Raw genomic sequence first — 144,179 nt, 5'->3', positions numbered from 1 at the left:
GGGGGGGGGTTGCCATGGCAACCCACTGTCCTGCCCTGCCATTGGTCAGAATCAGTTCTGACCAATGGCAGGGGATAGGAGGAGATCGCAGCACTGCGACCTCGCTTCTATCCCTCAGGATGATCCGGGCTGTCACTGACAGCTCCGATCATCCCTATTTTCTGGGTGATCGGGTCACCAGAGACCCGATCAGCACGGAATAGCAGAAAATCGCATGTCTGAATTGACATGCGATTTTCTGCGATCGCCGACATGGGGGGGGGGTCCCCCTCGGCGATGTGTTGGGATGTGTCAGGACCCCCCTCGGCGATGTGTTGGGATGTCTGCTGAATAATTTCAGCAGGCATCCTGGTCCGGTCCCCAACCGGCTAGTGTCGGGGACCGGAATTCCCACGGGCGTATGCATACACCCCACGTCCTTAAGGACTCGGGATGCAGGGCGTATGCATACACCCAGCGTCCTTAAAAGGTTAAAGGGGTGTACCAGTATTTCAAAACATATCACCCAGCTGCAGGAAAGGGGATAAGTGTCTGACATCAGGGTTCCAACCTCTGGAAAACCTAGCGATCTCCAGAATGGGCCATGGGCTCCATGTATGTATAAAAAAAGCATTAAAAATGCATCTACGTGTGAATGGGAAGAAAGAATAATAAAAAAATAAAAACAAGACATTAAAAACTTTTTTTTTCTCCAGACTAAAGGTGGCCACATGGGATTTAATATCCAGGAAGAAGCAAGAGGGGGGCACTTGTGGATGCTGCACATAGAATTTATTCACGTTCGGTCACAGGATACGTTCGGTATCCTGTGATCAAACCTGAATAAATTCTATGTGTAGCACCCACAAGTGCCTTCCGCTTGTTTCTTCCTGGGTATTGGATTGTCTCTTCTTCTTGGGATTGAGCACCGTGTGAACACAGATACAGCTGGAAGACCGGACCTTGGTTGCAGTTCACACCACCTCCCGCTTATTGATAGGCAGCAGTGCCAACTTTCTACTTTCCTTTTTGAACATTGTCACATGGGATTTAAGCTCTCCATGAATTCCGCCAAATGATCTGTGGCGAGATGGAAAGAGGACAGTAATCATCCAGACTATACAATCCTGGCTATACTTGTTGGAGAATACACTAGCTCTAGAATAGCATGAGATTTCATTTATATGAAAAAAAGGTAACTGGCATTAGGAACAGTTTACCTAAGAGAGGCTGTAAAAAGTGGCACTTGGACGGAGTAGAACAAATAGTAAGCTAGAAAACAAAGTCTGCATTGTAACACGAATCTAGGACTAACAAACATGCCTGTCCTTTTGTCTTTAAGGCGTACTCCAGTGATTTTTTTTTCAACTGGTGCCAGGAAGTTTAACAGATTTGTAAAATACTTCTATTAAAAAATCTTCATCAGTACTTATTAGCTGCTGAATACTACCGTGGATATTCTTTTCTTTTTGGAACACAGAGCTCTCTTCTGACATCAAGACCACAGTTCTCTCTGCTGACATCTCTGTCCATTTTAAGAACTGTCCAGAGTAGGAGAAAATCCGCAAAGAAAACATATGCTGCTCTGGACAGTTCCTAAAATGTACAGAGATGTCAGCAGAGAGCACTGTGGTCATGATGTCAGCAGAGAGCACTGTGTTCCAAAAATAAAAGAATTTCCTCTGTAGTATTCAGCTGCTATGAAGTACTGGAAGGATTCAGATTTACAATTTACAAATCTATTTAACTTTCTGGCACCAGTTGATTTTAAAAAAGAAAAAAAAAAGTTTTCCACAGGAGTACCCCTTTAACCCTTTAAGGACCAAGGACGTACCGGTACGTCCTGAGTCCTTTCCCTTTCTATAACGTGGGCCGGGACCCATGGCTAATAGTGCGCAGCACTGATCGCGGTGCTATTAACCTTTTAGAAGCGGCGTTCAAAGTTGAACGCCGCGTTTAAAGTGAAAGTGAAACCATGCCAGTTAGCTCAGGGGGCTGTTCGGGATCGCCGCAGCGAAATCGCGGTGTCCCGAACAGCTGTAGGACACGAGGAGGGTCTCCTACCTTACCTCCTGGTGTCCAATTGCCGAATGACTGCTCAGTGCCTGAGATCCAGGCATGAGCAGTCAAGCGACGGAATCATTGATCACTGGTTTCCTATGAGAAAAAAAAAAGTGAAAAAAAAGTGAATAAAGATCATTTAACACCTCCCCTAATAAAAGTTTGAATCACCCCCCTTTTCCCATAAAAAAAACTGTATAAATAAAAATAAACATATGTGCGGAAATGTCCAAAATATAAAAATATATAATTAATTAAAACGCACGATCAATGGCATACGTGCAAAAAAAATCCAAAGTCCAAAATAGTGTATTTTTGGTCACTTTTTATATCATGAAAAAATGAATAAGAAGCGATCAACAAATCCGATCAATACAAAAATGGTAATGCTAAAAACATCAGATCACAGCGCAAAAAATGAGCCCTCATACCGCCCCATATGCGGAAAAATAAAAAAGTTATAGGTGTCAGAAGATGACAATTTTAAACGTATACATTTTCCTGCATGTAGTTATGATTTTTTTCAGAAGTAAGACAAAATCATACCTATATAAGTAGGGTATCATTTTAACTGTATGGACCTAGAAAATAAAGGGAATGTGTAATTTATACCGAAAAATGTACTGCGTAGAAACAGAAGCCCCAAAATTTACAAAATGGCATTTTGCTTTCCATTTTGTCTCACAATGATTTTTTTTCCCATTTTGCCATATATTTTTGGGTAAAATGACTGATGTCATTACAAAGTAGAATTGGTGGCACAAAAAATAAGCCATAATATGGATTTTTAGGTGCCAAATTGAAAGAGTTATGATTTTTTAATGGTAAGCAGGAAAAAATTTAAGTGGAAAAACCCCTGGTCCTTAATGGGTTAACCCCTTAGCGCATATGGACGTTTATGAACGTCCATACGTGCTTCTAAAATACATAAAGTGCGCTCACGAGGTAAGCACGCATCATACCCGGTGGGTTCCGATTGCTATAAGCAAGAAGGATCCACGCTAATCCCGGACATCGCCGATCGGGCTGATGTCTGGAATTAACTCTTTAGACACAGCAATCAAAGTTGATCGCCGCATCCAAAAGTGAAAGTAAAAGCATCCCAACTGCTCAGTCGGGCTGATCGGGACTATTGCAATAAAATCGCAATGTCCCGATCAGCTAGGATGCAGCAGGAGGTCCCCTCACCTGTCTCCTGCTTGTCCGTTTGTCGATTGATTGCTCCAAGCCTGAAATTCCAGCTTGAGCAATCAACCACCGATAACACTGATCCCTGCCATTGAATGCAATGGCAGGGATCAGTGTATTGAATCAATGTACTGCATGTTATAGTCCGCTATGGGAGCTATAACATTGCAAAAAAAGTAAAAAAAAAAAAAAAAAAAGTTAATAAAGATCATTTAACCCCTTCCCTTTTCCCATAAAAAAACTGTGTAAATAAAAATAAACATATGTGCTATTGCCACGTGCATAAATGTCCGAACTCTAAAAATATATAATTAATTAAACCGCATGGTCAATGGCGTACGCGCAAAAAAATTCTAAAGTCCAAAATAGCATATTTTTGGTCACTTTATACCATAAAAAAGGAATAAAAAGTGATCAAAAAGTCTGATCAAAACAGAAATAGTACCGCTAAAAACTTCAGATGACGGCGCAAAAAATGAGCCCTCATACCGCCCCCTATGTGGAAAAATTTTAAAGTTATAGGGGTCAGAAGAGGACAATTTTAAACGTATACATTTTCCTGCATGTAGTTATGATTTTTATCAGAAGTACGACAAAATAAAACCTATATAAGTAGGAATCATTTCAATTGCATGGACCTACAGAATAAAGATAATGTGTCAGTTTTAATGATAAATGCACTACGTAGACACGGAATCCCCCAATAGTTACAAAATTGAATTTTTTCTTCCATTTTGTCGCACAATGATTTTCTTTTTTTTGGTTTCGCTGTAGATTTTTGGGTAAAATTACTGATGTCATTACAAAGTAGAATTGGTGGTGCAAAAAATAAGCCATCATATGGATTTTTAGGTGCAAAATTGAAAGGGTTATGATTTTCAAAATGTAATGAAGAAAAAAGGAAAGTTCACAAACAGAAAAACTCTCCATCCTTAAGGGGTTAAAGGAGAACTCCCATTTATAAAAACTTACCCTCTATACTAAGGATATCCTGGTTATCTTGTACTGGATTTTTTTGTTGTTGTGGTGTGTCCGGATTTAATTGCTGTCAATATGGATTTAAAGGGGTACTCTGCCGCTAGGCATCTTATCCCCTATCCAAAGGATAGGGGATAAGATGTCTGATCCCGGGTTCCCACCGCTGGGACCCCTGCAATCTCTACGCAGCACCCAGCGTTCTGAACAAGCGCTGGGTGATGGCCATCACACCCTACCCATAGACATGAATGAGGGGCATTGCATGACATCATGAGGGGGTGTGGTGTGACGTCATGACCAATGCCATGCAGTATGCCGGGTGCTGTGCCGAGATCTCGGGGGTTCCAGTGGTGGGACCCCCACGATCAGGCATCTTATCCCCAATCCTTTGGATAGGGATAAGAGGCTTCACGGTAGAGTATCCCTTTAAAACGAACTCGATTGCTAGGGTCAATGTGGGGTTTACTATATTTTTGCATAGCATGCTATATGAGTAATGTGAGGTGTTCCATCAGAAAACTAAAAAGTAGAGTTTCGGATTACAAAGTGGTCATTACCAGGGGTCACTCTCAAACCACATATGCAGCAAAACATATTGTTGAACAACACAACTTTTCTGCTGTCCCTGGGGCTAATATTTCAGTTTATGACCTTATAATGGGTGCATTTTAACATCAGTGACCCCAATCACTGTATATTCAGACTTTATTCCAGGACATCAAACATTGAAAAACATATGGTAAATACAGCAACTAAAAGAAAAAAGAAACATTTAACACACATTGTCTTATGATTTGTAAATTGATCCAAGTCATAATCTTCCTGTATTTTCCAGTTTGTTTGTGATGTTTCTGTGACTTTCTAAAGAAATAGGGTAGGAGACCTGGCAGACAAGGTTAGCTTTTCTCAGTTTGCTCTCTCATTTTGCTCTTGTGGCTTGCCCTACCTAGCTACAAAATTGCTGCCCTGACAAAAGCAGCCCGTCACTTGACACTCCTCAAGATCCTAACATGCCCTAGTATGAGAGATTTTAAAGTCTTTGTACTGGATAATTCCATAATAGAAAAAGGGACAGTAATGAGCTGAGAGGACCCCAGGGAGAGGGTAATTCAGTATTATGACTAGGAATACAATATCATCTTTGTCTTTTGATTAGATTGTGGAATAGTTTGTTGTTCAGAACTGTCTGATACTGTTTGTATATGTACCCTTAGAGTTGTTAAAATACTGTAGAACAGGGGTCCCAAACTCATGACCTTCAGGTGAATATTTTGAGCCCCCCTACTTGACAGCAAAGTTTAGTGTTAATGCGGCATGCACTAGGCACTGACTAACAGGTCAGGCACTCAGGTAATCCGGCCCATAGACCCCCTTCCCCCTGCCCATAAATTACTCAGGGCCCTTTAACAGTGCAGTATGGCAGAAATCATAGCTAAAACAAGTGCAGTGCTAAACACCTTCACAGGCCTTGGACAGTGAATCCAAGGCCTGGGCACAGTCTGGGCATATTCTAACATAATAAAGCTACAGTTACTAATGGCCACTTATGTTTTGTAAGCTCATGCTGCCAGGGTGAGAACAGCATTGCTGTGAGGTTTTGCCCTGACTTTGCATAGACAAAAAATGGAGGCTGCCTTTATGTACAAGGGGAAGGAAACTGTAAAAATTTAGGTTACGTTAATGATGTTTTATGGTTTTAAGTCTGCTGTCTTACTTAGACTGCCAGCAGTTAGACTAACAGCATAGGTGCCACAAATATGCTTGGCCTGGGTGAGAAAAGCCAAACAGCAGACAAGTTGCTGCATTGCCTGAAAAAGGAAATATCTTTCTGGCATTCTCCTAATTTTTTATTTATGTAACATCAACATATTCTTTAGCACTTTAACCCTTCAAGGGTATATAAAGAGGCATTCAGACATCACAGAATTACACATGTATTATTCAAACAAGAGAAGTGAGGGTCCCATATGATAAAGGTTACAAACTATGAGGAATAGGGTTGAGACAAAAGCCAGAAAATACTTAAATAATGTATGTAGAAATGAGTGAAGTTTTGAAATATTCGATTTGGCAGATTCACAGAATTTTCTGTAAAAATTTGGTTTGGTCCAAATTTATTTGCGGTGAATCTTTATTAAAAATGGCTATTTCTGGCCTAAAGAGATCCTCAATAGGGGTGTAGAACACTTTGCCTTGCTGTAACTTGTATAGGGTGTGTGCTGGGTAAGTGAAATAATACTGCTATTCAGTATGACATGCGGATTAGAGACGTCACTATTAGAATCACTGTCGCAGAGTGACACAATGACATAGCCTGGAGGTTGGATCAGTATGAGGAGACCACATAATGGCTAAATGATTAAGCGTGGAGGTCATGCAGCATGAAGAGACCCTATAGTGGCTGAATGACCCAGCTTGGAGGTAGCAACAGCCTGACGAAACCATAGGGCCTCACAATTGAAAAGACTGAAGGTATTTTTTTACATTTAAATTGAAGATTTCAAATAGATTAATCTATAAAGTGTTATTTAATGTGCCAGCAGCATGAGGAGACCACATGGCGGAACAGTGACACAGCCTGAAGATGGTGGAAACAAGAGGAGACCATTTAGTGGCTGAATGGCACAGCCTGGAGTTGTAGGCAGCACGAGGAGACCATATAGTGGCTGAATGACACAGCCTGGAGGTGACAGAAGCATGAGTAGACCATATAGCGGCTGAATGGCACAGCCTGGAGTTGGTGGCAGCAAGAGGAGACCATATAGTGGCTGAATGGCACAGCCTGGAGTTGTAGGCAGCACGAGGAGACCATATGGTGGTGCAATGGCACAGCCTGGAGTTGACAGCAGCCAGAGGAGACCATGTAGTGGCCGGATGGCACAGTCTGGAGTTGTAGGAGACCAGCCTGGAGTTGGTGGCAGCAATAGGAAACCATTAAGTGGCTGAATGACACAGCCTGGAGGTGACGGAAGCATGAGTAGACCAAATAGTGGCTGAATGTCACAGCCTGGAGTTGGCGGCAGCAAGACGAAAACATATAGTGGCTTAATGACACAGCCTGGAGGTGGCGGAATCATGAAGGGACCATATAGCGGCTGAATGGCACAGCCTGGAGTTGGCGGCAGCAAGAGGAGACCATATAGTGGCTGAATGGCACAGCCTGGAGTTGTAGGCAGCGTGAGGAGACCATATAGTGGCTGAATGGCACAGCCTGGAGTTGGCAGCAGCAAGAGGAGACCATATAGTGGCTGAATGAAACAGCATGGAGTGGGCGGCAGCATGAGGAGACCATATAGTGGTAGAATGACACAGCCTGGAGGTGACGGAAGCATGAGTAGACCATATAGTGGCTGAATGTCACAGCCTGAAGTTGGCGGCAGCAAGAGGAGAACATATAGTGGCTTAATGGCACAGCGTGGAGGTGGCAGAATCATGAGGGGACCATATTGTGGCTGAATGGCACAGCCTGGCGTTGGCAGGAGCAAGAGGAGACCATACAGTGGCTGAATGGCACAGCCTGGAGTTGGTGGCAGCAAAAGTAGACCATTTAGTGGCTGAATGACACAGCATGGAGTGAGCGGCAGCATGAAAAGACCATATAGTGGCTGAATGACACAGCCTGGAGGTGACAGAAGCATGAGTAGACCATATAGCGGCTGAATGGCACAGCCTGGAGTTGGTGGCAGCAAGAGGAGACCATATAGTGGCTGAATGGCACAGCCTGGAGTTGTAGGCAGCACGAGGAGACCATATGGTGGTGCAATGGCACAGCCTGGAGTTGACAGCAGCCAGAGGAGACCATATAGTGGCCGGATGGCACAGCCTGGAGTTGTAGGCAGCGTGAGGAGACCATATAGCGGCTGAATGGCACAGCCTGGAGTTGGCGGCAGCAAGAGGAGACCATATAGAGCCTGAGTGACACAGCATGGAGTGAGCGGCAGCATGAGGAGACCATATAGTGGCTGAATGACACAGCCTGGAGGTGACGGAAGCATGAGTATACCATATAGTGGCTGAATGACACAGCCTGGAGTTGGTGGCAGCAATAGGAGACCATTAAGTGGCTGAATGACACAGCCTGGAGGTGACGGAAGCATGAGTAGACCAAATAGTGGCTGAATGTCACAGCCTGGAGTTGGCGGCAGCAAGACGAGAACATATAGTGGCTTAATGACACAGCCTGGAGGTGGCGGAATCATGAGGGGACCATATAGCGGCTGAATGGCACAGCCTGGAGTTGGCGGCAGCAAGAGGAGACCATATAGTGGCTGAATGGTACAGCCTGGAGTTGTAGGCAGCGTGAGGAGACCATATAGTGGCTGAATGGCACAGCCTGGAGTTGGCAGCAGCATGAGGAGACCATATAGTGGTAGAATGACACAGCCTGGAGGTGACGGAAGCATGAGTAGACCATATAGTGGCTGAATGTCACAGCCTGGAGTTGGCGGCAGCACGAGGAGAACATATAGTGGCTTAATGGCACAGCGTGAAGGTGGCAAAATCATTAGGGGACCATATAGTGGTTGAATGGCACAGCCTGGCGTTGGCAGCAGCAAGAAGAGACTATATAGTGTCTGAATGGCACATCCTGGAGTTGTAGGCAGCGTGAGGAGACCATATAGTGGCTGAATGGCACAGTCTGGAGTTGTAGGCAGCGTGAGGAGACCATATAGTGGCTGAATGGCACAGCCTGGAGTTGACAGCAGCAAGAGGAGACCATACAGTGGCTGAATGGCACAGCCTGGAGTTGGTGGCAGCAAGAGTGGACCATATAGTGGCTGAATGACACAGCATGAAGTGAGCAGCAGCATGAGAAGACCATATAGTGGTAGAATGACACAGCCTGGAGGTGGCGGAAGCATGAGGAGACCATATACAGTCATGGCCATAAATGTTGGCACCCCTGAAATTTTTCCAGAAAATGAAGTATTTCTCACAGAAAACGATTGCAGTAACACATGTTTTGAAATACACATGTTTATCCCCTTTGTATGTATTGGAACTAAACCAAAAAAGGGAGGAAAAAAAAGCTAATTGGACAGAATGTCACATCAAACTCCAAAAATGGGCTGGACATAATTAACTTAGTATTTAATTGCACACCCTTTGGAAAAAAATAACTGAAATCAGTGACTTCCTATAACCATCAACAAGCTTCTTACACCTCTTAGCCAGAATGTTGGACCACTATTCCTTTGCAAACTGCTCCAGGTCTCTCTTATTGGAAGGGTGCCTTTTCTCAACAGCAATTGTAAGATCTCTCCACAGGTGTTCAATGGAATTTAGATCTGGACTCATTGCTGGCCACTTCAGACACTTCATTGTCCTGCTGGAAGACCCAAGATCTCGGACGCAAACCCAGCTTTCTGACACTTGCTTTTTTATATCTCTGTGTCAGCAGTGAGGTCCTCCAGGTTCTCCTGCCACTGCGTTTCATTTCATTTAGATGTTGATGGATAGTTCGCGCTGATACTGATACTCCCTGAGTCTGCAGGAAAGCTTGAATATCTTTGGAACTTGTTTGGGGCTGCTTATCCCCCATCCGGACTATCCTGCGTTGACACTTTTCATAAATGTATCTCTTCCATCCACACTTGGGGAGATTAGCTACAGTGCCATGGGTTAAAAATGTCTTGATAATGTTGCGCACTGTGGACAAAGGCAAATCTAGATCTCTGGAGATGGACTTGAAACCTTGAGATTGGTCATATTTTCCCACAATTTTGGTTCTCATGTCCTCAGACAGTTCTCTTCTCCTCTTTCTGTTGTCCATGCTTAGTGTGGCACACACAGACACACAATGCAAAGACTAAGTGAACTTCTTTCCTTTTTATCTGCTTTCAGGTGTGATTTTTATATTGCCCACACCGTTAATTGCCCCAGGTGAGTTTTAAGGAGCATCACATGCTTGAAAAAATCATATTTTTCCACAATTTTGGAAGGGGGACAATAATTTTGTCCAGCCCATTTTTGGAGTTTGGTGTGACATTATGTCTAATTTACTTTTTTTCTCCCTTTTTTGGTTTAGTTCCAATACACATAAAGGGAATAAACATGTGTATAAAAAAACATATGTTGCTGCAATCCTTTTCAGTGATAAGTACTTCATAATCTAGAAAAATTTAAAGGGCCCCAACATTTACTGCCATGACTGTAGTGGCAGAATAAGATAGCCTGTAGGTGGCAGCAGCATGGAGAAAACATATGGTGGCAGAATGAGACAGCCTGGAGGTGGCAGCAGCATGAGGAGAACATATGGTGGCAGTATGAGACAGCCTGGAGCTGGCATCAGCACGAGGAGAACATATCCTGGCAGAATGAGACAGCCTGGTGGTGGCATCAGCATGAGGAGGACATATGGTGGCCGTATGAGACAGCTTGGAGCTGGCATCAGCATTAGGAGAACATATGGTGGCAGAATGAGAGATCCTGGAGCTGGCAGCAGCATGAGCAGAACATATGGTGGCATAATGAGACAGCCTGGAGCTGGCATCAGCATGAGAACATGGTGAATGAGACAACCTGGAGTCGCATCAGCAGCATCAGGAGTATTGAAAGTGACCCGGTGACATAGTGGGGCAGTGGGTGGCTATAACATTACCCAGTGAAGAAGTGTGCCATCAGGTGGATGGCAGGATCAGAATAGAAGCTGAGGCAGGTAGGCAGAAGAAAATGATCTATTTTGTAAAAGTATTAGTGTGCACAAGTAAATATTGAGGATAAGCATTATGTAAAACATAACGTTTAATAATATTCTTGGGATAAAATATATGTTTACCCAAAAAAATGTTTAAATAAAAAAAAAAAGGATATGTGTGCAAAAAACACCAAGTGCCACCTACACCACCAAGTATTAATGTGATGCAAAGACCTCTACAGGAAACAGGTAACCCTCCCTATTTCCACTTAAAAACCCTGGGAAATGGCAGTGTTTGTAGGTGGAAATAGGGAGAGGTTCCTGTATGGGGACACCCTTTTTAGCGTGAGAAACACTTGCCAAGAATGGAATTAATAATGAGAGAGTAGGGCCTTACAGAGGAAGTTTTTACCCCCACCGGTTACAATGTACCATACGTTGTTCCCTTCCACCTTAAAGAGGTGTTTGCATCACATCAATACTTGGTGGTGTAGGTTGCACATGGTGTTTTTTTGCACACCTTTCCTTTTCTTAGATATAAAAAAAAGTTGGGGTCCATATATTTTATCCTAAGAAAAATTGAAAAATTACGTTTTAGCTAATGCATATCCTCAATATTTACTTTTTGTCTGATGCGGATTAATGTCTGCTACTGGGGAGCAGCACCTTAAATATGTTTTGCACTATCCATATTTGTGAAGTGTTGGTGTGGCACCGCGGTCAATCTACTCTGATGCATCAAGCATTGGTGGTTGGAAATCCTGGCTGATCCATGCCTGATTACTCTTCACAAAGGTCAGTCTCTCCATATTTTTTGTGGACAGACGAGTTCTCCTTGGGGTGACTATGGCCCCCGCCGCACTAAACACCCTCTCTGATGGCACACTGCTGGCCGGGCAGGACAGCTTTTCCAGGGAAAACTCTGCTAGTTACAGCCACAAATCAAGTTTGGCTGTCCAGAAGTCCAGCGGATCTTCAAGGTGTGTTGTCAGGGTTATGTCAAGGTATGCCACCACCTGCTGGTTCAGGTCCTGCTCCAGGTCTTCCTGCTGCTGATGAGTTGCTTCACTATGTGGGGGAAGAAAGCTACTCATCAGCAACTGTAGGCTCAGGCTGCTGCTGATGGAGCTGGTACTGCTTCTGGCACCACACCCCTCCCCAGCAGCCATGGAAGTGGAAGGTGAGCGCATAGGGTCCCCCGAGTCAGACATGAGAGAGGATTGACGATGGAGCAGGTAAGCATCGGCCAACTGACTACATTGGATGTCTCTGTAGTAGGTCAGTTTGTCCTCCCTCTCAGTGGGTGTAAAAAAGGCCCTCATTTTGTGCCGGTAGCAAGGGTCCAATAAGGTGGAGATCCAGAAGTCACCCCACTGCCGAATAGTTAAAATTTGGCGGTCACTACGCAAGCAATTGAGCATGCATTGGGCCATTTGTGCAAGTGACTCGGAGGGACTTCCTGCCTCCATCTCCACTGCATTCTGCCATGGTGTGCCTGGGTCCTCTGTCTTGCCTTCCTCATAACCCTCTACCTCCTCTGACTGCTCCTTCTCTCCTTTCAGATGACTAGAAAAACTGCCCATTTCGCAAAACCTATACTGTGCTCCACTGTGCCCCTCCCCCTCCTCCTACACTTCATCCCCCACAGGGCTCATGTGGCCATGAGAAGTAGGTGCCACGTTTCCAGTGGCTTGACCAGCCATTGTTTCCAACATGTGTTGTAGGAAATAAATCAGTGGAAGAACGTCATTCATCCCGAAATCCTGGAGACTGACTAATAATGTGGCTTCCTAAAAGGGCCTGAGCAAACGGCAGGTGTCACGTATAAGCTGCCACTGCTAGACAATAAAGTTACACAGGAGAGTACCCCTATCCGATTGGATCATCAAGAAAGTGGTGGTGGTGGCTTTTCTTTGTTCGTATAGTTGGTTCAACATATGGAGGGTGGAATTCCTACCTGTGGAAACGTTACAAATCTATGTGACTATGTTGGGGGGTGCCGTTCTGATGCTGCAGCTAAAGGAGGGTGTTCTTTGTGGTGTACGAGTGGCTGAAGTGCATTTAGTTTCTTTAATATTTTTAGGATGTCTTGCAGATGGGGGAACACTTCCGAAACCGCTTGGCAACCAGATTGAACATGTGTGCCATGTAGGGCACATACTCAGGTTTCCTTGTCACAGCGCAGACAAGATGTTCTTCCCATTGTCAGTCACCATGGTTCCCATTTCCAGTTTTAGTGGAATAAGCCATGATTCGATTTCTTGATGAATGACTTTTAGCAGTTCCTCCCCTGTGTGACTCCTTTTGCCAAGTCAAAACATGTGAAGAACAGCATGACACTGCCGTGCCCTGCACACATGGTATGCTGGAGGGGCACTGAGACTTGTTTGTGCAGTGGAGGCTGAGGACACGGTGGAGGATGAGGAGGCGGAGTCGCACACTGTCACAGCACCAACTGCCTGAGAGCGTGGAGGTGGAAGAGGCATGACCTGTCCAAGTTGCTGTTGTGGCTGTTCAGGAACCACATTTACCCAGTGGGCCGTAAAGCACATGTTTTGTCCCGGCCCATAGTTACAGCTCCACACGTCTGTGCTGCCTTGCACTTTGCTACACACCGACAGGCTCAAGGACTGGCCCACCTTCTGCTCCACAAAATTGTGCAGAGCTGGTACTGCCTTTTTCGCAAAGAAATGATGGCTTGAGACTCTCCACCTCGGCTCGGCACAAGCCATCAGTTCTGTGAAAGGTGCAGAGTTCACCACTTGAAAAGGGAAGGACTGCAACACCAGATTCGTCAGATTCAATTTGTTTATCGCTAAATTTATGATCCACTTTTTGTTAATTCTATAATTTGTACACCTCTTCCAATGCTCTAGAATTCAATGTTATATATGTATGGCCACCAGTGTCATCAGTCAAAAGTGGGTAGTAAATTTCTTCCTGCAGCAGATGGTCAGCTTTTTGAGCCAGTGTAATATTCAGCTCAAGCATTGGCAGATAATGGGAGACGTGTCCCATTTTGAATAGGCAATACAATTTGTCACTGGGGACAACAGCGGACTGACTAATATTATGATGCTGGTATTACTTCTGAAGCAAACGCTTACAGCGAAAGGACACACAAGTAGTTTTTTATTTTGCTTTTTTCCCACCTATTTATGTACCTCTACAAAAATTTGCATGATTGAACCAGTGATTACACAATGTATTTTCTAAACTTAAAAAAATATTTTTTTTTTTGCAAATTATTTTCACCACCTATATGTGGGCCAATACAAAAAAAACTTGCATGCTTGAATCTGCAATTACACTATGGGGGAGATTTATCAAAACCTGTGTAAAGGAAAAGTGGTTCAGTTGCCCATGGCTACTTCACAGGCTTCTTTAAAAATGAAAGAAGCAACCTGATTGGTTGCTATGGGCAACTGCACCACTCTTCCTCTGCACAGGTTTTATAAATGCCCCTATGTGTTTTTATAACTGACAATTTATTTATTTTTATTTTATTTTATTTTATTTTTTATTTATTTATTTATTTTTTTTTTGGGGGGGGGGTATTCACCACCTTTCTGTGTGTGCATTCTTTCACAACATCTGGTTTCTGTGTTTTGCTTTGATATTGTGGAAGTGTAGTGCTTCTAAGCTATCTGGGCTGAAAAACATGCTGTTCCTCAAACATATTTGCTCCTTACATCTCCTTTCCCTAAAATAGCCACTGCAGCTTTGTCGCATTGGGGTGGGGATTAGTGCAAATCTGTGCTTGCCCCAAACTGCTGTCCTCACCTACTTGGATCATCCACTATAAATGGGGGAGGTCCCTACACCAGACTGAGTGCAAAGAGAAGTCAGACATGCCAGGTCAGCAAAACACTGTCAGAAAAAGTACAAAAACAATAAGCAAAGGGTTAAACACTAAACAGCCAGGGTCCAGAGTCAAAATGTAGAGGGCAGCACAATGCAAAATAAGAACCAGAATTAGAGTCAAGTAAGCAAGGGTCAGACCAGGAGGCTAGCATATTCCAAATTCAACAGACGTTAGCATAGTAAACATACAGGTAAAGAGTCAGTTTGAGTCAAATTTCAGGGAATAGGCACAGGGATACAAACACTAGTGAAGGGATAAACATCAATCATAGGTGTGTCTGGCTGCATATTTAAATATTTAAATATCCCACCCTCAGGTTTTAAGGGGGCACTCCGGTGCTTAGACATCTTATCCTTTGGATAGGGGATAAGATGCCTGATCGCAGGAGTCCCGCCGCTGGAGACCCCCCTGATCTTGCACGCGGCACGCCGTTTGTAATCAGTCCCCGGAGCGTGTTCCCTCCGGGTCTGATTACCGGCGACCACAGGGCCGATGGCGTGTTATGTCACGCCTCTGCCCCATGTGACATCACGCTCCGCCCCTCCATGCAAGCCTACGAGAGGGGGCGTGATAGCTGTCACGCCCCCTCCCGTAGGCTTGCATTGAAGGGCAGAGTGTGACGTCACACGGGGGCGGAGGCGTGACGTCACACACCGCCGGCCCTGTGGTCGCCGGTAATCAGACCCGGAGCGAACAAGCTCCGGGGACTGATCACAAATAGGGTGTCGCGTGCAAGATCACTGGGGTCCCCAGCGGCAGGACTCCCGCGATCAGGCATCTTATCCCCTATCCTTTGGATAGAGGATCAGATGTCTAAGCACCAGAGTACCCCTTTAATGCTATTCCTGCAGTTGATTGGCCAGGCGCCTACACCACCTAATTGGTTGGCAGGACTGTCAGCAGTATAGCTCACAGCTCTGCACAGAGCAGAGCTGGTCATCATAGAGATCATAGACACCTCCGGTGGTGACCTGCAGGGACGGGATGCGATGCAGGAACAAGAATAAATATCTTAATAATACTGGGAGACAGATGTAAGGCATTAGTGGCTATCAATAATACAAAAAATGGAAGAAAAAAAGGCATCCTGCACTCACCGCATAGGCACTGGTTAATCGGCTCCCATCTTGGGCTGGTCCTCCGGATCGGTTGACAAGTTAGCATGGGGCGCTCAGAGGTGACTGCCGGTGGTTTCACGCATAGGAATGTGCTTCTACTTGCCTCATTCCCCTCATCGCGCTGTGCAATGAAATAGTGCAGCTGAGTGGTCATGTGATCAAAAGGTGCAATTATACCGGAGAGGAAACGAGAAAAAAGAAGAAATAGAAACCTTAAAATACTTCAAACTACGGTTTCTTGATTCCTAGAGGTAAGTGAACATCTTATACTCTGAGGAGGAATAACATTATTATAAGTTATAGGAATGAAGATGGATCGAGCTTGTCATTCAAGCCAAGCGGGCCTTGTGCATCTAAGAATTCAACGGGCCTCAGGTTGCAGTAAAAGCCAACACTGATCGACTCCGATCGAACTTCTCTTCACTAATTTGAGGCCCCCAAATCTGAGTACTGTACAATCGCCATTATGAATTTCCTGCATATGGTGCACAAATCTGGATGAACCTCCTCCTTTTCTTACAGAGTACATATGCTCTCAAATTCTTACCCTGAGTTGTCTCTCAGTCTTTCTGATATAGAAAAAGTTGCAATTGCAAATCATAAAATAAGCAACAAAGGTACTGCAGCAGGTAATTAATTCTTTCATGGCATACTCATGGCCTACTAAGGAGCCACTTGCAGAATTAATATTTAAAGGGCATTGAGGACAAAATCCACATTTTTTGTTCCCTTTCGGGGTAGAAGAGGAGAGCCAAGTATTCTTCATGCTGTTATGCTTAGGAGCTTTGTGTTTTTTGATATAATCTGCAATTGGGACATTCCTCCTAAAAGTCACAATAGGTCTGTTTTTTACAGTTTCGGCAATGTCCGGGTCTGAAGAAAGTAGATGCCAATTGCTATCTCTAATGGTATTATTTAGTGGACTGTTCTTAAATGCAAAAGTTAATCTCCTATTGTTGTTGTCGTCCCTAGCAACAGACTTATTTTTAAATACAAGACTATTTATGTCTCTCATTATGGCTCTGCGATAGGCTTTATGTAAAACTTGATCTGGATATTGGTGTTGTTTAAATCTATTTAATATATCTTCTGCTTGTACCATAAAATCTGCTTTGTTAATGTTTTTTCTTTATAAAGTTTTCTGTATTTGAGAGTCTGAGGGGCCGCTATTTGGTTTTCTTGTGATCCGCTATAGTCACATTTTGTTATTATTATCTTCTGTAGTGTAATAAAGCATTTCTAGATACTTCCTTATGGAATCCTTAAGATTTTAAGCGGTTATCTTCAACAAAAAGACGTAAGTCCAAGAACTCAAGACTTTTATCTCCAAACACACTTGTAAAGGCCATATTCATAGTATTGACTGGATTCAGGTATAACACAAAGCTCTCAAAACTTTTGCGTGAACCCTTCCCGACTACCAGTATATTGTCCATATTCCTCCAAAATGCCCGGATCTGTCTTGTAAATGGATTAGACAAACTGAAAACATATTCTTGTTCGGACATGGCCAAATATAGACTTGCACACGAACAGGAGGTGGGACTCCCCATGGCCGTAACTTTGCATTGTCGATACCACTGATTATTAAATTGGAAGGTATTATTAATTGCTATTGTTATTGTCCCAGCACCGCCGCACCTGGATAGATCTGGTTACCTGCCTTGCTGTTCCTGATCCATCTCGGTGGGCTGCATATATAAGGTATCAGTGCCACTTTCTTCTCTTGTCGATAGCATTAGTGGCTATCCTGAGGTCATGTGATTCCTTCCTTCTGCAATTCTCACATGGCACAGACACTGATTGAACTTGAGTTCTATGGGTTCAATTCCTTCAACATTACTTCTGTGTAATAACTAATACAAATAAAAAGGGTCTTGTGCTTTATTTGTAATTTATTATTGGCAGTTCACATATTATATTTTCTCCAAATTCATACAATTTTATATATTTAAAAAAAGAAAGCTTAATAAGAAGATACTGTGTCAAACTTCTTCTAATATACATGTAGGTAAATATTGGGTGACTTTGGGTATTTTGCTACTTATATAGTTAAGCACCACTGATTGTTTTTATGTCCTTTGAAATTTATGACCAATCATAAATTATTGTGTCCTCTGAATTTTAATGTATAATCATGTATAATCTGTAATATACTAACACATTTTCAAATATTTCACAGGTAAAGAGAAGAGTATAAAACAAAGTGAATAAGCAGTGCAGATGTATCTTCTTTCATGTGAATATAACACATATCTTGTGTTATAAATTTATCCTTGAATACATTTTATCTTAATCCAATATAAATAGGTCCGACATCCAATTGGAAATATTGGCTTTACACAGAAAGACCGACACAGTTTATCAAGGATGAATTTCACTAAATTTGTCAATTTTCACTTCAATTCATTCATCCATTTCAAGAAAGCTAGTGGTAACTGGCAAGTGAATTGGTTGGATTACTTAGTGACAGCAATGAAGATTAAAAGGAGAGCACAGGGGCAGGCATGCAACATGAACTCTCTGTTTCTAAGTCTATTACCATAGGAAGACTGACAAATAAAAAGAATTGAGCCCTAACAATCCAATGAAAAATTAGTGACAATACACAGGGTAATTGTTTTTAAGGCTGCCTGACAACTCTTTAGAAACCTAAGGGCTAGCCTGTAATTCAAGATGTCTGAGATCTCTGTATATTCTGTTTCAACATGAGAACCAATTACATTTCTCATTCCACAATTTATCCCAATAACTTCAGATTTGGCCAATTTCTTATTGTCTAATGCCCTATCCTTTAGAATCAATATAAATGTAATTGGTCAATTGCTGGTACATAGCCCAAAACACAGCAAATATGCATACGTTACTTCAAAGTTGTAATGGATCAAATCACTTTTAGAGACTATTCTACTATGTTGTTTTTACCACTACAAAAACTGTCACTCATGTGTGTCAGTGTGAAGAAAAATAGCCAATTATTTAATGAAAAATGTTAAAGAATAATACAGTGTTATCAATACCATTGTACATACTGTACACATACAACTTGCATTAAATACGCTGTCATAAGATACAAAAGGACTGAGATGGACTTTTTAATGTTTTTGTTCCTTATCCATAATTATTTATTGAATACTAATTTTGCCACGTTTTTGCTGGGAAGTAGTGCAGTACTGATCTCACCCACTCCCTCTATCCCTGCCTACTTGCCTATTCGCCCTAAATAGCGGATCGACAACCGTGGTGACAGTCCCTCCCTAATTGTGTGATGGAAGTCACTGTCAACAAAAGAAACTACAATACAAATACAGGTCAGGAAACAGTAAGGAGGCACACAGACTAACATACATAATATCTAACACACACACAATAAGCCAATGTCCACCAGCCGAGTCAATACCAAAGCCTGGATGTAAACTGCAGGTTCAAATAGGGAGTACATAGGTGAGAGCTAACGAGGTAAGCTGATCATCCCAGAGAGATAGGTGTAGCCCTGCAACAAAAAGAAACAGAACAACAGAAACTGTCAGAACCGATTAACCCTATAGGTTCTGATAGTACCCCGTCCCTACCCTCCTCCTTTTAGGAGGGGCAACCGGACCCTTAAATTTGGTTTTGGGTTTGTCCGGATGAGAGTTATGGAATTTTTTGACCAAGGTGAAAGCATGAATGGAAGAAGCTGGAACCCACAATCTCTCCTCTAGACCATAACCTTTCCAGTGGACCAAATATTGGGCCAAGTTTTGTACTCGGCGACTGTCCAATATTTTGGAGACCTCATACTTCAGTTGTCCATCGATTTTAACTGAAGGAGGCACAGAAATAGGAGATTGTGTGGGAACATACAATTTCAGTAAAGAACAATGGAAAACATTATGGACCTTAAATGAAGTAGGCAATGTCAATTTGTAACAAACTGGATTAATGACCTCTATTATCTCATAGGGCCCAATAAATCGAGAAGCCAACTTTTTAGACAAAACCCTGAGACATGAATTTTTTGTAGATGACCAAACGTTATCACCTACTTGCCACAAGTGTTAAGGTTGGCTGCTGGTTAGGCCTTAAAATGTGAGTGACTGCCGCTGTCCGAATTAATATACTGCTGAGTGTCGACACAAGAAATAAACACCAAACAAAAAGTTGGTATATTGTATGTTCCCACACAACTTCAGAATGGCTGGGAGATATTTCAATACCTGGTACACATATTACGGGTTGGGAAATGAGGTCAGGATAGGAGGTCGAGATAGGAGGACGGGATAGGATGACGGGATAGGAGGATGGGATAGGAGGTCGGGATAGGAGGTCAGGAAAGGAGGTCAGGATAGGAGGTCATGATAGGAGGACGGGATAGGAGGTCAAGATAGGAGGTTGAGATAGGAGGACGGGATAGGAGGACAAAATAGCAGGTTGGGATAGGAGTTCGGGATATGGGGTTGGGATATGATTATTTGAAAACTGGATATGAAGTCAAAAGGTTCCTCCTTTGTTGATTTTCCTCCCCAACAAGAATTAGGAAGGAAAAATCGGGCAACGCCAGAATATATATATATATATATATATATATATATACACACAGGGTGGGCCATTTATATGGATACACCTTCATAAAATGGGAATGGTTGGTGATATTAACTTCCTGTTTGTGGCCCATTAGTATATGTGAGAAGGAAACTTTTCAAGATTGGTGGTGACCATGGTGGTCATTTTGAAGTCAGACATTTTTAATCCAACATTTGTTTTTTCAATAGGAAGAGGGTCATGTGACACATCAAACTTATTGGGAATTTCACAAGAAAAATAATGATGTGCTTGGTTTTAACATAGCTTTATTCTTTTATGAGTTATTTACAAGTTTCTGACCACTTATAAAATGTGTTCAATGTGCTGCCCATTGTGTTGGATTGTCAATGCAACCCTCTTCACCCACTCTTCACACACTGATAGCAACACCACGGGAGAAATGCTAGTACAGTATTCCAGTATCCGTAGTTTCAGATGCTGCAGAATGGGCAAAACAAAAATTGGAACAGGATCCTAAGTTTACACAGAAGATTTTGTTGAGTGATGAGGCAAACTTTTGTGAATGGTGAAGTTATCAAACAAAACCACCGCTATTGGTATGACACTAACCCACCTTGGATAGATCCCTCCAAGACTGTTGGAACCCAGAAATTGATGGTATGGTGTGGTATATGGGGTACAAAGATAGTGGGGCCATTCTTCATCAATGGAAACCTCAAGGCCACTGGATATGCAAAATTGCTACATGATGATGTGTTTCCCTCTTTATGCACTGAAGCTAGCACATTCCCTGAGTTTTTCCAGCAGGATGGTGCACCACCACATTATGGGTGTCAGGTCCGAGCATTCCTAGATGAACAGTTTCCGGGAAAGTGGATTGGTAATCGTGGGCCAGTTGAATGGCCCCCAAGGTCTCCTGATCTGACCCCCTTGGACCTTTATTTTTGGGGTCATCTGAAGGCAATTGTCTATGCTGTGAAGATACAAGATGTGCAGCACCTGAAACTACGGATACTGGAAGCCTGTGCTGTCATTTCTCCTGCGGTTTTGCTATCAGTGTGTGAAGAGTGGGAGAAGAGGGTTGCATTGACAATCCAACACAATGGGCAGCACATTGAACACATTTTATAAGTTGTCAGAAACTTGTAAATAACTCATGAAAGCATAAAGTTACGTTAAAACCAAGCACATCATTGTTTTTCTTGTGAAATTCCGAATAAGTGTGATGTGTCAAATGACCCTCTTCCTTTTGAAAAAACAAATGTTGGATTCAAGATGGTCACAACCCATCTTGAAAAGTTTCCCCCCTCACATATACTAATGAGCCACAAACAAGAAGTTAATATCACCAACCATTCCCATTTTAATTAAGGTGTATCCATATAAATGGCCCAGCCTGTATGTATATGTACATATATACATATATATATATATATATATATATATATATATATATATATATCTCAATGGGGACATGTATCATTATTTTTGTATGGTAGAAGCAGTTTACCCCTTTTGCCGAATTCTAAATTATGCACAGATGCGCTAAATTTATCAATCAAACGCAAAAAGTTCCATGAATTGCGGGTAAATATAGTAATCTTCACATACCTCCACTCTTTGAAAAATGAAATCGATGATTTAGAGCATCTTGCTACGTGCAGTCCAAGATGGCTTATATTTGCGTTAAAAATATGGTTATTGTGCAAGATTTGTGCGGGTAAATGAAATGTGCGCAGTAAATAAATTTGTGCGTACTAAATATGTCACTCCAAGGTACACCGAAACATACACATCTGGAGAAAATGCTCCGCCAGAAAGTACGGCAAAAAAAAGATGCAGAAAAACAACTTGCGCAAAATTTTGTGCAAAAATTTAAACACAAAACAGGGGTAGAATCTTTGATACATGTCCCCCAATGTGTGTATATCTGTGTGTATATATGTGTGTATGTTCCAGCATCACATCCAAACGGCTAAAGAAATTAACATGAAACTTGGCACACATGTTAATACATGTTACTTATATGTCAACAACAAACATAGGATAGGTAATTTAACCCTTACTCACACCCATTTGTCAGGGTCAGGGTTTTGTTTATAGTCCCATACAAGTCTATGAGAAAAATATGTTCCAGCATAACTTTCAAACGGCTGGAGATATTTCGATAATGCTTTGTCACATGTTACTTATATGTCCACTTAAAGTAAAGGATAGTTAATTTAACCCTTAACTTCCCCCATTTGTGAGGGTCTGGGTTTTTGTTTAAAGTCCCATGCAAATCAATGGGAAATGTATGTTCCCATATAACTTCTGTACAGCTGGAGATATTTCAATAATACCTGGTACACATATTACTTATATGTCAAATAAAAATATATGATAGTTAAATTAACCATTACATTCATCCTTAAATAAAAAATGGGTTTTTGCAAGTATATGGGACTTTCAGTACCTTACTCCACAAGTTCCACTCTGCATCTCCTGGTGAATGTGTCAGTTCGGCTTGCAAGCCACACCCCATCTCACAAAGACAGGAAGGGATGTGGGGTTGGGATATGGGGTCGGGCTATGAGGACGGGATATGAGGTCGGGATACGAGGTTGGGATATGAGGTTGGCATATGAGGTCGAGATAGGAGCACAGGATAGGTGGTCGGGATGTGAGGATGGCATATGAGGTCGAGATATGAGGACGTAATGTGAGGACGGATAGGAAGTCGGGGTAGAATGTTGGGATAGGAGGTCGAGATAAGAAGATGGGATATGAGGTTGAGATAGGAGGATGGGATAGGAGGTTGAGATATGAGGACAGGATAAGAGGATGGGATATAAGGGCCGGATATGCGGAGAGGATATGAGGACAGGATATGAGGTTGAGATAGGAGGTCGAGATAGGAGGACGGGATTGGAGGTCGAGATATGAGGAGGGGATATGAGGTCGGGATAGGAGGACAGGATATGAGGTTGAGATAGGAGGATGGGATAGGCGGTCAGGATATGAGGTCAAGATATGATGACAGGATATGAGGATGGGATATGAGGACGAGATATTGGGACAGGATATGACAATAACATATGAGGATGGGATATGAAGTCAAAAGCTTCCTCCTTTGTTGATTCTCCTCTCTCTCTCTCTCTCTCTCTCTCTCTCTCTCTCTCTCTCTCTCTCTCTCTCTCTCTCTCTATATATATATATATTTACATATATGTATATATATATATATATATATATATATATATATATATTTGTCATCCATATATCTTTGACCTACATTCCTTTGATGTTCTATTATCTATTTGACCTTAATTGGCTGTGGTCTTATTATTCAATTAACCTTGTGACACCCGGATTTGCATTTTCGTTTTTTCCTCCTCCCCTTCTTAAAATCATAACTTTTATATTTCCATCCATTTTTTGCGTCACCAATTGTACTTTGTTATTACATCACCTATTTTACCATAAAATGTACGTGCCGTGCTAACCAAACAAATATTTATGTGAGAAAATTGAAAATGGAACAGCAATTTAGCAAATTTTGGAAGGTTTTGTTTTCACGCTGTACACTTTCCAATAAAAATTAACATGTTTTCTTTATTCTGTGGGTCAATACATTTAAACTGATACCCATGTTATTTGCTTTTCTATAATTGTACCGCTTTAAAAAAAAAAAATCTCAAACCATTTTAACAAAATTAGTATGTTTGAAATTGCCCTATTTTGACCACCTACAACTTTCTCATTTTTCCATATATGGGGCGGTATGAGGGCTAATTTTTTGCGCCATGATCTGTAGTTGTTATACCACATTTGCTTAGGTTTACCCTTTTATATATTTTTTTTCACAATTTTTTTATTGGAATAAAATGTGACATAAAAGCTGCAATTTTGGACAATTTTTTTACATTTATGCCGTTCACCATACGGGATAATTAACAAAATATTTTAATAGGCCAATTCAGTGGAGATACCAAATATGTGTATTCATTATTTTTTTTACACTTTTTGGGGGGTAAAATGGGGGAAACAGCCTTTTTACTTATTTTATTGGGGGAGGCGATTTTTCAAATATTTTACTTTTTTATTTTACATTTTTTCTTTACTTATTTTTACACTTTAATAGTCCCCATAGGGGACTATTTATAGCAATCATTTGATTGCTAATACTGTTCAGTGCTATGCATAGAGCATAGCACTGATCAGTTTTATTGGTGATCTTCTGTTCTGGTCTGCTCGATCTCAGACCAGAGCAGAAGACCCCGGTAGACGGCCGAAGCCAGGTGAGGGGACTTCCGGCTGCCATGCTGGATGATCGGATCCCTTTGGTAGAGCTGCAGGTGATCCGATCATCCATTCAAAGTACTGCACTGCCGCAGATGCCGTGATCTGCATTGATCAAGGCATCTGAGGGGTTAATGGTGGACATCCGTGCGATCGCGGATGTCCGCCATTACCGGCGGGTCCCTGGCTGTTGATAGCAGCCGGGACCTGCCGCGCATGACACGAGCACTGGTTCGGTGCTCGCAGTCATGGCGGCATGTAAATGTATGTCATGGTGCGTTAAGTACAACGGCACCATGACGTACATTTACGTCCATTGTCGTTAAGGGGTTAAAATACAAAAAATTGTAAGAAAAAAATAACTAAAAAAAGGAATACATAAGCAAACATTGATAAATGCCCCCCCTGGAGAGTACAAGGTAAAGAGAACTTCAAAAGCAAAAAAACTCTTATTGAGTAAAATTTATTTAATTTCCAATACAAAATGGACACAGAGTCCATGTGCAGTGTCCTGTTACCTGAGCCCCTGCTACAAAAACAGGAAGTTGTCATGTGAGGAATCTCTTCCCAAATGCCTACATTTTTAGTTTGAGGTGTTGAGAGTTAGAATGTATAACTGTCCTTTTGTATTTTATACTGTTCATACAAAATATCCCGAGATATCACAAAAGTGTTAATTTAACATTTGCATTATACATGTATTGAGTGAGTGGCTATAGCTATTGTTATGTTTCTTTGTTCAAACTCTTTATAAACATTATAGGATACACTGCTAGAGGTACCTCAGCATGGAGATGAATTATTTAATTATTAAATAAATAGTAAATAGACCAATAAATGTCAACTGACAGTGAATGTCAGTGGACAGGGAAATGTATAATGTGATGAGTCAGAGAATAAAGAGTGCAGGGTTCACGTCCAATGCAACAACTTTAATTAACCACAAAAATTGGAATTTAGGATTTTGTAGTATGCTATTTATTTCTACATAAAAAAAATAGGTGATCACGATGATCAAAGTTTAAGTTATTGCAAATGTAAATTGAAATATATTTGTACAGTATATACCTACTTCATATGTTTATTTATTTAATTTTTTTTTTTTTTCGTGTTCAGAAGATATTTTGTCGGTTCTATCCCATGTGAAGTGGAAAGATAGGAATAGCACTTAAATAATCCTTTTTTAAATATCAAGTGATTTGTCTGTTCTCCGCAGTAATGGCAACATAAAATTAAAGCCTGTAATTGTTCGAACATACAAGTCACGTCTAACTATTTCCATGGTCTTGAAGAGGTGCCTTTTTTAATGTCAAAGCTTCAGCACTTGCCAAAGGTGTTCTTTTTATGGGAATTCTTTAAGACATGAATATTTTGAGTTACTTTAGGACTAGAGTTGAGAAACTCTGTTCTAAAGCAGAAATAATTTAACAGAAAATCTTGCATTAGTTTACATTACTTTTTCTATGAATGTGTTCCAAAGAAATAATTTATATCCCTCACCATGAAGTCAACTAATGCCAGTAGAGCTGGTAGCTTTATCATGACCTTTTTGGTACTAGGTAGTTCTAGCATAACATATTGTTATGCTGAGTGCTCCGGGCCCCCTGCTGGCCTCAGAGCGCTCACAGCATGTGTCCCCAGGCAGCGCTCCAGCGTCACAGCGTGTGCATCTCCGCTCTCTAGGGCACGCGTGCACTGGGACTCTTAGATCTAAAGGACCAGTGCACAGGTGATTGGTGCCTGGTCCAAAGTGGTTCATTAAGGGTTAAGCTTTGTGAGAGGGAGTGCTGTTTGGACTTAATTAGGCCTCACCTGTGCACTGCCTATAAGTACCGTCTTCTCCCACAGCCTCCTTTGTTGCCTTGTGCCTGAGAGAAAGCATTCCTTGTTCCTGTGTTACCCTGCCTGTTGCTGTTCCCGTTGCTACTGACTTCCATCTGTGAACCTGAGCCGCCTGCCCTGACCATTTGCTACGTCTGACTACACCTTTGCCTGATCCTCTTGTACCTTGCCTTATCTCAACAGCCAGAGAGGTTGAGTCGCTACTGGGTGGAACGACCTGAGGGTTACTTGCCGCAGCAAGTTACTTGCGGCAGGCTCTGGTGAAAACCAGTAACTCCTTAGACTCCTTTCCCCTGGTACGGCCCACGTCATCACCTCTCTGGCACAGCGGATCAACCACCAGCCTCCGCTACCAGCTACCAGCCCGGATCCTGACAGCAAGATCCGGCCATGGATCCTGCTGAGGTGCCTTTGCCAAGTATCGCTGACCTTACCACCACTGTGGCCCAGCAATCTCAGCAGATCGCTCAGCAAGGTGAACTGCTGAACCAGTTGTCCACCATGATACAGCAACTTCTGACAGCACAGCAGCCACCATCTCCACAGCCTGCTCCTATGCCACCCACTCAGCCTGCTGCCGTTTCCAGCTCCAGATACCGCCTGTCCATGCCGGACAAATTTGATGGAGACTCCAAGCAGTGGCGTGGGTTCCTGTCACAGTTTTCTCTTCACTTGGAGATGATGGCCCCGGAGCGCTCACAGCGTGTGTCCCCAGGCAGCGCTTCGGCGTCACAGCGTGTGCATCCCCGCTCTCTAGGCACCGGGACTCTTAGATCTAAAGGACCAGTGCACAGGTGATTGGTGCCTGGTCCAATGTGGTTCATTAAGGGTTAAGCTTTGTGAGAGGGAGTGCTGTTTGGACTTAATTAGGCCTCACCTGTGCACTGCCTATAAGTACCGTCTCCTCCCACAGCCTCCTGCCGGATCTTTGTTGCCTTGTGCCTGAGAGAAAGCATTCCTTGTTCCTGTGTTACCCTGCCTGTTGCCGTTCCCGTTGCTACTGACTTCCGCCTGTGAACCTGAGCCGCCTGCCCTGACCATTTGCTGCGTCTGACTACGCCTTTGCCTGGTCCTCTTGTACCATGCCTTATCTCAGCAGCCAGAGAGGTTGAGTCGCTACTGGGTGGAACGACCTGGGGGTTACTTGCCGCAGCAAGTCCATCCCGCTTTGCGGCGGGCTCTGGTGAAAACCAGTAACTCCTTAGACTCCGTTCCCCTGGTACGGCCCACGTCATCACCTCTCTGGCACAGCGGATCCACCACCAGCCTCCGCTACCAGCTACCAGCCCGGATCCTGACACATATATTGCATTTTTAATGAAAGGCTGCTCATTTATTACTTGCATGCTATAAAAAAAGAAAAAAAAAACTGATATTTTTTTATCAAAACTGTATGTTTTTAATAGATGCCTCCTCCCTCTATTTCCAAGAGGAAATATAAAGTATTAGTAAATATTCAATATAACTTGTACTGTTTAAGCCTTAAAGATCAGAGATTCCTTCAACTCATGTCAAATTGTTCCCCACAAAGATGTATATCAGTCTGCTCAGCGCCTCCTGCTCTATAATAGGATGCTGATATATTAGATAATATTTTCACAGTATAATATACACACACAAACAAAATGTAAGGAATGTCCTAGGCTAGCCTACATAAATGTAAATGGGCCCAATAATCATTAAATTATATATATTTAAAATGTAAAAGTGTTTAAAAAATATTTATTTGAAAAATATGATATGAATACTTTAAAAGGGAAGTATATTATGTTCATAGGAGAAGATTTATCATAACCTATGTAGTGGAATAGCGGTGAAGTTGCCCATGCCAATCAATCAGCTTGCTTCTTTATTTTTTAAAAAGGCCTCTAAAAATGAAAGAAGCAATCTGAATGGTTGCTATGGGCAACTGCTCCACTTTTCCTCTACACAGGTATTGATAAATCTCCCCAACAGTTTTTTTTACTGTGAAAGACTCAATAGCCTTTATATTATTATATATTCTTTCAGATAAAAAAGTAAATAATAAATTAATTAATATTACAATTAAAAAATACCCACCCTGGTCGATTTGGCAAGACTGGTCCCCTGGTTGGAGGTTTACTCAGATAAGGTTAAAGCTAAGTGGATTTATTGTGGTTTTATCTACAATTTTGAGGTCACTGCATTTACAGGTCTTTATTGTGAATGGGTTGAGAATGCACAATCCATGAAAAATATACAGAATTTGTTGGTTTGAAATTACAAAGGGAATTGTCCCTTAGACATATTGCATGTCTGTTTAGGGCATCACCATTTGAGAATTTTTGGTTATCCTAACTTGCTTTCTATCGTAAAAAGGAACCTAATTCTTTTATGCTTATTTGTAATTTTCATATCCTGAAAAGTAAACGCTCAATGATGTGATTATTTAATGTGAAACAATTGATTCAGCTCTCCAGGTATTGAGACATATTGGTTTCAGAGCATTGACGGAGAAGGCAGACCTAGTCTGCCTTTTGTTTATTACCCGAGCATCCCAATGGCATCTTCATTTTAAGAGGCTTGCTCACCCTATCTTGTTTTTATTTGGAATACTATTCCTCTTTTTTTACATTGAATCCTGAGCAAAAAGGTGACTGAAGGAGGAATTATTTATTATTAACCCCTTAATGACCAAGGACGTATATTTACGTCCTTGGCCAGCTCCCGAGATATAACGCGGGGTCACGCGGTGACCCTGGGTCATATCGGTTCGGTCCCAGCATGTATCTGAAGCCGGGACCCAGGGCTAATAGCGTGCGGCAGCGATCGCAGTGCCGCACGCTATTAACCCTTTAGACGCGGCGTTCAAAGTTGAACGCCGCGTCTAAAACGAAAGTGAAAGCTGCCCGGATGCTCAGTGGGGCTGATCGTGACCACCTCAGTGAAAATGCGGTGTCCCGATTAGCTGGGACACAAGCGGAGGATCTCTTACCTGCCTCCGGCGTGTCCCTTCGGTGATTGATTGCTCCAAGCCTGAGGATGCAGGCTTGAGCAATCGACCACCGATAACACTGATCACTGCAAAACTATGGCTTTGCAGTGAACAGTGCTGGCAATCAGTGTGTCCAGTGCTATAGGTCCCTATGGGAGCAATAACACTGCAAAAAAAAGTGTAAAAAAAAAGTTAATAAATGTGATTTAATCCTTTCCTTAATAAGAGTTGAAATCACCCCCCTTTTCCCATAATAAAACACCATGTAAATAAAAATAAATATAAACATATGTGGTATCACCGCGTGCGTAAATGTCCGAACTATAAAAATATATCATTAGTTAAACCACATGGTCAATGGCGTACGCGCAAAAAAAATTCCAAAGTCCAAAATAACGTATTTTTGGTCGCTTTTTATATCATGAAAAAATGAATAAAAAGCTATCTAAAAGTCTGATCAATACAAAAATGATATCGCTAAAAACGTTAGATCACAATGCAAAAAATGAGCCCTTACACGGCCCCATATGCAGAAAAATAAAAAAGTTATAGGAGTCAGAAGATGACAATTTTAAACATATAAATTTCCGTGCATGTAGTTATGATTTTTTTCCAGAAGTACGATAAAATCAAACCGATATAAGTAGGGTATAACTTTAATTGTATGGACCTACAGAATAAATACCAGGTGTCATTTTTACTGAAAAATTTATTGCATAGAAACAGAAGCCCCCAAAATTTACAAAATGGCGTTTTTTCTTCAATTTCATCGCACAATGATTTTATTTTCCATTTCTTTGTAGATTGTTGGGTAAAATGACTGATGTCACTGCAAAGTTGAATTGGTGGGGCAAAAAATAAGCCAGCAGATGGATTTTTAGGTGCAAAATTGAAAGAGTTATGATTTTTTAAAACGAAAGTGCAAAAACCGAAAAACCCTCAGTCCTTAAGGGGTTAAGATGACTTTTTATTTGTCAGTTCAGCAAATTCTTACACATATATGCCAGCTCTTTGGTCTTTCATTTCATTTGTTTGAATACTTTGATATTTCTCTTGCTAGTGAGAAAATTGTGTTGCCATGTTGTTCTTTAACCTCTTAAAGGGGTACTTTGCCAATAAACATCTTATTCCCTGTCCTTTGGAAAAGATGTTTAGGGGTGGAGTACCCCTTTAAGGATGCAGGAATTTTTCATTTTTACACTTTCGGGTTTTTCCTCCTCACCTTCTAATGATCATAATGCTTTCAATTTTCCACCTACAGAACCATATAAGGGCTTGTTTTTTGTGCCACCAATTGTAATTTGTAATGATGTCATATCACATCATTTCACTCCAAACTCTAGAGCAAAAGAAAAAATATATATTTGTGGGACAAAAAAAAAACTGTTTCTGTTTCTACGCAGTGCACTTTTTAGTAAAAATAAAATACTATCTTCATTCTGTAGGCCCATATGATTGCAATGATACCAAATTTTTCTATGAAAATTAGTACCGTATATGCCGGCGTATAAGATGACTGGGCGTATACGACGACCCCCAACTTTTACAGTTAAAATATAGCATTTGGGATATACTTGCCGTATTAGACTACCCCTCCTACCGCGATGTACAGTACCTTGTAGTTCCCCCCATATTAAGTAGGCAGTATAGTTCCCCCACATTAGGTAGGCAGCATGTTCGGCCACAATAGTAGGCAGCTCTCCCATATTAGGTCAGCAGTTCCCACACATTAGGTCAGCAGTTCCCCCACATTAGGTCAGCAGCTCCCACACATTAGGTCAGCAGTTCCCCCACAATAGTAGGCAGCTCCCCCACATTAGGTCGGCAGCTCCCCCCCCCACAATAGTCGGCAGCTCCCCCCACAATAGTAGGCAGCTCCCCACCACAATAGTAGGCAGCTCCCCCCACAATAGTAGGCAGCTCACCCCCACAATAGTAGGCAGCCCCCCACAATAGTAGGCAGCTCCCCCCCACAATAGTCGGCAGCTCCCCCCCACAATAGTAGGCAGCTCCCCCCACACAATAGTAGGCAGCCCCCCCCCCACAATAGTAGGCAGCTCCCCCCCACAGACATATAACTTCCAGCCGTATAAAGTGTATGGCTGGAGGCTGTATGTCTGTGTACTGCCCCCCACAGTGTTCCGGTCACCGCTCCTCCGGCCCGGGGTCACAATCTACTGCTATGGCCTATGGACCATAGCAGCAGTCCCGGCACTGGAGGAGCGGTGATCAGAACACTGTAGATGACGCGCCTCTGGTCACTCACCAGGCCCCGGCCAGCTCTCGTCCTCCTGCGCCTCTATGGTTGTACGCACGGGATGTCACTGACGTCACGTGCGTACAACCATAGAGAGGTGGAGAAGCGCAGAAGGAACGGAGGAAGACCGCAGGAGGACCAGAGGAGGACGCATGGCGGTCTGGGAATGGTTAGTGACCACCGGACATCATTATGTTCTGAAAATATTTTTCGGGACACAGGGATGTCCGGCATAGGAATACTTGTGATTATCTTCCCTGCTCCTGTGTGCGGCTGCAGGCGGGGGCCGGCCAGAGCATGTAAAAATGAATTCATGTATACTAAAAACCAGTGTGCCTCCAGCTGTTGTGAAACTACAACTACCAGCATGCCCGGACAGCCTTTGCCGGTCCGGAATTGCTGGGAGTTGTAGTTTCACAACAGCTGGAGGCACCCTGGTTTTTAAGTATACTGTACAGTTATCAGTTTGTACATGCTCTGGCCGGCCCCCGCCTGCAGCCGCACACAGGAGCCGGGAAGATAATCATAAGTATTCCTATGCCGGACCTCAATACCCGGTGTATAAGACGACCCCCGACTTTTCAGAAGAAAATTCGGGGTTAAAAAGTCGTCTTATACGCCGGGATATACGGTATGCTTAAAATTGTTCACTTTTGATCTATTGAATTTTCTATTTTTTGGTATACATTGATGTATGGGGGCTAATTTTGTGCGCCGTGATTTGTAGTTTTTACATAGTTCATGAGGTTGAAAAAAGTCCAGAGTCCATCAAGTTCAACCTATAACCCTAATGATTTCCTACTGAGTTGATCCAGAGAAATTCATTATCAGTACAATTTTGATTTTGATGAGACTTTTTGATTGCTTTTTATACATTTTTATGATGTATGAAGGGGCCAAAATTAAGCACTTCTGGACTTTTTTTTACGTATATACCATTGACCTTGTGATTTAATTAACATTATATAAAGTTCGGACATTTATGTATGCCTCCATACCTCATATGTTTATATTTATTTTTGTTTATAAAATTTTATTTAAAAAAATGTAAGAGGGGAGTGTTTCAAACTTTTAATAGGGAAGGCGTAATTCACATTTATTTACTTTTTTTTAAACTTTTTACACTATTTTCACAATATGATTTCTGCATCCCACAGTGACTGCTGTATGTTAGTGTAAGGCCCAATATTAGTCCTGCCTTAGGTTTAACTGCAGCTTCTGTACATGGGTACAATTTTTTTTAGCAAATGCAGGTAGGGCTGGGAGAGAACAAAACATTTTTATTTTTAATTTTTTGGTATAATGTACATCCTGAGTGACAGGAACATGTTTATGCAATGTTTTACATTTAACCGACATTACTTTTCTTTACTTTAGCAAGCAGTCTTTTCTGCATGTCCCCTCTGTTGTGGGTAATAGCCCGATTCTGCCGTCAGCTCTGCATGCAAGTTCACACAGTGCTATAAACCACAAACATGTTAAATAGGTTATCCAGGGATAGAAACACAGAGCTAATTTCTTCCTAAAATATCACCACCAGGTTGTGTGTGGTATTGCAGCTCAGTTACATTGAGGTGAATGAAGCCAAGATGAAATATAATATGTAACTTGAAGACAGGGTTGTGCTGTTTTTAAAAAAAGATTAGATCTGTGTTTCTATCCCTGAACTGCAGGCACAAAGACCAGCTTTGCAATCTTTTAATAAACATGAGCTCATCATCATAGGGTTAAGAATAGATGTTTTAATGCTAGGTCCTATAGCCACTTAATTGTCAAAACATGCCAAAAAAAAATTATGTTTTTTTTTTTTATTAATATATCTGTTTTGAAAAAAGATGTTTTATAAAATATAAGATATTCTAAGCAGGCTCCTTGCACAGTGTTCAATTTATTGCTATATATATATATATATATATATATATATATATATATATATATATATATACTAGCTGAGTATCCAGCATTGCCCGGTTTTTCCTTCCTAATCCTGGTTGGGGAGGAAGCTTTTGAATTCATATCCTGTCCTCATATATTGTTGTCAAATCCCAACCCCATATCCCGACCTCCTATCTCGACCTCCTATCCTGTCCTCCTATCCCGTTCTCCTATCTCGACCTCCTATCCCGACCTCCTATCTAGACCTCCTATCTCGACCTCCTATCCTGACCTATCCCGTCCTCCTATCCCATCCTCCTATCTCGACCTCCTATCCCGACCACCTACCCAAACCTCCAGTCCCATCTTGATATCCCGTCCTCCTATCCCGTCCTCCTATCCCGACCTCATATCCCGACCCGTAATGTGTTTACCAGGTATTGAAATATCTCCAGCCGTATGGAAGTTGTGTGGGAAAATACATTTCCCATTGATTTGCATGGGACTTTAAACAAAAACCCCAACCAATGGGGGTGAGTGAGGGTTAAATTCTATCCTATGTTTGTTGTTGACATATAAGTAACATGTGTGCCAAGATTCATGTTAATATCTTTAGCTGTTTGTACGTGATGCTGGAACATACACACATTCACACACATACAGCTTCTAGCTTAAAAAATGACAGATTTCCATACAAACTTTCAACCCCCTTTTCACCCTCTTAAGGGCTGAATTTCAAAAAATCCTTTCTTATTCCTCGTCTACGTCATAAAAACACCTGTGAAAAAATTCAGCTTTCTAGGTCCAAGGGTTTAGGCTGGGCATTGATGAGTCAGTTGATGAGTTATATAAACACATTCCTTTTAAACTATTTTGTACCATATGACACTTTCTGTATAAAAAACAACCATTGTATAAGCAAATTATTTTAATTGAAATAAAAACAAACTTAGAATATTGATTGCTTCAATATAACCCAAACAGCTTTACATAAAGCATTAGTGAATTTTAACCAAGGATAATTGTCTTTTTTCTTATCAAGTATTGCAAAGATTGTGATCAGCCCTGTGGTGATAATTTCCTCTTCAAAAGCCTGCCATAAACATCTCTGCTTGTTCTACCTGTGCTGTAAATATTGTCATGATCGATAATTTCTTGAGGTACGGTAACACAACTGACCACAGAGGTCTGTTGTTTACTCATGGCAGTAAAACATTGTGGGCTAAATTATCACACCTTGTCATTCTGTTGGGAAGCCATTATTTTACTTGCAGAAATTGAAAGCATGTCTTTAAAACTTGGCTCAACTCTCCAATGCAATTAGAGAAGACGTCCACCTTTGCTGTTCTGTTGGTAAACATAGCTCCTGATTTATTGTAACTAGGGGAATTTTTTTATAAAACTGTTGTGTGAATATAGTCACGCGGCTATTTGTTTTATAACTATGTGCAGTGTTCTTATAAGCTCACAGCAGCACCACACGTGTAGACAGTCTTTATAATTGATTTAGATTTATCTTGATATATTATTGCATAATAATCTAGTTACACAATTGTCATCTACCTGCACTACTGTCATCTACCTATTGTTTACATTTACATATAATGGGAATCCGGAGTAATATTGGGTAACTACAAAATCCGAAAGTAGTGGGCTTCATTTACTTAGTAAAGAACCTTCTGTTTAGGCTTCAGAAGAATAACAACAGTGACCAAATCCTTAAAAACACATTTATTGTACTCACACGCCTAACAAACAAAGGTAAATGTCACAAATCACATGAGGCATACAATATGAATTTTTTTTGGAAACTGGACCTTCCTTTGACGTCTCTGTTGCTTCTGTTTTCTTAAATGGGTACTCTCATAAAAATATATATATATATATATATATATATATATATATATATATTAAATAGATTATGTAAAAAGAAAAATGTTTGTAATATATTTTATTTAAAAAAAAATCATGTTATACATGTGCTTTTTACATTTGAAAACCTGGCCACTAGGTGTCACCCTATATGGCTCAGGATTACTTTTCGCCCACTAACGTTGATCACGTTCGGACCAACGCTGGCTGGGCAGCGTGGCACAGTGTGGTCCGGAATGCATGTTCACATGATTGAGGAGAGGGAGATGCAGGGGGGTGGGGATATTTAAATTTTGCACAAAATTTAAATATCCCCGCCCCCTGCATCTCCCTCCCCTCATTCATTGCAGCGTGCAAGCTGCAGGAGAGAGAGGAGACGGGCGGAAGCGAGCCCCGGCCAGGCTTCAGATGACGTTGTGTCTGCCGCGGCCACCCACTTCCTGCCCTCCGCATAGAGCTCAACTCTGAGCTACCGAAGCTGATCTAAAAAAGGTATCTTTATGGGGATTGTGATAAAAATAAGTACAGGGATAGATGTAGTTAGTGTCAGGGACAGATGGGGAGGGGGATCAGGGAAATTTAAGTTAGTGATAGCTGCTCTTTAAGGGATAATAGTAATGTGGTAATACACCAAAGATTTTAGATGGCTTTTACGCCATTAGACCATTTTCTACCAACTGTTAGAACACAAGCAGACAAGATAGAGGTACCCAAAGGCAGATATACAGTAAGTGTAAATGTTCATCTACTGCAAAGGATTTGTTTTAGCATTGTAAGATGCATTTCATGCGCTTACAGCAGCTGCACCAGCATCAAATACAGTACACTCAGTGAAACAAATGATAAAAGAGTTGGTGGATTTGAATAAAACGTTCTATGTGTGAATGTAATGACAATATATGTAAGCGAACAGCCTAGTTGATGTGTAATTAATGAAAATGACTATCCTGCTTTTCTCAGTCCCATGATGCACCCCCTATTAAAGTCTGTCAACCAGACAGAATGTCAGTACATTATATAGGCATGTCTAGCAGTCAATCATCTCTCACTAAGAGGTCCACTACCCAAAAGTAGTTCCAGTGAGGAGGCAATTTTATGTCTTCTTGTGGCAAGACCCAATGGCTTATAACCTTACACCTGTAAACTTTCAAATTACTTCATGCCAGGTTTTGCTGCAATCCGACATTTTTATCTGGCTTTTAGTGGTTTAATGGTTTCAACAACGAATGTAGAACAAATGATCAACACAGGGTTATCAATTAAATTTACATTTCATTACATTGGGAAGAGTCTTTATGTAAACAAATGCATTGATCACAGAGATTTCTTGTGTGACTGAAGTCTAGACTAATAAACTCAGACTCATTAAGATGACAGCAGCAATTTAATTATCTTCCAAACGATTATAACAATTTTAAAATATTGGTGGTAACAACACTTTGGACAACATTTAGGAGCAAGCAGAGCTATACCCTTCTGAATTAGATCGGGCTTACACATTTCTAATGTCCAATTTGTGAACTGTCCGTTTATTTTTTATTTTTATTTTTCTGCTTAGGTGTGTATTCACACACTAGTATGTTCAGAGCGGTTTGCTATTCTCCCTTGATAGGGAATTGATTATGCTCTGAACGAATGAGAACTCAGATGGGGTTATTTAGCCAGAGTTCTCCTGCATTCTGGCGCTGGTTATTGTTCAATACACTTCCAAGTATGCTTGAGCATGCACCTTGTATTTATCCTGTGATATATCTGAGTTTTAGCCATGGTTTTCTTGTTTACTGTAGATTTTAGTCTGTAACATTTGTCTGTTTTAGGAATTGTATGTCCGTTCTGCTTAGTCTGTGTTCATTGTGTTAGTCTAGTGTTACCTGTGCTCTGTATGTAATTATTCCTGTTTGGTAGGAGATTGACAGAGATTAAAAGATCTAATAACAGTCCTGATAATTTAAATTGAGAGAATTGGTGTTTAGTTCCTGGATAAAAACCTCCAAACTATCCTTTGTGGCCTTCCAAATTAAAATAATGTCATCTAAGTATTGTCACCAGAGCACGGAATCCTCGCCGATCCTGGCAGTGATGGGGGAGTTTTCCCAGGTTGCCATAAACAAATTGGCGTAACTCAGAGCGAATCTTGTGGTCATGGTGGTGTAGGTTAACTGTAAATATTAATTGTTTTCAAAGTAAAATTAATTATGTGTTAGAATAAAATCAACTGATTGTAAAATGAATTCAATTTGTTCTGGTAAAATGTCTCCCCATGTAAAAAAAAATGTTTGATCATGTTTAATTATCATGTAAGTGGCTAAAATATAGTTGGCCTCCCATATAATGGCTCCCATATAATGGCTTCTAAATAAAAAAAAAGTGTTTTTTACAAATGGCTGGAGAAAGCGATCTATAAATTGTGAAAGGTTGGAGATTAATTAATTAATTCCGGATACTATAGGGTGACCAGGGGAGTTTAAACTGTCTTTAGGTATTTTAGGGAGGCAATAAAATATAGGTAGCCTCTCTTGTGTACCCAAAATAAAATCATGCTCTTTTGTAAAAAAAAATAAATAAATTATAATACATTGTCTCAAAGTCCTTTTAGTTCTTTGCTATATTCAGCTGTAGGGTCCGATCTCAGTTTCATGTAAGTGTTGCTGTCAGACAACTGTCTCAAATATTCTTGATTACATTTGTCAGTATATAGCATCATAATACCGCCCCCTTTATCATCAGGGCATATAGTGATACCTTCATTTTTTTGCAGTTCTGAGATAGATGATTTTTCTTTGAATAAGGTTTCAATTTTCTGAGATTGGCTTCTACAGCTTTTTTGAAAGTTAGAATATCAGGGCCAGCTTCTTGTTTTGGGTAAAAACTAGATTTCAATGAGCATGTTGTGTATATATATTTGTTAGATTGTGCAGTTGGTGTAGTGACAGGTTGCTTGAGAAAATATTTCTTTAAAAAGAGCCTTCTTAACCTGTTAAGGACCAAGGGCGTACCTGTATGTCCTGGGTCCTTACCCTTTCTATAACGTGGGTCAACGGCCCGGGACCATGGCTAATAGCGCACGGCACTGATCGCGGTGCGGCACGCTATTAACCCTTTAGACGTGGCGTTGAAAGTTGATTGCTGCGTCTAAAATGAAACTAAACTGCCCCCCGGCTAGCTCAGGGGGCTGTTCAGGACCGCTGTGGCATCCCGAACAGCTGTAGGACACAAGGAGGGTCCCCATAGCTGCCTTCTGGTGTCCGATCGACGATTGACTGCTCAGTGCCTGAGATCCAGGCTTGAGCAGTCAAGCGGCAGAATCATTGATCAATGGTTTCCTATGAGAAAACATTGATCAATGTAAAAGATCAGTGAGTGCAGTGTTATAGCCCCTATGGGGGCTATACCATTGCAAAAAAAAGTGGGAAAAAAGTTGATAAAGGTAATTTAACCCCTTCCCTAATAAAAGTTTGAATCACCCCCTTTTCCCATTTAAAAAAAAAAAAGGGTAAATTAAAAATATGTGGTATAGCCGTGGGAGGAAATGTCCGAATTCTAAAAATATATTGTTAATTAAACCGCACGGTCAGTGGCATACGCGCAAAAAAATTCTAAAAGTCCGAAATAGCGTATTTTTGGTCACTGTTTATATAATGAAAAAATGAATAAAAAGCGAACAAAAAGTCCCATCAATACAAAAATGGTACCACTAAAAACTTCAGATCATGGCACAAATTAGCCCTCATACTGCCCCATATGCGGAGAAGTAAAAAAGTTATAGTGGTCAGAAGATGACAATTTTAAACGTATAAATTTTCCTGCATGTAGTTATGATTTTTTCCAGAAGTACAACAAAATAAAACCTATATAAGTAGGCTATCATTTTAATCGTATGGACCTACTGCGTAGAAACGGAAGCCCCCAAAAGTTACAAAATGGTGTTTTTTCTTCAATTTTGTCACACAATTATTTTTTTTTTCTGTTACGTTGTAGATTTTTGGGTTAAATGACTGATGTCATTACAAAATAGAAATGGTGGCACAAAACATAAGCCATCATATGGATTTTTAGGTGCAAAATTGAAAGAGTTATGATTATTTAAATGTAAGGAGGAAAAAATGAAAGTGCAAAAAAGGAAAAACCCCTGGTCCTTAAGGACGCAGGGCATATCCATATGCTCCCGTTTCTGAGTCCTTAAGGACTCAGGGCGTATGGGTACGCCCTGCGTTCTTCCGGCCCCTGATGCTCGCCGGGCAGGGACCGGACCGGGATACCTGCTGAAATCGTTCAGCAGGCATCCAGGCATATCGCCCAGGGGGGTCCTGAGGTCCCCCCATATCGGTAAATTTAGACCGGCAATTTGCGTAGATTCTGGGTCAATCAGGTCTCTGGTGACCTGGAAAAAAAGGGTGAATGGGGCTGTCCGAGACAGCCCCATTCACCCTTACCCAACAGGAGTGAGGTGGCACGAGTGCCGCCTCACGATCACGTGATTGATGGGTTGGAACGACCGACCAATCACGGCCCTGATGGGCGGTGATCGGGACGGCGATCATGGCGGCGATCAGGGGTCCTCTCAGGAGCAGCAGGATCGGTCGCAGCAGTAGCAGCGGTCCCGGCGGCAGGATACAGCAGGAGGTGAGGCCTGTTCACCTCCTGCTATTGCTTAGCAATAACTCTCAGCATGCAAAGCCAAAGGGAATGCTGGGAGTTGTAGTTTTGTAACAGCTGGAGTTCCAACTACAACTCCCAGCATGCCCTTTGGTAGTCTGTGCATGCAGGGGGTTGTAGTTATGCATCAGCTGGAGGCACATTTTTTTCTTTGAAAAAGTGTGCATCCAGCTGTTGCATAACTACTACTCCCAACATGCACAGACTACCAAAGGGCATGCTGGGAGTTGTAGCAGTGTGCCTCCAGCTGTTGCAAAACTAAAACTCTCAGCATGCCTTTCGGCTGTCAATGCATGCTAATTGTTGCAGTTTTGCAACAGCTGGAGACACATTGGTTGCGAAACCGAGTTTGTTACCTAACTCAGTGTTTTGCAACCAGTGTGCCTCCAGCTGTTGCAAAAATACAAGTCCCGGCATGCACTGAGAGACTGTACATGCTTTGAATTCTAGTTTTGAAACAGCTGGAGGCACACTGGTTGCGAAACACTGAGTTAAGTAACAAACTCTCAGTGTTTCAAAACCAATGTGCCTCCAGCAGTTTCATACCTTCAACTCCCAGCATGTATGATCTGTCAGTGCATGCTGGGAGTTGTAGTTTTGCAACAGCTGAAGGTCTCCCCCCCCCCCCCATGTAAATGTACAGGGTACATTCACATGGGCAGGTTTACAGCTAGTTTTCTGCTGCAAGTTTGAGATGCAGCAAGTTTTCCGCCGCAGCTCAAACTCCCAGCAAGGAACTCATTATAAACCCGGCTGTGTGAATGTAACCTAAAAACACTACACTACACCTACACAAAATAAAAAGTAAAACACTACATATACACATACCCCTACACAGTCCCATCCCCCTCCTTAAAAAAAAAAAAAAACACTTCTTGTACGGCACTGTTTCTAAAACGGAGCCTCCAGCTGTTGAAAAACAACAACTCCCATTATAGCCGGACAGCCACTGACTGTCCAGGCATGCTGGGAGTTTTGCAACAGCTGGAGACACCCCATTTGAGAAACACTGCCGTAGGGTATTTTTGTGGCGGATTCAAATCCCCAATCTAGGCCTCAAATGCACATGGCGCTCTCTCACTTTGGAGCCCTGTCGTATTTCAAGGAAACAGTTTAGGGCCACATATGGAGTATCTCCGTACTCGGGAGAAATTGTGTTACAAATTTTGTGGGGCTTTTTCTCCTTTTACCCCTTATGAAAAGGGTAAAGTTGCGGTCTACACCAGCATGTTAGTGTAAAAGATAATAATTTTTGCATTAACATGCTGGTGTTAACCCATACTTTAAATTTTCACAAGCGGTAAAAGGAAGAAAAGACTGGAGTACATAAATACCCCATATGTGGGCATAAAGTGCTCTGCGGGAGCACAACAAGGCTCAGGAGTGAGAGTGGACTATGTACATTTGAGGCCTAAATTGGTGATTTGCACAGGGGTGGCTGATTTTACAGCGGTTCTGACATAAACACAAAACAATAAATACCCAGATGTGACCCCATTTTGGAAACTACACCCCTCACGGAACATAACAAGGGGTATAGAGAGCCTTAACACCCCACAGATGTTTGACGAATTTTCGTTAAAGTCAGATGGGAAAATGAAAAAAAAAATTCGCACAAAAATGCTGGTATTACCCTAAATTTTTAATTTTCACAAGGGAAATAGGAAAAAAGCCCTCTAAAATTTGTAACCCCATTTTTTCTGAATAAGAACATACCCCATATGTGGATGTAAAGTGCTCTGCGGGCGCACTACAATACTCATAAGATAAGAAGCACCATTGGCTTTTGAAGAGAAAATGTGTCCGGAATTGAAGGCCATGTGTGTTTACAAAGCCCCCATAGTGCCAGAACAATGGACCCCCCCCTCATGTAATGTATTAAGGGGTGGAGTGAGCATTTGCGCCCCACAGGTGTCTGACAGATTTTTGGAACAATGGTCCGTGAAAATGAAAAATTTAATTTTTCTTTTGCTCAGCCCACTGTTCCAAAGATCAGTTTCAGTTCCACTGTTCTGGCAACACGGGGGGCTTTGTAAACGCACATGGCCCCTGACTTCTTTCCAAACAAATTCTCTTTCCAAAAGCTCAATGGCGCTCCTCCTCTTTTGAGCATTGTAGTTCGCCCACAGAGCACTTGATGTCCACACATGGGGTATTTCCATACGCAGAAGAAATGGGGTTACAAATTTTGGAGGTAATTTTTTCCTATTACCCCTTGTAAAAATTAAAAAATTGGGGGAAAATCAGCATTTTTGTGAATTTTTTTTCATTTACACATCCAAATTTAACAAAAAGTCGTCAAACACCTGTGAGATGTTAAGGCTCCCTGTACCCCTTGTTACGTTGCTTGAGGGGTGCAGTTTCCAAAATAGTATGCCATGTGTTGTTTTTTGCTTTTCTGGCACCATAGGGGTTTCCTCAATTCGACATGCCCCCCAAAAACCATTTCAGCAAAATTTGCTTTCCAAAAGCCAAATGTGACTCCTTCTCTTCTGAGCCCGCAGAACATTTTACGTCCTAACATGGGGTATTTCCATACTCAGAAGAGATGGAGTTACAAATTTGGGGGGTATTTTCTCCCATTACCCTTTGTAAAAATTGTAAATTTTGGGAAAAAAACTGCACTTTAGTGAAAAACAATTTGTTTCATGTACACATCTGACATGAACGAAGAGTCGTCAAACACCTATGGGGTGTTAAGGGGTGTAGTTTCCAAAATGGAATCCCATGTCTGGCACTATAGGGGCTTCCTTAATGTGACATGCTCCAAATACCATTTCAGAAAAACTCACTCTCCAAAATCCCATTGTCGCTCCTTCCCTTCTGAGCCCTCTACTGCGCCCGCCGAACACTTGACATACACATATGAGGTATTTCCTTATTCAAGAGTAATTGGGTTACAAATTTTTAGAGGATTTTTCTCCTTTTACGCCTTGTAAAAATTCAAAAACTGGGTCTACATGAACATGCGAGTGTAAAGCCCTTCAAATCCACTTCAAACCTCAATTGGTCCATGAAAAATTCAGAAAATGTTGTGAAAAACTGGAAAATTGCAGCTGAACTTTAAAGCCCTCTGATATCTTCCAAAAGTAAAAACATGGCAACTTTATGATGCAAACATAAATTAGACATATTGTATTTGTGAATCAAAATATAATTTATTTGGAATGTCTATTTTCCTTAAAAGCAGAGAGCTTCAAAGTTAGAAAAATGCAAAATGATACATTTTTTCATAAAATTTGGGAAATTTTCCCCAAGAAATGATGCAATTATCGACAACATTTTACCACTAACATAAAGTAGAATATGTCACAAAAAAAAATCTCGGAATCAGAATGAAAGGTAAAAGCATCGCAGAGTTATTAATGCTTAAAGTGACAGTGGTCAGATGTGCAAAAAACGCTCTGGTCCTACTGTGAAAAATTGGCTTGGTCCTTAAGGGGTTAAACATGAAGCTGGACTATCTGCGATCAAAAATTTTTAACACAGGGAGACATTTTACCAGAAAAAAATGTATTCGTTTTACAATCCATTGATTTTATTCTAACAGAGAAATATTTTTATTTTGAGAATGATTATTATTTACAGTGAAATGGCACCGCCATTAGAACGAGATTCATGCCGATTTATTTATGGCAGCTTGGGAGAACTCCACCATCACTCCCAGGATCGGCATGGATCTCATGCTCTGGTGACAATACATAGATGACATTATTTTAATTTGGAAGGGCACTAATAGTTGGAAGTTTTTATCCAGGAACTAAAAAACAATTCTCTAAATTAGAATTTTACACCTCATATTAGCATGACTGTTTTAGAATTGTTAGATCTTTTAATCTCCCTTAATCCTCCCCAAAAAAAAATTTAAGCTCATACCACAAACTGGTTGCTAAAAACTGTTTTATTCTTTTTAACCACTGCCACTTACCGAGATGGTTTTTAAATGTCCCATTAGGACAATTTGTAGGCTTAAGAGAAACTGTACCCTAGAATCTCAGTTTGAGGTGGAGGCCCAAGCTCTGACAGACAAATTCCTGGATAAAAACTATCCAAAAATAATTTTAGAACAATCAATCACTAAGCCACGGAAATTAGATAGATCCTCTTTATTTTTTAAACCTAACCATTCTGAACTAAACTGATTTTACCTTTTAATAAAGAATATGGATAAATTGAAAGAATTATAAAAAATAATTGGCATTTCCTGAAGAATGATAAAATAATAGGACAGGATATTCCTACTAACCCACCTCTTGTATACACAAAAGCCCGAAATTTGAGGATTAAAGTGGCTCCTACAAATAGACACTCACCCCTTTTCCATTTGTCCTCTACTTGGCTACAGTCAAAAGGTTTCCATAGGTGTGGTTTCCATAGGTGCAAAAATACAGATTTTCCTCAAAAAACAATAGAAGTATCTTCTACATCAAACATTTTTTCACAGAAAATTACAGAATGTCTTACCTGTCACTGCAAAGGTGTTATTTATATGAGACAATGTAAATGTAGTAAACAGTACATAACACACACTAAAAGACAGATGAAAGTGTGCATTCCCGAACATATCTATAATATAAAGAAAGGGACCAAAACACATCCTCTATTATTACAATGTGCAGAATACCACCACCAAGATTCCTCTAATTTGTTCTTCACAGCTATCCAGAGTGTCAGGTGATGTTGGAGAGGCGGAGATTACATCACACATATGTCTAGCGCTGAAGCAAAAAAAATCTTCACATTTGATACATTGACACCTAGGGGATTGAATGCTGAAATATAAATGTTTGGCTTTTTTTGACACACTTGGGTCAGGCTCCTCCCCACGGCCCGTCACCGGCAGGTCATTAATCGACGTGGTGACGGACCCTGTGGTTGATCCCGCTCAAGTTCTTCATTGGTTCTTCTGTGTTGATATATGATATATTTTATTTTATTTTTGTCCAATCTATACCACATTATAGGCTGTTATTTATTTATTTTAGACTTTCCAGGTTGTCTCACAATTACATTTATTCATTATTCGTATATATATATATATAAATTTCTTTCATTATTTTTATTTTTTTTATTATTATTATTAGAGATGAGCGAAGTTACAGTGATTTGATTTGTCACAAACTTCTTGGCTCGACAGTTGCTGACTTTAGCCTGCATGAATTAGTTCAACTTTCAGGTGCTCTGGTGGGCAGGAAAAGGTGGATACAGTCCTAGGAGAGAGTCTCCTAGGACTGTATCCACCTTTTCCTGCCCACCGGAGCACCTGAAAGCTGAACTAATTTATGCAGGCTAAAGTCAGCAACTGCCGAGCCGCGAGGTTCGTGACAAATCAAATCACTGTAGCTTCGCTCGTCTCTAATTATTATTTTATTTTTATGGCACTGATATCTTAATATATGTACTTTTTATTGCTACCATTATGATGTTTTATCCATATATTATATTTTATTTATTTTATATAATTCGTCTGTACTCCATATATTTTCTTCTCTTTCTTCCTTTTTCTTCTTTGTCTAAATCTTATATTCAGTAGCGTGACGATTTTTGTAATTTGCACAATATGCCTTTTTGTATGATCACCAGATCCATTTCATGTTTTATTCTTTCCCCTTCTCCTTTCCCTTTCCCCCTCCCCTTTCTTAATCTTTTGGGTTATATAAACCGGACTGTTGCATAGTCTCACATCCATACAAGACTACTGAAGAAAAGGCCCGTGGCCTTGAAACTTGTCTAGTCCTCTGCTTGTACTTACCTCTATTGAGAACTGTTCCAAACTCTCAACTTCATATGGTCAAACAACTATTCCCATCGGGACATGTGCAATATTTCTTAACAATTTGCCCATTAGGGATTTATACATTTTGTACCACCTTACAGATTGAGCCAGCTGATACCAAGTAAGGAGCTGACGCTCGCCGGGGCTGAGCATCCATCCAGGACTCCCATCTGCCGCTGATGCGGGCATCTTAGAAGCTGGAACACTGCGCTGAATGCACGCACTCCAACTGTTTCAATCATCTATGCTGAAGGAGCGCAACTCCGTTAACAACTACAAATGCTTCCAGTGCGCGCTCTCACTGAGACCCTCCAAACACTGTCAGCTTGCGTCACATCTCAGGACGGCTGATATACTGCAGCCGTAACCAGAGGCTAAAGCCCTAACAAAGCACCACGCTATTTGACTTATACTGCCATAGCATTTTTATGCACTTTTTCATTAACTGCTTTCACTAAATTGCGGATCTCTGTTTATACCATCTGCTACATGACCATTTGATATTTATGGAACATACGGGCATTCTCATTTGTTAGGACTATTTATAATATCAATTTTTATTCCAGCTATTTGTTTTATTCAATTCATTTATTTATTTTATTATTGTTGCCGTTGAGCCTATGCAAAGGCCCTGCATTAGACCTCGACTATATACAGTACATTCTGACATTTATCTATAATCAATTGTTTCAACGCTATTGGATATATCACCTTCTTTCCACTATTTTTTCTGTGTACCTTTCAGGACTGGTTTTCTGCATAAGTCTATTTTACATTACTATTTGAATTGTTCTTTGGCCTAACTGTGGTTTTAGGCAACAACAGTACCCTGTGTCTTACGCAACAGGAGAGGTCACGATGACGCAGTGAGAATTTGTGCTTGTATTGTGCCAACCTGGAACACTTCTTCAAAGACTGTTCTGTTCGTCCACAGTATCCGGGAAACACTTGTACCTAGGGCAAGTGGGAGAGGCATCCCTAGGTGTAAATACCTCCTCTTTTCCTTTGACCATCCCAGTACAAGTCTATGCTTCTGTAAAGTCTTCTTTCAGCGCTACTGCATTTTTGAACTCTGGTTCCGTAGGTGATTTTATTGATGCCTCTTTGGTCCATAAATATCTTCTTCCTGTTACTGCCAAGCCTTTGTTTATCTCTTCTGTTAATGGACAAAATCTGAACTGTAAGGTGCTTGTCCGTACTGAACTTCTCATCATGAAAGTGGAAGTTTTGCATAAAGAAAAGATTGTATTCTATGTGCTTCCTCACTGTACCTCTGAACTTCTTCTTGGTCTACTTTGGCTTCAACATCATTCTCCGCAACTTGATTGGAATAATAGAGAAATTATTCAGTGGGGACAGCACTGTCAAAATCTTTGTCTCAGGCCAGTCCAGCCTAAAGTTGTTGCTTGCACTCATCCTTTACCTGGTCTAAGTCTACCTTACGAAGATTTTTTGGACGTATTCTTTGTGAAGCAGGTGAGTCTCTACCTCCACATCGTCGTTATGATTTCCCCCTTGATTTACTGCCAGGTACCATACCTCCTCGTGGAAGAATTTACCCTTTATCAGTTCCTGAGACCCAAGCCAAGGAGAAGTATATCCAGGAGAATGTCCAAAAGGGTTTTATCCGTAAATCCTCTTCTCCTGCCGGAGCAGGATTCTTCTTTGTGGAGAAGAAGGATGGTTCACTCCGACCTTGTATTGACTACAGGGGACTTAACAAGATTACGGTAAAAAATCGTTTTCCACTTCCTCTTATCTTCGAACTTTTTGAGGAGCCAAGGTCTTCGCCAAGTTACGGGGTGCATATAACCTTATTCATATGCGCAAGGGAGATACGCCTTCAATACTCGTGATGGACATTTTGAGTATCTTGTCATGCCATTTGGTCTTTGCAGCGCTCCTGCCATTTTTCAAGAATTTGTCAATGATATCTTCCGCGATCTTCTCTATACCTGTCTTGTTGTGACTCCAACTTAGAGGAGCATCGTACTCATGTTTGTCAGGTTCCTCAATGCCTCTGAAAGAATAATTTCTATGCCAAACTGGAGAAATGTCTATTCGAGAAATCTAGTCTCCCGTTTCTCAGCTACATTGTTTCTCATCAAGGCCTGCAGATGGATCCAGAGAAATTGACTGCGGTTTTGAATTGGCCTCATCCTTCTGGCCTACGGGCTATTCAATGCTTCCTGGGATTCACAAACTATTATCGTCAATTTATCCCAAATTTTTCTTCCTTGGTTGCGCCGATTGTGGCTCTTACTAAAAAGGGCTCTTATCCCAAGTCATGGCCTCCCGAGGCCAAACAGGCCTTTTCTCATTTAAAGTTTGCAATATTCCTCTGCTCCCGTGCTTTCTACACCTGATCCGGAGAAGCCCTTTACTTTGGAGGTTGATGCCTCTTCTGTTGGAGCCAGTGCCATTCTTACCCAAAGAAATGCCAAGGGCAAGACTGTAACTTGTGGTTTCATCTGCACACAGGTCCAGTGGATCTTCTACCTCCAGTGTTCCTGTCTACTGAACCATGAGTGTTACAGACTGTTTGGGCATTTACCAGTGTATGCCAAATATTAATTTTTCTATAAGAATGTTAGGCTGGGTTCACATATGTCCGGCGTTCGGCATAGTTTCCCTCTGATGTGCACCAGAGGGAAACTGATGCTAGAACTGATCCCATTCATTTGAATAGGACAGTTCACAATCATCCAGTGTCTAAATTTTGACGCTGGATGTTTGGACACGCCGGACGAAACTGGACAGGGAAGCTCAGCTTGCTGTGTTCCCCTGTTCGCAGCCAATGAACGCTGCATGCCATACAACTGATAACTTATGCAAATTGTCATCGGTTGCGTCGAGATCTAGGCCATATGTGAATTCGGCCTAAGAAGAAATAGTAGACAGTTATCTATATCACTAACAAAAGTAAGTTTCAAACATTTTAATAGAAACAACAGTATAAATCACTTGTCATAAACAATTCATATTTACAATGAATTTATACATAAATGATACACCAGGAATTGAACAGAACAATTTCCCAGCTCCTATATACTTCAAATAATGGCTGTAATTGGTACCACCTGCATTTTTATGTTTGATTCTTTAAATGCCCTTTTTGAATTTTTTATGTCTATTTGCATATACTTTTCACCAAAACGTACATATTTATCAAAAAAGAAGGTAGGCCTTCTGACACTACGAGTAGAGGTTTAGTTTGGGTACTCCTCTATTACAAAGCAAAACATAATGCAACAAAACATGCCATACATTGCCTAGATAAATATTGTCATACAGTGCTCAGTCTCATAAAAAGTACAAAGAATAGTGCATTATTTGTGCAATGGGTGTCATACAAGAACAACATATTATATACTGTGCAGATAATTAATGAGATGATATACAACATGTCGAGTAAATTGTACAATTTTGGACAAGAAAATGTCATATAAAAACCAGGCTTACCTTGTGTAACTGTGCCTAAGCTTCACAGCTAGACAAGAGAAAATGAGTCTTGTCTGGGATGTAAGGTAAGATAATTTATCTGAAGAGCTATCCTACAACATCCATGCATTGTTACGCCGAGCGCTCCGGGTCCCCGCTCCTCCCCGGAGCGCTCGCTACACTCTCGTCACTGCAGCGCTCCGGTCAGATCCACTGACCCGGGGCGCTGCGATACCGCCTCCAGCCGGGATGCGATTCGCGATGCGGGTGGCGCCCGCTCGCGTTGCGCACCCCGGCTCCCATACCTGACTCGCTCTCCGTCGGTCCTGTCCCGGCGCGCGCGGCCCTGCTCCCTAGGGCGCGCGCGCGCCGGGTCTTTGCGATTTAAAGGGCCACTGCGCCACTGATTGGCGCAGTGGTTCTAATTAGTGTGTTCACCTGTGCACTCCTTATTTATACCTCACTTCCCCTGCACTCCCTCGCCGGATCTTGTTGCCATTGTGCCAGTGAAAGCGTTTCCTTGTGTGTTCCTAGCCTGTGTTCCAGACCTCCTGCCGTTGCCCCTGACTACAATCCTTGCTGCCTGCCCCGACCTTCTGCTACGTCCGACCTTGCTTCTGTCTACTCCCTTGTACCGCGCCTATCTTCAGCAGTCAGAGAGGTTGAGCCGTTGCTAGTGGATACGACCTGGTCACTACCGCCGCAGCAGGACCATCCCGCTTTGCGGCGGGCTCTGGTGAAAACCAGTAGTGACTTAGAACCGATCCACTAGCACGGTCCACGCCAATCCCTCTCTGGCACAGAGGATCCACTACCTGCCAGCCGGCATCGTGACAGTAGATCCGGCCATGGATCCCGCTGAAGTTCCTTTGCCAGTTGTCGCCGACCTCACCACGGTGGTCGACCAGCAGTCACAACAGATAGCGCAACAAGGCCAACAGCTGTCTCAACTGACCGTGATGCTACAGCAGCTACTACCACAGCTTCAGCAATCATCTCCTCCGCCAGCTCCTGCACCTCCTCCGCAGCGAGTGGCCGCTTCTGGTCTACGACTATCCTTGCCGGATAAATTTGATGGGGACTCTAAATTCTGCCGTGGCTTTCTTTCCCAATGTTCCCTGCACTTGGAGATGATGTCGGACCAGTTTCCTACTGAAAGGTCTAAGGTGGCTTTCGTAGTCAGCCTTCTGTCTGGAAAAGCTCTGTCATGGGCCACACCGCTCTGGGACCGCAATGACCCCGTCACTGCCTCTATACACTCCTTCTTCTCGGAAATTCGAAGTGTCTTTGAGGAACCTGCCCGAGCCTCTTCTGCTGAGACTGCCCTGTTGAACCTGGTCCAGGGTAATTCTTCCGTTGGCAAGTACGCCGTACAATTCCGTACTCTTGCTTCAGAACTATCCTGGAATAATGAGGCCCTCTGCGCGACCTTTAAAAAAGGCCTATCCAGCAACATTAAAGATGTTCTGGCCGCACGAGAAATCCCTGCTAACCTACATGAACTCTTTGATCGCCTCCAAGGTGCCCACATCTTTACCAAACTGGACTTAAGAGGTGCTTATAATCTCATCCGCATCAGAGAGGGGGATGAATGGAAAACGGCATTTAACACTAGAGATGGACACTTTGAGTATCTGGTCATGCCCTTTGGCCTGTGCAACGCCCCTGCCGTCTTCCAAGACTTTGTTAATGAAATTTTTCGTGATCTCTTATACTCCTGTGTTGTTGTATATCTGGACGATATCCTGATTTTTTCTGCCAATCTAGAAGAACACCGCCAGCATGTCCGTATGGTTCTTCAGAGACTTCGTGACAATCAACTTTATGCCAAGATAGAGAAATGTCTGTTTGAATGCCAATCTCTTCCTTTCCTAGGATACTTGGTCTCTGGCCAGGGACTACAAATGGATCCAGACAAACTCTCTGCCGTCTTAGATTGGCCACGCCCCTCCGGACTCCGTGCTATCCAACGTTTTTTGGGGTTCGCCAATTATTACAGGCAATTTATTCCACATTTTTCTACCGTTGTGGCTCCTATCGTGGCTTTAACCAAAAAAAATGCCAATCCCAAGTCTTGGCCTCCTCAAGCGGAAGACGCCTTTAAACGGCTCAAGTCTGCCTTTTCTTCGGCTCCCGTGCTCTCCAGACCTGACCCATCTAAACCCTTCCTATTGGAGGTTGATGCCTCCTCTGTAGGAGCTGGAGCGGTCCTTCTACAAAAAAATTCTTCCGGGCATGCTGTTACTTGTGGGTTTTTTTCTAGGACCTTCTCTCCGGCGGAGAGGAACTACTCCATCGGGGATCGAGAGCTTCTAGCCATTAAATTAGCACTTGAGGAATGGAGGCATCTGCTGGAGGGATCAAGATTTCCAGTTATTATTTACACCGATCACAAGAACCTCTCCTATCTCCAGTCTGCCCAACGGCTGAATCCTCGCCAGGCCAGGTGGTCTCTGTTCTTTGCCCGATTTAATTTTGAAATTCACTTTCGGCCTGCCGATAAGAACATTAGGGCCGATGCTCTCTCTCGTTTCTCGGATGCCTCGGAAGTTGAACTCTCTTCGCAACACATCATTCCTCCTGACTGCCTGATTTCCACTTCTCCAGCCTCCATCAGGCAAACTCCTCCAGGAAAGACCTTCGTCTCTCCACGCCAACGCCTCGGAATCCTCAAATGGGGTCACTCCTCCCATCTCGCAGGTCATGCAGGCATCAAGAAATCTGTGCAACTCATCTCTCGCTTCTATTGGTGGCCGACTCTGGAGACGGATGTCGTGGACTTTGTGCGAGCCTGCACTGTCTGTGCCCGGGATAAGACTCCTCGCCAGAAGCCCGCTGGTTTTCTTCATCCTCTGCCTGTCCCCGAACAGCCTTGGTCTCTGATTGGTATGGATTTTATTACAGACTTACCCCCATCCCGTGGCAACACTGTTGTTTGGGTGGTCGTTGATCGATTCTCCAAAATGGCACATTTCATCCCTCTTCCTGGTCTTCCTTCAGCGCCTCAGTTGGCTAAACAATTTTTTGTACACATTTTTCGTCTTCACGGGTTGCCCACGCAGATCGTCTCGGATAGAGGCGTCCAATTCGTGTCAAAATTCTGGAGGGCTCTCTGTAAACAACTCAAGATTAAATTAAACTTTTCTTCTGCATATCATCCTCAATCCAATGGACAAGTAGAAAGAATTAACCAGGTCTTGGGTGATTATTTACGACATTTTGTTTCCTCCCGCCAGGATGATTGGGCAGATCTTCTACCATGGGCCGAATTCTCGTATAACTTCAGAGTCTCTGAATCTTCTTCCAAATCCCCATTTTTCGTGGTGTACGGCCGTCACCCTCTTCCTCCCCTCCCTACCCCCTTGCCCTCTGGTCTGCCCGCTGTGGATGAAATTTCTCGTGATCTTTCCACCATATGGAGAGAGACCCAAAATTCTCTCTTACAGGCTTCATCACGCATGAAGAAGTTTGCTGATAAGAAAAGAAGAGCTCCTCCCATTTTTTCTCCTGGAGACAAGGTATGGCTCTCCGCTAAATATGTCCGCTTCCGTGTCCCTAGCTACAAGTTGGGACCACGCTATCTTGGTCCTTTCAAAATTTTGTGCCAGATTAATCCTGTCTCTTACAAACTTCTTCTTCCTCCTTCTCTTCGTATTCCTAATGCCTTTCACGTTTCTCTTCTTAAACCACTTATCATCAACCGTTTCTCTCCCAAACTTGTTTCCCCCACTCCTGTTTCCGTCTCCTCGGACATCTTCTCCGTCAAAGAGATTCTGGCATCCAAGAAGGTCAGAGGGAAAACTTTTTTTTTAGTTGATTGGGAGGGTTGTGGTCCAGAAGAGAGATCCTGGGAACCTGAGGACAATATTCTAGACAAAAGTCTGCTCCTCAGGTTCTCAGGCTCTAAGAAGAGGGGGAGACCCAAGGGGGGGTACTGTTACGCCGAGCGCTCCGGGTCCCCGCTCCTCCCCGGAGCGCTCGCTACACTCTCGTCACTGCAGCGCTCCGGTCAGATCCACTGACCCGGGGCGCTGCGATACCGCCTCCAGCCGGGATGCGATTCGCGATGCGGGTGGCGCCCGCTCGCGATGCGCACCCCGGCTCCCGTACCTGACTCGCTCTCCGTCGGTCCTGTCCCGGCGCGCGCGGCCCCGCTCCCTAGGGCGCGCGCGCGCCGGGTCTTTGCGATTTAAAGGGTCACTGCGCCGCTGATTGGCGCAGTGGTTCTAATTAGTGTGTTCACCTGTGCACTCCTTATTTATACCTCACTTCCCCTGCACTCCCTCGCCGGATCTTGTTGCCATTGTGCCAGTGAAAGTGTTTCCTTGTGTGTTCCTAGCCTGTGTTCCAGACCTCCTGCCGTTGCCCCTGACTACGATCCTTGCTGCCTGCCCCGACCTTCTGCTACGTCCGACCTTGCTTCTGTCTACTCCCTTGTACCGCGCCTATCTTCAGCAGTCAGAGAGGTTGAGCCGTTGCTAGTGGATACGACCTGGTCACTACCGCCGCAGCAAGACCATCCCGCTTTGCGGCGGGCTCTGGTGAAAACCAGTAGTGACTTAGAACCGATCCACTAGCACGGTCCACGCCAATCCCTCTCTGGCACAGAGGATCCACTACCTGCCAGCCGGCATCGTGACATGCATGCTGATGTGCAAAATAAGTTTTGTAGTTTATTGATTTAAACATAAGGATTCTCTGGTCCGATCCTGCTGAGTGGTTGTCCTATTCTCTTCTACTCTGCAAATGAATTGTCGACTGTTTATTTGAAGTTAAGTTGTTCCTCAAGTTACAATATTAATTGGTTCTAGGATGATTTTATGTTGAAACCAATGTATGTTGAAACCATTGTATGTTGAGAGCATCATTTTATGGAAATCTGCTAATTGGTTCTGAAGACCCAAAATGTCATCCAAAAAAGAAAATTGGAAAAAAGTGGAGGATTAAAGAAAAATAAGTAAATAACTAATTGAGATAAAACAAGTCCTTACATATAAAAGTAAGAAAGATCTGCTGGAAGCTGTAAATCACTGTCTATGTAGGGGACAGGAGCTTCTTCCAAGTCCAGTACAGTACACACAGTGTCACAAAAAGTTAAATGAAGCTGCCCTCATCTGGAGCAGCTATCCCTGGCATAGGCAAAGAGTAGTATAGAACATGTAGTACCTCCCTGTACTGTAGGGGGCGCTACCAGACAACCAGTGAGTGCATGCACTTTAGTAATAATAGTGTTTTATTAGTAAATGCCCATTCTGATTGGTCAGTTCGTCTAGCCATTGACACGTTTTGCAGAACTGCTTTGTATGTAGCATTGTATGTTGAGTCTGGTTTCAGGTTACAATGGTCCAGAAAAGACCATTGTATTTTAAATATGTAGTAACCTAAGGCCATTGTAAGTTGAGGGACCACTATATAGCATGTCCAAGTTAGTGGAATTTTTTTTAGGTTTAAGCTTTAGAAATGTAAATGGAACTCCATTTTTTTTAATGTAGCTAGGCTTTTATGACTAAGTAAAAACCACTTTGCAAACAGCAATATTACCATGATATTACCCTTCATTCTGATAATATTCCTGATTTTCTTAATATGTTAATAAACTTTCAAGCCCCAGGTGCACACTGACATCTTGCTTGAATCTTCATAGGAAACACTTCCTCCCTTGTGCTAAGCCTCCTATGCTGCAGAATGGAGCTCCACTCTGTAGTGACACCCCTCTCCTCTTTATACTTAGTTGGGCACAAAAGACATCTAGGGAAATCTCTCCACTAACAACAGATATTTCACAGCGGAGGAGAAGAGTGTAGCGGCAGAGTTTAGCTCCATTATGGTGGCTTCTCACAGGAAAAAAGCATCAGGGAATGGTACCACTTTCATTAGAATCACCCTCACTACAAGCCTATACCAATATGTTAGTGTGGATGATACTGATGACAGATTGCTGTTACCGGTGTTTAAAGTGTTGCTGTTAAACCGATGTGCTTGGTTTTAACATAACTTTATTCTTTCATGAGTTATTTACAAGCTTCTGACCACTTATAAAATGTGTTCAATGTGCTGCCCATTGTGTTGGATTGTCAATGCATCCCTCTTCTCCTACTCTTCACACACTGATAGCAACACCGCAGGAGAAATGCTAGCACAGGCTTCCAGTATCCATAGTTTAAGGTACTGCACATCTCGTATCTTCACAGCATAGACAATTGCCTTCAGATGACCCCAAAGATAAAAGTCTAAGGGGGTCAGATCAGGAGACCTTGGGGGACATTCAACTGGCCCATGGCCCACTTTTAAGGAAACTGTTCATCTAGGAATGCTCGGACCTGGCTCGTTCCCTGAGTTTTTCCAGCAAGATGGTGCACCACCACATTATGGGTGTCAGGGCCGAGCATTCCTAGATGAACAGTTTCCTGGAAAGTGGATTGGTCATCGTGGGCCAGTTGAATGTCCCCCAAGGTCTCCTGATCTGACCCCCTTAGACTTTTATCTTTGGGGTCATCTGAAGGCAATTGTCTATGCTGTGAAGATACGAGATGTGCAGCACCTGAAACTACGGATACTGGAAGCTTTTGCTAGCATTTCTCCTGCGGTGTTGCTATCAGTGTGTGAAGAGTGGGAGAAGAGGGTTGCAATGACAATCCAACACAATGGGTAGCACATTGAACACATTTTATAAGTGGTCAGAAACTTGTAAATAACTCATGAAAGAATAAAATTATGTTAAAACCAAGCACATTATTGTTTTTCTTTCTCAAGTTGGATGTGTCACATGACCCTATTCCTATTGAAAAAACAAAAGTTGGATTAAAAATGACCGACTTCAAAATGGCCGCCATGCTCACCACCCATCTTGAAAAGTTTCCCTCCTCAAATATACTAATGTGCCACAAACAGGAAGTTAATATCACCAACCATTCCCATTTTATTAAGGTGTATCCATATAAATGGCCCACCCTGTATATAAATATAAGGGTAGCTAAACTGCATGGTCGATGGCGTACACATAAAAAAATAGCAAAGTCCAAAATTGTGCATTTTTGGTCACTTCATATAACATAAAAATATTATTAAAAAGCGATCAAAAAGTCCCATCAAAAATGGTACCAATAAAATCTGCAGACCACAGCACAAAACATGAGCCCTTATATAGCCTTGTATGTGAAAAACGAAAAAAGTTATAGGGGTCAGAATATGACAATTTTAAAAATACTAATTTTGGTGCATGTATTTATAATATTTTTTAAAGTAGTAAAATAAAATATATATACGACATAAATTTGGTATACTTGTAACCGTATGGACCTACAGAATAAAGATAAGGTGTATTTTTTACCAAAAAGTGCACTGCGTAGAAACGGAAGCTCTAAAAAGTTGCAAAATGTATTTTTTTATTTCACCCCACAAACAAGTTTGTTTTTGTTTTGACACATATTATATAAAAAAATAAATTATGTCATTACAAATTACAATTGGTGATGCAAAAAACAAGCCCTTATATGGGTCTGTAGGTGCAAAATTGAATGTGTTTTGATTTTTAGAAGGGGAGGAGTAAAAAACGAAAGTTCAAAAATGCAAATAGTTTTGAGTCCTTAAGGTGAAAATGAATTGGCTCCTTACGGGATTAATTGAGTTATCTCAAGACTATCTTTTATCACCTATTGTCTGACAGCTTGGACTCCCACATATATAAGCCCTATACAACTCTTTTGGTGAAAAAAAAATGAGTTATGGCTCTTAGAAGGCGAAGAGGAAAAAAATGAAAACAAAAAATGGAAATTGCATCCTCAGTAGCATAAGGACTTTGCTTTTGTGCGCTGGGACCAAGTCATGTTGGAAGAAGAAATGGACTTCTCCCAAACTGTTCCTACAAAGTTAGAAGCATGAAACTGTTGATTACTTGGTATGCTGAAGTATTAACATTTCCTTTCACTAGAACTAAAGGGCCTAGAGGACAACTTCTATAAAAATAACACCTTACTGGTTTCCTTTGTGCTCATAAATTGTGATAACCCAGAAGGTTTATATGCAGTCCTATAGAAAACCAAAAATAACACATTGTGCAAAATGCTAATTTCTTTTTTGTCATATATGCATTATACAATTTATTAAAAATCATAGTTAAGTTTATACTAATTGTCTGGATAAAAGGAAACTGCAATGTGTGTTAGTAATTACCATAGCAATTTTCATGTCTAGCTATTTGATGTGTTGCCACATGTAAATTCACAGCTCTGCGTGGTATTATGTAAGGTAATAATTCTTTAGTTATACACCTGAATATTTGGAAGATATACCTGGGTAGACTTACTATACACTGCAATAGGGACTTCATGGTAAAATAAATCGAGATTTCTCAGGATAATGCCAGATTTGTCAGGTGATATTTAAGTATGGCTTTCCTGTTATAAAAATGACACCTCTAAATACGTACAGTACTACTTAAGGTTGGAATTGAATGTAAATTAAACAGCATTAATGAATATGCATAGTTTTAGAATTACATTTTATTCTAGTTAACAGTAAAATATGTGAAGGGTTTAAAACAAATAAAATCTTATTGCAGGTTTAAAAAAAAAAGTAATTAAAATAGAAACTGAAATCTAGCTTCTACATAAATGATCTCTGAGGCCATATTTTTATAATGGTGTTCATTTCTGAGGGGCATAAAATAAGGGTTAAAAGGCAACAAAAAAGGAAAATAAAGTAAACAGAAATAAGCTTTCTAAATACAGTGGCCGCGTAGTGTGCAGATTCTTCTTTATTCCTTTAAAAAACCAGTGCAAAGTACTGCAATGTAACCGAGCGGCAATACCACACCCAACCTGAGGACAGGTGTGACACTACTTTTTGAAGATATTAGCCGTGTTTTTCTATTCCTAGATATAGCCCCCATCGTCTCGGGTGCACTAGTATCCGTGAAGGCATTGAGTTTTATGATGTAACTGCACTTTAATGCCTTAAGAATGCAGGGCGTACAGGTAAGCCCTGACGTCCTGGTACTTAAAGGACAACTGTAGTGGAACACTTTTATGTATACTCATACATACCTTCCTACGAGCCCCCGTTAGTCCGGCACAGGCCTCAAGATCCGGGCAGTGCTGACGTCATACCCCTTCCTGGGGATGGGGACGCCGCAGAGCCATCAGCGTATCACCTGCCGTAGCAATGTCCCACCCCGGCTGGTGATAGGCTGAGCCCACTGTCATGTAAGAAACCGGCCAGAGCTCCTTACATGACAGTGGGCTCAGTCTATCACTGGCCGGGGCTGGACATCGCTGCGGCCGGTGATACGCCGATGGCTCTGCCGTGTCCCCAGGAAGTGGAATGACATCAGCACTGCGGGACCGTGAGGCCTGTGCTGGCCCAACCGGGGCTCGTAGGAAGGTGTGCATGAGTTTATTTTGTTTATTTTTGTGGCCCGGGCACGGGCATATATAAAAGTGTTCCACTACAGTTGTCCTTTAAGGACTCAGGGCTTACTTGAACATTCTGAGTCCCATTAACGAGGCAGCCATCAGCTGCCAGGACCCAGGGTTAATGCCGGGCAGTGGCACCGCCGATCTGGTCGATGCCTGGCATTAACCCTTTAGATGCCGCAATCAAAGTTAATCACGGCATCTAAAGTGAAAGCAAAACTATCACAGCAGCTCAGTGGAGCTGATCGGGACTATCGCGATAGAATCATGATGTCACGATCAGCTTACTGGATGACAGGAGGGTCTTCACCTGCCTCCTGGTTGTCCGATCGCCGATTTACTGCTCCAAGCCTACAGCAAGCTGGAGCAGCAGAGCACCGATAACACTGATCAATGCTATGCTATGGCATAGCAGTGATCAGTGTATGCAATCAGAAGATTGCATGATATAGCTCCCTGTGGGGTCTACAAAAAAAAAGTAAAAAGTGCTGAAAAATAAAATAAAATAAAGAAAGAGTACATGTGAATAAGCCCTTCACATATAAAAGTTTGAATCACCCCCCTTTTCATATTTTTTTTAAATAAAATAATATAATAATAAAAACATCATATGTGGTACCACCGTATGCGTAAATGTCCGAACTATTAAAATATAAGGATAGCACGGTACAAAAATGGTACCAATAAAAACAATAGACCATGGCGCAAAAAATGAGTCCTCCCTGTACGTGGAAAAAATAAAAAAGTTATAGGGGTCAGAAGATGACAATTTTAAATATACTAATTTTGGTGCATGCAGTTATAATTTTTTTAACCCCTTAATGGCAATGGGCCTAAATGTACTTCGTGGTGCCGTGCTACTTACCGAACCATGACGTACATTTACGCTCCGCCATGTTGTGCTAATAAGCCCCAAATATGAATCACTATTTTTAATATAACATATTAAATGATCCACCATTTTGTGTGTATTTTCAGAAGGCCTAAAATGGAGCCTTTGAGCCACCAAAGTCCATCTCTAAGAAATGGGTATCTCTTCAAAGAAGACATGTAAATAAGCCAGACAAATAGGCCAAACAATGATTTATTGATAGGTGGTTTTACTAAACAATGACAAGTCTCCAAGGAAAATCCCGGAGTAGAAAACTTATTGTCTGTACACAGTGAGTGGTCTTTGCTATACACACCTGGACACAGGTGTGTGTGTATGTTTAGCCCCTTCAGGACCAAGCCCATTTTGGCCTTAAGGACCAGAGCGTTTTTTGCACATCTGACCACTGTCACTTTAAACATTAATAACTCTGGAAAAATCCGTAAATTTGATGAAAAATTTGAAAATTTTGCATTTTTCTAACTTTGAAGCTCTCTGCTTGTAAGGAAAATGTACATTATGAATACAGTTTTTTTATTCACGTATAAAATATTTCTACTTTATGTTTGCATCATAAAATTGACAAGTTTTTACTTTTGGAAGACACCAGAAGGCTTCAAAGTTCAGCAGCAATTTTTCACAAAATTTTCAAACTCGATATTTTTCAGGGACCAGTTCAGTTTTGAAGTGGATTTGAAGGGTCTTCATATTAGAAATACCCCATAAATGATACAATTATAAAAACTACACCCCCCAAAGTATTCAAAATGACATTCAGTAAGTGTTTTAACCCTTTAGGTGTTTCACAGGAATAGCAGCAAAGTGAAGTAGAAAATTCAAAATCTTCATTTTTTACACTCACATGTTCTTGTAGACCCAATTTTTTTATTTTTGCAAGTGGTAAAAGGAGAACATTTTTACTTGTATTTGTATCACAATTTCTCTCGAGTAAGCACATACGTTATATGTCTATGTTAAGTGTTCGGCGGGCGCAGTAGAGGGCTCAGAAGTGAAGGAGCGACAAGGGGATTTTGGAGAGTACATTTTTCTGAAATGGTTTTTGGGGGGCATGTTACATTTAGGAAGCCCCTATGGTGCCAGAACAGCAAAAAAAAACCACATGGCATACCATTTTGGAAACTAGACGCCTCGGGGAATGTAACATGGGATAAAGTGAGCCTTAATACCCTACAGGAGTTTCATGACTTTTGCAAATGTAAAAAAAAAATAATAATTTTTACCTAAAATGCTTGTTTTCCCAAAAATTTTACATTTTTTAAAAAGGGTAATAGCATAAAATACCCCTCAAAATTTGAAGCCCAATTTCTCCCAATTCAGAAAACACAAAATATGGGGGTGAAAAGTGCTCTGCTGGCGTACTACAGGTCTAAGAAGAGGAGTAGTCACATTTGGCTTTTTGGAAGCAAATTTTGCTCTGGGGGCATGCCGCATTTAGGAAGTCCCTATGGTGCCAGGACAGCAAAAAAAAAAACACATGGCATACCATTTTGGAAACTCGGGGAACGTAACAAGGGGTTAAGTGAACCTTTATACCCCACAGGTGTTTCACGACTTTTGCATATGCAAAAAAAAAAAAAATTACATTTTTAAAAAGGGTAAAAGCAGAAAATAGCCCCCAAAATTTGTAACACAATTTCTCCCGAGTATGGCGATACCCCATATGTGACCCTTAACTGTTGCCTTGAAATACGACAGAGCTCCAAAGTGAGAGCGCCATGCGCATTTGAGGCCTAAATTAGGGATTTGCATAGGGATGGACATAGGGCAATTCTACGCCAGTGATTCCCAAACAGAGTGCCTCCAGCTGTTGCAAAACTCCCAGCATGCCTGAACAGTCAATGGCTGTCTGACAATACTGGGAGTTGTTGTTTTGCAACAGCTGGAGGCTCCATTTTGGAAACAGTGGCGTACCAGACGTTTTTCATTTGTATTGGGGAGGCGAGGGGGGCTGTGTAGGGGCATGTGTATATGTAGTGTTTTTCACTTTTTATTTTATTTTGTGTTAGTGTAGTGTAGTGTTTTTAGGGTACAGTCACACGGGCGGGGGTTCACAGTAGTTTCTCGCTGGCAGTTTGAGCTGCGGCAGAAAATTTGCCGCAGCTCAAACTTGCAGCCGGATACTTACTGTAAACCTCCGCCCATGTGAGTGTACCCTGTACGTTCACATTGGGGGGGAGGGGGACATCCAGCTGTTGCAAAACTACAACTCTCAGCATGCACTGACAGACTGTACATGCTGAGAGTTTTAGTTTTGCAACCGCTGTAGGCACACTGGTTATGTATCACTGAGTTTGTGACCTAACTCAGTGTTTCACAACCAGTGTGCCTCCAGCTGTTGCAAAACTACAACTCCCAGCATGTACTGTGCATGGTGTAAGGTGACTACTGAGAGTTGTAGTTTGCAACAGCTGGAGGCACACAAGTCGTGAAACACTGAGTTAGGTAAAAAAAACTCTGAGTTTCACAACCATTGTGCCTTCAGCTGTTGCAAAACTACAACTCTCAGCAGTCACCGACAGCCAACGGCATGCTGGGAGTTGTAGTTATGCAACCAGCAGATGCACCACTACAACTCCAAGCATGCACTTTAGCTGTTTGTGCAAGCTGGCAGTTGTAGTTATACAACAGCTGAAGGTACACTTTCCCATAAAAAAAATAAAACAGTGTAACAAAAAAAAAAAATAAGCATATGTGGTGTCGCCGCGTGTGTAAATGTCCGAACTATAAAGATATATCCTTAATTCCAAAGTCCAAAAAGCGTATTTTGGTCACTTTTTATACTATTAAAATATGAATAAAAAGTGATCAAAAAGTCCGAACAAAACAAAAATCATACCGATAAAAACTTCAGATCAAAAAATGAGTCCTCATACCGCCCTGTACGTGGAAAAATAAAAAAGTTATAGGGGTCAGAAGATGACATTTTTAAACGTATACATTTTCCTGCATGTAGTTATGATTTTTTCCAGAAGTGCGACAAAATCAAACCTATATAAGTAGGGTATCAGAATAATGATAAGGTGTCATTTTTACCGAAATATGCACTGCGTAGAAACGGAAGCCCATTAAAGTTACAAAATGGCGTTTTTTCTTCAATTTTGTCGCACAATGATTTTTTTTTCCGTTTCACCGTGCATTTTTGGGTAAAATTACTAATGTCACTGCAAAGTAGAATTGGCGACGCAAAAAATAAGCCATAATATGGATTTTTAGGTGGAAAATTGAAAGGGTAATGATTTTTAAAAGGTAAGGAGGAAAAAACGAAAGTGCAAAAACGGAAAAACCCTGAGCCCTTAAGGGGTTAAGGACTCGGAATGCAGGGTGTATTCATACGCCCTATGTCCTGAAGAGGTTAACATTTGATCATATTTGCATTGTATTTATCTGTATCTGGCCATCTATTTGAGATGCCCGAGAAGTTTCTGTAGTATTGTCTCACCTCAGACTATCTGTAACTAGACAAGTCCTGAGAAAATGTCAATATACAATATTTAGTTTTAGCCAGACCAAAGGGTGACTTTAAGGTTAAAATTCATGTCTTTTTATAAAGCATTCATAATATGATCTTTGTATCATATTATGCTATCTTGCCCTATTATACAACTCTGATATAGTTTACGATATATATATATATATATATATATATATATATATATATATATATATATATATATATATATATATATCCCTTATGGTGAATTTAATCATACAGCATATAATGGCTATAATTAATGTGTAGTCGTGATGTCATGAGCCTAGACATGTGACTTGCCCTGATCTCCATATACACACCCACCAATCACCATTGGATGATCTCATATTTGTAGGGGAGGATCTTTTAGATAGGGGACGAGTTAAAAAGCAGGTATGGGACAGGCCAAGGACACACATCCAGATCCACACTGACAGAGAGACAGCCACACAGACAGAGGGACCCCATCCTCATCACAAAGGCTACTTGAAGGGGCGGAGTCATGAAGAACCAGGGAGAGAGCTAGATCCAGTAAGCCCATTCTTTCCTACTCACCGGTTATGACTTCAGGCATTCCCATGGGATCCAGGCAGCCATCTTTCCTTTATCCAGAAGTGATCTTGTTAAGATACACAGATTTCTTATTTGAGTTATCTCATTTTAATGTGGACAGTTTTGTCATGTTTATGAGCAGACTGGCTTATTACATTTATATAAATATATATATATATATATATATATATATATATATATATATATATATATAAATATATATATATATATATATATATATATATATATATATATTCTCCATTGGGAGATGGTAACCGTAGTGTTTAAGCTACCCCCTTCTACTGCAGATGGGGCGTCTTATGGGGATCAATGTGATAATCATATTGCATATATAGCATAGTCTGTTGGGATCCCACTATGACTGTATACATGACATAATAATAATTTCCACGAGAAAACTTACTTTAAGTTTTCCTAATAATTAGTATTAGTTTATACTGTATCTTACAAGGGAAAAGCTGTGGTTAGGACTGGGCGGGGTTTATTCCCATTTTATATATCTAGAGATAATATGCCCATAGGATATCATATAATGTGATGAACTCTACACATAGTAATATACTGATATCTGAACTAACCCACTTCTGTAAGCAAGTTTAATGTTGTTAGTTAACTTACTACTACAACATAGTTTAAATCTGACAACAGGTCATTGCTATTTTCTTTATATATTGTTCATTGAAATCATGGTCTGTTTGTATTACTCTCCTTAATGTTAATCAACTGTAACAAATAAATATACTTATTTTTATAATAACTGTGTTATTATTTTATTATATTGCAAAAAATACTTTACCACTACTATAGAACTCATATCTGGGAAATTAGTCTGGCCCAGATATGGTGAATTGCATCGTTTGTATATTTTTGGCAATTCGTAACGGTCATAATATTTTCATATTTTTGTTGACCATAATTCATAAATGAGTTATTAACCCCCGATAGCCATGACCATGAGCAACGGATCGGTGCTCGTGTCATGCACGGCAGGTCCCGGCTGCTATCAGCAGCCAGGGACCCACCGGTAATGGCAGACATTCGTGATCACGCGGATGTCCACCATTAACCCCTCAGATGCCGTGATCAATACAGATCACGGCATCTGCGGCAGTGCAGTACTTTAAATGGATGATCGGATGGCCTGCAGTGCTGCTGCGAGGATCCGATCATTCAGCATGGCAGCCGGAGGTCCCCTCACCTGGCTCCGGCCGTCTCCCGGGGTCTTCTGCTCTGGTCTGAGATTGAGCAGACCAGAGCAGAAGATGACCGATAACACTGATCAGTGCTATACCCTATGCATAGCACTGATGTGACGCCGAGCGCTCCGGGTCCCTGCTCCTCCCCAGAGCGCTCGCGGCGTTCTCCTCTCTGCAGCGCCCCGGTCAGACCCGCTGACCGGGAGCGCTGCACTGACATTCACGACGGGGATGCGATTCGCATAGCGGGACTCCGCTCTATAGGGCGCGCGCGCGCCAGCTCTCTAAGATTTAAAGGGCCAGTGAACCAATGATTGGTGCCTGGCCCAATCAGTCTAATTAGCCTTTACCTGCTCCCTGCTCATATAACCTCACTTCCCCTTTCCTTCCTTGCCGGATCTTGTTGCCTTGTGCCAGAGAAAGCGTTTAGTGTATGTCCCAAGCCTGTGTTCCAGACCTTCTGCTGTTGCCCCTGACTACGACCCTTGCTGCCTGCCCTGACCTTCTGCTACATCCGACCTTGCTCTTGCCTTGTCCTTTTGTACCGCGCCTGTCTCAGCAGTCAGAGAGGTTGAGCCGTTACCGGTGGATACGACCTGGCTGCTACCGCCGCAGCAAGACCATCCCGCTTTGCGGCGGGCTCTGGTGAATACCAGTAGCAACTTAGAACCGGTCCACCGGTACGGACCACGCCAATCCCTCTCTGACACAGAGGATCCACCTCCAGCCTGCCGAATCCTAACAGTAGATCCGGCCATGGATCCCGCTGAGGTGCCGCTGCCAAGTCTCGCTGACCTACCCACGGTGGTCGCCCAGCAATCCCAACAAATCGCCCAAAAAGGACAGCAGCTGTTGCAGTTGACTGCCATGCTACAGCAACTTCTGCCACTGCTACAGCAGCAACCATCTCCTCCGCCAGCTCCTGCACCTCCTCCGCAGCGAGTGCCCAATCCTAGCCTCCGCTTGTCCCTGCCAGACAAATTTGATGGGGACTCTAGACTCTGCCGTGGTTTCCTGTCTCAATGTTCCCTACATATGGAGATGTTGTCGGACCAATTTCCTACAGAACGGTCTAAGGTGGCTTTCGTAGTTAGTCTTCTGTCTGGAAAGGCCTTGTCTTGGGCCACACCGCTCTGGGACCACAATGATCCTGCCACAGCCACAGTCCAGTCCTTCTTCGCTGAAGTCCGTAGTGTCTTCGAGGAGCCAGCCCGGGCCTCCTCTGACGGGACTGCCTTGCTGAACCTAGTCCAAGGAACTTCTTCCGTAGGCGAATACACTATCTAGTTTCGTACCCTTGCCTCAGAGCTAGCCCGGAACAATGAGGCCCTCTGCGCGACCTTCAAGAAAGGCTTATCCAGCAACATCAAGGATGTACTGGCCGCACGAGAAATTCCAGCTAACCTGTCTGAACTTATCCTTTTGGCCACCCGCATCGACAAACGTTTTTCTGAAAGACACCAGGAGCTCCGCCAGGAAAAGGAACTTGATCTCTGGGCACCTCTCTCCCTGTATCCTTTGCAATCTACCCCTGTGCCTCCCGCCGAGGAGGCTATGCAAGTGCATCAGTCTCGCCTGACCCATGAAGAGAGGACTCGCCGCTGAGATAAAAATTTATGTCTGTACTGCGCTAGTACTGAACATTTCTTGGTGGACTGCCCTATTCATCCTCCGCGTCTAGGAAACGCATGCACGCACCCTGTTCAAATGGGAGTGGCGTCCCTTGGTGTGAATTCTGCTTCTCCACGTCTCACTGTGCCCGTTCGGATTTCTCCTTCTGCCAACTCTTCCTTCTTAGCTGTGGCCTTCCTGGACTCTGGTTCTGCTGGAAATTTTATTCTGGCCTCTTTGGTTAATAGGTTCTGCATCCCGGTGACCCGTCTCGTCAAGCCGCTCTACATTTCTTTGGTCAATGGAGTAAAATTGGACTGCACTGTGCGTTACCGCACAGAACCCCTGCTTATGAACATTGGACTGCATCATGAGAAAATTGAATTTTTTGTTCTGCCCAACTGCACCTCTGAAGTCCTCCTTGGTCTGCCATGGCTCCAACGTCATTCTCCAACCCTTGACTGGACCACCGGGGAGATCAAGAATTGGGTTCCTGCTTGTCACAATCATTGCCTCGCATCTGCTCCTCATAGCCCCCTTCCTGGTAACACTCTGCCCCGTGACAAGCTTCACCCTCTGCCCCCCTCCCCATTCCCACTTCTTCTGGATTGCCTGCCGCTGATGTTGCTTCCCAGGACTTCTCTTTTTTCCGGAAGAAAACTGAAGAGTCGCCCCCTATGTTTTCGTCTCATTTGAAGGGACAAGGAGACAAAAAGAGGGGGAGACCTAAGGGGGGGGGTACTGTTACGCCGAGCGTTCCGGGTCCCTGCTCCTCCCCGGAGCACTCGCGGCGTTCTCCTCTCTGCAGCGCCCCGGTCAGACCCGCTGACCGGGAGCACTGCACTGACATTCACGACGGGGATTCGATTTGCATAGCGGGACACGCCCGCTCGCGAATCGCATCCCAAACCACTTACCTGTCCCATTCCCCGGCTGTCACGTTCTGGCGCGCGTGGCTCCGCTCTCTAGGGCACGCACGCCAGCTCTCTAAGATTTAAAGGGCCAGTACACCAATGATTGGTGCCTGGCTCAATCAGTCTAACTAGCCTCCACCTGCTCCCTGCTCATATAACCTCACTTCCCCTTTCCTGCCTTGCCGGATCTTGTTGCCTTGTGCCAGAGAAAGCGTTTAGTGTATGTCCCAAACCTGTGTTCCAGACCTTCTGCTGTTGCCCCTGACTACGACCCTTGCTGCCTGCCCTGACCTTCTGCTACGTCCGACCTTGCTCTTGCCTGGTCCTTTTGTACTGCGCCTGTCTCAGCAGTCGGAGAGGTTGAGCCGTTACGGTGGATACGACCTGGTTGCTACCGCCGCAGCAAGACCATCCCGCTTTGCGGTGGGCTCTGGTGAATACCAGTAGCAACTTAGAACCGGTCCACCGGTACGGACCACGCCAATCCCTCTCTGACACAGAGGATCCACCTCCAGCTTGCCGAATCCTAACAACTGAACAGTATAAGCAATTGAATGATTGCTATAAATAGTCCCCTATGGGGACTATTAAAGTGTAAAGAAAAAGTAAAAAAAAAAAAATTTGAAAAATCCCCTCCCCAATAAAAAGGTAAAACATCAATTTTTCCCATTTTACCCTCAAAAAAGCGTAAAAAAAATTATTAATACACATATTTGGTATCGCTGCATACATAAAAATCTGAACTATCAAAATATTTTGTTAATTATCCCGTATGGTGAGTGGCGTAAACGTAAAAAAATTTCCAAAATTGCAGCTTTTTCATCTCATTTTATAAAAAAATTAATAAAAAAAAGTAAAACCTTAGCAAACATAGTACCAATAAAAACTATAGATCATGGATGAGCCCTCATACCGCCCCATATACGGAAACATTTGTAAGTTATAGGTTGTCAAAATAGGGCAATTTCAAACATACTAATTTTGTTAAAATAGTTTGAAGATTTTTTTTAAGCGGTACAATTATAGAAAAGCATATCATATGGGTATTGACCCACAAAATGAAGAAAACATGTAATTTTTACCATAAGGTGTACAGCGTGAAAACAAAATCTTCCAAAATTTGCTAAATTGCGGTTTTCTTTTCAATTTTCCCACGTAAATAATATTTGCTTGGTTGTGCCATTCATTTTATGGTAAAATAAGTGATGTAATTACAAAGTAAAATTGGTGACGCAAAAAAAAGCCCTCATATGGGTCTGTTGATGGAAATATAAAAGAGTTACGATTTTTAGAAGGTGAGCAGGAAAAAAAGAAATTGCAAAAAAAAAAATTGGTCTGGTCCTAAAGGCCAAAATGGGTCTGGTCCTTAAGGGGTTAAAGTAGTAAAATAAATAAAACCTACATAAATCCCTGTAACCGTATGGACCTACAGAATAAAGGTAAGGTGTCATTTTTACCGAAAAGTGCACTGCATAGAAACAGGTCATCTGTTATGATCAGTTATTTTATCCGTTATGATCCGTTACTGACCACTAATTTTAACCCCTTTTTTAACCCTCCTGTTTTCCTATGACACTTCCTGGTTTTGAGGCTTTAATGAGCATGCTCAGTAGCAATAATATACCATAACTGAATATACAAATAACGGACACTAATGGATGCCACTAGTTATCATCCGTCATACATAGACCTCAATGTAAAATTTTTAACAAACGTTACATGCTTGTTATTTTTGATAAGAGAAAAATTTGTGCATGTACTGTCTTTTGTCATGTCAAAATAATAGACTAAAATCATAACTGACTACAACTGATGATAACAAATGCTCAAAAGAAACCATTGACATTAAAGGGATCCCTTGACGGCCACTATCAGGAGTTCTAAACAGAAGAGCATGACAGGAATCATTAACAGTGTGAAAGAGACCTTAAAGGAGAAATGCACCAAAAAACTTTTAACTCTCCCTGTGCCCGGGCTGCAAAAAACTACAAAAACTAACTTTAACCTTCCTATGTTCCCCTGTTGCACAGGTATCGGTGTCCCGTTCCTCCAGCACTGCTCGGCTTCCTGTTTTATATCCTTAGAACATCACACAGTGAAAGGCTGAGTGCACTGTCATGTAAGGAGCCGGCCAGAGCTCCTTACATGACAGTGCACTCAGCCTATCACCAGCCGAGGTGGGATATCACTGTGGCCGGTGACATGCTGACCGCAGTGTGACGTTCTGAGCCTAAGAAGCAGGGAGCCAAACAGTGCCGGAGGAATCGGACACCGATATCGGCTCAAAGGGGGAAAACGTGAAGGTGGTTTAAAGTTTGCTTTTTGAGTTTTTGCAGCCCAGGCACGGGGAGAGTTAAAAGTTTTTCGCAGCATTTCTCCTTTAAAAGGAGCTGAGCTGAAATTAGAGAGCAGAGCCATTATACAATGTAAAGCACTGGGGGCTTCTGACTCGGATCAGCTCTCTATATATTTAGAGAAAGAGACAACACTATACATCCTATACACTGTATGGGGGAGATTTATTAAAACCTGTCGCTTCTTTCATTTTTCAGAGGCCTTTTCAAAAATGAAAGAAGCGATCTGATTGGTTGCTATTTGCAACTCAGCAACTTTTCCTTTGGACAGGTTTTGATAAATCTCCCCCTATATGTATAAATTATCTATGAGCAGCCAACGTAGAACAAATAAATGCAAGAACATCACAATGCTATGTTAAAAAAAAACAATCTCTATATAATATAGGATGAGCTGATATTTATCATTTGTGTAAAATTATTTGTACAACATAAATAATATCATACTATCAATGGTAGATAATGTTTATTGGGACACAATTGGGAAATAAAATTAGTAAAACTTATAAACATCCCTCATTATTAACATATTTTCTATTAACCTCTGGATATTTTCTGACCTTGTGCTTATTTGCTTATAGTAATCTGTTTCAGAAATAATCCCATAAGTAATCTTAATTTAGGACCTTGTTAGTCATCCTAATTTATAATGATATATTTTCTAATTGTGCACATACAGGCATTTTAACATTTACACTTGGGAAAACACAGCCCTGCCTGCATTCATAAGATTAATAAGTACAGAACATACTGAGCACTTCACACATTCAGAAGGAGACAAAAGAAAATAAGTAGATGAGCACACAGATAGGTGTTGAATATGATGTATCTGTATAACAATGTATTTGCATTCATTTCAAGAGGTTCTTTCTTTATGACAACTCCTCTAAAAACAGCTGTGCCTGCGATGAGCTGAACGGGGAAAATCCATAGGACACAGTTTTGTCTTCCCGAACCATTCATGGGAAATGTAGCATAATATGACAGTTATTCAATTTATTTATGAACATGTATTACTTGAGCAGGCTGGGTCAGCCAGCTTTAGAGATGTTCTTAGGCAGCTTTCACACAAAAGTATCATGGACATACTATATGTCAGCATTCACATTACAGAACCTAGTCCAAGCCCAATCATAAATCTAGAGACCTGAACTGACAGCGTCTTCATGGTCTATAATGCTGTCAGTGTGGGTCATTGTATCTGCAATTGGGCCAGGTTTGTGTCTGTATAATGCTCCTGTGATATCAACCTTAGGCTATGTCCACACTGTGGGGGAGATTTATCAAAGGATTTAGACTGGTTTTTCCTGTCTAAATTTGTCGCACAGAAAGTCGCAGTTTTAATATGTGCAACTTTTCTGCGACTTTTGCTGTAGAAAATTTTTAGAACATGATGCATGCAAGTCTATTTTAGACGGAAATGCATTGGAAAATGCATTGGTGCTGAATTTATCAAGTGCAACTTTTGTGCGACAAGTCGCATCTGCCCAAAATACGCTGAAATGTCAGCCCATGTTGGAGCAGGTCTAAATGCAGTTTAAGCTGTAGACCCTGAAGTCTGAGCACAGAATTTATCAAGGGCTGTGAGACTTTTGATAAATTAGGAGCACAATAGACAGGAGACTACCACATACGCTGGTCTATAAGCATACCCAGAATAGACTAGATTAGTAAATGTCCCCCTGTGTTTTTAGCGGCATTTAATTTGTAAAAAAAAATGCATCCATACAAATGTGTGCATATTCACATTTTTAACAATAATATGTTCAATGTAAGTCTATGGGAAAGCCTATGTACACATTATGTAAAAATACAGGCGCATTTTTTACAGCCACGAAAATAAGTGACATTAATGGGTAAATCTAGCTTAAGGTTTTTCAGCGTATTTAGCTGTGGATCCGCTGGTGAAGGCCCTGCTCTATGCTGGCTTTACATGTGCAATATGCCGCAACGAGCAGACACCCTGCAGCGATGTGCGCGGCGTATTCGCACATCGCGGCCGCTCTCCCTGCTCTGAGCTAGGCAGAGAGCTCCCGCGATGTGCGAGTATACTGCGACTCCCACATCAAAGTGTGTCTGCTGGTAGAGGTGTATTGCCGCTACGAGCAGGCACATGTAGAGCGGGCCTTCACCAGCGAATTTGCAGCGTAAAATCCGCTAAAAATCCGCGAGTGTTAACGTACCCTTAAGCTATGTGCCCCCACTGAATTTTGGCGAGATATGGGGACCTAAAACCTTTAAAAAAAAGTCTCTAAAAAGCAATTTTTTTTTATCATTGAATTCCATTGAATTTAAAGGTAAAACCTTGTTCAGTTCATATTTAGATACATTTTATAGATATTACATAAAGAGCCAGGGACTTCTTTTGTCCATTTTCTTATACCATTTTACATTATTTTACCATTTATTTATTAGCAAATTGCATAATAGGATTTGCTGTAACAATAAGGGATTAAAACAACTGGTAATAATTGCTCTAAAAACATTCTAAATACAAGATAAATGTACTCTAATATTAATATTGATTCTAATATTAATAAATGAACTTTACAGGTTATCTGCCCAGAAAAATTTCCTCTAAAAGAGGAAAGGGGAGATTTATCAAAGCCTGTGTAGAGAAAAAGTGTCACAGAAAGAACCAGATTGCTTTTTTCTTTTTTTAAAGGTCTATTTAAAAAATATAACAAGCAACACTTTTTCTCTGCACAGGTTTGGATTTGAAATGTTTGGAAAGATATATGGGGCAAAAAAGTATTTTGTCAGCCACCAGTTGTGCAAGTTCTTCTACTTAAAAAGATGAAGGAGACCTGTAATTTTCATCATAGGTATACCTCAACTATAAGGGACTTTAAGCTCACAAGGTCTACAGAAAATGTAATTGTAATATTTACTGTCTGTTTTTGGCTGTTATTCTGTGAAATCCCCATCATTAGATGACCTCCATTTGGAAAATGCAGTCCGGTGTACATTTTGCGCAATGTATGCAATCCTTGAACAACAGTTCGAGGGTGCATACTGCTATGGGAGTTGTTCATTTGGAAGCCCAGATCCTGGATCTAAAGGAACAACTGTCAACACTGAGACACATTGACAACTTGGTGAGGAGTCTCCTGCTCCTGAGCAAGCACTCTCAGGGGACGAGGTGGGGGAGGATAGTGGGATGGAGGTGTGGGGCAGTCAGGCAGCTAGCTGGGTTACAGTTAGAAAACAGGGTAGAGGGAAAGTGCCAGGGAGGCTAGTCCTGAACTGGCACACCCCAACAAGTTTGCCCGGTTTGCAAATGAGGGGGATGCATTTCAGAGCAAGCCTCTGACCGCCAGGGGGGTGTCTGCTCTAGTAAGGAGGGAAAGAGGAGTGCAGGGCAGGCCAGACAGTTCCTGGTAATGGGGGACTCTATTATTAGGGGGACAGACAGGGCGATCTGTCACAAAGACCGGGATCACCGAACAGTGTGTTGTCTTCCTGGTGCTCGAGTTCGGCACATGGTGGATCGGGTTGACAGGTTGCTGGGTGGGGCTGGAGAAGACCCAATGGTAACGGTACATAACAACATCAATGACAAAGTAAGGCTCCTTTCACACTGTGAGTATTCATCCATTATTAAACATCCGTTTTCTGTGTAAAAACGGATGTGAAATAAAGGGTGCTAATGGCTGAATGATGTCCGTCAAAATAACGGGCATATTCATCTGTTAAGACCAGTTATAACATCCTTAATGTACAGCCGTTTTGACACCTCTGCCTACAGAATCTCACAGACGGGACTACTACTACTCCCATCATGGAACAGACTTGTTTCTATGATAGGAGTAGTAATTCCCCGGCTGCGGGAGTCTGCCGTTTGCTGGGGAGGCTACACTTGGGTTTGTTCTACTAGCACCATCATGGAAAAGACACTGTTCCAGGTTGGGGGTTATAGAACAGGGGCTGAGGGATTGATCGCACTGGGTCTCACTTCTGAGACCCCATGCGATCAGAAGTTATTAAGAAGGTGAATTGGCGGCATGCTGCGCTCCCCTGCGATGTATGGTGTGTTTTTACTTTCATTTTTAAATTCCTGCGGGAGCCCTGAATGGCCAGTACCATTCTGAGTGGCAGCGGGGGCCACATGTAAGTTAAAAGCGCTGTGGGGGGGCAAGATATATAGCGCTGCAGGGGGGGCAGACATATAGCCTATATATCTAGCCCCCCAGCGCATTTATAATATGCCCCCTGCAGCGCATTAATAAAGATATGACCCCCACCGGTGCATTTATAAATATATATACCCCCACCAGTGGATTTATATATATATACCCCCCATCAGCACATTTATATATATATACCCCGCAGCGCATTTATGATGCACCCCCCGCAGGCGCATTTTTTATGTGCCCCCCCGCTGATGCATTTCTCATATTATGCCACCGCAGCGCTATATGTGACAAGTATTTCCATCAGCAGCCAGCCATCCCGATGATGCTGATACAATACATTTCATACATAGCACTGCAGGGGCATATGTATATAGAATTGCTGGGGGGGGGGCAGACATATAGCGTTATCTGCCCCCACAGCACTTCTATATACATATGCCACCACAGCACTATGAATGGAAAGTATTTCTATCAGCATCATCAGGCCGTCCGGCTGCTGATAGATATTCTTTTCACATATAGCGCTGTGGTGGCATATGTATATTGATGTGCTATGGGGGGCAGATAACGCTATATGTCTGCCCCCCAACGCTTCTATATACATATTCTCCTGCAAAGGCGGGGGGGGGGGTCATATCTTTTTTAATGCGCTGCGGGGGGGGGGCATATTATAAATGCGCCGGCGTGGGTATGTATAAAAATGCGCCGGCAAGAGTCATATCTTTATTAATGTGCTGCGGGGGGGCATATTATAAATGCGTTGGGGGGCTGGATATATAGGCTATATGTCTGCCCCCCTCCTGCAGCGCTATATAGCTTGCCCCCACAGCGTTTTTAATACACATATGGCCCACGCTGCCACTCACAATGTTCATTTTAAAAACCCTGCAGAGAGCCCTGAATGGTCCATTAGTACCGTTCATTCAGGGCTCCCCGCAGGGGATTTAAAAATTAAAGTAAAAGCACACGATACATCGCAGGGTTGCGGACCATGAAGCCCACTCCCCTGCTTAATAACTTCTGATCGCATAGGGTCTCAGAAGTGAGACAATGTGCGATCAATCCCTCAGCCCCTGTACTACAACCCCCATCATGGAACAGTCTGTTCCATGATAGGGGTAGTAGTACAAACACTAATGTAGCCTCCCCAGCCATCAGCAGACTCCAGCAGATGGAGAATTACTACTCCCATAATGGAAACAAGTCTGTTCCATGTTGGGAGTAGTAGCAGCCCCTCAGCACTGCAGGAGTCTGCTGATGTCACCTCTTCTGAGCATGCTCAGAAGTAATAACGTATATTATAAATCAGGGGCAAACAGATGACATAAGGGCTCATCCATTTGCCATAGATTTCAATGTTAAAAATAACGGCCGCTAATTTATCCGTTTCTTGTGACAGAAGAAAAATTTGTGCATGTGCCGTTTTTCTTCCGTCACATAGAACGTCTGTTATTCATAACAATCTATAACGGGTCATAACGGATAATCAAAAAATCCCATAGACTTGTAATGTTTGTAATGGATGCTTAACATCTGTTTTTAAGGCTTTTATAACAAATATTTATAACGGATCTTTTAACGGAACAACTTTTTTGTATGAAAGGGGCCTAAGAGGTAGGTTGAGTGTTCTTAAAAATTATTTCAGGGACTTAGGCCACTAGCTTAAGGCAAGGACCTCCAAGGTAATATTTTCTGAAATATTACCTATAGCATGAGCCACTAGAGATGAGCAAATTTATGAAAAATTTGATTCTGCCGATTCTCTGAATAAAAAATAAACAAACAAAAAAAAAACTATTCAATCCGAATAAATTCTCTGCAAATTTTTATTAGTAATGTATTTTAATGATGCGTTTAACCCCTTGGGGACCGAGCCCATTTTGACCTTAAGGACCAGTGCATTTTTTGCAATTCAGACCACTGTCACTTTGAGCATTAATAACTCTGGGATGCTTGTACTTATGAATTTGATTTTGAGATTGTTTTTTCGTGACATATTCTACTTTATGTTATTGGTAAATTTCCGTCGATACTTGCATCAATTCTTGGTGAAAAATTCCAAAATTTCGATGAAAAATTTTAACATTATATATATAATATTTATCAGAATATACCACACACAGGCCTATAACACTCACCCTCATTTTTCCAAGGAAATTTGGGTAAATAATGAGGGTGCATGTAGGTACCTGTATACCCCGATAAGCTTTTTCTGGCCCCGCAGAAGCTTTAATGATTTAAAGCGGCCGCTTTAGATCATGTAACTGCAGTGGCTTCTGCGGAGCCAGAGTCCTGCCGCCGCTGCCAGATTCCTTCCCTGCTTTTAGATCTACCTCTCCTGGGGGCGCACTCCTGTAGGCTGCGGTGGCATCCTGCACTGTCGCTGTGTGCTGTGCACTGGTGAGTGATGTTGTTTTGAGGACATCACTTGTCAGTGCGCAGCACACAGCAACAGCGCAGGACTCTGCCAGAGCCTACGGAAGCGCTCCCCCAGGAGAGGTAGATATGAAAGCTGGGAATGGGGTAAGGAAATCGGGCAGCAGCTGTGGGACTCTGGCCTTGCAGAAGCCTCTGCAGTTACATGATCTAAAGCGACCGATTTCAATCTTTGAACAGTAGCAGCTTCTGCAGGGCCAGAGTTTATTGGCGTAAAATATGCAGATAGACTTTAAGCTATAAATTTTAGTATAAAAAATGCATGTTATACGCCAACAAATACACATACACCGTGCATTCCTATTTAGGAATACTACTTATCTGTGCAATGCCTAGCAATATGTAAGTGCTGTAGTCACAGCACCTTAACTAAATCACTTTAATATATTTGCAGTATATTTCAGTATATGATTCAGAGCTATTACAGTATATGCACTTTATTTATAACTTTTTGCAGTAAACAAGTCTGTACATGTAGCAGTTTTCTGTGAGCTCCATTTTTTTGTATTGATCACTTTCACATTACCATTCCACTTTTGTGTCCATAAATACATGTTATTTTAATTATGTCTTCAATAAAAATTTTATGTTTTATGATATTAGGTGTTGTCTGAACTCTTTTTTCTTGGTGTATACAATGTAGTAAGTAACATTATACCTATTTACATGGCTTTAAAAAAAATGTGGCCGTATTTAAGGCATTACTGTCATTAGTAGTGTTGCTCGCGAATATTCGCAATACGAATTTTATTCGCGAATATCGCATATTCGCGAATATTCGCGAACATAGCACTATATATTCGTAATTACGAATATTCGTTTTTTTTTTTTTTATTAATTTTTTTTTTCACAGTAAACATCACAGTGATCATCCCTCTCTGCTTTCAGCTTGTGTAGTGTAAAGAAGGCTCTAATACTACTGTGTGAGACTGGCGTGCAAATTTTCGCATATGCAAAGTTTTGTATATGCTAATTTTCGTATATGCAAATTTTTGTATATGCAAATTTTCGCATATGTTAATTTTTCGTATACGCGAATATTTACATATGCGAAAATAAAACGCGAATATTAGCGAATATATGACCAATATTCGTCCATATATTCGCGAATATTCGCGAATTCGAATATGCCCTATGCCGCTCAACACTAGTCATTAGTAAGAAAAAATAAAAATAAAAATCTTAAATGAGTGTAGTAATGTACCCTAAGACCTGTACACATAATAATATGCATGTGTTAATATGTAAAACACCTTTTGATCTATCTATTCTTGTGCTCAGTCTTCTGAATTCCATTCACAAGCTGGGGTTTGTTGCCTACGTACGACTTTCACTCATCATAAATACTTGACCACGGCAAAGTGAAAACTGAACTTTGCTTATGTAAGGCTGTTTATAACTTTTTGCTTACTCACAAAAGTCGCACAAAAAAGTGCTTAGACGCATGTGCGACTTTTGTACGGAAAAAGGCTCTAAATACCTTGATAAATGTCCCCTATATGTTTTGCATGTGATTAAAAAAACGGTCGCTAGGTGGCTCTGTTGTGTTCCCTGTGCAAGTCAAACAGTGAGTTTGGTCTCCTCCCGGCCTGGCAGGAGACCAAACTCAGGAAGTGTGTGTGGGGCACAGGTCTCACAGGCTTCAGTGACGTCGCGCCTGGTGGGGCACACCCAAGGTGTGATATAGAACTTTTTAAAGCTTGGAAAAAATTTTAGCATTAGGGGTAGTTGGGGAGTATAGTATGAGTTAGTTTAGAAAATATGGTTTGATGACAGGTACTTTTTAAACATACCACTTTCAATTTTGAGGATGCATTTCTACAAACAAAATATACATGAAAAAACAATATATGAACCTAGCCTAAGGGTTTTCAATTATAGTATAGATGAGCAAAGAGAATCCTATACACTTTACCCCTAGTTGCCATGGTTTTCCTGAATGTACAATTAGCAGTCATGGTTACTGTGGCTTGGCTGCACCATGAACGGCGATCAACTGTTAAGTTTATGTTGAACAGGTTTTTTTTTTTTAATGGTAAGCAATTAAATTTATTTTGATTCTATAATGTATGTGTAAAATGTCTTTATTTTAGAACAAAATGGAAATTTGCTCAACCATTTACTTATTTTGTATATATTGTGAAATATTTTTTGCTAATCATGTCGTGCGGTAATAACTCAATTATGAATTATGGTCATAAAAATTATTAATTATGAAAAATTTAAAATTATGAAAATTATTAAAAATATCACAATTATGACCTGGTGAATTGTAGACAAAGCTAATAAATACAATTCACATCTGAGTCCGACAATTTCCTCAGATATCAACAAGTTATTTTATGACAGGATGACATTAACGCTTAAGGATGTAGTTTTGCAATAAACAATGATACACAGGTATTATAAAGTATGCAGATTTATTGGTTATAAGATTATAAACATAAATGAGTAATAAGCACAATGATATATGCAAATGAATATCAATTAGATATTAGTAAACAGTATAAACTTGTTAATTGACTACATAACAGTAGAACAATACATGTGAGTAGTAAGTAACTTGTTACAATAAACAAAACTACCAGGTTAGAATATCATATAAGAAAAAGGTTACATATCACTCTATTCAGAGGAATCTCATGATATTAAGATAGGCAATATCTAATCATAGACATATCAATATGGAATGCTAAATACACTCCGCCCTCTTCTAACCAACTACAAATCACATAATTCCATGAATGGGGAAATCCATCTAAGAATATATACATGGAAGAACTATGATATACCTCTACCCCATTCTGGATTATTTTCTATACATTATCTTGGTAAGACATTAAGACAATTAAATAGCAATGATATTTGATTTTAGGAGGAAAAACTTGAAAACCAGTTTCCTGTGAGGGAAATATAGCGATCACACCTAACTCGGCGAGTAGGAATTCTATCAATTTAATGCTTTGATAGATTATGAGTCTTGATTCTTCTGCAGGTAGAATGAAGTCTCACAATATCCTAAAACTATAATCTCAATATCGAGATAATTAATTATTAAATTTAATTAATTTATTTGCCAATCTAAATGGTATAACCCCATCCACATTTTCCCAATTATTCTTAATTAAATGGAATACAATTTTTGTGTCTCTTACCAAAACTTTTTAAGAACCTTACTTCTGCTCTGAGGAACACTGAATGGTCCATCTCATCGTCAGGGACAGCCATTGGGTCGGTACCGTTTGATCAGTCCGGCTGGCAGGGATCTCACATGGCTTTCATGGCTTCCATCTTGTGGATCTCTTTCCTTAGTCTTTGTGTTCTCTAGAGTACAGCCCTCAGCACAGTCTACAGCTCAGAGTACAGCAGTCTCCAGTTCCCAGTTAGAGCAGTTCAGACTTCAGTATCCCTGGTTTACCAGACTTTTTAATTAGTTAGACACACCCTCCTAAATTGGAATTCCCCAATGAATGTAGTTTGGGCGTGTACATATGTTAATGATTATGAAATCACTATACTACCCAGAATGCATTAAGCACATCACCCATAATGACTTTCCTGTCAGTGTAATGTCAACTACCCATCCACTATGGGTTGCTATTGCATAAGCAATTAGCATCATTACCATTATGGGTTAACTGTCAATAATTGGTCTTAAACCAACATTCCACACTTGAAATATGGAGCACTAGATTATCAAACAGGGATTACTTTTGACATCTATAAGCCCGTATTTATCGGCGTATAACACACACTTTTTAGGCTAAAATTTTTAGCCTAAAGTCTACCTGCGTGTTATAAGCTGATAAGCCACTGCAGTTCAATGATTTAAAGCAAGTGCCGGCGCCGATAGCCAGGGGGAGAGAAGCGGTGCCGGCAATGGGGCAGCGGTGCCGACAGACAGGAGGAGAGAAGGGGCAGCGGCACCGCTGCCCCGTTGCCTCCCCCATCCCTGGCTGTATAATTACCTGTTGCCGGGGTCGGGTCCGCGCTGCTTCAGGCCTCCGGTGTGAGTCCCCTGCGTCGTTGCTTTGCACTGCGAGACGCAATGACGTCACTCGTCATTGCGCCGCGCTGTGCAGTGCATAGCAACGACGCATGGGATGCACACCGGAGGCCTGAAGCAGCGCGGACCCGACCCCGGCAACAGGTAATTATACAACCAGGGATGGGGGAGGCAATGTGCCGCTGCCCCTTCTCTCCCCCTGGCTATCGGCGCTGCTGCCCCATTGCCGGCATCGCTTCTCTCCCCTGGCTATCAGTGCCGGCAATGAGGTGCCGGCACCGATAGTCAGGGGGAGAGAAGCGGCGGCAGCAGGGCTCTAGACCCCAGGAAAGGCAGGGAGAGAGAAGCGGGCAGCGACGGCCTCTCTCCCCCTGCCTTTCCTGGGGGTGTATCGGGGTATACGCATGCACATACACGCACCCTCATTTTACCAAGGATATTTGGGTAAAAAACTTTTTTTACCCAAATATCCTTGGTGAAATGAGGCCGCTTGTTATAGGCCGGTGCGTGGTATACCCCGATAAATACGGTAATCAAACCTTGGATTCTCATAGACATAGAGTCTCCAATTAGACATCCAAAATTTATTTTAAAGAGTCTCATGTAGGTCTCTTTCCCCACAGATGTGTGAATGTAACTAGACCCCTTATCAGTCTCTTGTCTAAACACAATAAATAAAAAAAGTAAACATCTTGTTACGCCTAGCGCTCCGGGTCCCCGCTCCTCCCCGGAGCGCTCACGGCGTCTTTCTCCCTGCAGCTTCCCGGTCAGTCCCGCTGACCGGGAGCGCTGCTCTGTCTCGGCCGTTGGGGATGCGATTCGCACAGCGGGACGCGCCCGCTCGCGAATCGCATCCCAGGTCACTTACCCGTTCCCGTCTCCTGCGGTCATGTGCTGGCGCGCGCGGCTCCGCTCTCTAGGGCGCGCGCGCGCCAGCTCCCTGAGACTTAAAGGGCCAGTGCACCAATGATTGGTGCCTGGCCCAATTAGCTTAATTGGCTCCCACCTGGTCCCTGACTATATCTAACCTCCTCCCTTGCACTTCCTTGCCGGATCTTGTTGCCTTAGTGCCTTGTGAAAGCGTTTTGTGTGTTTAAAAGCCAGTGTACCAGACCTCCTGCTATCTCCCCTGACTACGAATCTTGCCGCCTGCCCCCGACCTTCTGCTACGTCCGACTTTGCTTCTGCCTACTCCCTTGTACCTCGCCTATCTTCAGCAGCCAGAGAGGTGAGCCGTTGCTAGTGGATACGACCTGGTCACTACCGCCGCAGCAAGACCATCCCGCTTTGCGGCGGGCTCTGGTGAAAACCTGTAGTGGCTTAGAACCGGTCCACTAGCGCGGTCCTCGCCATCCCTCTCTGGCACAGAGGATCCACTACCTGCCAGCCGGCATCGTGACAGTAGATCCGGCCATGGATCCCGCTGAAGTTCCTCTGCCAGCTGCCGCCGACCTCCCTACATTGGTCGCCCGACAAGAGCACCAGCTGTCGTACTTGACCACCATGCTACAGCAGCTCCAGTCACAGCAACAGCAGCAACAGTCACAGCTACAGCAAGTTCAGTCTCAGCTTCAGCAGCAACAACCATCTCCTCCGCCAGCTCCTGCACCCCTTCCGCAGCGAGTGGCCACTCCTAGCCTCCGCCTGTCTTTGCCGGACAAATTTAATGGGGACTCTAAGTTTTGCCGTGGCTTCCTTTCGCAATGTTCTCTGCACTTGGAGATGATGTCGGACCAGTTTCCTACTGAAAGGTCTAAGGTGGCTTTCGTAGTCAGCCTTCTGTCTGGAAAAGCCCTGTCATGGGCCACACCGCTCTGGGACCGCAATGACCCCGTCACTGCCTCTGTACACTCCTTCTTCTCGGAAATTCGAAGTGTCTTTGAGGAACCTGCCCGAGCCTCTTCTGCTGAGACTGCCCTGCTGAACCTGGTCCAGGGTAATTCCTCCGTTGGCGAGTACGCCATACAATTCCGTACTCTTGCTTCTGAACTATCCTGGAATAATGAGGCTCTCTGCGCGACCTTTAAAAAAGGCCTATCCAGCAACATTAAAGATGTTCTGGCCGCACGAGAGACTCCTGCTAGCCTTCATGAACTCATTCATCTAGCCACTCGCATTGACATGCGTTTTTCTGAGAGGCATCAAGAGCTCCGCCAGGAAAAAGACTTAGATCTCTGGACACCTCTCCCACAGTCTCCACTGCAATCTGCGCCTAGGCCTCCCGCCGAGGAGGCCATGCAAGTGGATCGGTCTCGCCTGACCCTGGAAGAGAGGAATCGCCGTAAGGAGGAGAATCTTTGTCTGTACTGTGCCAGTACTGAACATTTTTTGGTGGATTGCCCAATCCGTCCTCCACGCCTGGGAAACGCATGCTCGCACTCAGCTCTCGTGGGTGTGGCGTCTCTTGATGCTAAGTCGGCTTCTCCACGTCTCACGGTGCCTGTTCGGATCTCTACTTCAGCCAGCTCTCCCCTCTCAGCCGTGGCCTGCCTGGACTCTGGAGCTTCTGGGAATTTTATTCGGGAGTCCTTAGTGAATAAATTCCGCATTCCGGTGACCCGTCTTGTCAAGCCACTCCACATTTCCGCGGTCAACGGAGCCAGGTTGGATTGCACCGTGCGTTATCGCACGGAGCCCCTCCTAATGTGCATCGGACCTCATCACGAGGAAATTAAATTTTTTGTCCTTCCTAATTGCACTTCCGAAATTCTCCTTGGACTACCCTGGCTTCAACACCATTCCCCAACCCTGGATTGGTCCACTGGGGAGATCAAGAGTTGGGGTCCCTCTTGTTCCAAGGACTGCCTTCAACCGGTTCCCAGTAATCCCTGCCGTGACCCTGTGGTTCCTCCTGTATCCGCTCCCCCTAAGGTCATTAAGGACTCTGCCTGCCACAGGAAATGCCTCTCCCCCCCTCCCAGTCCCATCAGGCAAACCTCTGTGTCCCCTCATGACCCTCGTCCTGGTGTCACACTGCCCCGTGCCAGGTCTCGCCCTCTGCCATCCCTCCCCATTCCTACTCCTGCTGTACTGCCTGCCGTTGAGGAAACCATACATTCCTTCCCGGTGTCCTCATCCCAGGGGAGGCAGTCACCGGACAAAAAAAAGGGGAGACCTAAGGGGGGGGGTACTGTTACGCCTAGCGCTCCGGGTCCCCGCTCCTCCCCGGAGCGCTCACGGCGTCTTTCTCCCTGCAGCTTCCCGGTCAGTCCCGCTGACCGGGAGCGCTGCTCTGTCTCGGCCGTTGGGGATGCGATTCGCACAGCGGGACGCGCCCGCTCGCGAATCGCATCCCAGGTCACTTACCCGTTCCCGTCTCCTGCGGTCATGTGCTGGCGCGCGCGGCTCCGCTCTCTAGGGCGCGCGCGCGCCAGCTCCCTGAGACTTAAAGGGCCAGTGCACCAATGATTGGTGCCTGGCCCAATTAGCTTAATTGGCTCCCACCTGGTCCCTGACTATATCTAACCTCCTCCCTTGCACTTCCTTGCCGGATCTTGTTGCCTTAGTGCCTTGTGAAAGCGTTTTGTGTGTTTAAAAGCCAGTGTACCAGACCTCCTGCTATCTCCCCTGACTACGAATCTTGCCGCCTGCCCCCGACCTTCTGCTACGTCCGACTTTGCTTCTGCCTACTCCCTTGTACCTCGCCTATCTTCAGCAGCCAGAGAGGTGAGCCGTTGCTAGTGGATACGACCTGGTCACTACCGCCGCAGCAAGACCATCCCGCTTTGCGGCGGGCTCTGGTGAAAACCTGTAGTGGCTTAGAACCGGTCCACTAGCGCGGTCCTCGCCATCCCTCTCTGGCACAGAGGATCCACTACCTGCCAGCCGGCATCGTGACACATCTCTACTCCCCGACTGGCATTAGAGATAGGAGATGAATCTTCAGACAGTCTACTTAGGTTAATACACAAAATGGCCGACATCATGCAATCATGCTATGAAACATATTAAAACATAGTGATTCATTTTTGGGGTTTAATTAGCTGTAATTAGCACGACAATCAAAAACACATAACTAAGGCATATAAGCCTAGAAAATATCAAAAATTTAATAAATTAATAATAGACAACAAAATAAGCAGCATGATAACACAAAATAACAGTTAGCAATATAAAGTATAATAAGAAACATTAACAGTGATATCATTAAGCACTTTCTCTTTAACCCCTTAAGGACCGGAGGTTTTTCCGTTTTTGCATTTTCGTTTTTTGCTCCTTGCCTTTAAAAAATCATAACTCTTTCAAATTTACACCTAAAAATCCATATGATGGCTTATTTTTTGCGCCACCAATTCTACTTTGTAATGACGTCAGTCATTTTGCCCAAAAATCTATGGTGAAGCGGGAAAAAAAATCATTGTGCGACAAAATTTAAAAAAAAACGCTGTTTTGTAACTTTTGGGGGCTTCCGTTTCTACGTAGTACATTTTTCGGTAAAAATGACACCTGATATGTATTCTGTAGGTCCATACAATTAAAATGATACCCTACTTATATAGGTTTGATTTTGTCGGACTTCTGGAAAAAATCATAACTACATGCAGGAAAATTAATACGTTTAAAATTGTCATCTTCTGACCCCTATAACTTTTTTATTTTTCCGTGTATGGGGCGGTATGAGGGCTCATTTTTTGCGCCGTGATCTGAAGTTTTTAACGGTACCATTTTTGCATTGATAGGACTTATTGATCGCTTTTTATTCATTTTTTCATGATATAAAAAGTGACCAAAAATGCACTATTTTGGACTTTGGAATTTTTTTGCGCGCACGCCATTGACCGTGCGGTTTAATTAACGATATATTTTTATAATTCGGACATTTCCGCACTCGGCGATACCATTTATGTTTATTTTTATTTTTATTTACACTGTGTTTTTTCTTTTATGGGAAAAGGGGGGTGATTCAAACTTTTAATAGGGAAGGGGTTAAATGATGTTTATTCACTTTTTTTTTGCACTTTTTTTTTGCAGTGTTATAGGTCCCATAGGGACCTATAACACTGCACACACTGATCTTTTACATTGATCACTGGTTTCTCATAAGAAACCAGTGATCGATGATTCTGCCGCATGACTGCTCATGCCTGGATCTCAGGCACTGAGCAGTCATTCGGCGATCGGACAGCGAGGAGGCAGGTAGGGGCCCTCCCGCTGTCCTGTCAGCTGTTCGGGATGCCGCGATTTCACCGCGGCTATCCCGAACAGCCCACTGAGCTAGCCGGCATGCTTTCGGTTTCACTTTAGACGCGGCGTTCAACTTTGAACGCCGCGTCTAAAGGGTTAATAGCGCGCGGCACAGCGATCAATGCCGCGCGCTATTAGCCACGGGTCCCGGCCGTTGTTAGAGGCCGGGCCCGACCCGCTATGACGCGGGGCCACGCCGTGGCCCCGCGTTATAGATCGGGAGTGGACACATGACGTTCCAGTACGTCATGTGTCCTTAAGGGGTTAAATAATAGTGAAATACTTCAGAATTGATGTCTTTTTAACAACTTTATTGCTTTGTACAGTATATGTGGAGCACTTTTCTGCAGTGTCAATACTACGTGTAGAGAATGTTGATACAGTCCTAAAACATTTTACATTAGGCATGTAAATTGCAAATCTACTATAACAGAGAATGGTAAATTAAAGGGGTACTCCAGTGGAAAACTTTTTTTTTTTAAATGAACTGGTGCCAGAAAGTTAAACAGATTTGTAAATTACCATTATTAAAAAATCTTTATCCTTCCCGTACTTATTAGCAGTGGTATGCTACAGAGGAAATTATTAGCTTTTTTAATTTCTTTTTTGTATTGTCCATAGTGCTCTCTGCTGAAACCTCTGTTCATGTCAGGAATATGCTTGCTATGAGGATTTTCTCCTGCTCTGGACGGTTCCTGATACTGGCATCAGGTGTCAACAGAGAGCACAATTTTTTTTTTCGTGGGAGGGGGGAATGACAAGAAAAACACCAAATCTGCCTCATGGTGTTTTTTTTTTTTTTTTTTTTGGGGGGGGGGCAAAATCAATGAGAAATCGCAAAATAATTTTTCCACTTTTGCGTTTTTCAGTTTGACTTTTTTTTTTTTTATCCTTTTGGCGCTTTTTCACTTTTTTTTGGGCATTTTTCAGCTCCTTGGCGGTTTTGCAAAGTCGCAGCATGTGTGTTTTTTTCCCCTGAAATTGGGGCGTTTTTCTCCCATAGAAGTCTATGGGAGTAAAAAACATGGGAGTAACTTTGCCGTTTTTGCAGGCATTTTTTATTCTTTGTAGGACTTAAGTGATTCAAAACAGTGATGGAGATACCATTTTTTAACCCCTTAAGGACCAGGCCATTTTACACCTTTGGAGCAGAGCGTTTTTTGCAATTCTGACACGGTCACTTTAAACATTAATAACTCTGGAATGCTTTTAGTTATCATTCTGATTCCGAGATAATTTTTTCGTGACATATTCTACTTTAACATAGTGGTAAAATGTTGTGGTAACTTGCATCCTTTCATTGTGAAAAATCCCAAAATTTTATGAGAAAAATGAAAATTTAGCATTTTTCTAACTTTGAAGCTCTCTGCTTGTAAGGAAAAGGGATATTCAAAATACATTTTTTTGGATCACATAAACAATATGTCTACTTTATATTTGCATCATAAAATTGATGAGTTTTTACTTTTGGAAGACACCAGAGGGCTTAAAAGTTCAGCAGCAATTTTAAATTTTTTCACAACATTTTCAAATTCCCTTTTTTTCAGTGACCAGTTCAGTTTTGAAGTGGATTTGAAGGGTCTTCATATTAGAAATACCCCATAAATGACCCCATAATAAAAACTACACCCCCAAAGTATTCAAAATGATATTCAGTAAGTGTTTTAACCCTTTAGGTGTTTTACAGGAATAGCAGCAAAATGAAGATGAAAATTCAAAATCTTCATTTTTTACACTCGCATTTTCTTGTAGACCCAATTTTTTGTAGCCCAATTTCTCTCGAGTAAGCACATACCTCATATGTCTATGTAAAGTGTTCGGCGGGCGCAGTAGAGGGCTCAGAAGAGAAGGAGCGACAAGGGGATTTTGGAGAGAACATTTTTCTGAAATGGTTTTTGGGGGGCATGTCACTTTTAGGAAGCCCCTAGGGTGCCAGAACAGCAAACCCCCCACATGGCATACCATTTTGGAAACTAGACCCCTCAGGGAACATAACAAGGAATTAAGTGAGCCTTAATACCCCACAAGTGTTTCATGACTTTTGCAAATGTAAAAAAAAAAAAAATTACCTAAAATGCTTGTTTTCCCAAAAATTTTACATTTTTACAAAGGGTTGAAGCCCAATTTCTCCCGATTCAGAAAACACCCCATGTGGGTGTCCCCATGTCTCAGAAGTGGAGTAGTCACATTTGGCTTTTTGGAAGCAAATTTTGCTCTGGGGGCATGCCGCATTTAGGAAGCCCCTATGGTGCCAGGACAGCAAAAAAAACACACATGGCATTATATTTTGGAAACTAGACCCCTTGGGGAACGTAACAAGGGGTAAAGTAAACCTTAATACCCCACAGGGGTTTCACGACTTTTGCATATGTATAAAAAAAAAAATGTTTGGTTTACCAAAAATTTTACATTTTTACAAAGGGTTCAAGCAGAAAATACCCCCCAAAATTTGAAGTCCAATTTCTCCAAATTCAGAAAACACCCCATGTGGGGGTGAAAAGTGCTCTGCTGGCACACTACAGGTCTCAGAAGAGGAGTAGTCACATTTGGCTTTTTGGAAGCAAATTTTGCTCTTGGGGCATGCCGTGTTTAAGAAGCCCCTACGGTGCCAGGTCAGCAAAAAAAAAACCACATGGCATTATATTTTGGAAACTAGACCCCTTGGGGAATGTAACAAGGGGTAAAGTGAACCTTAATACCCCACAGGGGTTTCACGACTTTTGCATATGTAAAAAAAAAGAAAAAATTCCTAAAATGCTTGTTTTCCCAAAGAAATTTCATTTTTACAAAGGGTTAAAGCAGAAAATACCCCCCAAAATTTGAAGCCCAATTTCTCCCGATTCAGAAAACACCCCATGTGGGGGTGAAAAGTGCTCTGCTGGCACACTACAGGTCTCAGAAGAGGAGTAGTCACATTTGGCTTCTTGGAAGCAAATTTTGCTCTGGGGGCATGCCGCATTTAGGAAGCCCCTATGGTGCCAGGACAGCAAAAAAAAACACATGGCATTATATTTTGGAAACTAGACCCCTTGGGGAACTTAACAAGGGGTAAAGTAAACCTTAATACCCCACAGGGGTTTCACGACTTTTGCATATGTATAAAAAAAAAAATGTTTGGTTTACCAAAAATGTTACATTTTTACAAAGGGTTCAAGCAGAAAATACCCCCCAAAATTTGAAGTCCAATTTCTCCAAATTCAGAAAACACCCCATGTGGGGGTGAAAAGTGCTCTGCTGGCACACTACAGGTCTCAGAAGAGGAGTAGTCACATTTGGCTTTTTGGAAGCAAATTTTGCTCTTGGGGCATGCCGTGTTTAAGAAGCCCCTACGGTGCCAGGTCAGCAAAAAAAAAAACCACATGGCATTATATTTTGGAAACTAGACCCCTTGGGGAATGTAACAAGGGGTAAAGTGAACCTTAATACCCCACAGGGGTTTCACGACTTTTGCATATGTAAAAAAAAAGAAAAAATTCCTAAAATGCTTGTTTTCCCAAAGAAATTTCATTTTTACAAAGGGTTAAAGCAGAAAATACCCCCCAAAATTTGAAGCCCAATTTCTCCCGATTCAGAAAACACCCCATGTGGGGGTGAAAAGTGCTCTGCTGGCACACTACAGGTCTCAGAAGAGGAGTAGTCACATTTGGCTTCTTGGAAGCAAATTTTGCTCTGGGGGCATGCCGCATTTAGGAAGCCCCTATGGTGCCAGGACAGCAAAAAAAAAACACATGGCATTATATTTTGGAAACTAGACCCCTTGGGGAACTTAACAAGGGGTAAAGTAAACCTTAATACCCCACAGGGGTTTCACGACTTTTGCAAATGTAAAAAAAAAAATACCGAAAATGCTTGGTTTCCCAAAAATTTTACATTTTTACAAAGGGTTAAAGCAGAAAATACCCCCCCCCCAAAATTTGAAGCCCAATTTCTCCCGATTCAGAAAACACCCCATATGGGGGTGAAAAGTGCTCTGCTGGCGCACTACAGGTCTCAGAAGAGGAGTAGTCACATTTGGCTTTTTGGAAGCAAATTTTGCTCTGGGGGTATGCCGCATTTAGGAAGCCCCTATGGTGCCAGGACAACAAAAAAAACACATGGCATTATATTTTGGAAACTAGACCCCTTGGGGAACGTAACAAGGGGTAAAGTGAACCTTAATACCACACAGGGGTTTCACGACTTTTGCATATGTAAAAAAAAAATAAAAATACCGAAAATGCTTGGTTTCCCAAAAAATTTACATTTTTACAAAGGGTTCAAGCAGAAAATACCCCCCAAAATTTGAAGCCCAATTTCTCCCAATTCAGAAAACACCCCATGTGGGGATGAAAAGTGTTCTGCTGGCGCACTACAGGTCTCAGAAGAGGAGTAGTCACATTTGGCTTTTTGGAAGCAAATTTTGCTCTGGGGGCATGCCGCATTTAGGAAGCCCCTATGGTGCCAGGACAGCAAAAAAAAAAAACACATGGCATTATATTTTGGAAACTAGACCCCTTGGGGAACGTAACAAGGAGTAAAGTGAACCTTAATACTCCACAGGGATTTCACGACTTTTGCATATGTAAAAAAATATATATTTTTTTTCACTAAAATGTGGGTTTCCCCCAAAATTTCACATATTTGCAAGGGTTAATAGTAGAAAAGACCCCCCAAAGTTTGTAAACCCATCTCTTCTGAGTATGGAGGTACCCCATAAGTGGACGTCAAGTGCACTACGGGCGAACTACAATGCTCAGAAGAGAAGGAGTCACATTTGTAAACTTTGCTGAAATGGGGGGGACATGTCGCATTTAGGAAGCCCCTATGGTGCCAGGACAGCAAAATACCCCCCACATGGCAACCATTTAGTAAACTAGACCCCTTGAGGAATGTAACAAGGGGTAAAGTAAGTCTTAATACCCCACAGGGGTTTCACAACTTTTGCATATGTAAAAAAAATAATAATAATTTCGCTAAAATGTGCGTTTCCCCCCAAATTTTAAATTTTTACAAGGGTTAATAGCAGAAAAGACACCCCACAATTTGTAAATACATTTCTTTTGAGTAAGGAAATACCTTATTTTTTGATGATTTAGGCTTGGCGGGTGCACAGCAGGTCTTGCTTGAGTGGGAGCGCAGTCAGCTTGATATGGAGCCAGGATGTGGGACCCCCCTCAAGGAGCGTTAATGGGGGGAGCACTGAGCCCTAAAATAGGGGAACACTATGTGGGAAAACGGGCCGTAACTGGGGTAGACAGGTGGGGTACAGAGGCCCGTAAATATGGGGTACAGTAAACTATAAATCATAAAATAATAAAACAGGATATGTTCCCAGAATGATGACCAAGAGCATAGCCAAAACTAAAAGAAAATATGCCCACCCCAAACCCTATGCTCTGAGTCATCATTCTGGGAATGTGATGTGTGTGGCCGTCTCTAACCTGTTGCCTCAAATGCGCACCCGCTCAGGTGGAGAGAGAGCACTGCGCATTTGAGGCAACATAAAAAAGTCCCCGATGATAGTGACTCAGTGACCTATGACCCATTTCTGAAAAAACACCCCCAGAGGTCTTATCAGGTTTTGTTTTGTTTTTTTTTAAGGATTTTTTGGGCAATTTAGTGGTTTATGGGGGTTATATTTTGGAATGTACTCTGGACTTGGTACATTGGTCAAATTATGGAAAATTCAAATAAAAAGGGAAAATTTAGGGCTCCATGGAAGTGTGATACTCCCTGAAGCAGCCTATGCAGAGGCCCGGATTATCTGCGCAAGTGTCACATTGGTACCTGGTGTCCCTCCGAATCCCCCTCCTATAACACACTCTGCATATTTTCTGGGATTGTCCCTTCTTTCCAGTGGGGGGGGGGGGGGGGGTGGGATCTCACCTGTAAAGTGTTGGTCGATCCTGGCGCCTATAACTCCAGACCCTTGGAAAGTCCGGCCTGATCTTTGTATGTACTGTATGTACTGTGTGGTGCTTGGTGTAAAAAGTGTAGAACAGTAATAGAACAGAAAAAAAAAAAAGCTGTGGCCCAAAAAAAAAAAAAAAAAAAAGGGGTGGCAAACGCAGCTCCCTGAACCCCTAATAGGACCAGGGGTAAGGGATCAGACCCTAATAGGACCCTGGGAGACATATTAGGGGGTCAGGGGGGGAGGGGGGTACCTTTTTTAAACTTTTATTTCACTTTATAACTTATTCAACTCCTACCTGTCCCTGCAATGATCTTACCCTATTCTACGGCTCCTGAGGGGGCTCCGGAGCTCCGAGGGGGGATCCACAGCTTCTTCTCCCTGCTGCACCCGCTGACTGAACCAAAACAGCGGGTCCAGCAGCGGGAAGGAGCCGTTAACCCCTCCTCTGCCGCTCTGCTATTGGCCAGCGTATCGCCGGCCAATAGCAGTGTTGCTGGGGCAGTGACAGTGTTGTCACCGCTCCCCAGCAACGGCAGGTGATTGGCGGTGAATTGTACACCGCCGATCACCGTTTATTCCCGGGTCATCGGGTCACAAGTGACCCGAATGACCCGAATCGCCGAAGATCGCTTGCGTGATTTTGCAAGCGATCTCTGGCGATCGCCGACATGCGGGGCTCCCGGGACCCCCCTCGGCATTTGCACGGCATGCCTGCTGAACAATTTCAGTGGGCATGCCGTTCCGATCTCTGCCCGGCACGCGGCAGGGACAGGAAAACGCCATGACGTCCTGGGACGTCATTGGTCCTTAAGGCCCAGGGTGCCATGACGTCCCAGGACGTCATTGGTCCTTAAGTGGTTAATAAAGTTTTGTAGGGTATCATAAAAAAAGATAAATAAGGTACAGTAGTGATGGAAAAAATTGTACTTAACGATATTTATCTTTTTTATAAAAAAAAATTTATAAATTTTTAAACAGGGATCAATTTTTGTGGGCGGGCAGGTCACTAAAAATTTAACCGACAATAATAAAAATGTAGTGTGTGTGTGTTTTTTTTTTAGGTAATACTACTACTCCCAGCATGGAATACACTGTTCCATGATGGGAGTAGTAGTACCTGTACTAATTGACAGATCGCCCGGGATGTAACTTCTGACACCCGTTGCGATCATCCTGTTTAATGTATAGATGCGGCCGGACACTCTTCTATGGTCCCCTGCACTGCCGTATATATACACCTATTCATATTTCCCGCAGAGAGCTGTGATTGGCCAGATGGTTACAGCCAATCACAACTCTCTGTGGGAAACATGAATAGGTGTATATATACATCACGGCAGGGGATCATAGAAGAGCAGCAGGCTGCCCGCATCTATACATTATACATGAGGTACACAGCGGGTGTCAGGAGTAACACCCACTGTGATCTTTCCTTAACTGCCAGTACTACTGCTCCCAACATGGAGCAGACTCTGCTCCATGCTGGGAGCTGTAGTACCTCCATTAATAGAGAGATTGCAACAGGTGTCAGAAGTGACATTTGCTGCCATCTGTCTATTAATGCAGACACTAAAGCTCCCAGCATGGAGAAGAGTGTGCTCCATGTTGGGAGCAGCAGTACCTGCAGTTAAGGACAGATCACAGTGGGTGTCACCCCTGACACCCGCTGCGATCGTCCTTCATCCATCATCCCTGAGAAGTGGTGCAGCTTTCTCCTGCGCTTGCATCTCTGCTCTGTACTCCAGCTGGCCACTCACTCATTCATATTTCCCTCTGAGGCCCAGAGTATAATGCAGAAATGCGAGCACTGTATAGAGCCGCTCCGCATCTCTGCAATATTATGGAAGATCACATCTTTATTAAACACATTATTAAAAGATTATAAAAGATTGTAGTCAGTGCTAAGTGGGACTTACTTAAAAGAATATTAAATGTATGAGTATATGACAGCGTACCTGGAATGAAGCTGCCACAAATTAGTAAATTACTGTGATGATAATGGCGGCAAGATGCAGGATGCCGGTGATACTGTACGTGAATCAAGCAATAAAATGCTCTACAGTGCTGATGAGTAGTGTTATTTCTAGAAATACAAAAGACTGTGGTATAATATTGTAAATGCCATATGCTACATGAGCGTTAAAACAACACAGGCTATTTGTATATGGTCAAATGTTTCTGTTGCGGTTCTTATGCTTTTTCGGTGTGATTTGTTGTATGTCTCTAGTGATGTGTCCAGGAGGGAGCTGAGTCTTAGGAACAATGTGAGTTAAAACTGGAGAACTCCCCAGCCTGTGGCGTCTCAACCGTGGAGTTAACTCTCATTTTGTGGTGAAACCGGATTTACCGTGAAGTGAGAGTTAACTCCACGGTTAAAACGCCACCTGCCGGGCGTTCTCCCATTAGTGGCATCTTGCCGCCATTATCATGCAAGTAATCTACTAATTTGTGGCAGCTTCATTCCAGGTTCGCTGTCATATACTCATACATTTAATATTCTTTTAAGAAAGTCCCACTTAGCGCTGACTACAATCTTATATAATATATTGCACACTTGTATGTCTTTACGGGAGTAAATATGTTTAGTCTAGCAGCACAAATGACACCTAGCAATTGCATTGTGGAGGTCTGACAGGCCACCCGTCAGACAGTCCTTTAAATGCTGAGTGATCACTGATTTTAGTCATTATCAGTGGGTGTCAACTGCAGACTGACAATTTATAGATAGATATACAGTTATACCACATATTTCCCACAATACTTTGTATCAATTAGCTCAGTTCCTCCTGCTTTATAACATGCTGCCTGCAGACTGGACAATGTAAAAGGTTACCTTTACATGTTTCTCTTTGATGCTCAGGAGTGGTACTCTTGGAATGGTCCCCTTTGCCCCACTAATCTATTAACTCCTTTCAGCTTATGAGATAGACTATGCAGTATGATTTTGGGTAGCTTGGATTACTTTGCCTGTGTCAGATAGTCTTTCAACCAACAAGATAAGATTTGAGTAACAGCACCACATCTGTTTAAAGGTTGTCCTTGGATTGCAGCTTATCCAAATTAAAGTAATATGACCAAGCTACGATACAACACACAAACTGAACAAGTGAAAAATTTTGAAACATAGCACATCAATGTTTTTTTTTTTCCTAAACAACCTCCTCAAACAAAAAATAAATAAATAAAAAAATAAAATACATGCAGTTAATCATTGGCAAAGTAACCCTTTAAGGAAAACATTATTATTATTATTATTATTATTATTATTTTTAAATCTACTGGTGCCAGAAAGTTAAACAGATCTGTAAATTACTTCTGGAAGGATTAAGATTTTTAAAGATAATTCATTTACAAACCTGTTAAACTTTCTGGCACCAGTTGATTTAAAAAGAAAAAAAAAAGTTTTTCATCGGAGTACCCCTTTAACTTCTTTTCATCTGAATCTAGTGAAACAATACAGTATATCAGTCACCTGCAAAACAAGCAATCCTCATATCAGACATTATTATAGGAAAAGCACATTTTAATCTTGGCAGTGGTACAATAATTATCTGCATTGTATTTCTAAGTACTTATGGTTGCTTTACGGATCTGTGACCGAAATAAAACCATTTATAGCAGCATGTAGTATGTTAATGAACTGCAGGCTCTACAGTAAGTGTAGTAAGACTTGTAGGGCTCAGTGCAGAAAGTTTGTAAATTATTTTACAACGCATTGAGAAATATAATTTTAAAAGGAGATGTTTCTCAGCCTTAAACACTTGTCCCAAGTGAACTAAATAAGCCAGTAATGTTTCTTTTTTACTCTTAAGTTGCTTTTAATGTACTTGTTGTTGTCCCATGTTATGTGTTTGAACCCCCTAGAAATAATTTAGCCTTTAAAATAAGGCAGCATACGTACATGGTATGTGGGAATGCGGCTTTTAGCCTACTTTTCACTAATGCAGACTAATCATTGAATATCATCAAAGTACAAGGAATAAAAGGAGAGGTGGTCACAAAGATTGATATGTCAGTGTTTTGCCAAGGGACAAGTTCCCTATTAAGAAATTATATGAAAGAGACTGATATAGAGGTCAGTTCAAAAGTAATTAAATGGGCACAGACTTTATCTAAAAAAAAAATGATATGTAAGGCTGGTTTCACATATGTCCGGCATCTGGCATAGGTGATCTCAGCCTAGATCTAAACGTAACTGATGCCACAATTGATGACATGTTGTCATCAGTTGTATGGCATCTGATGTCCATTGTTTCTGCCCGGTGCCCTCCTGTGTGTTCAGCCATCCGGTGTAAAAATTGAGATGCTGGATGATTGTGAACTGGGCCATTCAAATGAACTGGATCAGTTCTAGCATCAGTTTCCCTCCGTTGCACGCTGGAGGGAAACTATGCCGAATGCCTGATATATGTGAACACAGCCTTAGAGAGATGTATTGAAAGTTATAAGTAATACAGTTAGAAAACAGACCACTAATACAGTATAGCACAACACATATACAATACATGCCAAGACTAATAAAAATCAGCAATGATTTAATCCATATCAGTCTTTTCAGTTTAAGGACAACAACAAAAGGATGCAGGCTCACTTAATAGGCTGCAAACAGCAATTTCTATTTTTCATCCTCTTACCATTTACTTAATGAAAGAAGAAATAAGCATTTGTCTCCATGTTTTTTATTTTTTATTTTATTAAACTGTTTAAATAAAATGTTTTTTAATAAAACATGTAATTGGACATATACTGTATATATATATATATATATATATATATATAAATATATATATATATATATATATATATATATATATATATATATATATATATATATATACACACATATATTTCTTCATGCTATATTAGAAAACTATCATTTTGTACAGTATGTGCAATGGCTACTTTTTGTGTTTGTAACTTCAAGCAAGCCTAGATGCTAGGAACTGTTTATGAACTATTGGTTAAAAATGCCCATTATCTCTCTATAAATGCATCACCATCTATTATGCAGAGCCCAGCTACAGACTAATGACTCCATCCAGATAGTAGTCAGTACATGGATGATTTGAATCTGAACACTGGAACTATTGCAGTGGTCAGGTTTGTGTATAAGCAGTCCTGTTCTCATCAGCCTTTACATTAAAATGTGTGTCAGGTTTTAAAAATGGAAAAAATAAAAACAATCTCTGTTTATCTGTTATTAAATAAATGCAACTGTGCTTTTTTCCATTCTCTTTTTATACCAGATTTATTGATTCTCTACGAAGCCATCTGTTTAAAAAAAAAAATAATAATAATTATATCCCAAACATAGAGCAAGACAATTGTCCTGGATTATTATTAGAGATGAGCTAATTTTTTTTTGAAAAATTAGATTCGGACGATTCAACAAATTTTCCCCCCCAAAATTAGTTTTGGTTTGAATTTATTGGCGGCCATTCACTATTAAAAATGGCTATTTCTGGGCTACATAGACCCTCAATGGGGGTGTAGAACAATTTGCCTTGTCGTAACACGCATAGGGAATGTGCTGTGTTAGTAAACGACACACACAAGAAAAAAGCTGGCACCCACGAACAATGCACACCAACACATATGCATGTGATTACAAATATATCTTTATTAGCAAAAAAAAAAGGGAGGCGGGAAAGACAACCACCATAAAAACACTTAAAACCACATATAAGTACACAGAGCATAGGAACGAAATCCTACCTCCACCCCCTAATTCACGCTCAATAGCATGTACGGTGAAAACTGTCCAGTATATACATGTATATGAAAAGCACCAGGTCCTCTAATAGTAGCATGAACATGAATGACCAATAATAGCTTCAAAACAATTATAAAGTGTACCATGCAGTAACCATAAAATATGTATAAATTTATCGCCAAGTTAGGCAATAAATATATGACCACATAAAAGAATAAATTAACACCACTATAAACCCTGTACAAATAGTAATAAATACATGTGCTCAATAAAACAATGGACAATTGTCTCATAATATATATTCAAGGACTCCGGCATGTAGATAGTATATGGAGATACAAAATGTAGGACAGTTTTCACCAAAGAATAGGGGGACAACTTGCCCCATGCGTTCCGTGGCTTCCTCAGGAGTAATCAATAACTCCCCCCGATACCATATATATGTACTTACAATTAGCTCATACCTGTAAACATAGAATAATTAATTCCGATTAACATACTCAGCATGGTATGTGTTTGTTCCTCCATATGCAGTGCACAGGCCTTCCGCTGGAAGTGGGGAAGATGAGGTCAGGTAAAGTTTGCCGAAAGTGTGGCAGGGCTCATGTTACTATTTTGCATGCGTGTTAATAAAATAATACTGTTATCAAGTATGACATGCAGATTACAGGCATCGCTATTAGAATCACTGCCACAGAGCGTCTGGATGTGGCAGTAGGGAGACCATATGGCGTCAAAATTGAAGAGATTAAAGAGATTTTTTAATGTAATTTTTATTTAATTTGAATTTATTAAATTTTTTGAGTACCCATTCTTGTGAGCATTGAGCTGGCGGTCCGCCGTGAGGCGAGCTACGACCTGTTCCAGCCCCCCCACCCCACCCCGACTGTCTTACCAGGGCCGGATTAACGTAGGGGCGAATGGAGCTGCTGCTCCAGGCCCCTACATGAAAATAGGCCCAGTGGCCTGCACAGACGGCCCACATAGGCCGCCCGGCACCCGCGATAAATATGATAACAGAAAAAGAGGGCCGGCCCTGCTTCTTACTTATGGCCCTGGGTCACTGCAGGCCGCTGCAGCACTGTTTTCTTTTTATAAATAGTTAGGCTCCGGCCCTTTAAGGTGAGTGCAGGGGCCGTGGCCGCAATGCATCTCTGGGAAGAGAGCCGAGGGAAGCTCCTCCCCCTCCCCCCACACTCCTCTGTGTGCAGGCTGCAGCCCTATTGGAGCAGGCAGGTGCTTTGCTTCCTGCTCCATTGCTGACTACATCACCCGCCCGCGCCGAAGGGGAACAGGAAGACTTCCCCTGCCCACCGCTGCGGCCTCCATACAACAGGTTTTCTGTGAGGAAAAGGTTGAGGGGCAAATTGCTGTTTGGGGGGTCAGTGGGAGTTAAATGGGCAATTTCTTAATGTTTCCTGACCAGGGTGCCTCCAGCAGTTTTAAAATACAACTCCCAGCATGCCTTTGGCTGTCCAGACATGCTGGGAGTTGTAGTTTTGCAACATTTTATCTATCTATCTATCATATCTATCTCCTATCTATCTATCTATCTATCTATCTAATTTCTATCTTATATCTCAGTGTTTGCTGACCATGGTGCCTCCAGCTGTTGCAAAACCATAACTCCCAGCATGCCTTTGGCTGCCCAGACATGCTGGGAGTTGTAGTTTTGCAACACTTTATCTATCTATCTCCTATCTATCTCATATCTATCTATCTATATCATATCTATCTATCTCATATCTATCAATTTCTCATATCTATCTATCTATCTATCTATCTCCTATCTATCTACCTATCTATCTATCTATCTATCTATCTAATATCTATCTATCTCAGTGTTTGCTGACCATGGTGCCTCCAGCTGTTGCAAAACTATAACTCCCAGCATGCCTTTGGCTGTCCAGACATGCTGGGAGTTGTAGTTTTGCAACACTTTATCTATCTATCTCCTATCTATCTATCTATCTATCTATCATATATATATATATATATATATATATATATATATATATATATATATCTCATATCTATCAATTTCTCATATCTATCTATCTATCTATCTATCTCCTATCTATCTATCTATCTCCTATCTATCTATCTATCTATCTCAGTGTTTGCTGACCATGGTGCCTCCAGCTGTTGCAAAACTATAACTCCCAGCATGCGTTTGGCTTTCCAGGCATGCTGAAAGTTATAGTTTAGCAACAGCTGGAGGCACCCGGGTTAGGAAACACTGATCTATCTATGTATCTAATATCTATATTATATCTGTGTTTCATATATACCATTGTACCCAGTATACCAGTGTACCCAATATACCAGTGTACCCAGTGATACAGTGTACCCAATATACCAGTGTACCCAATATACCAGTGTACCCAATATACCAGTGTACCCAGTGATACAGTGTACCCAATATACCAGTGTACCCAATATACCAGTGTACCCAGTGATACCAGTGTACCCAATATACCAGTGTACCCAATATACCAGTGTACCCAATATACCAGTGTACCCAGTGATACAGTGTACCCAATATACCAGTGTACCCAATATACCAGTGTACCCAATATACCAGTTTACTCAGTGATATAGTGTACCCAATATACCAGTGTACCCAGTGATAGTGTTCCCAATATACCAGTATACCCAATATACCAGTGTACTCAGTGATATAGTGTACCCAATATACCAGTGATACAGTGTACCCAATATACCAGTGTACCCAGTGATATAGTGTACCCAATATACCAGTGTACCCAGTGATACAGTGTACCCAATATACCAGTGTACCCAGTGATACAGTGTATCCAATATACCAGTGTACCCAATATACCAGTGTACCCAGTGATACAGTGTACCCAATATACCAGTGTACCCAGTGATACAGTGTACCCAATATACCAGTGTACCCAGTAATACAATGTACCCAATATACCAGTGTACCCAATATACCAGTGTACCCAGTGATACAGTGTACTCTCCCCAGGGCACCGGCTGCTCTTCTGCCCCACATAGTGGATAGTCCTGATGGGCAGGGGCATATACTGTCACTGGGGTCCGGGTATATATACTGTCACTGGGGTCCGGGTATATATACTGTCACTGGGGTCCGGGTATATATACTGTCACTGGGGTCCGGGTATATATACTGTCACTGGGGTCCGGGTATATATACTGTCACTGGGGTCCGGGTATATATACTGTCACTGGGGTCCGGGTATATATACTGTCACTGGGGTCCGGGTATATATACTGTCACTGGGGTCCGGGTATATATACTGTCACTGGGGTCCGGGTATATATACTGTCACTGGGGTCCGGGTATATATACTGTCACTGGGGTCCGGGTATATATACTGTCACTGGGGTCCGGGTATATATACTGTCACTGGGGTCCGGGCATATACACTGTCACTGGGGTCCGGGCATATACTGTCACTGGGGTCCGGGCATATACTGTCACTGGGGTCCGGGCATATACTGTCACTGGGGTCCGGGCATATACTGTCACTGGGGTCCGGGCATATACTGTCACTGGGATCCGGGTATATTCCTCTTTCCTTCCTCATTAAACTAAAGGGCTCTTGTTTTTCTTGTCCTGTGTTTTCAAATATTTTTTTTTAGAGATAATGTGGAAGTTAGTAGGCGGGGGGGGGGGGGGGGCCTTGACTTGTGTAAGGGGCCCCAACATATATATAATCACTTATATGGTATACAGACCCTGTGTACAGCTGGTAACTTTTGCCATATGGGCACTGTGTGGGGGAATACTGGTCTGTGTATAGTGGTTTTATTCAGTACAGTATGGCGGTATTATCAAGTTATTGTGTGATTTATATATTTCCTCCTTGTATACTGGTATTCTTGGTCATGGAAAATTATCTTACCTATGTTAACTTGTCATATATTTTCTTTTCTTTTATTTTGTGTGTAGGTTGGGGCATTAGGAGGCATTTGGATGGGATAGGGGCGTGGCAGAGATGTGGCCATGGGTGGAGCCTAACAGGGGGCCCTTACTTTATTTGGTCCGAGGGCCCTGAGTGTTGTCATTCGGCCCCTGTCTGGGTGGTCACATGGGCTGGGTAACCTCCTGACCAGCGGGACTCATGTCACGGTATTGTAAGACTCTCCTCCCCCCTGTCAGAAAGAGGATGGTATGTGCTGCTTTCCTGCCTGGCCCACGCCCGTCAAAAAATTTTACTGTGTGACAGCGGCTGAGGTCCCACCGGCGGTCCTTGTTCTCTGCTTCTGAAGTCCCCCAAAAAGGTACCACCACCAGTCATGAACTGACTTGCAATTCAGGTACATAGAAAAGCTAGGTGACAATTTCTCTCCTAGCTTTTCCATGCTCCTGAATGGCATGCCTGCCTATAAAAGCTCCGTTTTTATAGGCAGACATGCCATTCAGGAGCATGGAAAACTAGGTGAGAAATTGTCACCTAGCTTTTCTGTGTACCTGAATGGCAATGGTGCTTATCATAGCTCAGCTATTATAGATAGATTTACCTATAACCTTTCTGTCATATCTGTCTATTCTATGGTAAGCAGATATGCCATTTATTCTCCTGAATGGCATATCTGCTTATAATAGCTCAGCTATTTTAGACAGATTTGACTAAAGGCTATAGGTAAATCCTATAATAACTGAGCTATTATAAGCAGATATGCCATTCAGAAGCATGAAAAATCTAAGCGAGAAATTGTCACCCAGCTTTTCTGTGCTCCTTAGTGCCATTTCTGCTTATATTTTAAGCTAATATAGACAGATTTGCCTATAATTAATAGTAGGTTATCCTTATAGGCTATAAGCAGCAATGGCATTCAGGAGCACAGAAAAGCTAGGTGATAAGTTGTCACCTAGCTTTTTTATGTTCCTGAATGGCATATCTACTTATAATAGCACAGCTATTATAGATAGATTGGCCTAGAAGTTATAGACAGGTGTGCTTGACCCCTTCCTGTGAAAAAAAAGTAATAATAAAATTTAATTAACCCTTTCCCTAATAAAAGTTGAATGACCTCCCTTTTCTAATTTTTCAAAGAAACATTTTTTATCCCCCCAAAAAAAAAAAAAGTGATATCGCTGCTTATAATGTTGAGTAATCTGCATGGTCAATGGCCCAATTTGGGTATTGTTGTAATCGTATGGACCTACAAAATAAAGCTAATGGGAGAGACTTATCAAAACCTGTGTAGAGTAGTGATGCAGGTGCCCATAGCAACCAATCAGATTGCTTCTTTCATTTTTTAAAAAGTCTCTGAAAAATGCAATCTGATTGGTTGCTATGGGCAACTGCACCACTCTTCCTCACAGGTTTTGATAAATCTCCCCCAATGTGGGACTGTTTGCAAAAAGTGCTCTGTGTAGAAAGACCCCAAAATTGCATTTTTATTCAAGTTTGTCCCACAAATATTTGTTTGTTTGTCATTGCAAAGTATAATTGGTGACGCAAAAAAACAAGCCCTTATATGAGTCTGTAGGTAGAAAAGTAAGAGTTATGTCTAGAGATGAGCGAATCGGAGCTGACGATCCAGAATTCATTACGTATTTCAGAAAAAATATGATTCGCAACGAATGTGAATATCGCTGCGATTCTATTGCGCAAATCGCTTCATTAAACTCTATTTACTGCGGTGCAGGCTCCAGGGCATCGAAAATGGCAGATCCACATGTCAGTATATGGGGCAAGGAATGCTGGGAAGGCGGGAAGGGAGGTAGACACGATGACCCTGAATCACATGCAGGATGTAGCCAGTCACCCCTGTGATGTCACAGCCCTATATAATCGGTAGCCATCTTGTGGACAGTCACTTCATTATATTACACTGCAGAAGGATCATAGGACGCAGAGCCTGTGTGTGTTACAGCAGAGAAAAGCGCAGTCCTCCTAACATCCTCCTAGTAACATCAGATAAAAGAAGCGATCTGATTGGTTGCTGTGGGCAACTCAGCAACCAGCATATTCATCTATCCTGGTAATTTAATGTGCATAATACGTGACGGATGCGCTTTATTTGTGTTAAACAAAATTGGTTTGTGTTGTTTTTTCATTTTATATATTTCGATAAAAAGGCCCATCAAAATCTTCAGCACCAGGCCCATGATCCTCTTAATCCGGCCCTGTGTCTTACTCTGTGTGGAACTGCAAAGGTTTCATTTAAATCAGTTATCATTCATTGTTATTGCTCCAACCTGTTTCATACAGCCCAATATAACAAGGAGTCACATGGTGGCAAAATGACAGAGCCTAGAGGTGGAAGCAGCCCGATGAAACCATAGGGCCTTACAATAGAAAAGATTAAAGATATTTTTCAAAATTTTAATAGAAGATTTTAGATAGATAAAAATTTTAAAAGTTTAATTTAAGGTGCCAACAGCATAAGGAGGCCATATGGTGGCACAATGACACAGCCTGGAGGGGGCAGCAGGATGAAGAGACAATAATCTGGCGGAATGACACAGCCTGGAATTGGTGGCAGCAAGAGGAGACCGTATAGAGGCAGAACGACCCAGCCTGGAAATGGCATCAGCCTAACAAGACCATAGGGCCTCACAATTGAAAGTATTAAAAATATTTTGGAAAATTTTAATTGAAGATTTAAAATAGATTAAGATTAATTTAATGAGCCAGCAGCATGAGGAGACTACATGGCCACGGTGTGTCTGGGTCCTCTGGCTCGTCTTCCTCATCACCCTGTAGCTCCACAGCCTGCTCCTGCTCCTCCTCTCCTGTAAGATAACTATAAAAACCACCCATTTTGCAAAACCTTGCCTATGCTAAACTGTCCCTCTCCCCCTCCTCCTCCAGTTCCCCAACAGGGCTTATGTGGCCTCGAGATGTAGGCACCACATCTCAGTGCCCTGACTAGTCATTGTTTCCAACACATGTTGTAGGAAATGAAGCAGTGGAATGATGTCATTCATCCCGTAATCCTGGCAACTGCCTAATAATGTGGCTTCCTCAAAGGGCCTGAGCAAACGCCAGGTGTCACATATGAGCTGCCACTGGTTGACATTGAAATTACACAGGGGAGTCCCCCTATTTGCTTGGGTCACCAAGAAATTGGTGATGGCTTTTCTCTGTTTGTATAGTCGGTCTAACATATGGAGGGTGGAATTCCAACATGTGGAAACGTCGCAAATCAGACTATGTTGGGGGATGCCATTCTGACTCTCAAGGAGGGTGTGCTTTGCGGTGTATGAGTGGCTGTTACGCCGAGCGCTCCGGGTCCCCGCTCCTCCCCGGAGCGCTCGCTACACCTTCCTCACTGCAGCGCTCCGGTCGGTTCCACGGACCCGGGGCGCTGCGATACTGTCTCCGGCCGGGATGCGATCCGCGATGCGGGTAGCGCCCGCTCGCGATGCGCACCCCGGCTCCCGTACCTGACCCGCTCTCCGTCAGTTCTGTCCCGGCGCGCGCGGCCCCGCTCCCTAGGGCGCGCGCGCGCCGGGTCTTTGCGATTTAAAGGGCCACTGCGCCGCTGATTGGCGCAGTGGTTCCAATTAGTCTTTGCACCTGTGCACTTCCCTATATCATCTCACTTCCCCTGCACTCCCTTGCCGGATCTTGTTGCCTTAGTGCCAGTGAAAGCGTTCCTTGTGTGTTCCTTGCCTGTGATTCCAGACCTTCTGCCGTTGCCCCTGACTACGATCCTTGCTGCCTGCCCCGACCTTCTGCTACGTCCGACCTTGCTTTTGCCTACTCCCTTGTACCGCGCCTATCTTCAGCAGCCAGAGAGGTGAGCCGTTGCTAGTGGATACGACCTGGTCACTACCGCCGCAGCAAGACCATCCCGCTTTGCGGCGGGCTCTGGTGAAAACCAGTAGTGGCTTAGAACCGGTCCACTAGCACGGTCCACGCCAATCCCTCTCTGGCACAGAGGATCCACTACCTGCCAGCCGGCATCGTGACAGTAGATCCGGCCATGGATCCCGCTGAAGTTCCTCTGCCAGTTGTCGCTGACCTCACCACGGTGGTCGCCCAGCAGTCACAACAGATAGCGCAACAAGGCCAACAGCTGTCTCAACTGACCGTTATGCTACAACAGTTACTACCACAGCTTCAGCAGTCATCTCCTCCGCCAGCTCCTGCACCTCCTCCGCAGCGAGTGGCCGCTCCTGGGATACGCTTATCCTTGCCGGATAAATTTGATGGGGACTCTAAGTTTTGCCGTGGCTTTCTTTCCCAATGTTCTCTGCATCTGGAGATGATGTCGGACCTGTTTCCCACTGAAAGGTCTAAGGTGGCTTTCGTAGTCAGCCTTCTGTCCGGAAAAGCCCTGTCATGGGCCACACCGCTCTGGGACCGCAATGACCCCGTCACTGCCTCTGTACACTCCTTCTTCTCGGAAATCCGAAGTGTCTTTGAGGAACCTGCCCGAGCCTCTTCTGCTGAGACTGCCCTGTTGAACCTGGTCCAGGGTAATTCTTTCGTTGGCGAGTATGCTGTACAATTCCGTACTCTTGCTTCAGAATTGTCCTGGAATAATGAGGCCCTCTGCGCGACCTTCAAAAAAGGCCTATCCAGCAACATTAAAGATGTTCTGGCCGCACGAGAAATTCCTGCTAATCTACATGAACTTATTCACCTAGCCACTCGCATTGACATGCGTTTTTCCGAAAGGCGTCAGGAACTCCGCCAAGCTATGGACTCTGTTCGCACGAGGCGTTTCTTCTCCTCGGCTCCTCTCTCCTCTGGTCCCCTGCAATCTGTTCCTGTGCCTCCCGCCGTGGAGGCTATGCAGGTCGACCGGTCTCGCCTGACACCTCAAGAGAGGACACGACGCCGTATGGAGAACCTCTGCCTGTACTGTGCTAGTACCGAACACTTCCTGAGAGATTGTCCTATCCGTCCTCCCCGCCTGGAAAGACGTACGCTGACTCCGCACAAAGGTGAGACAGTCCTTGATGTCTACTCTGCTGCTCCACGTCTTACTGTGCCTGTGCGGATGTCTGCCTCTGCCTTCTCCTTCTCTACAGTGGCCTTCTTGGACTCTGGATCTGCAGGAAATTTTATTTTGGCCTCCCTCGTCAACAAGTTCAACATCCCGGTGACCAGTCTCGCCAGACCCCTCTACATCAATTGTGTAAATAATGAAAGATTGGACTGTACTATACGTTTCCGCACGGAGTCCCTTCTTATGAGCATCGAATCTCATCATGAGAGGATTGAACTTTTGGTCCTCCCCAATTGCACCTCGGAAATTCTCCTTGGACTTCCCTGGCTTCAACTTCATTCCCCTACCCTGGATTGGTCCACTGGGGAGATCAAGAGTTGGGGGTCCTCTTGTTCCAAGAACTGTCTAAAACCGGTTCCCAGTAACCCTTGCCGTAACTCTGTGGTTCCTCCAGTAACCGGTCTCCCTAAGGCCTATATGGACTTCGCGGATGTTTTCTGCAAAAAACAAGCTGAGACTCTACCTCCTCACAGGCCTTATGATTGCCCTATCGACCTCCTCCCGGGCACTACTCCACCCCGGGGCAGAATTTATCCTCTCTCTGCCCCAGAGACTCTTGCCATGTCCGAATACGTCCAGGAGAATCTAAAAAAGGGCTTTATCCGTAAATCCTCCTCTCCTGCCGGAGCCGGATTTTTCTTTGTGTCCAAAAAAGATGGCTCCCTACGTCCATGCATTGACTACCGCGGTCTTAATAAAATCACGGTTAAGAACCGCTACCCCTTACCCCTCATCTCTGAACTCTTTGATCGCCTCCAAGGTGCCCACATCTTCACTAAATTGGACTTAAGAGGCGCCTATAACCTCATCCGCATCAGAGAGGGGGACGAGTGGAAAACGGCATTTAACACCAGAGATGGACACTTTGAGTATCTGGTCATGCCCTTTGGACTGTGCAACGCCCCTGCCGTCTTCCAAGACTTTGTCAATGAAATTTTTCGTGATCTGTTATACTCCTGTGTTGTTGTATATCTGGACGATATCCTAATTTTTTCTGCCAATCTAGAAGAACACCGCCAGCATGTCCGTATGGTTCTTCAGAGACTTCGTGACAACCAACTCTATGCCAAAATTGAGAAATGTCTGTTTGAATGCCTTTCACGTCTCTCTTCTCAAACCACTCATCCTCAACCGTTTTTCTCCCAAATCTGTTCCTCCCACTCCTGTTTCCGGCTCCTCGGACATCTTCTCCGTCAAAGAAATTCTAGCATCTAAAAAGGTCAGAGGGAAAACCTTCTTTTTAGTGGATTGGGAGGGTTGTGGTCCAGAAGAGAGGTCCTGGGAACCTGAGGACAATATCCTGGACAAAAGTCTGATCCTCAGGTTCTCAGGCTCCAAGAAGAGGGGGAGACCCAAGGGGGGGGGTACTGTTACGCCGAGCGCTCCGGGTCCCCGCTCCTCCCCGGAGCGCTCGCTACACCTTCCTCACTGCAGCGCTCCGGTCGGTTCCACGGACCCGGGGCGCTGCGATACTGTCTCCGGCCGGGATGCGATCCGCGATGCGGGTAGCGCCCGCTCGCGATGCGCACCCCGGCTCCCGTACCTGACCCGCTCTCCGTCAGTTCTGTCCCGGCGCGCGCGGCCCCGCTCCCTAGGGCGCGCGCGCGCCGGGTCTTTGCGATTTAAAGGGCCACTGCGCCGCTGATTGGCGCAGTGGTTCCAATTAGTCTTTGCACCTGTGCACTTCCCTATATCATCTCACTTCCCCTGCACTCCCTTGCCGGATCTTGTTGCCTTAGTGCCAGTGAAAGCGTTCCTTGTGTGTTCCTTGCCTGTGATTCCAGACCTTCTGCCGTTGCCCCTGACTACGATCCTTGCTGCCTGCCCCGACCTTCTGCTACGTCCGACCTTGCTTTTGCCTACTCCCTTGTACCGCGCCTATCTTCAGCAGCCAGAGAGGTGAGCCGTTGCTAGTGGATACGACCTGGTCACTACCGCCGCAGCAAGACCATCCCGCTTTGCGGCGGGCTCTGGTGAAAACCAGTAGTGGCTTAGAACCGGTCCACTAGCACGGTCCACGCCAATCCCTCTCTGGCACAGAGGATCCACTACCTGCCAGCCGGCATCGTGACAGTGGCTAAACTGCATGCAAAGTTTTCTTCCCATTGTTAGGATGTCTTGCAGATGGGGTTAACACTTCAGGAATCGCTTTACAACCAGATTGAACACGTGTGCCATTGGGGGGGCGCATGGCTCATTCTTCCTTGAAGCAGCACAGACAAGATGTTCTTCTCATTGTCAGTCACCATGGTTCCCGGTTCCAGTTTGGAGTAAGAAATGATTTGATTTCTTGATGAGTGACTTTTAGCAGTTTCTCCCCTGTGTGACTGCGTTCGCCAAGGCAAACCATGTGAAGAACAGCATGACACCATCTTGCCCTGCACACATGGTACACTGGAGGAGCATTTTTATTAAAATTAGTTTATTGAAATTAATAAAAATTATGTATTATTTAAAAATGTTATGTAATGTGCCAGCAGCATGAGAAGACCACATAGCTGCACAATGACACAGCTTGGAGGTGGCAGGAGCATAAGGAGACCATGTAGTGGCAGAATGATCAAGCCTGGAGGTGGCAGAAGCAAGAGGAGTCCATAGGGCCTCATAATTGAAAATATTAAAGATATATTTAAAAAAATTTAAATTGAAGATTTTAAATAGATTACCATACAAATTTTAAGTTGATATCCAAGCAGCATGAGGAGAACATATGGCCTCACAATTAAAAAGATTAAAGATATATTTTCTAATTTAAATTGAAGATTTTAAAAAGATTACCATAACATTTTTTGGTAATGTCCCAGCAGCATGTGGAGACCACATGGTGGCACAATGACACAGCCTGGAGGTGGCACCAGACTGAGGAGAACAAAATGTGGCAGAATGACCTAGCCTGGAGGTGGCAGCAGCAAGAGGAGACCATATGGTGACAGAATGGCACAGCCTGGAAGTGGCGGCAGCCTGACCAAACCAAAGGGACTAACAATTGAAAAGATTAAAGATATATTTTTTTAATTGAATGTGGCCATGTTAACATCCTCCAGATACTTGATGAAAAACTGACACACCGCAGAGTAGCTGATTTTCCCCCCAACAGTCCGCACTGACTGACTGCTACTGCCACCAACTCCCCGGACCCCTGTTCCACTACCTCCCAGTAGACATGTGCAGAACAAAAAATGTTGTTTCTTTTCGTTTCGTTCGTTTTCAAAAATTTTTGGTTCTGTGAATATTCGGAATGCTGTTAGTTAAATTCGGTTTTCGGATGCATAGGCTAAAAAAAATTTCCTTTTCGGATACATTCGTTAATAACATCGAATGCATTCTCAAATTCAGATCTTTCCTTATATCTGTTAAACTCGTTAAATTTAGCATTCGTTACTAAACGAAATGCACATTAGTTTCACTTGCTGATCCTCTTTTGTAATAAATAGCAGGTGTTAACTTAGGATTCTTGTTGTTTTCACCTTTTTTTGCAGTTTTCTCTGTGTAGGTAGGCAAGTTTTCGTCAGGTAAACCCAATGAAAAAAACCTAATTAATTCCTAACATTCAGTTTACTGATAACGAATGCATTCGTTATTCGTTAACATGCATTGTTCGTTATGCGTTATTTAACGAATGCATTCGTTAACTGTATATTCGTTTTCTTTTTCGGAAATAGTCGTTTTTTTTTTCGTGCATTCGGATTGTAACACCCGAAAACGGTAAAATTCGTTAAGTTTAGTATTTGTTCCGAAACTAGTTGCACATGTCTACCTCCCAGGCAGGTAGGCTGCTGTGAAGCAAGTGGTCTGCCCCGGGCACATTTGGCTCCAGACTTCCCACTGCTGCCACCATGCTGAATCCCAACCATGCTACCACCTAGCTGGCTCAACTGCTGCCTCATGGGCAACCTGCCACCCTCTTTTCCTGATGATGATGAAGCACCTTCTGCACCCTGCTCCCAAGTGCAATCGGCTTCATCATCATTGAATTGTGTCAGCACATCACTAATGTCCTTCCCAGTTTCCTCAACAGTGTGTGCTTCTGGAGCCTGAACACTGAGAACACCACCTACCAGGCCACTCTCCTCATCACTACTTGTCCACCTTCTTGCCTGCCTGACTGTCCTCTAGTAGATCGTCCTGACTAAAAAGTGGAGCTGAACCCACAGCATAGGATAATTCTATGGGGAGGGAACAGCATATGACAGAGGCAATTGGAGGACAGAAACTGCTCCCAGGCCATGCCAACTGATGGTTGTGTCTGAGGAACCCACCGACTGTTGACTGGGGGTGTCAGATGTCACTTGTGATGAAGTGGATGACCAAGTTAACCAGTCTATGACAGAAGATGGGTTGCTGGTCGAGACATGTCCGCTAGCTGATACCAGGAGCTCAGGCCTCTCACTCCTGCTGCCACTCACCCCTAGTCTGTTATGACCTCCGCCTGCGCCTGATCAATTTAGGCATCTTCCAGTCCTCTGTGAACATCCTGGCACTTCTCTTCCTGACATACTTAGTGGGTATATGAGGGGAGTACAATGCGCTCTAGAACGCTTAAAACAGTATTTGTCTACAACATCAGCTGGTGTGTACTTTTGCCTGGCCTTTCACAGTAACTAGGCCCTTAAGACTTTAACAGGAGCAAAATGCTACATCACATAGTTGTACATATGTGGTGTGCACTTATGAGGGGAGTACAATGAGCTACAGTGCGCTTAAAACAGTATTTGTCTACAACACGAGCAGGTGTGTACTGAGTTTGAATTTACTGTGTCACTTTAAAGGCCCTTGCACAATTTTCCAAGCAGACCTACCATGCGTGGCTGGCACCAGCAAAACAAGCTTGCAATAGGACTGCTAGAAATTTTAATTTCAGAGCAGAATCAAGCTGATAAATTCAGCTTGGAAATTCTGGGACAGCAGCCTCTCATTTTTTTCAATTGGATCATGCGGCACTGTGCACACAGCATAATTTCTATGTCGAAAACATGTCACAGAATTCTGTTGTGTGCACGCACTCTAATCCAAAAAAGATCTTGACTTCTAAGAGCCATAATTCTATTATCAACAGAGCATTATTAGGTTTGTTTTCTGTAGGATAAATTGTGAACAAAATATTATATAATGTAAAAAAATATATATACATGTGTGGTGAAATTTGAAAAAAATGCAAAAAAAATGTAAATAAAAAACAACAAAACAATTCTGTAATTGTATTTTTTTATATGAGATTCACTGTGGATGGTAAAACAGACATGTTAACTTTATTAACGTTTTCCTGTGTGGCACTACAGTTACAACAATGCCAAATGTACACAGTATTGTTATGTTTTACTAGATTTAACCCTTTAAGTTTCCAGGGTTCTTCCGTTTTTGCATTTTTGTTTTTTCCTCATCACCTTCTAAAAGTCATAACACTTTCAATTTTGCACCTAAAATTCCATATTCATATAAAATTAGTAATTTTACCAAAATATCCACGGTGAAGCGGAAAAAAAATTCATTGCGCAACAAAATTGAAGAAAATATGCCATTTTGTAACTTTTGGGGGCTTCCGTTTCTACGCAATGCATTTTTCGGTAAAAAATTACATCTTATCTTTATTTTGTAGGCCCATACAGTTAGATTTTGTCGTACTTTTGGAAAAAAATCATAACTACATCTGTTATTGATATCTATTGCCAATATCATATTTTAGCTCACGGAAACCCTGCAATCTTGTCGCAGGGTTCTGTAAGCTCCACTGAGCTACTGGCAAGTTTCATTTTCTCGAAATAAGCAGTGAGTGTGAGGCTTCTAATGGTAGCTGACACTAACTGCTCTGAAGGTGATATGATAGAGACTTTTAAATACATAACGAGAATCAACACGGTAAAGGAGGAGAGTATATCTAAAAGAAGAAAAACTACCACAAGAGGACAGTTTTAAATTAGAGGGGCTAAGGTTTAAAAGTAATATAAGGAAGTAATTCTTTACTGAGAGAGTAGTGGATGAATGGAATAGCCTTCCTGCAGTGAAGTGAAGGAGTTTAAACATGCATGGGATAGGCATAAGGATATCCTTCATATAAGGTAGGGCCAGGGACTATTGATAGGATTCAGATTATTGGGCAGACTAGATAGGCCAAATGGTTCTTATCTGCCGACACATTCTATGTTTCTATGTTAACCCCTTAAGGACCAAGCATTCTTCAGTTTTTGCACTTTCGTTTTTTCCTCCTTACATTTTAAAAATCATAACCCTTTCAATTTTGCACCTAAAAATCCATTTGATGGCTTATTTTTTGCACCACCAATTCAACTTTGTAACAACATCAGTCATTTTACCCAAAAATCTACAGCGAAACGGGAATAAATCATTGTGCAAAAATTTTAAGAAAAAACTAAATTTTGTAACTTTTGGGGGCTTCCGTTTCTATGCAGTACATTTTTTGGTAAAAATAACACTTTATCTTTATTCTGTAGGTCCATACGATTGAAATGATACTCCACTTATATAGGTTAGATTTTGTCCTACTTTTGAAAAAAATCATGACTACATGCACTAAAATTAATACATTTAAAATCATCCTATTTTTGACCCATATAACTTTTTTATGTTTCCGCGTATGGGGCTATATGAGGGCTCATATTTTGCACTGTGATCTGAAGTTTTAATCAGTACCATTTTTGTTTTGATCTGACTTTTTGATAACTTTTTATTCCTTTTTTTATGGTATAAAAAGTGACCAAAAATACCCTTTTTTGGACTTTGGAATTTTTTTGCCTGTACGCCATTGACCGTGCGGTTTAATTTACAATATATTTTTATAGTTCGGACATTTATGCATGCGGCGATACCACATATGTTTATTTTTATTATGTTTTTATATCTTTTATATGGAATTTTGGAAAAGGGGGGTGTTTTAAACTTTTATTAAGGAAGGGATTAATGTGTGTTTTTTTTTTTCACTTTTATTTAACTTTTTTTCTTACACTTTATTAGTCCCCTTAGGGGAATTTTAGGAGGAATCTTTTGATTCCTCATACAGATAAATGTGCTTCCATAGAAACACATTGAACTGTGTCATCTGCACTCGATTGATAAAGCCTGGTGCTGCCAGGCTTTATCAATCATAGAGCCGGAACCTGAACAGAAGCAGAGGTAAGCCCACCGGCTACCTCCACAGTGGATCGTCCCCCCCCCATGCAATCACGCAGCGGTGGGGCCATCCACCCCACTGGACCCCCAGGGAGCATTTATAGGGTATTTTAGACACCACTGTCAACTTTATACTAAAACTAAACCGAATGTCGGCCTTTAACACAGGCCCTCAGCTACAAGAATCAGCTGAGGGCCTGCAAGTATGACCCGGGCTTAAGTCGGGAGCCAGCGTCATACCAGGTTAACGGCCATTGGACGAGTATGCATGTCCATGGTCGTTAACCGGTTAAGCGAGTGCAGTTCTAAGTTACTTAAGGCATCAGGCCGTGCAGGTCACACCCTGTGTCCTTAAATACTAGGTGACGAGGGCATACCTGTGTGCCTTTCTTCAGTAATGGGTAAACCCCTTAAGGACTCAGGGTTTTTCTATTTTTGAGCTTTTGTTTTTCTCTTATCACCTTCTAAAAATCATAACGCTTTCAGTTTTCTACCAACAGACCTATATGAGGCTTGTTTTATTTGCTACCAATTTTACTTTGTGAAGACATCAGTCATTTCACTACAAAATCTACAATGAAACCCCCCAAAAAAAAAAAATTTCTGGGACAAAGTTGAAAATTACTTCGCACCACTTTGCAATTTTAAGTGGCTTCAGTTTCCACACAGTGCACTTTCGGTAAAAATTACACCTTATCTTTATTCTTTAGGTCCATATGTTAAAAATGATACTCAACTTACATAGGTGTGATTTTGTTCTACTTCTGTTAAAAAATTATAACTGTGCACAAAAATTGGTACATTTAAAATTGTCCTATTTTGACCCCTATAACTTTTTAATTTTTCCGTATAAGGGAATGTTTGGGGCAAATTTTTAGCAAATTTTTATCAATACCATTTTGTTTTAATGAGACTATTTAACCCCTTAAGGACGCAGGGTTTTTCAGTTTTTGCATTTTTGTTTTTTTTCTCCTTACCTTTTAAAAATCATAACCCTTTCAATTCTCCACCTAAAAATCCATATTATGGCTTTTTTTTGTGTCACCAATTCTACTTTGCAGTGACATTAGTTATTTTACCCAAAAATCCACAGCGAAACGGGAAAAAAAATCATTGTGCGACAAAATTGAAGAAAAAATGTGATTTCGTAAATTTTGGGGCTTCCGTTTCTATGCAGTGCATATTTCGGTAAAAATGACACTGTATCATTATTCTGTAGGTCCATATGGTTAAAATGGTACCCTACTTATACAGGTTTAATTTTGTCGTACTTCTGGAAAAAATCATAACTACACGCAGGAAAATTTATTTGTTTAAAAATGTCCTCTTCTGACTCCTATAACTTTTTTATTTTTCCATGTACAGGACGATATGAGGGCAAATTTTTTGCGCCGTTATCTGAAGTTTTTATCGATACCATGTTTTGGTCTGACTTTTTGATCACCTTTTATTCATTTTTTAATGGTATAAAAAGTGACCAAAAATACGCTTTTTTGGAATTTAGAATTTTTTTACGTGTACGCCATTGACCGTGCGGTTTAATTAATGATATATTTTTATAGTTCGGACATTTATACGCATGCTGCGATACCACATATGTTTATTTTTATTTTTATTTACACTGTTTTATTTTTTTATGGGAAAAGGGGGGTGATTCAAACTTTTATTAGGGAAGGGGTTAAATGATCTTTAACACATTTTTTTTAAAAATTTTTTTTAAGTGTTATAGCTTCCATAGGGACCTATAACACTGCACACACTGATCTTTTACACAGATCAATGGAGTATTTTATCATGCCTGTGATCAGTGTTATGGGCGCTTGACTGCTCCTGCCTGGATCTCAGGCACGGAGCAGTCATTCGCCGATCGGACACCAAGTAGGCAGGTAAGGTCCCTCCCGGTGTCCTGTAAGCTGTTCGGGACACCACGATTTCACCGCGGCGGTCCCAAATAGCCCGACTGAGCAGCCGGGATACTTTCACTTTTGCTTCAGACACGGCGGTCAGCTTTGATCACTGCATCTGTAGGGTTAATACAGGGAATCACCGCGATCGGTAATGTCCTGTATTAGCCGCGGGTCCCGGCCGTTGATGGCCGCCGGGACCGACCTGATATGACGCGGGGTCACCGCGTGACCCCGTGGCATATCGCGGGAGCCGGCGGAGGACGTAAATATATGTCCTTCGTTGTCAAGGGGTTAATCACTTTTTATACTCTTTTTAGGGTATATAAAATGACCAAAAATACACAATTTTGGACTTACGTATATGCCATTGACCGTGCGGTTTAATTAACATTTTATTTTTATAGTTAGGACATTTCCACAAACGGCGATACCACAAATGTTTATGTTTATTTTTATTTACATAATCTTTTAAATGGGAATAGGGGGGTGATTCTAACTTTTATTAGGGAATTAGTTAATTCACATTTTATACTCCCCATAGGTGACTATTACATGCAATCCTTGGATTTCATACAATGTTCAATGCTATACCAGATCATAGCATTGATAAGTGTTATCAGTGCTCCATTGCTCCCCTGCTGATGCCTCCTGGAGTATAAGAACACTGAACAGACGGCAAGTAGGCAGGAAGAGGTCCTCCCACTGTCCTCTCAGCTGACTGTGTTTTACTGTGATGATCCCCATCAGCTCCGCTGAACTTCTGGGAATAGATTTTTTTCCTTTTCGGCGCCACAATCAACTTTGATTGCGGCATCTAAGGGGTTAACACCGGGCAACACTGTGATTGATGATGTCCGGCATTGGACACAAGTCTAGGTGCTATGATGCAGGGTCAGCTCGTGAGCCCGCATCATACCAGGGGAGCGGGCCCAGGGCCTACAGGTATGGGGTTAAAGACTGTCCTTACAATAGTGTATGCTGTTGATGCATTTTTAGCTGTTACCCACTACTGTAAGAGGGTGTTTCTGCAGAAAGGAAACATGTATGGACTATGCTTATTATAAGTCATGAATGTGTGACCAGGCATAGCAGCTTACAACGATGTGTTATTGTACCTGGATAGAAAATGTTCGGGCTGAAATGCCTCCGAGATCTTCATGTTCTAAAATCTGCTGATTGGTCAAGGCTCCAGGATTCAACTAATCACATGTTAAGAATGTTTGCCATCAATGTTTTTTCTTTCTTTCCAAAGAAATCTTTTTTGTATAATGTGTGCACAGACAACCACTTTGCAATAGACTTACATAGAGCTCACTCATTTTGCAAATGCGGATGAAAATTTCCTGAATTTTAATGACTTATTTTTTTCAATTAAGTACACCTGAAAATACACTGTGTGAACATGGCCTTTCAGTGTGGTGTTTACATGGGTTAGGAGATCTTGACTCCACAGAGTTCCCATAAGGTCAACAATGTGGTCTTTACATGGATTAAGAGATCTCATAGTAACATAGTTCATAAGGTTGAAAAAAGAACAGAGTTCATCTAATTCAACCTACAACCCTAATGAGTCCCTACTGAGTTGATCCAGGGGAAGGGAAAAAACCCTCATACTAGAGGTAAAAATTCCTTCCCGACTCCAAATATGGCAGTCAGAATAAATCCCTGGATCAACGTTCTGTCCCTATAAATCTAGTATACATAACCGTCAATGTTATTATTCTCCAAAAATGCATCCAGACCCCTTTTGAACTCTTTTACAGAGTTCATCATGACCACCTCCTCTGGGAGAGATTTCCACAGTCTCACTGCTCTTACAGTAAAGAACTCCCATCTGTGGTGGTGTAGAAACCTTCTTTCCTCTAAACGTAGAGGATGCCCCCTTGTTAAAGATACAGTCCTGGGTATAAATAGATCATGGGAGAGATCTCTGTACTGTCCCCTGATTTATTTATACATAGTTATTAGGTCTCCCCTAAGCCTTCTTTTTTCTAAACTAAATAACCCTAATTCTGATAATCTTTCTGGGTACTGTAGTCCTCCCATTCCGTGTATTACCCTGGTTGCCCGTCTTTGAACCGTCTCCAGCTCCACTATATCTTTATTGTACACTGGTGCCCAGTACTGTTCACAGTATTCTATGTGTGGTCTGACTAGTGATTTGTACAGCGGTATAATTATTTCCTTGTCGTGGGCATCTATGCCCCTATTGTTGCACCCCATGATTTTATTTGCCTTGGCAGCAGCTGCCCGATACTGGTCACTACAGCTAAGTTTACTATTAACTAAGACCCATAAGTCCTTTTCCACGTCAGTTGTCCCAAGTGTTCTCCAATTTAATATATAACCCGCCCTCCCCATGTGCATTGCCTTAGATTTATCAGTGTTAAACCTCATCTGCCACTTCTCAGCCCAAACTATCCAGATTCATTTGTAAAAGTGCACTGTCCTCTATAGTGTTTACCGCTTTACAGAGTTTAGTATCATCTGCAAAGATTGCTACTTTACTATTCAACCCCTCTACAAGGTCATTAATAAATATATTAAATAGAACAGGACCAAAGACTGACCCCTATGGTACCCCACTAGTAACAGTCACCCAATCAGAATAAGTACCATTAATAACAACCCTCTGTTTCCTATCAGTGAGCCAGTTACTTACCCACTTATACACCTTCTCCATCAGCCCGATCCTTCTCATTTTATGCCCCAATCTTTTATGTGGCACCGTATCAAATGCTTTGGAAAATCCAGATATATGATATCCAGCGATTGCCCCGTGTCCAGTCTGGAGCTCACCACTTCATAAAAGCTGATAGTTTGACAGGACCGATCCCTCATAAAGCCATGCTGATATGGTGTCATACATTTATTTTTATCAATATACTCCAAAATAGTGAATTCGGGTAGTAGACAGACATGGTCGCACATCTACAATCTTATATAATGATCTAATTGCTTCTCAGCATAATTTAAAAAACTAACAGGTTGTTAGTATATACGGTTTGATCAAAAAGTACAAAGCTCACTCGCCACGTCAAGGCCATCTATTTAGAGTGGGTCCCTAACGTCCCTAGCATAAAATGGTGTAGCACTGGGCGGCGACCACCACCGCCGCGACACCAGTGCCCACAGGGGGAACGACCCACTGGCAGAGCGGCCCCAATGCCACTCAAACCAGTCTGTGGGTCGCACCTCCCCACAGACACGGCGCCACGGCAGCAACAGACGCCGCACAGCTTGTACAGCTTGTACTTTTTGATCAAAAATGTATACTAACAACCTGTTAGTTTTTGATATGATGCTGAGAAGCAATTAGATCACTATACAAGATTGTAGATGTGCGATCATATCTGTTTCTTCTACCTGAATTCACACTATTTTTTCTATCCCCTCCTTTTTTTTTTTTTTGAACATGTGTCTGCACTCTTCCCCACCCCCTCAGCCCAACCCTATATAAGTAGTAGTTAGCTACACAAAGGCCATTTCTTTCCTAGCAGCCTCCCAGTCTGACTGGGAGAGCATGGTAAGTGTGCTGTTACACCTTGTTCACACTGGTGTGGTGCTGTGCGGCGTCCGTTGCTGCCGTGGCGCCGTGTTTGTGGGGAGGTGCGACCCATAGACTGGTTTGAGTGGCATTGGGGCCGCTCTGCCAGTGGGTCGTTTCCCCCCCCGTGGGCACTGGTATCGCGGCAGCGGTGGTCGCCGCCCAGTGCTGCGCCATTTTATGGTAGGGACGTTAGGGACCCACTCTAAATAAGTGGCCTTGACGTGGCGAGTGGGCTTGTACTTTTTGATCAAAAATGTATACTAACAACCTGTTAGTTTTTGATATTATGCTGAGAAGCAATTAAATCATTATACAAGATTGTAGATGTGCGACCATGCCTGTTTCTTCTACCTGAATTCACATTGTGTTTTCTATTCCCTCCTTTTTTTTTTTAACATGTGTCTGCACTCTTCCCCACCCCCTCAGCCCAACTCTATATAAGTAGTAGTTAGCTACACAAAGGCCATTTATTTCCTAGCAGCCTCCCAGTCTGACTGGGAGAGCATGGTAAGTGTGCTGTTACACCTTGTTCACACTGGTGTGGTGCTGTGCGGCGTCCGTTGCTGCCGTGGCGCCGTGTCTGTGGGGAGGTGCGACCCATATACTGGTTTGAGTGGCATTGGGGCCGCTCTGCCAGTGGGTCGTTTCCCCCCGTGGGCACTGGTGTCGCGGCGGTGGTGGTCGCCGCCCAGTGCTACGTCATTTTATGCTAGGGACCAACTCTAAATAGGTGGCCTTGACATGGCGAGTGGGCCGAGTGGGCTTGTACTTTTTGATCAAAAATGTATACTAACAACCTGTTAGTTTTTGATATTATGCTGAGAAGCAATTAGATCATTATACAAGATTGTAGATGTGCGACTATGCCTGTTTCTTCTACCTGAATTCACATTGTGTTTTCTATCCCCTCCTTTTGTTTTTTGTTTTTTTGAACATGTGTCTGCACTCTTCCCCACCCCCTCAGCCCAACTCCAAATAACTAGTAGTTAGCTACACAAAGATCATTTCTTTCCTAGCAGCCTCCCAGTCTGACTGGGAGAGCATGGTAAGTGTGCTGTTACACCTTGTTCACACTGGTGTTGTGCTGTGCGGCGTCCGTTGCTGCCGTGGCGCGGTGTCTGTGGGGAGGTGCGACCCATAGACTGGTTTGAGTGTCATTGGGGCCGCTCTGCCAGTGGGTCGTTTCCCCCCCCCCCCCCTTGGGCACTGGTGTCGCGGTGGTGGTGGTCGCCGCCCAGTGCTACGCCATTTTATGCTAGGGACATTAGGGACCCACTCTAAATAGGTGGCCTTGACGTGGCGAGTGGGCTTGTACTTTTTGATCAAAAATGTATACTAACAACCTGTTTTTGAAATTATGCTGAGAAGCAATTAGATCATTATACAAGATTGTAGATGTGCGACCATGCCTGTTTCTTCTACCTGAATTCATACTCCAAAATAGCATCTCTTAGAAAACCCTCAAACAATTTACATACAACGGAGGTTAAACTAACAAGTCTGTAATGTCACCTTTTGTCCCCTTTTTAAATATTGGCACCACATTTACCATGCACCAGTCCTGGGGAATCATCCCTGATAGTTTGGAGTCCCTGAATATTAAAAATAGAGGTCTGTCTATTACACTACTTAATTCCTTTAGAACTCAGGTATGAATGCCATCTGGACCTGGTGATTTGTCTATTTTTTTTTTTTTCAGGCTGCACTGTACTTCTTCCTGGGTTAAACAGATGACCTGTACTGGGGAGTTTACCTTATCACACTGTATTTCACCTGGCATTTCATTTTCCTCAGTGAATTCTGTGGAGAAGAATTTGTTTAATATAGTTGATTTTTTCCTGATCCCCGTCTATAATTCCTTCCTCATCATTTTTTAAAGGGCATATACTTTCATTTCTGACCTTTTTGCTATTTATATTGTTAAAGAGAATTTTGGGATTAGTTTTACTCTATTTTGGCAATTAGACTTTCTGTCTCTATTTGTGCGGCTTTTATCTGTATTTTACATATTTTACATTTGTCTCTATAGATTTTTAATACTTCTTCACTGCCATCCTGTTTTAGTAGTTTAAACGCTTTATTTTTGTCATTTATTGCCCCCTTAACATTTTTATTCATCCATATTGGTTTTCTTTTATTTCTGACCCTCTTATTCCCATAGGGTATATCCATCTTACAGTGAGAATTTAAGATATTCCTAAAAGTCTCCCATTTAGTGTCAGTATTCATATTTTTGAGGAGATTATCCCATTTTATATTGTTAAGGACTTCTCTGAGTTGATAGAACTTTGCTTTCCTAACGTTCATTGTTTTTGTGGCCCATCAAGAGATTCTCTTATTGAAAAACAAGTTATAATGTATTATATTATGATCACTATTTCCTAGGTGTCCTTCTACTTTCACATCAGTTACTCTATCAGGTCTGTTGGTTAATATTAAGTCTAGTAGGTCGCCCCCTCTGGTCAGGCCCTGTACCATTTGGGACAAATAATTGTCTTTCACAAGTCTCAGTCTCCCAGTTTATACCAGAATAGTTAGAGTTCCCCATTATTATCACCTCATTTTGATTTGCTGCCTTGTTTATTTGCCTCAGTAATTGATCTTCTGCCTCTTGCATTATGTTTGGTGGCATATAACAAACCCCTACCAGAATTTTTTAATTTTTATCTCCATTTATTTCTAACCATAATGATTCCACATTATCATTTCCCTCCCATAAACCCTCCCGCAGGGCTGCCTTCAGACTCAATTTCACATAAAGACAAACTCCTCCCCTTTCCGTTTTATCCGATCCTTCCTGAATAGACTATATGTTGACTGCCCACTCACAGCTATCGTCAAACCAAGTCACTGTTCTACCCACTATGTCATAATTTTATTCAGACATCAACCACTCCAGTTCCTCTGTTTTATTGGACAGTCATCATGCAATACAAAGGTGTATGATTTTTCTTCCTTTGAAGCCTATTAATAAGTTCCCCCTCTCTATCTACACCATCTTCCCCCTCCATGTTGTAGGTTCTCTTGCCCCCAGTCCCTAGTTTAAACACCTCTCCACCATTCTAGCTATCTTCTCTCCAAGCACAGCAGCACCCTCCCCATTGAGGTGCACCCCATCCCTACGGTAGAGCCGGTATCCGACAGCAAATTCGGCCCAGTTCTCCATGAACCCAAACCCCTCCTTCCTACACCAGCTTCTGAGCCACTTGTTTACCTCCCTGATCTCCCGCTGCCTCTCTGGTGCGGCTCATGGTACAGGTAATATTTCAGAAAATATCAACTTGGAGGTCCTTACCTTAAGCTTGCAGCCTAAGTCCCTGAAATCATTTTTAACCCCTTAAGGACCGGAGGTTTTTCCGTTTTTGCATTTTCGTTTTTTGCTCCTTGCCTTTAAAAAATCATAACTCTTTCAAATTTACACCTAAAAATCCATATGATGGCTTATTTTTTGCGCCACCAATTCTACTTTGTAATGACGTCAGTCATTTTGCCCAAAAATCTATGGTGAAGCGGGAAAAAAAATCATTGTGCGACAAAATTGAAAAAAAAAACGCTGTTTTGTAACTTTTGGGGGCTTCCGTTTCTACGTAGTACATTTTTCGGTAAAAATGACACCTGATATGTATTCTGTAGGTCCATACGATTAAAATGATACCCTACTTATATAGGTTTGATTTTGTCGGACTTCTGGAAAAAATCATAACTACATGCAGGAAAATTAATACGTTTAAAATTGTCATCTTCTGACCCCTATAACTTTTTATTTTTTTGTGTATGGGGCGGTATGAGGGCTCATTTTTTGCGCCGTGATCTGAAGTTTTTAACGGTACCATTTTTGCATTGATAGGACTTATTGATCACTTTTTATTCATTTTTAAATGATATAAAAAGTGACCAAAAATGCACTATTTTGGACTTTGGAATTTTTTTGCGCGCACGCCATTGACCGAGCGGTTTAATTAATGATATATTTTTATAATTCGGACATTTCCGCACGCGGTGATACCACATATGTTTATTTTTATTTTTATTTACACTGTGTTTTTTTTTTTATTGGAAAAGGGGGGTGATTCAAACTTTTAATAGGGGAGGAGTTAAATGATCTTTATTCACTTTTTTTTTTCACTTTTTTTTTGCAGTGTTATAGGTCCCATAGGGACCTATCACACTGCACACACTGATCTTCTATGTTGATCACTGGTTTCTCATAAGAAACCAGTGATCAACGATTCTGCCGGATGACTGCTCATGCCTGGATCTCAGGCACTGAGCAGTCATTCGGCGATCGGACAGCGAGGAGGCAGGAAGGGGCCCTCCCGCTGTCCTGTCAGCTGTTCGGGATGCCGCGATTAGCCGCGGCTATCCCGAACAGCCCGACTGAGCTAGCCGGGATGCTTTCGGTTTCACTTTAGACGCGGCGTTCAACTTTGAACGCCGCGTCTAAAGGGTTAATAGCGCGCGGCACAGCGATCAATGCCGCGCGCTATTAGCCACGGGTCCCGGCCGTTGTTAGAGGCCGGGCCCGACCCGCTATGACGCGGGGCCACGCCGTGGCCCCGCGTTATAGATCGGGAGTGGACACATGACGTTCCAGTACGTCATGTGTCCTTAAGGGGTTAAGGACACTCCACCTACCTCTTACTTTGTCATTGGTGCCAATATGTACCATGACTGCTGGGTCCTCTCCAGCCCCACCCAGCAACCTGGTAATCCGATCCGCGATGTGCCAAACTCGAGCACCAGGAAGACAACACACTGTTCGGCGATCCCGGTCTTTGTGACAGATCGTCTTGTCTGTCCCCCTTATAATAGAGTCCCCCATTACCGGTACCTATCTGGCCTGCCCTGGACTCCTCGTCTCTCCTTACTGGAGCAGACACCCCCCTGGCTGTCAGAGGCAGAGTCCTGCTGCAGTACTGCTAGCTCTGAAATGGCATCCCCCTCACCTGCCAACCGGGCAAACTTGTTGGGGTGTGCCAGTTCAGGACTAGCCTCCCTGACACTTTTCCCTCTACACCGTTTTCTAACTGTAATCCAGCTAGCTGCCTGACTGTCCTGCACCTCCGTCCCACTATCCTCCCCCACCTCTACCCCAGAGAGTACTTGCTCAGTGAGCAGGAGACTCCTCTCCAAGTTGTCAATGTATCTCAGTGTTGCCAGTTGCTCTTCTAGATCCAGGATCTGAGCTTCCAAATGAGCAACTCGCACACATCTCACACAACAATATGCACCCTCAAACTGCTGTTCAAGGATTGCATACATTGTGCAAGATGTGCACTGGACTGCTTTTTCCAACATGGAGGCCATACTAGATTTGGGCATTGCAAGTGTTAACAGTGAAAAAACAAACAAGTATTTCAATTAAACTCCCTGGATTTAAAGTCCCTTAAATTTTAAGTCCCTCTCACTGCATAGAAGTTCCCACCAGGTCAGGTTGCACAAAAATAGGTATAGACCACTACATTTCCAATACTGGGGCAATTTTATATCATACTGGGCACATTGTGCATAGTCAGACATGATAGATAAAAACTGATACCTCTGCACCCACTATAGCTATACCTCTGGTGCAAAATGCATTGACAATTTTTGTACAATAGAAAACAAAGTACAAGACTAGTTTTCCACTTGGATTTTTTTCTACCCGCAAAAACGCCAGAAACAAACTGCCAAAGCTTTTTCCTTTAGATGGCTGGATATACTGAATACAGTAGACAGACATCTATTTACCAACCTGGCTCCTGTCCTGGCTTGGTTCATGTAGCTCTTCCCCCACTAAGGCAAAGTGGCTTTGGCATTTCCCTATTGACTCCCTGCTAACATGTCCTGTGGAAAAACACTGTGGGCAGTTTATGGCCCTAAAAATACAAGTGGAAATTTTGCCTAAATTATGTTTTTCATGATCTCCTTGCATCACCTTTGACACAGTTAGGCTGTGTTCACACATATCAGGCATCTGCCACAATTTCCTTGCTGTGTTCCTCTGTCCGCTTTGCAAAAACAATGGACGCCGGAGGCCATACAACTGATGACAACTTGTCATCAGTTGTGGCATCAGCTGCTTCTAGATTTAGGCTGAGTTCCCCTATGCCGGATGCCGGATATATGTGAACCCAGCCTTATCTGTGCATCTGAACACCAAGTATACAGTATTTTTTATGTAACATGTCTAAAATCAATTTTTCACTGCCCTATCTTGGAGAAGCTTAATACAATGCTCGATGACAGATGAAGAAATGTTCAGCTATCATTGTCTTGTAATCAGCACTAATGTAACACTGAGCCATCTGATTATATATTTCCATCATATTGTAGAGAGCAGGCCCTTGATGGCAGATTGTATTATAGAAGATTGTATCATAGCAAATATCCCTACCAATAAGATGAAGTGAAGTGGTAAATCATTATTTCTTTTTTTTATCTTTGTTCAATATCTTTCCTTGGAAATTAGTCCCAGTCATACTCTTTGTTACAATAAGCTGATATAGTCTTTGCTTACATTTGCATTTGGAGCCACCATAATCATCATGCAGTGCATGTGGGTAAGGTGTACTCACCCGGCCCCCACAGCTCAATCACAGGGGTCCAATGAATTAAAAGAGTGGCCAGATGTCTCCTTACCTCCATGCTGCCCATAGTTGCTCTCCTCATAAATGCTGCTGCCAGCAGACTGCACTAGTAGAGCACCAATGTCACTGAGCAATCCAATGTTATGGTATAACATTGTACAGGAAAATGCAATAGAAGGATTGTTAACTTAAAAATTTAAAAACAAATTATATAAAAAATGTTTTAAAAAATTTAAAAAAGTCACCTCCCCTAATAAAAATGTAAATATCCACCCTTTCCTATTTCATGAATGAAGAAAATAAATATTGTGAAAAGTGGAAATGTACCGTATTTATCGGCGTATAACACGCACTTTTTAGGCTAAAATTTTTAGCCTAAAGTCTATGTGCGTGTTATACGCCGATATACCCCCAGGAAAGGCAGGGGGAGAGATTAGGGGGGCGTGGCTTTGTGCCCTGGCGGCAAAGCAAGGGACCTAGCTTTTTGGCATTTCCTCGCTCCAGCAAGGGACCTAGCTTTTTGGCATTTCCTCACCATCATGGGTGGCAGAAGTAAACACAAACAACAGGGGACACCCTCCTTGGATGCCCCGGACCTCTAGCAAACCAACATGGGCTACTTTCCCCCAGTGCAGTCCTCTCCAGCACCACTTCTCCTGGACCAGCCGTGGCCATCTTCTCCGGCTCTCCCTGCTGACACATGCGCAGCACAAAGCGATTCAGCTGTACGGTCTACTCCTGTAAACCAGCCCTACGCCGCAGCTCTGCCGGCACAGAACACAGAGACCCCAGCTACAGGACCTGCTCCCCTATGTCACCAACCTCAGCCATGTGAGCTCCCAGGTACCACTGGGTCGATCCTGCCTGCTGTGTCAGCCCCCTGACCCTCACAAGAGCTGCACAATCAGGCTGACGTGAATCCCCATGCTGATCATGTTCTTTCCTCTCACATGAATGAGGACACTCCTCCCACATGAATGAGGACACTCCTGCTGCTACATCTGTGAAGTCTGCAGCGCCTGAAATCTCCAACCCTAACCCAGGCTCACCTGGCATTGACTCCCCCAGAACCTGTGCCACCGTACCCTTTACACACTGTGGCATTGGAACGGCTTTCCTGCCATCTCTCCTCCTTTATACTCACCTATAGTGGACTGGGCGGCCCATGATACTGAAATGGACTCAGATGTCTCCACATCTACTAATGACTCATCTGAGAGTTGTGATCCTCCTGATTACTGGGTGGACAGCCCTCCCACCAAAAATAAGTTATTTAAGACCCCTCTTCAGCTTCCGCCAAGGGCAAACCCACGCTCTGGCCGATCCTCATCTTACGACTCTCTACAACAGGGCTCTTGCACTGCTCATCATCCTCACCAATCTCCTACTGTGACTCATAGAGATTGGGAATCTCCACCCATTCCTCCATCGGTGGCTCCATCATTGCCTTCTGCTGAAGCGGAGATTCACACCTTGAAGGACCATCCTGAGTTGTAAGTGCTGCTCGCTTTACTTCCCACTAAGTCGGACATGGTTGCTCTGGCCTCTGACTTTAAGACAGCATGGCAACAAGATCTACATCCTGTGCAGAAGGAAGTTCACCACTTACAAAAGAAAGTAGCCGACTTGGAGCTCTTCCGTGATGCTGTGGCGGCGCAGGTGCGTGATCTCCAGATTTCTTCTACTAACATCCAAACCCTACAACTGTCCACCATTGAACACTTGGTTGATATTGATAATAGGAATAGATGGAATAATATCTATATTAAAGGTTTCCCTGAATCGGTTGCTCCACATGACATTCCAGGAATCCTGCAGAGGGTCTTTAACGAGAAACTTCAGCGCCATCAAGACGCGCTCTTGGAACTTGGCAGAGCCCATCTGGCTCTGAAAGCAAAGAACCCACATCTGAAGAAACCCTGCAACGTAATTTGCAGAGTGCATCACTACCTCATCAAGAATGACATGATGAGCAAACATGTGCACTACCCAATCTCTCCTATAATGGAACTGCCATCCAATTGTATCCGGATCTTTCCCTCCGCATGTTAAAACTGCGTGCTGCTTTGAAGCCCCTTCTCCAGATGCTCCAAAACACTCACATTACATACTTTTGGGGATACCCCTTTTCCCTGACTGCTCGCTTTGGGACTACCTCGGCGACCCTTTACCATGCAAAGGACTGACCTGCTTTCCTGCAAACCTTCAAACTGCCTCCGGTACCCTTAACAACATGGGAACAGTTCTTCACTGATCCACTGGCCCCACCATCCTCCATGACAGACCGCAGCAGATCTTCTCCAATTCACCCGGAACCCACTTCACCCGCTCCACTGCCTCAACGCCAGAAGCAAAAGACCTGACAATATCCCTAAGAACTTGTATTTCTTCACCATTATGACGTGAAGTTCTGGAGTCTGGACCCTGACACCCCGCCATTATGGACTACTCCAGTACTGTGTTTCCTCCCCCGTTAATTTAGTTCATATACTGTTCACCCACAGTTGCTGTCGTCCCTGTCTTTCCCTGCCCTCTACTTCTCCTCTCATCCTTTTCTCCCTTTATTTTCTTGCAGGATTCTCCAGCTCTACAATCTCACCCCTCGCAGACTGGCCGGCTCTCTGCACAGACGAGACCATGGTAAGTACGTTGCATCGCCACACCATCCCCATGGCTGCTAACATTTCCCTGGCAACCCTTAAAGTTAAGGATTTTAACTTTTCTGAGAAAAGGGCCCAGCTACTCTATTCTTTCCATAAACAAAAAGTTCACATCCTCTGTTTACAGGAGACACACTTTAAGAGCAGTTCCCTCACCGCCATCCATAACCGCTATTATCGCACATGGCTACATAGTACTAACCCTGAAGCCAAGACGAAATGAGTTTCCCTAGCATTCCATAGATCCCTCCCCATCACCGTACTTACTTCCATGATTGACCCCTAAGCCCGCTTCATATTTTCAAATTGCGAATTGGCGGGACAACCACTGACACTCACAACCCTTTACGCTCCTATTTATAACCAGGTCTCCTTCCTTCTCAGGGCCCTTGACTTACTCGCCTTGTTTGCCATAAGTCCTATCTTTCTATGCGGAGACTTCTACTTCTCTCTCGCTCCTCTCCTAGATACATCCTCTGGCAAATCTTACCTTTCTTACAATAAGCTCCGTGCCCTGCAGAGGAAGCTGCACCTACTGCAACTAAGCGACGCCTGGCGGGCCTTACACCCAGACCATCGAGATTATACCTTCTTCTCTCACCCACATCAGGCCTACTCCCGCACAGATTACGTTTTCTGCCCACATCATCTATTGCCCTCAATCAGACGAGTAGACATTGGCGTGGTTACGCATTCAGATCATGCTCCTGTGAAGATGGAGTTCACCCTTCCCTTTTTGTCAAACACCACTTTTCCTGGAAATAGAATGACTCCCTCCTTCTGGACCAGCTTTGCCTCCAGAATGTCAGATCAGCTATCAATAATTTACAGGACAATCATCGAGGGGACCCCTCCTGATCCATGATCAAAAAGGAAGCCCTTAAATGTGTACTCAGAGGAGTGCTGATCAAACATGGGGCTGCGAAGTGCGCATCTCTTATCAGTCGCTTACACTCCCTAGAATTCCTCCACAAACAATTGCTCCAGGAAACAAAATTACGGGAACTCATACAGGTTAGACATGAATTACTAGCCATCTGAACACCAAACATCGCTTCAATAAACATCAAGCCCTCATATGGATCTGTGAATGGAACATTAAAATAGTTATGGAATGCATTTTTATTGCATCTCTTATATCACTTCCTGTGATGTCATGCATATATAATTAATTATACAAATTAGCATGTCTGGTATTGTCTTTTGCAAGAAAGGTGGCAAACCTAGTCTATGGTTATGGTAAAACCTTCTTTCCTCTAGACGCAGACAACACCACCTTGTCATGGTTATCCGCCTAGGTATAAAAAGATCACTAGAAAGATCTCTGTACTGTCCATTCATATATTTCTACATTGTGATCAGATCCTCCTAAGACATCTTTTCTCCAAACTAAATAAACACAAGCTGGATAACCTGTCTTCGTCCTGTAATCCACCCATACCATTAATTATCTTTGTCACCCTTCTCTGCACCCTCTCCAATTCAGCCATGTCCTTCTTATACACAGGTGCTCAAAATTAGACACAAAACTCCATGTGTGGTCTCACTAATGATGTATACAGAGGCAAAACCTGTGCAGAGGAAAAGATGACCAGTTGCCCATAGCAACCAATCTGATTGCTTATTTAAATTTTTGGAAAAAAAGTCTCTTAAAAAGGTAAAGAAGTGAGCTGATTAGTTGCTAAGGGCAACTAGGCAACTTTTCCTCTGTACAGGTTTTGATAAATCTCCACCTATATTCTTGTCACAAGCCTCCATGCCTCTCTTGATAAATCCCATGACTTTTGTTAGCCTTGGCAGCAGATGTCTGGCACTGGCCAGTAAAGTTGAGCTTTCTGTCCACCAGTATCCCAATAATAAGGAGACAGGGACCCACTACACGGACGATACCACAACAGCTGGGATACACTATAGGACCTATTTACAGGCATCTTCCCTAGACCTGGTCCTTTTCCCTAGCAGGTGTACCTCCTTGTGCAACATAATACTGTATATCCTGTACTAAGATTACCAGGCTATCCTTCCCAAATCTTTATTCACCTAACAGTACCTACTCAGGTGTACCCATCTATATGGTATACCCACCTAGTACTTTGGCAATCATGTAAATCCATACTACACTCACCGAGCAGTGCTGGCTCAGATCTCCATCCAAGTGGACAGACTATACCGTCACTCATGCACTACCAATATCCTTTTCTTTGGGTCCAATGGTCCATATTACCCATCTACACGAGTATACATTATACACTGCATCTTTATGTATGGGTTATTCACACCCCTTGAGTACTTCCTATTTATATCCCTGATGAGCTGACTTTGATGACACAGTACAGCAAAAAGGCATTGGATAAATTTACACTCTTTTTGGGATACTCTCTTATACCCATAGATAAATTCTATGATATAATGTTTATAAATTGATTGACAATTTTGTCTGTGACAAGTATCAAATTGTGTGGGATACATTGTTGCATGATCATCAACTGCCTTGCTGTCTGTACCTTACAAAGGTGTTTTTCTGTTAACTTGTTGGGGACGAAGGGCGTATGCATACGCCCTTGCGTCCTGGTACTTAAGGACGAAGGGCGTATCCATACGCCCGTGGGAATTTCGGCCCCCGCCGCGCGCCGGGCGGGGACCGGGCCGGGGTGACTGCTGATATCTATCAGCAGGCACCCCGTGCAAATGCCCAGGGGGGTCATTAAACCCCCCCATGTCTGCGATCGGCGCAAATCGCAAGTGAATTCACACTTGCGATTTGCGCCGATTCCGGGTCATTACGGGTCTATGGTGACTCGGTGACCCGGAATAAAAGGGGGATCGCGGGTGTCTAAGACACCCACGATCCCCCTAAAGCGATAGGAGTGAGGTGGCAGGGCAATAGGCGGGGCAGAACGGGGAAAACGAAGAGGAGCTGCGCCAGAGTCCACTTACCCCTCCAGAGGCAGGGGGTCGGCGGACGGCGTCGGAGATCGGCGGCGGCGTGCGGCAGAAGAGGAACGGCTTCCGGATGCGACGGAAGCCGGTGAGTAGTTGCCTAGCAAAATCTAGAGGGCTACAGTCTGAGACCACTATAGTGGTCTCTAGACTGTAGCCCTCCAGATGTTGCAAAACTACAACTCCCAGCATGCCCAGACAGCTGTTTGCTGTGTGGGCATGCTGGAATTTGTAGTTTTGCAACAGCTGGAGGTCTGCAGTTTAGAGACCACTGCACAGTGATCTCTATACTGCCGTCTAGATCTTGCAAAACTACAACTCCTAGCATGCCCACACAGCAAACAGCTGTCTGGGCATGCTGGGAGTTGTAGTTTTGCAACATCTGGAGGTCCACAGTTTGGAGATCACTGTTCAGTGGTCTCTAAATTGTAGCACTCCAAATGTTGCAAAACTGCAAATTCCAGCATGCCCACACAGAAAACAGCTGTCTCGGCATGCTGGGAGTTATAGTTGCGTACCTCCAGCTGTTGCATAACTACATCTCCCAGCATGCCCTTCTGTGATCAGTCATGCTGGGAATTGTAGTTTTGCAACAGCTGGATGCACACTGGTTGGAAAATACTGAGTTAGGTAACAGAGCTCAACTCATTATTTTCCAACCAGTGTGCCTCCAGCTGTTTCAAACACAACTCCCAGCATGTACTGACAGACCGTGCATGCTGGGAGTTGTAGTTTTGCAACAGCTGGAGGCTCACTGGTTGGAAAATACTGAGTTAGGTAACAGAACCTAACTGAAGGTTTTCCAACCAGTGTGCCTCCAGCTGTTGCAAAACTACAACTCCCAGCATGTACTGACAGACCGTGCATGCTGGGAGTTGTAGTTTTGAAACAGCTGGAGGTTTGCCCCCCCCCCCCCCTCATGTGAACGTACAGGGTACATTCACACGGGCGGGTTTACATCAAGTTTCCTGCTTCAAGTATGAGCTGCGGCAAATTTTTCGCCGCAGCGCAAATTCCTAGCGGGAAACTCACCGTAACCCGCCAGTGTGAATGTACCCTAAAAACACTACACTACACTACACTAACACCTAATAAAGAGTAAAACACTACATAAACACCCCCTTACACTGTCCCCCCCCAATAAAAATGAAAAACGTATTGTACAGCAGTGTTTCCAAAACAGAGCCTCCAGCTGTTGCAAAACAACAACTCCCAGCATTTCCGGACAGCCACTGACTGTCCAGGCATGCTGGGAGTTTAGCAACAGCAGGAGGCACCCTGTTTGGGAATCACTGGCGTAGAATACCCCTATGTACACCCATATGCAATCCCTAATTTAGTCCTCAAATGCTCATGGTGTTCTCTCACTTTGGAGCCCTGTCGTATTTCAAGAAAACAGTTTAGGGCCACATATGGGGTATCTCCGTAATAGGGAGAAATTACACTACAAATTTTGGGGGGCTTTTTCTCCTTTTACCGCTTATGAAAAGGAAAAGTTGGGGTCTACACCAGCCTGTTAGTGTAAAAAAAAAAATAAAAAATTTATACTAACGTGCTGGTTTTGCCCTTTACTTTTTATTTTCACAAGAGGTAAAAGGAAAAAAAAATACCCCCAAAATTTGTAACACAATTTCTCCTGAGTACAGAAATACCCCATATGTGGGCGTAAAATGCTCTGCGGACGCACAACAAGGCTCAGGAGTGAGAGCGCACCATGTACATTTGAGGCCTAAACTGGTGATTTGCACACGGTGGCTGATTTTACAGCGGTTCTGACATAAACCCAAAAAAATAAATACCCACATGTGACCCCATTTTGGAAACTACACCCCTCACAGAATGTAATAAGGGGTACAGTGAGCATTTACGCCCCACAGGGGTCTGACAGATTTTTGGAACAGTGGTACTTGAAAATGAAAAATGTAATTTTTTTGTTTGCACAGCCCACTGTTCCAAAGATCTGTCAAACGCCAGTGGGGTGTAAATGCTCACTGTACCCCTTATTACATTCCGTGAGGGGTGTAGTTTCCAAAATGGGGTCACATGTGGGGGGGTCCACTGTTCTGGCACCACGGGGGGCTTTGTAAATGCACATGGCCCCCGACTTCCATTCCAAACAAATTATCTCTCTAAAAGCTCAATGGTGCTCCTTCTCATCTGAGCGTTGTAGTTCGCTCGCAGTGCACTTGACGTCCAAACATGGGGTATTTCCATACTCAGAAGAAATGGGGTTACAAATTTTGGGGGGCATTTTCTCCTATTACCATTTGTAAATAAGTAAAATTTGGGGAAAAACCAGCATTTTAGTGGAAAAATATTTTTTTTCATTTACACATCCGACTTTAACAAAAAGTTGTCAAACACCTGTGGGGTGTTAAGGCTCACTGTACCCCTTGTTACGTTCCTTGAGGGGTGTTGTTTCCATAATAGTGTACGATGTGTTTTTTTTTTGCTGTCCTGGCACCATATGGGCTTCCTAAATGGGACATGCCCCCAAAAAACCATTTCAGAAAAACTCACTCTCCTAAATCCCATTGTTGCTCCTTCGCTCATGAGCCCACTAGTGCACCTGCCGAACACTTGACATACACATATGAGGTATTTTCTTACTCGAGAGAAATTGGGTTACCAATTTTGAGAGGATTTTTTTCCTTTTACGCCTTGTAAAAATTCAAAAATTGGGTCTACAAGAACATGCCAGTGTAAAAAATGGAAGATTTTGAATTTTCTCCTTCACTTTGCTGCTATTCCTGTGAAACACCTAAAGGGTTAACACACTTACTGAATGTCATTTTGAATACTTTGAGGGGTGCAGTTTTTATAATGGGGTCATTTATCGGGTATGTCTAACCAGAAGACCCATCAAATCCACTTCAAACCTGAACTGGTCCCTGAAAAATTCTGAATTTGAAAATTTTGCGAAAAATTGGAAAATTGTTGCTGAACTTTGAAGCCCTCTGGTGTCTTCCGAAAGTAAAAACTCATAAATTTTATGATGCAAACATAAAGTAGACATATTGTATATGTGAATCAATATATAATTTATTTGGAATATCCATTTTTCCTTATAAGCAGAGAGCTTCAAAGTTAGAAAAATGCAAAATTTTCTAATTTTTCATGAAATTTTGGAATTTTTCACCAAGAAAGGATGCAAGTATCGCCGAAAATTTACCACTAACATAAAGTAGAATATGTCACGAAAAAACAATCTCGGAATCAAATTTATAAGTAAAAGCATCCCAGAGTTATTAATGCTTAAAGTGACAGTGGTCAGATTTGCAAAAAATGCTCCCGTCCTTAGGGTCATAATGGGCTCCGTCCCCAAGGGGTTAAACTATCAACAATGGCCTTACTCCCCGTAGTACCAGGGTACATACAGGAGGTTTCCGGTGCAGGCTCCTGTCATAAGGACAGGGGACCTGCAGTTGTCAGGCAGGCTCTTTATCTAGTGAGGGCAAGAGTAGAGTCCCTTGACCTTTACTAACCAATACCTTTGAGCTTTATGCTTCAAGGTAGATGGTCCACTTTGTATATATGTACAATATTTTTCTGTCATGTTCATGTTATCTACCTTCTACAGTATGTAGAGGTTGATCTACTACTTACTGTACACATTTTGCGTGTTCACAATAAATTATCACTTGAAATTTTTTGCAACAAAAAATTCAAGTCTTGTTTGGTAGCATTTTTCCTAGTGTTTTATTATTTATGACAACACTGTATATTTTGTTTTTTTCTTGTTCAAATCTACAGCTTCCCCAGATCCCTCTGTAATATTAAATTACCCTCCTCTGTTGGGATCATCTTATCCAATTTAGTGTCATCTGCAAATATAGAAATTCTACTCTGTAATCCTTCTACAAGGCCATTAATAAACATATTGAAAAAAAGTGGACCCAGTACTGATTACTGTGGCACCCCACTTGTAACTGTCACCCAACCAGAGTAAGTTCCACCCTCTGCACCAGTTAGGCTGGGTTCACATGTATCAGGCACCCGGCAAAGTTTCCCTCCGGCGAGCACCAGAGGTGGTCCAGAGGTGGATAGAACCCAGCCTAACCAACACTGTATTTAACCAGGAATTGCTTGGGTTTTATTGATTAGTGTGGTCAGTGGATATTTCATATTTGCCACTTATGCCACTTATGTTTTTCACCTCTGCACGTATTTTGCATGCATTCCGCATGATTTCCGCACCAATTCCACATTTTGCACAGAAATCCAAGCCCCATTGACTTCAATAGCGTTCCACAGCCAAAGTCTGAAAATATAAAGGACCAGTCTTATATTATTCCAGAGCGTGAAATGCTGGATTTCCGCAACAAATTTTCCACAGCAGAAATTCTGCTGTGTGAATGACCTTGTGGAATACCATTAAAGTGAATGGACAATACATTTAGGCAGAATTACGTGCTGAGAAATCACACAGAATTCTGTGCAGAATTTCTGCTGTGTGAACGCGGCCTTAGATGTCACTGAAACGCAATAAGCAACACTGGAAAACTTGCAAAGGTTTTTACTATACTTTTAGCAATTTCTGATTGTTGTTCGGAGGGTTTTGATGATCGCTGGTGTACACCAGAATGCAACATAATGGACTTCTTTTATTAAGGCCTTTCCATGTAGGTTTTGTAGGGTTTTTGGGGGAGATTTATCAAAACCTGTACAGTGGAAAAGTTGTCCAGTTTCCCATAGCAACCAATCAGATCTCTTCTTTCATTTTTCACAAGGCCTCAGCAAAATGAAAGAAACGATCTGATGGGTTGCTATGGGCAACTGGGCAACTTTTCCTCTGGACAGGTTTTAATAAATCTCCCCCTTTGTGTTGCATGTGTTGTGCACCAGAATTTGCAACAAAAAATAAAAATTAAAAACTGCCAACTTTTAGCTCCCACATAAACTGTGGTGGATTTGAGTTCTTGAAAACCTGACACCTCACAGCATGCGTAAAAAAGCTAAATATAAGGAAAAGCACCAAATTTGTAGATTCATAGATTATTAAACTTACAATAAATACAACCTTACAACCTTGCAAAATTGAACATGCATCACATAGCTCCCAAATGTGAACAGAAGGAACAGACCTTAACCCCTTAAGGACTCAGCCCATTTTGGCCTTAAGGACTCAGACAATTAAATTTTTATGTTTTCGTTTTTTCCTCCTCGCCTTCTAAAAATCATAACTCTTTTATATTTTCATCCACAGACTAGTATGAGGGCTTGTTTTTCGCATGACCAGTTATCCTTTGTAATGACACCACTCATTATATCATAAAATGTATAGCGCAACCAAAAAACACTATTTTTGTGGGGAAATTAAAAAGAAAAACGCAATTTTGCTAATTTTGGAAGGTTTCGTTTTCACGCTGTACAATTTACGGTAAAAATGACATGTGTTCTTTATTCTGAGGGTCAATACGATTAAAATGATACCCATTATTACATACTTTTATATTAATTTTGTGCTTAAAAAAAAATCACATTTGAACCAAATTAGTACGTTTATAATCCCTTTATTTTGATGACCTATAACTTTTTTATTTTTCCGTATAAGCGGCGATATGAGGGCTCATTTTTTGTGCCATGATCTGTACTTTTTTTTGATACTACATTTGCATATAAAAAACGTTTAATAAATTTTTTATAATTTTTTTAAATAAAATGTATAAAAAAAGTAGCAGTTTTGGATTTTTTTTTTTTTTACGTACACGCCGTTCACCGTACGGGAGCATTAACATTTTATTTTAATAGTTCGGACATTTACGCACGCAGCGATACCAAATATGTCTATAAAAATTTTTTTTTACGCTTTTTGGGGTAAAATAGGAAAAAAAAGACGTTTTACTTTTTTATTGGGGGAGGGGATTTTTCACTTTTTTTACTTTTAATTTTACATTTTTTTAAATTTTTTTTACATTTGAATAGGGGACTATTCATAGCAATACCATGATTGCTAATACTGATCTGTTCTATGTATAGGACATAGAATAGATCAGTGTTATCGGTCATCTTCTGCTCTGGTCTGCTCGATCTCAGACCAGAGCAGAAGATGCCGGGAGCCGGACAGAGGCAGGTGAGGGGACCTCCATGCGGCGTTCTGAATGATCGGATCCCCGCAGCAGGGCTGCAGGCGATCAGATCATTCATTGAAATCGCGTACTGCCGCAGATGCCGGGATCTGTATTGATCCCGGCATCTGAGGGGTTAATGGCAGACGCCCATGAGATCGCGGGCGTCGGCCATTGCTGGCGGGTCCCTGGCTGCGATCAGCAGCCGGGATCAGCCGCGCATGAACCGGGCATCGCTCCGATGCCCGCGGTTATATACAGGACGTAAATGTACGTCCTGGTGCGTTAAGTACCACCGCACCAGGATGTACATTTACACGTGTCTCGGGAACCGCCCAGTTTAGAAGAAAATGCCCATAGCAAACCTCTTGTAAACTGGGCGGTTCCCGAGACACGTGTCATCAGAGAGCACTTAGACAGAAAAGAACAACTCAACTTCAGAAGCTCATAAGTACTGAAAGGATTAAGATTTTTTAATAGATGTAATTTACAAATTTGTTTAACTTTCTGGAGCCAGTTGATATATAAAAAAAATTTTTTTCCTGGATAACCCCTGTAAGCAAATGTGAGTATCTGATTTTTTTTTCTTTTCAAAATCCAATAAAAGAGCCTGCAATGATTGTTTTCTTGTGTCATGTCCTTTTTGTGCATGTACCTTTAAAACTATTGCCATGTTCTGCAAGATTAATCTGCAATTCTAAAGCTTATACAGCATATTGTACACAAAATGCTGCAAGCAATGCAACCTGCATAATCATAACTTCCTAGCAGTCATAATGCTTTGATAATTTGAGCCTCAATTGCAAATCAATAAGCAAAATGCTACTGGGTGAGATGTTTATTGATTTAAGTTCTGCTGCTTTTCTGACTTATCCTCAAGATAGAGATGTATTTTATCACTGTGTGGCTGTACTTTAGCTCTTAGGTCATGTAAAAAAGGCAAGACATATTGTAGAACTATGTAGCAACTAGGGAAACTGTGATTTCACTATTTAGATATTGTATAGTAACACAGTTCCTTTTGTTCTTATGGATCTTAGTGATTTGATGTACAGTACTTTGTACATGTAGTAGAATTTCCTTCACAGACAAAACCTGCAGAAGGGCTGCATGCCTACCACCAACAACAACTGATGCTATCATGTGTGGCAAGGACCTTTGACCCCTCAACCTTAAAGCCAGATGTGTCTGTAACATCTGCACCTCTTAAAGTGTTATTTTAGCCAAATACATCTTATCCCCTATCCAAAAAATAGGGGATAAGATGTCTAATCCAGGGGGCCAGCAGCTGGGGCCCCCTGTGATCTCCGAGCAGCACCCTGCTTCTCCAGTCTCGGAAACATCTGTGTTTCCAGGACTGGAGATGTAATGCCATGCCCCCTCGTGATGTGACACCACGCCCCCTCCATTCATGTCCATGGGAAGGGGCATGACGGCCATCACGACCACTCCCATAGACATAAATGGAGGGGTTGTGGTGTAACGTCTCCAGTCACGTAAACACAAGCGCATAGAAAGTGGGTATCACATGGAGATTGCGGGGGTCCCAGCGGCGGGCATCCCGTGATCAGACATCCTATCCCCTATCCTTTGGCTAGGGTATAAGATGCATTTGGCCGGAATACCCCTCTGATAAATATTATAGTCACTAACATAAAATGACGCACTTTTTCTCAGTTCGAAAAATTTTCAACATTCTGTGTTCATTTGAAAGATTGCTGCAGAAGTGTCACTGCACTTTAAAAAGTGAAATCTATTGCAAATTAGCACCTAAATCCAATATGTCTGCACACACATCTTTAATAGCGAACACCAGTCTCACCTGATCCCTCCATATACATAAATGTTCTGATCAGCCAAATATTAATGTGATCTGAATAGGATAAGCAGAAAAGCCGCTGCCAGACAGCTGTAGGGGGGGGGGGGGGGGGGCTTATCTCCACAAAAATTAATGAGTGTAACCAAACTCTATTCTACCATGTTTGCCTTCAAATTATAATTGTGTGATATGTCAGAAGTTACAAGCAAAAAAAGTCTTCAATATTTGTACATAGGTATTTGCACTGATGTACACCATTAATCCCTCAGATGCTGTGATCAATAATGATCACAGAATCTGCGACATTAGCGTTATTGCGGGTGACTGAACAGACCACTCTCAGTGATATAGCTGAGGTTTGATCAATCAGGATTTCCACCGGAGGTCCCCTTACCTGCCCCCCAGCAGCTCCGGTGCTCTGGTTTGACTTCTTGCAGACCAGAGCAATAGATCAACGATATTACTGATCAGTGCTATGCATATACATAGCACTGAACAGTAATAGAAATCTAAGAATTGCTATGTAAAGTCCCCTATGGGGACATAAAATAAAAGTATAGTGAAAAAAAAAAGTTTTAATAAAAGTGAATAAGCCCAACTATTTCTGGTGGACTGCTACCTTCAGCCCTACGATTGCATCTATGGTTCTATGCTGTTGAGTTTTTATTCCAAGGACTAGAGATGTGCGAACTTTTGAAAAATTTGGCAGCAAATCTAGATTAAAACAGGAGTGTATATTTAATCACTAGCGCTAATGGTGTGGGATATGGATCTAGCTTATTTGGCTGCCTTGTACTTGTGCAAAATCCTGCTGTTGCACTGTGTGGTAAATAACCAGTCAATTATTATTTATAGTACTGGCGCTTGATAAATAGGACAGACAAAGATAAAATCTTTTAAAAAATTGCTAATTTATTTTATACAAGGATAAAAGAGTGATGATGAAACTTGACTGTTGTGTCCTGGAAGTTATTCCTGAAAGGAATAAGATAAATATTGTAAAAATCTGTAGAAAAAGGTTAATATAAAAAACTAGATTGTTAGTGGGTATATTTCCTACCGAAGTGCCATTGTGTTGAAAATCCACTGGAGACGCTGGGTATGGAGAACATATATGGTGCTAGTGGAGCTATTTGAGTTGCAGAATGTAAGTTAAACAATTGTAAGTGCCTGTTTACAATGTAACTAGGTGTATTTGTATGTAAATTACACTTTCCCTGCCATTTTCTGGAAATAGATAAAGTGCTGAGTTCAAGTTCTTTTTGATTTTAAATAGTTCCTTGTTCCTGCATAGATAGCAATGTGTTTGAATTGAATATTGTGGTGTCAATGGCAGAGGGTGATTAGCAAGTAGTACTGGTATTAACGCAGGAGGTACCTGAAATTGTCCTTGCTGGGAACTTAGCTGCAATCGGGGTTGGTGATTCTCTTGCGGAGTGATGCTGTGATATTGTTCAGGTTCGCAGAGGCTTCAGTGTGGTGTTTGATGGGGATAGGAACGGGAGACTTCCGCCCGGCCGGTGGCGTCTCTACCGTACCGCAATCCCTGTAATAGGAGCTGAATGTCGGGTTGCCGCGTGACATCACTACGGATGACGTTGTAATCCAAAAAGGGCTCCAACGCGTTTCAGAAAAACACTTTTTTCTTCGTCTGGGATAGCCCAACCTGCATGATCCTGCTCTTTATATAAGGTAAGTCTGTTAACCCTTAGTCTGCTAAAATCCGTTTTAGAAAGTAAAACTATCGCTGTTTTTACACTATATAGAAACATCCATTTGTATATTTTGTAAATGGTGTGTTATGTTATTCATTTTCCAGGAAGCCAAATAACTCAAAATCAGTGTTCAATCCATGAGGAAAAATTTTGTTAAGCTCGAATATCCATTGCGATTCCTTTCTTGACATCTGAGCTATATAGTTACCCCCTCTCCAATGAGAGGCAACCATTTCCAAGCCAAAAAAGTGGGAGTCAGTAGTCATGGATTTATGCTTGTCCTTAAAATGTTTGCACAGGGGATGTCCCTCAAATCCCCATTTAATGTTATAGATATGTTCATTTATTCTTTGCATGAGTAGTCTCTTGGTGCATCCGATGTATACTTTCTTACACGGATATCTAATGCCATAAACTAATCCTTTGCTTTTACAGTGTATATGTTTTATGGTGATTAATTTTAATTTTACTATTAGTTTTATCACTTTCTCCATTATTGATCATATGAACAGGTAAAGATGGCATATTTTTGCAAGCTGAACATTTTTTACAAGGAAAAAACCCCATAGGAAGAGGTTTTATTGTGGTACCATCAATTATTTCTGTTTGAATCATATTATGAGGTTCTTTTTTGTTACCATTTTTTTTATTTATTTTAACTGTGGGTGCTATGAGATTGCCTAAATGTTTTGGTTGGTTTATTGGATAATTTTTCCCCTATTATTTTGTCCTGTTTTAAAATGTTCCAATGTTTTTTTTATTATTGTAGAAACTTTATTACTCTGGTTGGAATATGTAGTAATTATTGGTACTTTATTTTTTTCTTCCTCTGATCTCTCTATTTTTGTTCCAATGGGTGTAATGTTTTTCTTCTTTTTTTTAATAAAGTGTTCCGTGCTACTTGTTTTATTTCTTCTCTTGTTGCTTGGAGTTTGGCTTCTTCATATGCTCTTTTGGTAAATTTCTCTTGCAATTTGAGGGCTTCTTTGTTCATATTCATCTGTTTTACTGCAGTTTCTTCTTATTCTGATGAACTGACATTTTGGAATGTTTTCCAGCCAAATTGGCAAATGGCAACTGGAATTTCTGATAAAGCTATTACAATCTGTGGGCTTATGATACGTCTTTGTATATATTTTTCCATTCTCTATATAAATGGTTAGATCCAAGAAATTTATACTTTTTGTACTATATTCTGCTGTGAAATTTAAAAAATACTCATTTTTATTAATGTCAGATAAAAAGTCTTTAAAAGTGATTCTCCACCACTCCAAACAAAAACCACATCATCAATGAATCACTTCCACAGGACCAAATTCACACTCAGGATATACGGAGGCAGACTCCCAACACCCCACACATAGATTTGAATAACTGGGTACGAATTTGGTCCCCATCGCCGTGCCCCAGCACTGCAAATATAAATCATCTTCATATTTAAAATAGTTGCGTTGCAGGATAAAAAGTATGCATTCTCCTATATATAAAATCTGCTCCTCTGTTAGATTCTCTTCTTTTCCTAAAAAAAAAAGGTGTCACTGCTTCTTTCCCTTTTTCATGTTGGATCACTGTGTATAGGAAAGATACATCTAGCATTCCTATAATGTAGTCATCTTTCCATTTTATTGTACTTAAAATTTCCAAAATGTGGGTTGTATCTTTTAAATATGCAGTAATCTTGACAACGCTCTTTTGCAAAAATAAATCCACATAGTGTGATAGGTTGGCGGTTAAACAGTTTATACCCGACACTATAGGTCTTCCAGGTGGGTTTTTATTGTCCTTGTGAATCTTAGGGATTTGATAGAACATAGGGATTTTAGGATTTTCCACCATCAAATATTGCTCTTCTTTTTTGTTCAAAATACCCTTGTCTGTTCCCCCTCTTTATTAATAGTTTCAGATCTTTTTTATATTTATTTGTAGGATCATGATTCAGTTTTTTGTATGTTTGAGCATTACTTAGTAGCCGTATACATTCGTTATGGTATTGGGCCTGATCCAGTACTATAATTCCTCCACCCTTGTCTGCTGGTCGTAAGATTATATTGTTATTCTTTTGTATACTTTTGATAGCCTGTTCTTCTTTTTTTGTGATAGTTTTGGGTAGATAATAGTTGGTAGTTTTAATTTTACGTAAATCCTTCGTAACCAGATGTTCAAAGGTGTGGAAGGCTTTAGAAAACTCCTGTTGAGGGAAGAACTTGGAACGTTTCTGTAGATTAGTATGTTGATGTGTACTTGAAATTGATTCAGTGTGTGAGACAGGGTTTTTTATAAAATATTTTTTCAAAGTGAGGTTTCTCATAAATTTTTTCAGACCAATGTAAACATCAAATTTATTGAGTTGGTTTGTGGGAGCCCGAACAATATCACAGCATCGCTCAGCAAGAGAATCACCAACCCCGATTGCAGCTAAGTTCCAGCACAGCAAATGGACGTTTCTATATAGTGTAAAAACAGCGATAGTTTTACTTTCACCTTTTTCACTACGGAAAACGGATTTTAGCAGACTAAGGGTTAACAGACTTACCTTATATAAAAAGCAGGAACATTCGGGTTGGGCTATCCCAGACGAAGGAAACAGTGTTTTTCCGAAACGCGTTGGAGCCCTTTTTGTATTACAACTTCCTCCGTAGTGACGTCACGTGGCAACCCGACATTCAGCTCCTATTACAGGGATTGACGGTACGGTAGAGACGCCACCAGCTGGGGCATAAGTCTCCCATTCCTATCCCCATCAAACACCACACTGAAGCCTCTGCGAACCCGAACAATATCACAGCATCGCTCAGCAAGAGAATCACCAACCCTGATTGCAGCTAAGTTCCAGCACGTACAATTTCAGGTACCTCCTGCGTTAATACCAGTACTACTTGCTAATCACCCTCTGCCATTGGCACCACAATATTCAATTTAAACACATCGCCATCTATGCCGGAACAAGGAACCATTTAAAATAAAAATAAAAACTTCAATTCAGCACTTTATCTATTTCCAGACAATGGCAGGATGAGTGTAATTTACATACAAATACACCTAGTTACATTGTAAACAGGCACTTACAATTGTTTAACTTACATTCTGCAGCTCAAATAGCTCCACTAGCACCATATATGTTCTCCATACCCAGTGTCTCCAGTGGATTTTCAGCACAATGGCACCTTGGTAAGAAATATACCCACTAACAGTCTAGTTTTTTTATATTAACCTTTTTCTACTGATTTTTACAATATTTATCTTATTCCTTTCAGGAATAACTTCCAGGACACACCAGTCAAGTTTCATTATCACTCTTTTATCCTTATATAAAATAAATTATCAATTTTTTAAAAAGATTTTATCTTTGTCTGTATATAAAAATCTAGATTAAAAACAGCTATTTCTGGACTACAGAGAGGCTCAATAGGGATGTAGAACACTTTACTTTGTTCTAACACACATATTGAGTATCCTGAGGTATTAAAATAATGCTGTTATTCAAAATGACATGCAGATTACAGGCATCACTATTTTTAATCACTGCCGTGGAGCATCACGATGACAGAGCCTGGAGGTGGCAACTGTACGAGAAGACCATATATCGCTGAATGACACAGTGTGAAGGTGTTGGCAGCATGAGGAGACCATAAAGTTGCTGAATGACACAGCAGGGAAGTGTTGGCAGCATGAGGAGACCATATAGTGGCTGAATGACAAAGCATGGAGGTGTTGGCAGCATGAGGACACCATATAGTGGCTGAATGACACAGCGTGG

Source organism: Hyla sarda, chromosome 2 (genome assembly GCF_029499605.1).
Source record: "Hyla sarda isolate aHylSar1 chromosome 2, aHylSar1.hap1, whole genome shotgun sequence".
Lineage (NCBI taxonomy): Eukaryota > Metazoa > Chordata > Amphibia > Anura > Hylidae > Hyla > Hyla sarda.
Note: the sequence above shows the minus strand (reverse complement) of the source record.